The 144,179-nt window shown below is 40.3% G+C and overlaps 1 protein-coding gene across 1 annotated transcript; it reads left to right on the top strand.

Moving 5' to 3' along the window:
* The first annotated feature begins 46,892 nt into the window (after nt 1–46,892).
* Nucleotides 46,893–123,547, top strand: LOC140733534 (tudor domain-containing protein 15-like). The gene is made up of 6 exons (XM_073056982.1): nt 46,893–46,962; nt 61,748–61,901; nt 71,344–75,251; nt 79,706–80,699; nt 115,349–115,623; nt 123,183–123,547. The coding sequence occupies exons 2-6, from the start codon at nt 61,895–61,897 to the stop codon at nt 123,366–123,368; spliced, it is 5,370 nt and encodes a 1,789-aa protein (XP_072913083.1). The 5' UTR covers nt 46,893–46,962; nt 61,748–61,894; the 3' UTR covers nt 123,369–123,547.
* Nucleotides 123,548–144,179: the final 20,632 nt, after the last annotated feature.

The raw sequence follows: 144,179 nt of genomic DNA, 5'->3' as shown, positions 1-144,179 counted from the left end.
CTATCCAAATGTCTGTTACATGCACACAGAGTTTTCTGTCTGCTCCTCTAACTATGGAATCACCTATCACTACTGCTCTTTTCTTCTTCTTCCCTCTTCCCTTCTGAGCCACGGAGCCAGACTCAGTGTCAGAGACTCAGTTGCTGCAGCTCCAAAGTGGTATATTTATTATTGAGGGGAATAGCCACAGAGGTACTCTGGACAAGCTGTCTACTCTCTTTCCTTCTCCTGACAGCTACATAGCTACCTATTTCCTACAATTTAGGGGTGACTACCTCACTGTAGCTCCTATCTATCACTTCCTCATTCGAGCCAAAGGTCAGCAAGCTGCAGTTCCATTTCCTTAACATAGTCTCTATGGTGCTCGATGCACTTTGTGCAGATATACTTTTCAGGGAGACTGGAGGTCTCCCAATGTTCCCACATCTCACACAAATTCTCAACATACTAGTAATGCACTAATAAAAAAAGAAAGAAAACAAAATTTTCTAGAAATTTACTTAGAGACTCTACCTGTTCATGCCAAAACCTCTCACTCTAACCCTGGTGCACTCCAACAATAGCCACTGTCACAGATTTCTCTGTAAGTATAACATTTTATTCAGCATTTTGTTATGATCTTACTTTTTAGTATTTCAAAGAAATATTGCAATAAATTGATCTGTATGAATAGTATGCAAGACAATTTACCAATTTAATTTCCCTGTAAGTTGTTCCAACTACAGGTTGGTAAAACCAAAGCCAACTTTATACAAACTCCATACAAACTTTATTCACAAGTCACCAATAGCATCATTGGAGATTTAACAATCTCACATGTGTTCACATCACATACTGGATTTGGTCCATCATATTTACTGCCTTACCACAGCATGGTTCTGACTTGCTTAACTGTCATTACAAGCTTCAGCAGATGATTTAAGCAACTCAGAACCATGTGTGCCTTCATTATTTCTGGACTTCACTACTCCAACATATGCCCATATTCGAATCTTGACAGAGTTGCTTTGATTTGTAATTCTATTCTCCATGTCTCAACTCTGATTCCTAATTTCTCATTACTCCATTCCTTGGTGCTGTACATTGGTTCTCAGCCAAGCAACATTTTAATTTTTAAATTTTTATCCTTGTTTTAGAAGCTCTTCCATGGATCTTCCAAATTTGGTCATTTATATTTTAATTAATCCACTATTTGCAGCCATGCCAAAGCTCTAATAATCACTCCCTAAACCTCACCTTTTTCTTGCTTCAGATGATCCATTTATGAATAAGTAATAATACTGCTTCTACAAAACATTTCAGTATGTTCTACAGTGCGAAAGCAGTAGCACAAATGCAAATTGCTAGTCAAATAACTAATAAAATATATTTGCTAAATGATTGGGCAAATGTACCTTTTCTACAGGGTGGATTGAGGGTTGGGAGGTATTTTGCCTCTGGTTACTTTGACTAGCATTGTTCAGGCCTCCTCCATTGCCATGGTGAAGTCCAATACAAGTTAGTAGAACAACACTTTATCATTTATATGGGCAATTTTCTGAAATGAACATTTCATTTTCCATATTCAGCTAAACAACTCTTCTATTGATTCTCTTTTTGTAGTCCTCCAATCCTCCCATTGCAACCTGCTAACCCCACCTACATCAATCCAATCATGACCTTTACTACAACTGACACCCTATTCCTCAATTCTCTATGCATTCCCTGACCCCCTTTCATAATAATCCGATTTGCTTTCTGTCCATGCCCGTGATGATGACACCATTGCTCCTTTTAGAAACATAGAAAACATACAGGCCCTTCGGCCCACAAAGCTGTGCCAAACATGTCCCTACCTTAGAACTACCTAGGCTTTACCCATAGCCCTCTATTTTTCTAAGCTCCATGTAGCCATCCAGGAGTCACTTAAAAGACACTATTGTTTCCACCAGCAGCCCATTCTACACACTCACCACTCTTTGCATAGAACACTTACCCCTGACATCTCCTCTGTACCTACTTCCAAGGACCTTAAAACTATGCCCAGTTCAGCCAATTCAGCGAATTAAAACGCTAGCCAATTCAGTCCTGGGGAAAGCCTCTGATGATCCACATGATCAATGCCTCTCATTTTCTTGTACACCTCGATCAAGTCACCTCTCATCCTCTGTTGCTTCAAGGAGAAAAGGCCGAGTTCACTCAACCTATTCTCATAAGGCATGCTCCCCCATCCAGGGAACATCCTTGTAAATCTCCTCTGCACCCTGTCTATGGTTTTCACGTGCCGCCTATAGTGAGGTGACCAAACTGAGCACAGTACTCCAAGTGGGGTCTGACCAGGGTCCTATGTAGCTGCAACATTACCTCTCGTCTCTTAAACTCAATCCCACAATTGATGAAAGCCAATGCACCGTATGCCTTCCTAACCACAGAGTCAACCTGCGTAGCAGCTTTGAGTGTCCTATGGACTCGGATCCCAAGATCCCTCTGATCCTCCACATTGTCAAGAGTCTTACCATTAATACTATATACTGTCATCATACTTGACCTACCAAAATGAACCACCTCACACTTATCTGGATTGAACTCTATTTTCCACTTCTCAGCCCAGTTTTTCATCCTATCAATGTCCCATTGTAACCTCTGACAGCCCTCCACACTATCCACAACCTTTGTGTCATCCGCAGATTTACCAACCCAACTCTCCAATTCCTCATCCAAGTAATTTATAAAAAATCACAAAGAGTAGGAGTCCCAGAACAGATCCCTGAGGCACACCACTGGTCACCAGCCTCCATGCAGAATATGACCCATCTACAACCACTCTTTGCCTTTTGTGGGCAAGCCAGTTCTGGATCCACAAAGCAATGTCCCCTTGGATCCCATGCCTCCTTACTTTTTCAATAAGCCTTGCATGGGGTACCTTATCAAATGCCTTGCTAAAATCCATATACACTACATCTACGGCTCTACCTTCATCAATGTGTTTAGTCACATCCTCAAAAAATTCAGTCAGGCTGGTAAGGCATGACCTGCCTTTGACAAAGCCATACTGACTATTTCTAATCATATTATGTCTCTTCAAATGTTCATAAATCCTGCCTCTCAGGATCTTCTCCATCAACTTGCCAACCACTGAAATTAGACTCACTGGCCTATAATTTCCTGGGATATCTCTACTCCCTTTCTTGAATAAGGGAGCAACATCCACAACCTTCTAATCCTCCAGAATGAGGATTAGCCTGAGGCTCAGCAATCTCTTCCCTAGCTTCCCATAGTAGCCCAGGGTACATCCCGTCCAGTCCCGGTGACTTATCCAACTTGATGCTTTCTAAAAGCTCCAGCATATCCTCTTTCTAATATCTGCATGCTCAAGCTTTTCAATCCACTGTAAGTCATCCCTACAATTGGCAAAATCCTTTTCCGTAGTAAATACTGAAGCAAAGTTCTCATTAAGTACCTCTGCTATTTCCTCTGGTTCCATACACACTTTTCCATTGTCACACTGATTGGTCCTGTTCTCTCATACCTTATCCTCTTCACATACTTGTATAATCCCTTGGGGTTTTCCTTAATCCTTCTGCCAAGGCCTTCTGTCACAATATTGCACAATAAAGTTTTGAATTGGCAGGTCAGCAGATAAAATCATTAATTGGATCACCACTCACTGCACATATGACATGCCCTTCCAGGCAGTAAAGCATTTCTCAACCTTGCTTTCCTTTCCTTATATTGTGGATTTCAAAAAGCCGAGGCATGTGGTTAAGTCTGGAAAATAAGTTTACTTTGAACCATGCAACTTCTGTAATAATTAGATAGACCTCAAGTACTGAGTTAGTTCCTTGCCTCCCAATTCTCCTCCAGTAAAATCAGAAGTTGGCATGTCAAGGTTGAGATTGATATTTTTAAATTTCATATTTCGTTTAATTCTAATGCACTGTTTTTGAGGGTTAAAATTCCTCTCAATGAATCAGGTGATTGCAGTTCTTGGTACTTATCAATGACAAATGACCTTGGACAAAAACAAACAGTCACCCACTGTTTACAAATGCAATGTTTTCCCCTCACAATGTTTAAGTATTTTGAAAGAAAATAGTTAACTGGTTATTTTATTTTTTAAAACATTAAAGGAGTCAACAGAAGTTAATGAACTAAAAGGAACAGCTTTCAAGTAATTGGCATACATTTCCTAGCTTTCAAATAATAATGGGAAGGATTTTTCACTACGTGATAATGTGGGCCAAAGTCAACAGGGTGCACCTGGTATCACAAACAAGAGAAAATCTGCAGATGTGGAAATCCAAGCAACACACATCAAATGCTGGAGGAACTCTGTAAGCCAGGCAGCATCTACAGAAAGGAATATAGTCAACATTTTGGGCTGAGACTCTTCAGCAGGACTGGAGAAAAAAAAAGATGAGGGTTAGGGTTAAAAGGGGAGCTTGGAGGAAGAAACACAAAGGGATAGGTGAAACTGGGAGGGGGAGGGATGAAGTAAAGAGTTGGGAAGTTGATTGGTGAAAGAGATACAGAGTTGGAGAAGGGCGAGTCTGATAGGAGAAGAACAGAAGGCAATGAAAGAAAGAAAAGGGAGGAGGAGCACCAGAGGGAAGCGATGGGCAAGCAAGGAGATAAGGTGAGAGAGAGAAAAGAGGATGGGGAATAGTGAAGCAGAGGGGGAGAAAGAAAGAGGAGAGCCTTTACTGGAAGTCTGAGAAATTTCTTGAACTTCTAGTATTGCCCCTACCTTCACCATTCCCCATCCCCTTTTCCCTTTCTCACTTTATCTCCTGCCTGTCTATCACTTCGCTCTGGTGGTGCTCCTTACATTTTCTTCCATGGACCTGTCCTCTCCTATCAGACTCCCCCCTTCTCCAGCCCCTTTATCTCTTTCACCAATCAACTTCCCAGCTCTTTACCTCACCCCTCCCAACTCCCAGTTTCACCTATCACCTTGTGCTTTTCTCTCCCCTCCCCCCACCTTTTAAATCTACTTGTCTTTCTTTTTCTCCAGTCCTGCCGAAGGGTCTCAGCCTGAAATGTTGACTACTATTTTCCATTGATGCTGTCTGGCCTGCTGAGTTCCTCCGGCATTTTGTGCGTGTTGCACCTGGTATCAGTTCAGAGCTGGTTTCAGAAGTCGTGATTGGTCAATTTGAAAGTGTATCTTACTTACAGGATGTTGGGTGCCCACACTGACTTAATCAGGCTTTCTGGACATTCAAGTACTAGTACTGGTCCAGGTCCCACTCTGCATTAGAAATAAGGGGCTGTTGAAGGAAACTTGTCTGCAAGAGTTAAAGGAAACTTCATCCTTGTAAACGTAAAACTAGTTTTGAAGGAGGATGCATTAAAGGGATGCATTAGATTTTGAAGCAGCAGTGAAATTTCACACAAATTAATTTGACTTCACTTACAGCCTCCTTACAGATGATCAAATACGTAGTACCCAATTTCAAAGGAAGGATAATATGTAATAGTATTCATAACTTTAAGGTTTTTCTTTTAAGGATTGTGTCAATGAACTTACTAGTCTTTGACTTGCAGTGATATTTCATAGATAATTCCAGTGAAAAAGAATGCAGAATCTATGAATAAATTTAACAATTTACCTCACCTTCATTTGTCTCCTATATATGAGTTACTAGATTCTACAATTGACCATGCTAGTTATTAGGAAGTTGTTCAACACAGACTGTGATGAGGAGAGCAAAGAATTATGAAAGTAACAAAATGTTGATGGTTTATGCGACTACACAGCTGCACTAGTACAGACTTTCTGTGAAACTCAAGATTAATTACTATAAGCTTGATGTGCATACTCAAGCATGAGTTTAGCTAGGTTCAAAGCACATTTATTATCAAAGAATATATAAATTTATCTGCTTACAGGTAGCCACAAAGCAAGAAGCCCAAATAACCCAATTGAAAAAAGGACCAAAAAACCACTGCGTAGTGAAAAAGAGAGAAAAAAATGCATACATCATACAAACTATAGAAGTAAACCAACAGCATTCTGAACCAGATTGAGACCCCAGATCTGCTCCTGGAGCAGCCGGAGTAGACCCAAGCCTTGGTCCCAATTCATCACACCAGCGGGGTAAAAACGCGTAGCAGCCAGACTATTTCACCTCAGCGCAGTGGAGAAAGGAATGAACATTCACAGGAGTGAGCAAAATCAGCCCAATCCTCGCCTCCATTCCTGACACTTGGGCTTCCAGTGTATCAGAATCAGGTTTATAATCATCGGCATGTGACATGAAATTCATTAGTTAAGCAGCAACAGTTCAATGCAATACATAATATAGAAGAGTAAAAATAATAATAAATAAAATAATAAATATGTAAATTAATTACAGTATACATATATTGAATAGATTTAAAAAGTGCAAAAAACAGAAATACTGTATATTTTAAAAAGTGAGGGAGTGTCCAAGGGTTCAATGTCCATTTAGGAATCAGATGGCAGAGGGGAATAAGCTGTTCTTGAATCGTTGAGTGTGTGCCTTCAGGCTTCTGTACGTCCTACCTGATGGTAACAGTGAGAAAAAGACATGCCCTGCATGCTGGATGTCTTTAATAATGGACGCTGCCTTTCTGAGACACGGCTCCCTGAAAATGCCCTGGATACTTTTAGGCTAATACCCAAGTTGGAGCTGACTAGATTTACAACCCTCTGCAGCTTCTTTCGGTCCTGTGCAGTAGCCCACCCCCCCATACCAGACAATGATGCAGCCTGTCAGAATGCTCTCCACGGTACAACTATAGAAGTTTTCGAGTGTATTTGTTGACATATAGCCGCTGTCTTGCCTTCTTTTATAACTACATCGATATGTTGTGACCAGGTTAGGTCCACAGAGATCTTGACATCCAGGAACTTGAAGCTGCTCAATCTCTCCACTTCGGATCCCTCTATGAGGATTGCTATGTGTTCCTTCATCTTAAACTTCCTGAAGTCCACAATCAGCTCTTTTGTCTTACTGACGTTGAGTGCCAGGTTGTTGCTGCGGCACCACTCCACTAGTTGGCATATCTCACTCCTGTATGTCCTCACATCACCACCTGAGATTCTACCAACAATGGCTGTATCATCAGAAATTTATAGACAGCATTTGAGCTCTGCCTAGCCACACAGTCATGGGTATAGAAAGAGTAGAGCAGTGGGCTCAGCACACAACTGAGATGTGCCTGAGGAGGATATGTTATCACTAATCTGCACAGACTGTGGTCTTCCAGTTAGGAAGTCGACGATCCAATTGCAGAGGGAGGTACAGAAACCCAGGTTCTGCAACTTGTCCAACATTTAAATTGTCCAAGCACTGGATAGTGCCATGTTCTAGGACCCAGGTTCCAGTACAGCGAAAGGCTTGGGCCATACAGCCTGAAGCCATTCTCAATCTTATCGAATCAGCTTGGTCCTTAGAGCGATCTAATCTCGTGCCTGGTTTAGGGCATCAAAATTCTTCCACATCGACTCCTCTCCAAAATGCTCACTCCAACTCCGGCTGCTACCCCGGCTCGAACACGTTGTGCCTCGCAATGCCACAGCACAGCTCATCCCCCAAACCAGCCTCGCCTCTGCCTATCTCCTCACTGTCTTCAGTGATAGTTCACCATAATTTCCTTCAGAAAAAATGTTGTAAGTAACGTTTTCAGTCAAATCTCTTGCCTTTCGATCTACCAGTAAGCTGTCGCACATCTTCTGTAGTTCCATCCTAAACCAGAAGAGGTAATAAATATAAAATTGTAGTTGAAAATTTCAGCTTAACAATCTTTGAAGTTGTTGAAAATGGCATGCTAGTCAGAGAGTGATTATATCAGAATCGTTAGTGCTTATGGCAAGGCACAAGAATCCTTAAATTGATGGGCACATAAGCTGTTGGGGATGAATAACAATATTGAAATAAAAAAGAGAGCAAAGATGTTCAGAATGAGACCATATATGAATATAGGAAAAATTATCCTGTAAGTAAAATTAGGGCCAGATAGATATACAATGTAGGCAAACAAATTTGTTTCACACAGTGAAACTTATGTCTTACTAAGGAGAAAAAGATAAATTACAAAATCGATACATCCCAGCACCAGGCATTTTAAAAATTTACAAGTTTGGAACCACAACCAAAGGTCAGGAATGACAATTAATGATTAAACAGATAATTCATTGCATTCCAGTTTGGTAGGCTTCTGGATTTCTTATTAAGTGATAAATTTAGGCTAATGGGTGAGCATTTTGAGTTAAGCTACTTCATTCTCAAGATACAACATTTGAATGAACATGCAAAATAGGAAGAGGAAGAAAACTTTCAGGTATTCATGGAAATGTTTAGGAGACTGCATTGTTATAAAGAGTTAAAAATATCAAATTTTCTTTTGACCAAAAGTAACTAATCAGGAGGATAATCAGCAACATTTCTGCCACAATTGTTTTCAACACTAGCACCTTTCAAGGCTGAGTTCGCTAACCCTCCTTGATGCACCATCAATAACTCTTGGAGACGTGAGGCGAGATATAGGCTTTTATTGGCTGGAAGAAAGAACAAGCAGCAATTGACCACCACACTGCATCCTGGAGACTGAGGCCGGGGCGGTGTCTCCAATCGCCTTTATACCGGGGTCCGTAGGAGGAGCCACGGTCAGTGGGAGGAGCCACAGGAGCAGTCAGCGGGGGGGGGGGGGGGGGCGTGTCCAGACAGGTATATGTAGTTCACCACACTCCTCCTCCCACTTGCAGTATGCTCATACTGTGTGGCCAGATTCTGCTCTAACACCATTTACAAGTTTGCAGGTGACACACTGTAGTGGGCTGCATCTCAAAAAAATAATGAGGTGAAGTACAGGAAGGAGGTGTAGTGCTTAGTGGCATGGTGTCAAGAAAATAATCACTCCCACAATGTCAGCAGAATAAAAGAGCTGGTCATTGATTTCAGGAAGCAGGGAATCATACATTCCCCTATCTGTATCAATGGTGCTGAGGTGGAGGTGGTTGAGAATTTCAAGTTCCTAACTGTAAACATACCAACAGCTTGTCCTGTTCAAGCCACATAGATGGTATGGCCAAGAAAGCTGTTTCCTCAGAAGGCTAAGGAAATTCAACATGTCCCTGATGACCCTCACCAATTTTTGAAGATGCACCATAGAAAGCTTTCTATCCAGATGCATCACTGCTTGATATGGCAACTGCTATGCTCAAAACTCAAGAAATTGCAGAGATCTATGAACATAGCCCAGTCTATCATGAAAACATCCTTCCCTCCATTGACTCTGTACGCATTTCCCATTGACTCAGTAAAACAGCCAACATAACCAAAGCTTCCCTCCCAACCCAGTAAGTCTTTCTTCTCCAGCCTAACATCACACAGAAGATAAAAAAAAGCTTAACAACATTCCACAGGGCTCAAGGACATCTTTTATTCCATTGTTATAAGACCCTTGAGGAAACCTCGAATATAATAAACATGAACTCTTGATCTCACAATTTATCTTGTCATTTTATTTTGCAATTTTATTTTGTCAATTTAATTTATCTTGTTTGTCTATCTGCCCTTTCTCTGTAACTGTAACACAACATTTTGCTTCCTGTTTTATTTACCTCAATGAATGTATGGAATGATCTGTCTTGATGCCATGCAAATAGAAGTTTTTCACTTTATCTCAGTACATTTATCAATAGTAAACCAATTATCAATCACTAACTGATCCAAGTTTAAGAGTAAATGCTGAAGAGAACTCTGATGTCATTGGAGACAGAAAACCCAAAAATATCACTGAGCTTTGTCATTTCTAGGAATCATTTAATGCTATGCTAGATTTCTGCCAGACTTTACCATGATATTGTTACCACTTAAGCAGTTTTTATTGCCACAGTGGTAAATATTCGTGATATATATATGATCTGTGTAGGAGAAGGCTTGTCAACAAGTTATGTCCTAAGTTCAAAGTAAAATTTCACACTCATCCACATCTGTTTTAATAAAGTCTGTAACAACCATGGTATAGCTATTCAGGTCCTCAGATGAGTTCTTAAACATGGTCCAGTCCAGTGACTCAAGGCAATCCTGTAACCATTCCTCAGCTTCCCGTGACCACTTCTTGGTGGTCATGATCTATCCTGATGGTTGTCTTTTTTCCCAGGGCTGAAATGGTTGCCACAAGAGGGCACAGGTTTAAGGTGCAAACCCTTCGTCAGGAGGGTCTCGGCCCGAAACCTCAACAGTGCTTCTCCCTATAGATGCTGCCTGGCCTGCTGTGTTCCACCAGCATTTTGTGTGTGTTGCACAAGTTTAAGGTGCTTGGGAGTAGGTACAGAGGAGAGTCAGGGGTAAGTTTTTTACTCAGAGAGTGGTGAGTGCGTGGAATGGGTTTCTGGCAACGGTGGTGGAGGTGGATACGATAGGATCTTTTATGAGACTTTTGGATAGGTACATGGAGCTTAGAAAAATAGAGGGCTATGGGTAACCTTAGTAATTTCTAAAGTAGGGACATGTTCGGGACAATTTTGTGGGCCAAGGGGCCTGTATTATGCTGTAGGTTTTCTATGTTTTTATCTCTGCAGCCTTGATCTTTAGACTCTGTCTGTATGTAGATAATCGGAGTACAGCCAATGATCCAACTTGACAAATGCAGTCTTGGGACGAAATAATAGGCATTCCTTAATAATAGGCCATTTCTCATTTGCAGACAGTATCGTGCAGATTCGTGAGTGTTTGTTTATAATCAAACACTGTTGGTATGTAAACTATGCTCAGGATCACGGATGAAAAATCTGGAGGCATATACATTTAATCATTTAATCATTAGTTGTTCTAAGTCAGGGAGCAAAAAGTTGACATAAACCCAACATCCGTGCACCAATGAGAATTGACTAAAAAGTATACGCCGCCACCTTTTTCCTTGCCAGAATTCAAGGTTCGATCCATTTTGAAAATCGTAAAACCTTCTTGTTGGATAGCAGCATCTATTATGTTCCCTGTTAACCAAGTCTCAATGCAACTAACAACTGAAATCAGCCTCATCTGTAGCCTTGCCCTGAGATCATCAATCTTATTTTCAAGTGACTGTACATTCACTAACAAGATGATAGGCAGAGAAGGCCTCATCCCCCTGCACTTCAGCCTGGTTTGAATGCCATCTATCCTGCTGGATTTTCGGCCTTGGCCTTGGCATTGACACTTAGAGGCACTACACTTAAATACTCAACATTTAACTGTTGGAACATGAGATCTGAAGATTATTTATGTAATTTTATAGTCCATTGTTAAGAAGAAATTTACATGCTGCAAGTTGAAGAAAAAGTAGTTCAAAAGGAGTATATCTAGGAGGAAAACTGGTACAATTTCCTGCAGCCCGCAGAGAATTGCCAAAGTACACTGGCGCCATCTCTACAGTGGTACTGTAGCAATGTGCTACACACAGAGCTAGAAATAATGACACACACTCTGTAAGTTGCACTCCAGACTAGTTTATTCAAACTTCGCAGCACTGGCTTTTACACAGTTCCATTCCCGCCCTCTCTGGGTGGAAATGACATCAGAAGTGCATTACAAAAGTCTCTTCCCGCGCACGGGCTTTCTCCCCTTGCTGGTGAAGAAGAAGGCCCAGCGCCATTTTGGGACTGGACTCTCTGACGACGCAAGTGCCATTTTGGGGCTGGCATCTCTGTCGACGCGCACACCATTTTGTGAGCCGGTTCCCCTACATAGAAAGTGGGTCGCCACAGTACAATAATACCATAAGATCATAAGATATTTGGCCTAATTCTGCTCCTTTGCCCATAGAGTCTGTTCCGCCATTACATCATGGCTGATTTATTACGCTTCTTAAGCCCATTCTCCTGCTTTCTGTACTTTACAATTTTTAATATTAATACACTTTTGTTTGTTATTTATGTGTGATTCATCTTTAGATTTTATTCCTACCTTCTTAAGTTATCACGTTATGTGTAGCACTGTGCTTTACACCCTGGTTTGGAAAATGTTGTCTCGTTTCTATACACATGTCATGGTTATACATATAATAAACATGCATATTATGTAATGACAATAAACTTGACTTGAATTTCTAAGAATAATAGCTATACAGGATGAACTTGTCCATTACAACTGTGTTACCCAGCAAACTAGTCACATCTGCTTTCCTCTGAATCTCTCCTATCCATGTACTTTTCTAGATGGATTTTAAATGTTGCTGAAGTACCTTCCTCAATCACTTGTTTCTGGCTGATCATTCCAAATGTGCACCACCCTTTTCATAAAGAAGCTGCCCTGATGTCTCTTATAAATCTCTCATGTCTGATCTTAAACCTATGGCTTCTTGGTTTTAGCAACCCCTCCTTGGGAAAAAGACTATGTGCTTTCACTTGTCTATGTCTCTCATGATCTTACATATCTCTATCAGGTCACTCCTCAATCAAGGAATAAAGTCCTAAGTAACCTCTCCTTGTAACTCAGGCTTCCACATCCCAGTGAAATCCTGGTAACTTTTTTTGCACTCTTTCTATTTTAATAATTTCTTTCCTATAATACGATGAGAAAAACAGTGCACTGTACTCAATGTACAGTCTCACCAACATCTTATATAACTGCAACATAATTTAATAACTTCTGTACTCAATACCCTAACAGATGAAGGCCAATGTTCCAAATGTCTTCTTCCGCACCTTATCTGTCTGTGACATCACTTTTAGCAAACCATGCACATGCACTCTTAGACTCCTCAGTTCTATAACAGTCACTAAGTTCTTATCATTTGCTGTATAAATCCTACCCTGATTTGATCTCCCAACATTCAATACTGCACATTAATTGACACAGATCTGCCATGAGGGCAGGCTTGATAGGCCCAATGGCCTACTCCTGCTCCTATTTCTTATGTTCTTATGTTATGTAATATGTGAAAATTGTATACAGTATACCACTACAGGATGAACAGGATGCACAACAGAAGAACTAAATTCTGATTTTGCCATATAAAGACTTCCTGAAGGAGTTACATCAGGTAATGTTCAATACTACAAATTGTTTTATGTACAAATCATTCATGTAGAACAATGCAATAATACACTATTTCACTTACCTAGATGGGAAAGGTTAAGTTGCATGGTGAAGCTGACACTGAAGAAACAGTTTACGAAAGAGGTTGACTGAAGTTTATCATGAATATTGATGCAGCATTTTTCTTATGCTATAAGACAACACCATACTCCACAGCAAAATAAATTGCAGCTGAAATGTTATTGAATGTCCTAGTATGGATAGGAAAATGGAGGATCCACAATTAAAATAGAAAATGATTACAACCAAGCCACAAATAAAATAACTTCAACCAGCATGTTGGAGATTGTGCATGGAATCCTCACAGCAGATCAGAGGAGAACATGAAAAATCAGAAAATAGTAAGGAAAGGAATTACCTATAAAACTTAGAGAAAAATTCCCTAAAGTTCATGTTAATCATTCAGTCCTTAATGCAAAGGATACACCAGGAGAATAGCAAAGACAGCAAAGCTCCCTTCAGATGAATCAAATCTGATATTTCTAATGAGAATTAAAGTCAAAGTACATTTTAATTCCAGAGATAGATGCCCCTTAAACAATAGTGGTGAATCTGCAACACCAGCACACCTGTGAAGATCAAAGTGCAGAAACCAATGCCTCAGTTAGATTTATATCATGTTAAACCAATTTATGTTTATTTAAAAATAAAACAAGGGAAATAAAGTGCATGTGCTCAATAAGTTCTTACGCTGTAACAAGATCCATTACAACATATGTCAAAGTATAAGTGTTTATTCAAGAGCTTTTCATAGACTGACTGTGGAACTTTCTACAAAATATTGTTGCCATCCACAGAGCCTTCAGTCACACGATACAGACCGTAAATCGCTGACAGAAAAGAACAATCACAATTCACAATAAGAAATAGATAAATAGATATAATAACTTAGTATTCTTGAACAACATAAAAAGGCAATATAGAATGTTACAGGTATCTAGTATGTCATTGTAATTTATTATACTCCACATCACCCAAAATGAATATCAGAATACAACCAAATGCCTCTACAAAATATAATTGTATTCCTTGACAAATAGATGGGAGTAAATTATACTTCTTAAATGCCTGAAGTATCATACTTTCTTAAAGGTGAATGTTAAGGCAATAATCATGGAATTTAGGATGATTCAGAACTTTATGTTAATTCCATCATTGTTTGTGAAGCTTAGATGTTGCTCAAGGGTGAAAGTTTCTTCATTATACTCTGACTCATTCAGATTTATACTTCATTCTTGCCCAATGAGATTCCCTTGCCTTTTACAATAGATTATAATACTATCACAAAGCTGCACCTGTGCAATAAGACATTGTTGATAAATCCTTCATTTCTCATTTCTCAATATACCAAAACTACTATAATTAACACTATGGCACTAAAATCCTTTTCTCTTATTGCTGAATTTAAATCTACTGGAGTATCTATTGTCAAACCAAAATACTGTTTTTAATTGGCCAGCTGTCTTAAATAAAAGCAGAAAGAATTAATAAAAGCTAGATTAAAATTACTGTTACCAGTAACATAACTAGAAAAATAGGCATTCTAAAGATTTCTACTTATAAATATTACTTCAGAATTCCAGATTTATTTTTGCCAACATTTAAGTGTTTTTATGAGAAATCTTGTAATTTTTTTGATAACCAGTATTACTTTTATGTTTATGTGGCATTCCATGTTCTGAGGTAAACTGTAAATAACTATATATGTAAAAGATTTAAAAAAACATTTTGTTGTGTGCTTTATTCCCCTTTCAGCATTCCATAACTCTGTGGTTCTCAACCTTTTTGTGCCTATGGGCCATTTGTGACTTTCATTTACCCTGTGGCCACCACCCTTCGTAGTCTCTGTTAGTTGCTAAAGTTTTTTTGTTCAACTGTTCTAATTATTCTAATATACAGACAATATTTATGTTTTAACAGGTTATAGATATTATTATGTATTACATATAATGTTACAGGTGTATATGAAAAATAAAACTATTTCAAAGCTCTGACTAAGATACTGTATTTATAATATGTATACTATTCCTCCAATCAGCAATAAAAAAGTGCCATATATTGTTACTTTTATATATTTAGAGAGAACCTTGTGATTGATGCAAACAACACACACAAAATGCTGGAGGAACCCTAATGCTTGGAAAACAAAATCTCATAAACAACAATCAATTAATTTTGGTCAATATTATTCAAGGAAGAAATGTTGCCTACTTGGAAATATTGCCTGTTTTGATCAAATGAGCTGCTGCGTATAAGGCATAAAGTCTCATCCAGGATAGCACCACTTCCATAGTGTTACAGTCTTTAAGCACAGTCCAAGTCTAGATATTATAGTACCGTAAGATATAGAAGCAGAATTAGGCCATCACATTTGCTCCACCATTTCATCATGGCTGATCTAATTTTCCTCTCAGTACCAATCTCTGTATCCCTTCATGTCTTGACCATTCAAGAACCTATAAACCTCTGCCTTAAATATGCTCAAAGACTTGGCCTCCACAGGTGCCAGTGACAAAGATTTATCACTCTCTGGCTAAAGAAATTGCTTCTCTTCTACATTCTAGAAATATGCTCCTCTATTCTCAGACTGTGTCCTCTGGCCTTAGACTCTTCCACCACAGGAGACACCTTCTCCACATTCACTCTATCAAGGCCTTTTACCATTTGATAGATTTCAATTTGGTCATCCCTCATTCTTCTGAATTCTAGTGAGTACAGGCTCAAAGCCATCAAACACTTATCTTTTGACAAATCATTCTAACTTGGAATCATTTTGTGAATGTCTTTTGAACCCTCTCCAGTTTTAGCACATCCTTTCTAAGAGACCGGGCCCAAAACTTCTCACAATACTCCATGTCAAAAAGTCTCAACATTGCATCCTTGCTTTTACTGAATATACTAGTCCTCTTGAAATGAATGCTAACATTGCATCTGCCTTTCTCACCACAGACTCAAATTAACCTTTAGGGAAAAATATACAAGGTCTCTCAAGTCCCTTTGCATCTCAGTTTTTTGTATTTTCTCTCCACTTAGAAAATAATCAACCCCTTTATTTCTTCTATGAAAGTGCATGACCATATACTTCACAACACTGTATTCCATCTGCCATTTCTTTGCCCATTCTCCTAATCTGTCAAAGTTCTTATGTAGCCTCTCTACTTCCTCAAAACTACCTGCCCCTCCACCTATCCTCATATCATCTGCAAACTTTGCAACAAAGCCATGAATTCCATCTTCCAAATCATTGACATATAGCATAAAAAGAATTGGTTCCAACATAGACCCCTGTGGACCACTAGTTACCGGCAGCCAGTCAGAGAAGGCTCGCTTTATTCCTACTCTTGGCCTCATGCCGATCAGTCACTGTTTTACCCATGCCAGGTAGAGAAGATGAGTGAGGGTGGAATTGCAAGAGTGTGGCAGGTGAATTAAAGACAAAGGCAGGCAAACTGAGAGAGAAAAAAAAACAGATGGAGCTAAGTGGGGTGAGGGGAGTGTGAAGACGGGAGATAGTTGATGGAGGAAGATAAGAAGAAACACAAAGCACTACCAGAGCTGAATTCTGATAAAGGAGGTGAAAATGACGATCATTAGAGGAGAAAAGAGTAGTGAATGACAATTAAAACTATATAGGTGTGGTTAGAGGCGATTCCTGTGTGAGAGTGAGTGCACAAAACCAGGAGGGGGTGATGCACCATCAATAACTCACTCTGAGACGTAAAGGCGAGATATCGGCTTTTATTGACTGGAAGAATGCACAAGCAGTGGTTGACCACCATACTACATCCTGGAGACAGAGAGGCTGGGCCCAGGCCTCAATCGCCTTTATACAGGGGTCTGTGGGAGGAGCCACAGGAGCAGTCAGCATGGGGCGTGTTCAGACAGGTATATGTAGTTCACCACAGGGGGAAGGAAACAAAAATGGGTGAGAGGGGCAGGGGGGAGATTGGGAAGGTGGACAAAAGGGAAGACTGGATAATCTGAGGAGGGGGGAGAGGGGAGAGGGTTGCCAAAAATTGGAAGGCTCAATATTTATGCCATTGGGTTGTACACTACCAAATGGAATATAAGGTTTTGCCTCTTCAATCAAGACCACGGATAGACTAGTCAGTGTAGGAATGGGAATGAGAAGTGAAATTGTCTGCAACTGTGGTGTCAGGGTGTCCACTGCAGACTGAGTGTAGTTATTCTGTGACACTGCAATTAGTTCCTGAGTCTAAAACTCTGAGTCACAACTATTAAAAGGAAACAATCTTCTTTACTGTTCTTTTGGCTTGTGTGGCCATTCCAAGACAGCATTAGACTTGGACCTCAAGATTCCTCTGTGATCAATGCTAGTGAAGATCATCTCTGCCTCTATGCACTCTTCTTCAGCAAAGATTCCCCATTCTGCTTTGATGATGCCTTCTCCCACCTCAAGTACTTGTTAGATCCTGATGCTTTTATGATCCAAAGGCTCTACAGAAGAATGTGGCATAAAATTTGCTGCTTATGATCGTTTTATTAAGTGTTACAAGAGCAAAGATAAAGAGGGAAGGAGAAGCATGGTGAGAGACAAATCAAATACAAAAACTAAAAAGTAGTGTATTCTGCTCATACAAGACTACTGACAACAGAAATTCAGTTGACAACAGATAACCAATAGGATTTTCAGATTCAAGTAATGTGACACCTGCCACTGAAATCAACAAGTTTCCAGTAAAGTACAGAAATAATTGCATCCATTGGAAAACTCACTGAAGAATTCCATGTATATACTATAGGTGATGAAAACTCAAACAAGCATAGGGAAGATAAACTACAAGAAAAATAGCAATTCTACACCCCAATCCAACACACTCCTTCTGCTCTTAGACCAAAAGACCATAAGACATGGGAGCAGAATTAGGCCATTCAGCCCATCAAGTCTGCTCCACCTTTCCATCATGGCTAATTTATTATCTCTCTCAAGCCAATTTGCATGCCTTCTCCTTGCAACATTTGACAGCTTGACTGATCGAGAACCTACCAAACTCAGCTTTAAATATACTTAATGACTTGCTCTCCACAGCCACCTATGGCAATGAATTCCACAGATTCACTACCCTCAGGCTAAAGAAATAATTCCTCATCTCTATTGTAAATGGATATCTCTCTATTCTGATGCTGTGTCCTCTGCTCTTAAATTCCCCCACCATAGGAAGCATCCTCTCTAAGACTACTCTACTGAGCCCTTTCAACATCTGACAAGTTTCAAAGAGATTCCTCCCTCATACTTCTGAATTCCAGTGAGTACAGGCCGAACACCGTTAAATGCTCCTCATATGATAAGCGTTTCAATTCCAGAATCATTTTTGTGAACCTCCTTTGAACCCTCTCCAATGTAAGCACATTCTTTCTTAGATGAGGGGCCCAAACCTACTCACAATACTCCAAATGAGTCCTCCTCACTAGTGAAGCCTTAACATTACATCCTTTTATATTCTAATCCTCTCAAAACGAATGCTAATGTTGCATTTGCCTTTGTTACCACTGACTCAACCTGCAAGTTAAACTTTAGGGAATCCTGCACAAGAACACCCAAGTCCCTTTGCACCTCTGATTTTTGATCATTTAGAAAGTCAGTCTATGCTTTTATTTCTTCCAGTAAAGTGCATGAGCATTCATTTCCCTACACTATATTTCAACTGCCACTTCTTTAACTATTCTTGCAATCTGTCTAGGTCCTTCGGAAAATTCCCTGCTTTCTCAACACTACTTCCCCCTCCACCTATCTTCATATCTTCCACAAACCTGACCACAAAGACATCAATTCTGTAATCTGAACTTCAGCCAGAATACGACCCATCCACCGCTACACCACAAACTTCTATGGACAAATGAATTCTGAATTCTCTCCAACACCTCTCCTACCATTGCTGTGAAATTTACCAGCTTAAAATTTCCAGGATTTTCCCAATTTCTCTTCTTGAACATCAGAACAACATTAGCTACTCACCAGATCTCGAAGATCTAGACATGACACAAAAGAATATGGTCAAGGCCACAGCAATCTCATTTTAGAAGTTTGCTTTCTCTTTCTTTTCTCCAAACAAACTATTAAAAAAAAAGAAAAGATAACATTTATAAATGTTGGAGATAAGGATAAAATTAAAAATAGAGATTAACTGATATTCTAGTTAAACAATCCATAATACAATAATAACCCTAATAAATTCAATGAAAGACCACATCAACTGGATGTTCAACCAGTGTGCAAATGTCAACAAACGGTGAAAATACAAAAAGAAAGAAATAATTTATAAATAAATAAACAAACAAACAAACAAACAAACGATAAATTTCAAGAACATGAGAGTGAGTCCATAGATTGTAGGAACATTTCAATGATGGGGCTAATGAAGTTGAGTGAAGTTATCCACTTTGGTTCAAGAGCCTGATGTTTGAGGGGTAATAGCTGTTTCTGAACATGGTGGTGTGAGATCTGAGACTCCTGTACCTTCTTCCTGGTGGTAGCAGTGAGAAGAGAGCATGGACTAGGTGGTGGGGGTCCCTGATGATGGATGCAGTATTCCTGCAACATCGCTCCATGTAGATGCACTCAGTGGTGGGAAGGGCTTTACCCGTGATGGACTGGGTCACATCCAGTACTTTTTGTAGGGTTTTCCATTCAAGAGCAATGGTGTTTCTATACCAGGCTGTGAGACAGCCAGTCAATATACTCCCCACCACACGACTATAGAAGTTTGTCAAAGTTTTAGATGTAATGCCAAATCTTCACAAACTCCTAAAGAAGTAGAGGTGTTGCCATACTTCATTCACAATTGCACTTACGTGCTGGGCCCAGGACCGGTCTTCTGAAATAATAACACCAATGAATTTAGTTACTGATCCTCTCCACCTCTGAAACCCTGATGTAGACTGGCTCATGGACTTCTGGTTTCCTCCTCCTGAAGTCAATAATCAGTTCTTTGGTCTTGATAACATTGAGTGAGAGGTTGTTATTGTGGCACCACTCATCCAGATTTTCAATCTCTCTCATATATGCTGATCCATCACCTCCTTTGAATTGGCTTAATAATGGTGTCATCAGCCAACTTGAAAATGGCATTGAATCTGCAATTAGCTACATAGTCAAAGGCGTAAAGTGACAAGAGCAGGGTTTAAGTACACAGCCTTGGGGTGCATCTATGCTGATGGTCATTGTGGAGGAGATATTGTTGCCAATTGGAAAAACTGGGGTCTGCAAGTGAGGAAATTGATGATCCAATTACACAAGGAGATATTAAGGCCAAGGTCTTGAAGCTTATTGATTTTTTTTAGGCGATTATAGTATTGAATGCTGAGCTGAGTCAATAAAGAGCATCCTGATGTATGCATATTTGCTGTCCAGAAGTTTCAGGGTTGAGTAAAGAGCAAACGAGATAGTATCTGCTGTAGACCTGTTGTGCAAGTAGGCAAATTGGAGTGGATCTAAGTCACTTCTCTGGCAGGAGTTGATATGTTTCATCACCAACCTCTCAAAACATGACATCACTGTCGATGTAAGTGCCACTGGATGATAGTCATTGAGGCAGGTTATCACGTTCTTCTTAGGCACTGGTATAAATGAAGCCTGTTTAAAGCAGGTGGGTACCTCAAACTGCCAAAGCGAGAAGTTAAAGATCTCAGTAACCACTCCAGCCAGTTGACTAGCACAAGTAATTAGTACTTGTTGAGGTACCCCGTCTGGGCTGGATGCTTTTCATGGGTTCACTCTCCTGAAGAGTGCTCGCATGTCAGCCTTAGAGACAGAAATCCCAGGATCATTGTGGTCTGTAGGATGGTCAAAACAAGCATAGAAAGCATTCATCTGGAAACAAAGCCCAGTTGTCCCCTATGTCACTTGATTTTACTTTATAAGAGATTATAGCATTCCACCCCTGCCATGACTGGCGAACATCCTTCGTTGATTCAAGTTTAGTCCAGAATTGTCACTTCTCCCATGAGATGGCTTTCTAGAAATTGTACCTCAACCTCTTACCACTTTCTTGGAAACTTGAATGCTTCTGATCTGGCCCTCAAAAGATTGCATTCTCATTCTCATGGTTCATCCAGGACTTCTGATGGATAAGATTCTAAAAGATTTTGAGGGGAAACACTTATCTAAGTCCAGGACAGCAACGGTGTATCCATAAAGATCCATAAATGAGTCCTTGAACACGGCCCAGTCCACCAACTTGAAGCTATCCTGCAGCCTCTGACTCTTGTGATTAACTCTTTATTGTCCTAATCTCTGGAGCCTTGCTCTTTAGCCTCAGCCTGTATACAGATAGGAAAGGGACAGCCTAGTGATCAGATTTCCCGAAATGTGGTCTGGGCATCAATTAATAGGCATTCCTTATTTTGACCTGGTGTGTTGGACCTCTGGGGCTGCAGGTATATGCTGATGGTAATTGGGCAGGGATTTCTTCAAGCAAGCCCCAACTATATATGATGTTGTAGCTATTAGTGAAACATGGTTGCAGGAAGGGTGTGATTGGCAACTAAATATTCCTGGATTTAGTTGCTTCAGGTGTGATAGAGTAGGAGGGGCCAGAGGAGGAGGTGTTGCATTGCTTGTCCGAGAAAATCTTATGGCGGTGCTTTGGAAGGATAGATTAGAGAGCTCCTCTAGGGAGGCTATTTGGGTGGAAATGAGGAATGGGAAAGGTGTAGTAACACTGATAGGAGTGTATTATAGGCCACCTAATGGGGAGCGTGAGTTGGAAGAGCAAATGTGTAAGGAGATAGCAGATATTTGTAGTAAACACAAGGTGGTGATTGTGGGAGATTTTAATTTTCCACACATAGATTGGGAAGCTCATTCTGTAAAAGGGCTGGATGGTTTAGAGTTTGTGAAATGTGTGCAGGATAGTTTTTTGCAACAATACATAGAAGTACCGACTAGAGATGGGGCAGTGTTGCATCTCCTGTTAGGGAATGCGATAGGTCAGCTGACAGATGTATGTGTTGGGGAGCACTTCGGGTCCAGTGATCACAATAGCATTAGCTTCAATATAATTATGGAGAAGGACAGGACTGGACCTAGAGTTGAGATTTTTGATTGGAGAAAGGCTAACTTTGAGGAGATGCGCAGGGACTTAGAGAGAGTGGATTGGGTCAAGTTGTTTTATGGGAAGGACGTAATAGAGAAATGGAGGTCATTTAAGGGTGAAATTATGAGGGTACAGAATCTTTATGTTCCTGTTCGGTTGAAAGGAAAGGTTAAAGGTTTGAAAGCGCCATGGTTTTCAAGGGATATTAGAAACTTGGTTCGAAAAAAGAGGGATGTCTACAATAGATATAGGCAGCATGGAGTAAAGGAATTGCTCGAGGAATATAAAGAATGTAAAAGGAAACTTAAGAAAGAGATTAGAAAAGCTAAAAGAAGTTACGAGTTTGGTTTGGCAAATAAGGTGGAAGTAAATCCGAAAGGCTTCTACAGTTATATTAAAAGCAAGAGGATAGTGAGGGATAAAATTGGTCCCTTAGAGAATCAGGGTGGTCAGCTATGTGTGGAGCCGAGGGAGATTGGAGAGATTTTGAACGATTTCTTCTCTTCGGTATTCACTAAGGAGAAGGATATTGAATGGTGTAAGGTGTGGGAAACAAGTAAGGAAGTTATGGAACCTATGACAATTAAAGAGGTGGAAGTACTGGCGCTTTTAAGAAATTTAAAAGTGGATAAATCTCCGGGTCCTGACCGGATATTCCCCAGGACCTTGAGGGAAGTTTGTGTAGAGATAGCAGGAGCTCTGACGGAGATCTTTCAGATGTCATTAGAAACGGGGATTGTGCCAGAGGATTGGCGTATTGCTCATGTGGTTCCATTGTTTAAAAAGGGTTCTAGAAGTAAGCCTGGCAATTATAGACCTGTCAGTTTGACATCAGTGGTGGGTAAATGAATGGAAAGTATTCTTAGAGATAGTATTTATAATTATCTGGATAGACAGGATCTGATTAGGAGTAGCCAGCATGGATTTGTGCGTGGAAGGTCATGTTTGACAAACCTTATTGAATTTTTTGAAGTAGTTACGAGGAATGTTGACGAGGGTAAAGCAGTGGATGTAGTCTATATGGATTTCAGCAAGGCCTTTGACAAAGTTCCACATGGAAGGTTAGTTAAGAAGGTTCAGTCGTTAGGTATTAATGCTGGAGTAATAAAATGGATTCAACAGTGGCTAGATGGGAGATGCCAGAGAGTAGTGGTGGATAATTGTTTATCGGGATGGAGGCCGGTGACTAGCGGGGTGCCTCAGGGATCTGTTTTGGGCCCAATGTTGTTTGTAATATACATAAATGATCTGGATGATGGGGTGGTAAATTGGATTAGTAAGTATGCTGATGATACTAAGGTAGGAGGTGTTGTGGATAATGAGGTGGGTTTTCAAAGCTTGCAGGGAGATTTATGCCGGTTAAAAGAATGGGCTGAACGTTGGCAGATGGAGTTTAATGCTGAGAAGTGTGAGGTTCTACATTTTGGCAGGAATAATCCAAATAGAACATACAGGGTAAATGGTAGGGCATTGAGGAATGCAGTGGAACAGAGAGATCTAGGAATAACAGTGCATAGTTCCCTGAAGGTGGAGTCTCATGTAGATAGGGTGGTGAAGAAGGCTTTTGGAATGCTGGCCTTTATAAATCAGAGCATTGAGTACAGAAGTTGGGATGTAATGTTAAAATTGTACAAGGCATTGGTAAGGCCAAATTTGGAATATTGTGTACCGTTCTGGTCACCGAATTATAGGAAAGATATCAATAAATTAGAGAGAGTGCAGAGACGATTTACTAGGATGTTACCTGGGTTTCAGCACTTAAGTTACAGAGAAAGGTTGAACAAGTTAGGTCTCTATTCATTGGAGCGTAGAAGGTTGAGGGGGGATTTGATCGAGGTATTTAAAATGTTGAGAGGGATAGATAGAGTTGACGTGAATAGGCTGTTTCCATTGAGAGTAGGGGAGATTCAAACGAGAGGACATGATTTGAGAGTTAGGGGGCAAAAGTTTAAGGGAAACACGAGGGGGTATTTCTTTACTCAGAGAGTGATAGCTGTGTGGAATGAGCTTCCTGTAGAAGTAGTAGAGGCCAGTTCAGTTGTGTCATTTAAGGTAAAATTGGATAGGTATATGGACAGGAAAGGAGTGGAGGGTTATGGGCTGAGTGCGGGTAGGTGGGACTAGGTGAGATTAAGAGTTCGGCACGGACTAGGAGGGCCGGAATGGCCTGTTTCCATGCTGTGATTGTTATATGGTTATATGGTTATGATTTGAAATTTTTAGTTTCTAGGACTTGTGTTTTTTTATTAGAGTTTAGCAAAATCAGTTATTCTTGTCTATTAGAGATATACAGTCAAAAGATACAGTACATCAGTTCAGCATGTACAAGGTGCAACTCAATTGAAATTAGAAATAATATTTTAAAAACATCAGATTCATATTACTTTATTAACATTTAGTGCTGTTTACTCTATTAACGCTACCACCATCATTTTACTGACTTCTAGATCCCACAAACGAATGGGAATGTTCAGTTTGAAAGACGCAAGCAGTATTTAAAAAAATTTTGGTGCATCAATAATATCAATTTGTCACATCCTCAAAGAACTCCAATAAATTAGACAAATACCGTAGATTCCGGACTACAGAGCGCACCTGATTAAAAGCCGCAGGCTCTAATTTTAGAAAGAAAATCAATTTTGTACTTGTACAAGCCGCACCGGATTTTAAGCTGCAGGTGTCCCACGTTGTAATATGAGATATTTACACAGAAAGATATTACACGTGAGGATTTTTTAACTTTTAATTAAATCCGTATGGTAACATAAACAAATACATATTGCAAGTGCTTTTTTTCGAACCGTGCCTGTAACACGGCTACTTTTAAATATACATACGTATTGGTAACACACAAATTATGTTGCGTATACTTTTTTACTGAACAGTGCACGAACAACATTCCAATATCTCCTAACGACTGGTAAAAAATATATATACTGCAGCCTATCAGGAAAAGTTATTGATCGCCTTTAACTTAAAAGCTGCATCATATGTTTGCAGCAGGTCTAATGCGCTCGCCCCCTCCTTTCCGTTTATCGCAAACCGGTATTTTCCCCAAAAGACGCGGCAAAACTGGATGTGACGTCATAGCATCCCGGGATGTAGTACAGAAAACAAATATACTTAAAACACTTCTAGCTTTAACTAGAAAATACTAACAAATGAATTACTAAGCGAAAATATTATAAACTAAATAACTGCCATAAAGGCAGCACAATGCTTTTCTTCGAGTGTTTTCCATGTTGATGAGGGTGAGTACAAATGACTGATTTACAATAATTTAATTGTGAAAGTGCGCTTGATTTATCGTACAATTTCATTGGACCTCTGTGAACTACTCATCAATTTTATTGGTCTACTGTTACGAGGCAAAATGTTTTTGGCGGCATGAAAAAAAAACATGCATTAGCCGCACCGTAGTAAAGGCCGCAGTGTTCAAAGCTGTTCAAAGCGTGGGAAAAAAGTAGCAGCTTATAATCCAGAATCTACGGTAACTCTTCCCTGTAAACCCACATTAATTCTACTCAATCTGATTATTCTTTTCAAAAGTTTTGTTATCATCAACTTCATTATAGATTCTATTATTTTTGCTATCACTGATGTTAGTCTAACAATGTAACGGTTCCCTATTTTCTTCCTTTCTCACATTTGTTGCCCTCCAATCCATAGGAACAATGTTGGAACCTTGGTGGAAGATAATCTGGTAACTGTACCACCACTTCTTTTAAAACTCTGGGAAGTAGATAATCAGGATCTTGAGATTTATCAGCTTAAAATCGCCAACTTCTCTAGTACTATCCTGTTACCAGTGTAGGCTTGGAACATGGACTGTTCCACATAGCCCACAAAAAAGCCAGAATAACTGGGGCCCATGCGAGTGCCTGTGGCATCTTCCTGATGAAAGGTCTTGGTCTGAAATTCCATCCATAGTTGCTGCCTGACCTGCTGATTTCCTCAGGTATTTTGTGTGTGTTTACCATATATTAGCACATTGTTAAAGGTGTATCCATTCCACTTATTGTGCAGTTCAAGACAGGTCTGCTTCGTCACTTAATATATTCTGGCTAGTTGTGTATTCAGGGAGCCATCCCTCAACACAGTAATAAAAAGGGTATAATAAAGGCTGAAACTAAGCAGTATCTGATATACTATGGGAATTGCGTGACTCAAAGGCTGAAGGTGCTTGGAAACTTGCATGCCAATTCTGCTCTAAACTTACCAAATTGATTCTTGAATCTTAAGCAAAGGAGAGAAAAAAATGCAAGTGCTTCAGGCAGCCTTAAATTCTTCTTCGATGTATCTATTGATGCACCATCAATAACTCAAGGAGACTAGAAGTGAACGATAGGCTTTTATTAACAGCTAAAAGGGAGCACGACATGTCGAAGACTGAGGGAGGAGCAGCGCCCCAATTGCCTTTATACAGGGGTCTGTGGGAGGAGCCACAGGAGCAGTCAGCAGAGGGGCGTGTCCAGACAGGTATACATAGTTTACCACATCTATATTCATGTTTCAAGTCATTGTAGCTTGGCAAAGAATGTGTGGGAAAATAACATGAGGATTTCTAGATGTTTTGAATCTGTATTTGTACATGTTTCAGTTTTTGAGGAGCTGTGAGCAGACAAATGTGTTGGTTGATACTTTACTTTATTGTCACCAAACAATTGATACTAGAGAGTACAATCATCACAGTGATATATGATTCTGCGCTTCGTGCTCCCTGGAGTACAAATCGAAGTAAATATAATAAAAATTTAAATTATAAATCATAATTAGAAAATAGAAAAGGGAAAGTAAGGTAATGCAAGTCAGGTCTGGATATTTGGAAGGTACGGCCCAGATCCGGGTCAGGATCCGTTCAACAGTCTTATCACAGTTGGAAAGAAGCTGTTCCCAAATCTGGCTGTATGAATCTTCAAGCTCCTGAACCTTCTCCCGGAGGGAAGAGGGACAAAAAGTGTGTTGGCTGGGTGGGTCATGTCCTTGATTATCCTGGCAGCACTGCTCCGACAGTGTGCGGTGTAAAGTGAGTCCAAGGATGGAAGATTGGTTAGTGTGATGTGCTGGGCTATATTCACGATCTTCTGCAGCTTATTCCGGTCTTGGACAGGACAACTTCCATACCAGGTTGTGATGCACACTAGAAGAATGCTTTCTACAGTGCATCTATAAAAATTAGTGAGGGTTTTAGGGGACAGGCCAAATTTCTTCAGCTTTTTCAATAAATAAAGGCACTGGTGGGCCTTCTTGGCAGTGGACTCTGCTTGGTTAGACCAAGTCAGGTCATTTGTGATATTCACACCAAGGAACTTAAAGCTTTTGACCTGTTCCACCTGCGCACCACCGATGTAGATGGGGTCGTGCGGTCCGCTACTCCTTCTGAAGTCAACAACCAATTCCTTCGTTTTGCTGACGTTGAGCGATAGATTATTGTCTTCACACCATGCCACCAGGTTCTTAATTTCCTCTTTGTACTCCAACTCATCATTACCCAAGATATGGCCTATAATTGTGGTGTCATCTGCAAACTTATATATTGAGTTCGATGGAAACTTGGCTACACAATCTCGGGTGTACAGTAAGTACAGCAGGGGACTGAGTACACAGCCTTGTGGGGCACCGGTGCTCAGAGTGATTGTAGAGGAGAGCTTGTTCCCTATTTTTACAGCCTGGGTCCTGTCTGTGATGAAGTTGAAGATCCAGCTGCAGATCTGAGTGCTAAGACCCAGGTTCCAGAGCTGAGGAATCAGTTTATTTGGAATGATGGTATTAAAGGCAGAGCTGTAGTCAATGAAAAGGAGCCTTACATATGCATCTTTATTCTCCAGTGTTCTAAGGAGGAACGTAGTGCCAGAGAGATGGCATCTGCTGTTGACCTGTTGCTCCAGTAGACGAATTGCATAACTGTGATTAAAAATCAGATTTCATCTTAAATGCTCTAGTACACTGCTTCCAATATTGTGTGTATGAGTCCATTCCTTATATCTAGACATGCAAAGAGTAAGATTCCTGAAACAGTCTTTAATATTATTCTTGTAGCAAAGTTTTTAGATTTTCAGTGGGTGTGAAGGTTACAATGTTGATTAAGACAATCCTTCTGTTTCTTTTCTAGAGTTCTCTAATTTATCTAAAAACATCAATGGGATTGTAATGCAGCAACACAGAGAATACACAATGTAGCGACCAAACCAAAACAACTGCCGCTACCAGCGAACCTATGGATTTGTTATACTTGCATAATGCGCCCTCACTCGAATAATAATTGCTCCAAAGGTTGAGGATATGCATTCATTTCCTTTATTGACAATTAGCAAACATACAATTTTGAAGTGATGAAACTTAAGCATACCCAAGTATAAACTAAGTGTAACTAAGCGTTATTGAGTGTACAGCAAAAGATATGACATCCACCTGTCTCCAAGCTATAAACTGCCATGAACAAAGCAAAAATACATGACTTATTCCTTCAATTTTACTGCACCCCTACTCGTGACTAATTATCATTAATAACTTTAAAAATACACAACATAAAATACAATGCAGAAAAAGAACAGATGCATGGCTTCCTACATTCTAGCCCCCTTATTATTATACTAGAATAATTACAGCTACATGCTAGCAAGACACAGGAAACATGAAATCTCAACATTTACGCAAATGTCCTCTTTTGGCAAGCAGCCTATCCTGGATTGAGATCTACTGACAAACCAGGTTGTTCCTCTTGACTGTATTCAGGAAATTCTGTCTTGAATTGCTGCTGCCAAAGCTCATTTAAATTCTAAACTGAAGTCACATTAACTGCCAGCTCTGGCTGAGTTTTGTCTCCTCTACCACAGTGGTCACCTTTTAATGGTCCATTAAAAGTCCAACCCAGCATTATCCCAATTGCATTGGGTGCATCATTAAAATCATGAATCACTTGCAGCTGCTCTAGTGCCTTAGGTACATTCACACCTATCAACAGCTCAATTTCAAACTCAATTTCCAGCAAATAAACATGCTTCAAGTGAGACCATTCCTTAAGATCGCTCTGACAAGAAATGTTCCCTTTATAGATGGATATACATTCCCGTGTATACACATTAGACAATTCACAATAAATTTCACTAAGCCAGACTCTTCCAATCCTGAAACGATGTAGCTACTCACAATGTTCTCTTGATCCATGGTGCAGAAGAACATTAGAAAGTTTTTGACAAAAACTGGCCACTCAGCTCTGTAAATTCCTATTTACAGAATGTGTTGAAATAACTATCGAGTTTAGGTTTCAAAGTCTGTAAGGTACTACACTCAACTACTCAACTAAGTAGTTTGTTCCATGCATCTACAATTCGCTTTGTAAAGAAATGTTTCCTGATGTCAGTCTGAAATCTCCCCTTTACCAGTCTCTACCTATGGCCCCATGTCCTTAATGATAAATAAATTTTGAAGTAGCAGTTGGCATCCACTTTACTTATACCCTTAAAGATTTTGAACACTTCTAACATGTCTCCTCTTATTCTACGTCTACTTAGGCTAAAAAGATTTAATTCTTTTAATCTTTCTTCGTAGCTCATACCCTGCAGACTTGGAATGAGTCTAATCCCCCTTCTCTGGACTCTCTCCAGTGTCATCATATCCCTTGCACAAATGGAGACCAAAATTGTAGACAGTATTCAAAGTATGGCCTCACAAGTGCATTATACAGTTTAAGGAAAATGTCTCTTGATTTGAACTCCACTGAGTACATTACATAGCCCAGCATTCTATTAGCTTTCCTAATTGCTTCTGTGCATTGTCTGGAATGTTGATAGTGATGAGTCTAATAGGATATCCAAATCTTTCTCATACAATGCACTTTCTAACTGAAGATTCCCATTGTATATTTATATCTAATATTTCTACTCCCTATACATAATACATTACATTTATTTACAATAAATTTCATCTGCCATTTATCTGCACACATTTGGATTTTGTTTAGATCTAACTGCTGCCTGAATGTTATTACCCCATGCCCCTAACTTTGTGTCATTGGCAAACTTTACTAATTTATTTGTTATAGAATATAGAACATAGAAATCAACAACACATTACAGGCCCTTTGGCCCACAATGTTGTGCTGACCATATGACCTACTGCCTAGAATTTCCCTAGAGCATACCCTCTATTTTTCAAAGTTCCACGTACCTATCTAAAAAGGGTCTCTTAAAAGACGCTATTGTATCCACCTCCACCACCGTCACTGGCAATACATTCCACACACACATCACTCTCTGTGTGAAGAACTTACCCCTGTACCTCTGTACCTACTTCCAAGCACCTTAAAACTATGCCCCTCATGTTAGCTATTTCAGCCCTGGGAAAAGGCCTCTGGCAATCCACATGACCAATGGCTCTCATCAAGTCAAGTCAAGTCACTTTTTATTCTCAATTCGACTATAACTGCTGGTACAGTACACAGTAAAAATGAGACATCGTTTTTCAGGACCATGGTGCTACATGAAACAGTACAAAAACTACACCGAACTATGAAAAAACAACACAGAAAAGAAACTACACTAGACTACAGACCTACCCAGGACTGCATAAAGTGCACAAAACAGTGCAGGCATTACAATAAATAATAAACAAGACAATAGGCATAGTAGAGGGCAGTAAGTTGGTGTCAGTCCAGGCTCTGGGTATTGAGGAGTCTGATGGCTTGGGGGAAGAAACTGTTTCATAGTCTAGTCGTGAGAGCCCAAAATGCTTCTGTGCCTTTTCCCAGACGACAGGAGGGAGAAGAGTTAGTATGAGGGGTGCGTGGGTTCCTTCATAATGCTGTTTGTTTTGCGTATGCAGCATGTAGTGTAAATGTCGGTAATGGCAGGAAGAGAGACCCCAATGATCTTCTCAGCTGACCTCACTATCCGCTGCAGGGTCTTGCGATCCATGATGGTGCAATTTCTGAACCAGGCAGTGATGCAGCTGCTCAGGATGCTCTCAATACAACCTCTGTAGAATGTGATGAGGATGGGAAGGGGGTGGAAGATGGACTTTCCTCAGCCTTCACAGAAAGTAGAGACGCTGCTGGGCTTTCTTTGCTGTGGAGCTGATGCTGAGGGACCAGGTGAGATTCTCCACCAGGTAAACACCAAGAAATTTGGTGCTCTTAACAATCTCTACCGACGAGCCGTCGATGTTCAGCGGAGAGTGGTCACTCCATGCCCTCCTGAAGTCAACAACCATCGCTTTTGTTTTGTTCACATTCAGAGACAGGTTATTGGCTCTGCACCAGTCCGTTAGCTGCTGCACCTCCTCTCTGTATGGTGACTTGTTGTTCTTGCTGATAAGACCCACCACGGTCATGTCATCGGCAAACTTGATGATGTGGTTTGAGCTGTGTGCTGCAGCACAGTCATGGGTCAGCAGAGTGAACAGCAGTGGACTGAGCACACAGCCCTGGGGGTACCCATGCTCAGTGTGATGGTGTTGGAGATGCTGCCTCCGATCTGGACTGACTGAGGTCTCCCAGTCAGGAAGTCTAGTATCTAGTTGCAGAGGGAGGTGTTCAGGCCCAGCAGGCTCAGCTTTCCATTCAGTTTCTGAGCGATCATTGTGTTGAATGCTGAAGTCTATGAACAGCATTTGAATGTATGTGTCTTTTTCATCTAGGTGGGTTAGGGCCAGGTGGAGGGTGATGGCAATGGCGTCGTCTGTTAAACAGTTGGGACAGTACCCGAACTGCAGTGGGTCCAGTGAGGGGGGCAGCAGGGTCTTGATGTGCCTCATGATGAGCTTCTCGAAACACTTCACGATGATGGATGTGAGTGCAACGGGACGGTAATCATTGAGGGATGACACTGAAGACTTCTCTGGCACAGGGATGATGGTGGCGGCCTTGAAGCACATTGGAACGATGGCGCTGCTTACGGAGATGTTGAAGATGTCAGTGAGAACATCTGCTAGCTGGTCTGCACATCCTCTAAGCACTCTACCAGGAATATAGTCTGGTCCAGCAGCTTTCCGTGGGTTGACACTGCACAGCCTTCTTCTCACATTGGTCATGGTGAGACACAGCACCTGGTCATAATCTGAATCATTAATGTAAATTAAAAACAGCAGTGCCCCCAAAACCAATCCCTGCAGAACCCCACTCTTAACATCTTCTAGGTGTGAAAATTTTCCTCTCACTATAACTTGTTGTTTTCTGCTTTTGAAACAATCCTGTATCCATTCATACTCCTTACCCTGAATGCCTACCTCTTGTAATTTGATTATTAATCTCTCGTGGGATACCTTGTCACAAGCCTTCTGAAAATCCAAGTGAGTGATATCAACTGCTCTACTGTTACCATAAATTTTAGTTGTCCCTTCATAGAACTCAAACATAATAGTAAAACATGATTTCCTCTTTCTAAAACCATACTGGCTTTAGAAACACAAAAAACAATACAGGCCCTTCGGCCCACAAAGTTATGCTGAACATGTCCCTACCTTAGAAATTACTAGGCTTACCCATAGCCCTCTATTTTTCTAAGCTCCATATACCTCTCCAAAAGTCTCTTAAAAGACCCTATCGTATCCACCTCCACCACCATTGCCGGCAGCCCATTCCACGCACTCACCACTCTCTGAGCAAAAAACTTACCTCTGACATCTCCTCTGTACTTACTCCCCAGCAGCATAAACCTTTGTCCTCTTATGGCAACCATTTCAGCCCTGGGAAAAAGCCTCTGACTATCCACACGATCAATGCCTCTCATCATCTTATACACCTCTATCAGATCACCTCTCATCCTCCTTCGCTCCAAGGAGAAAAGGTTGAGTTCACTCCACCTATCCTCATTAGACATACTCCCCCATCCAGGCAATATCCTTGTAAATCTCCTCTGCACCCTTTCTACCTTCCACATCCTTCCAGTAGTGAGGTGACCAAAACTAAGCACAGTACTCCAAGTGGGGTCTGACCAGGATCCTATATAGCTGCAACATTACCTCTCGGCTCCTAAATTCAATTTTATGATTGATGAAGGTCAATACACCGTACGCCTTCTTAACCACAGAGTCAACCTGCCGAGCTGCTTTGAGCATCCTATGGACTTGGACCCCAAGATCCTTCTGATTCTCCACACTGCCAAGAGTCTTACCATTAATACTACATTCTTTCTGCTAACATGCCTGTTCTTATCAGCTGCTTTTCCAGCTCATCCTTTACTATTGTTTCCATTATCTTGCCTGTGATACACATTAAGCTTACTGGTCTATAGCTACAGGATCAGTGCAGTCACCCTTCTTATATACTGGGACAACATTAGCCCATTGGCAGTCCATAAGATCATAAGACAAAGGAGCAGAAGTCAGCCATTCAGCCCATCGAGTCTGCTCCACCATTTCATCATGAGCTGATCCAATCTCCCCTTTAGTCCCATTCCCCCGCCTTCTCACCATAACCTTTGATGCCCTGACTACTCAGATACCTATCAATCTCTCCCTTAAATACACCCAATGACCCGATCTCCACTGCTGCCCGTGGCAACAAATTCCACAGATTCACCACCCTCTGGCTAAAAATTTTTTTTGCATCTCTGTTCTGAATGGGCGCCCTGCAATCCTCAAGTCATGTCCTCTCATACTAGACTCCCCCACCTTGGGCAACAACTTTGTCACATCCACTCTGTCCATGCCTTTCAACATTCAAAATGTTTCTATGAGGTCTCCCCTCAATCTTCTAAACTCCAAGAAGTACAGTCCAAGAGTGGTCAAACGCTCCTCATATGTTAACCCTCTCATTCCCGAAATCATTCTAGTGAATCTTCTCTGAACCCTCTCCAATGTCAGCACATCCTTTCTTAAATAAGGAGCCCAAAACTGCACACAGTATTCCAAGTGAGGTCTTACCAGTACCTTATAGAGCCTCAACATCACATCCCTGCTCCTATACTCTATTCCTCTAGAAAGGAATGCCAACATTGCATTTGCCTTCTTCACCACCGACTCAACCTGGAGGTTAACCTTAAGGGCATCCTGCACGAGAACTCCCAAGTCCCGTTGCATCTCAGAACTTTGAATTCTCTCCCCATTTAAATAATAGTCTGCCCGTTTATTTCTTCTGCAAAAGTGCATGACAGTACACTTTCTGACATTGTAATTCATTTGCCACTTCTTTGCCCATTCCCCCAATCTATCCAAGTCTCTCTGCAGAGTCTTTGTTTCCTCAGCACTACTGGCCCCTCCACCTATCTTTGTATCATCAGCAAACTTAGCCACAAATCCATCTATTCCATAATCCAAATCGTTGATATACAACATAAATAGAAGCAGCTCCAACACGGACCACTGCGGAACACCACTGATAACCGGCAGCCAACCAGAATGGGATCCCTTTATTCCCATTCTCAATTTCCTGCCAATCAGCCAATGCTCTATCCATGTATGTAACTTTCCTGTAATTTCATGGGCTCTTATCTTGTTTAGCAGCCTCATGTGTGGCACCTTGTCAAAGGCCTTCTGAAAATCCAAATACACAACATCCACTACATCTCTCTTGTCTAGCCTACTTGTAATTTCCTCAAAAAATTGCACTAGATTTGTCAGGCAGGATTTTTCTTTAAGGAGACCATGCTGAGTTCTGCCTATCTTGTCATATGGCTCCAGGTACTCCGTAACCTCATCCTTGACAATTGACTCCAATAACTTCCCAACCACCGATGTCAAGCTAACAGGTCTATAATTTCCTTTTGCTTCCTTGCCCCCTTCTTAAATAGCGGACTGACATTTGCTATCTTCCAGTCCTCCGGAACCAGGTCAGAATCTATCGACTTTTGAAAGATCATTGCTAATGCCTCCGCTATCTCCACTGCTACTTTCTTCAGAACACGAGGGTGCATTTCATCTGGTCCAGGAGATTTATCTACCCTTAGACTATTCAGCTTCCTGAGTACTTTCTCTATTGTAATTGTGACTGCGCATATTTCTCTTCCCTGACACCCTTGAATGTCCAGTATACTTCTGAAGTCTTCCTCAGTGAAGACTGATGCAAAATACTCGTTCAGTTCCTTCACTATCTCCTTATTTCCCATTACAATTTCTCCAGCATCATTTTCTATCGGTCCTATATCTACTCTCACCTGTCTTTTACTCTTTATATACTTGAAAAAGCTTTTAGCATCCTCTTTGATATTATTTGCTAGCTTCCTTTCATAGTTCATCTTTTCCCTCTTAATGACCTTCTTAGTTTCCTTTTGTAAGCTTTTAAAAACTTCCCAATCCTCTGTCTTCCCACTAAGTTTTGCTTCCATGTATGCCCTCTGCTTTGCTTTTACTTCAGCTTTGACTTCTCTTGTCACCCATGGTTGCATCCTTTTTCCATTCGAAAATTTATTTTTCTTTAGAATATATCTGTCTTGCACCTTCCTCACTTCTCGCATAAACTCCAGCCACTGCTGCGCTGCCGTCCTTCTCGCTAGTGTCCCTTTCCAGTCAACCTTGGCCAGTTCCTCTCTCATGCCACTTTAATTTCCTTTACTCTACTGAAATACTGACACATCGGATTTTGGCTTCCCTTTCTCAAATTTCACAGTGAACTCAATCATGTTGTGATCACTGCCTCCTAAGGGTTCCTTCACTTCCATCTCTCTAATTACCTCTGGTTCATTACACAATACCCAACCCAGTGCAGATGATCCCCTAGTGGGCTCAACAACATGCTGTTCTAAAAAACCATCTCGTAGACATTTTACAAATTCTCTCTCTTGAGATCCAGTGCCGATCTGATTTTCCCAATCCACTCGCATGTTAAAATCCCCTACAATTATCATAACACTGCCCTTCTGGCAAGCCTTTTCTTTTTCCTGTGTAATTTGTAGTCCACATCACTGCAGCTATTTGGAGGCCTGTAGATAACTGCCATCAGGGTCCTTTTACCCCTGCGATTTCTTAGCTCAACCCATAAAGATTCTGTACCTTCCGATCCTATGTCAACTCTTTCTAATGATTTAATATCATTTCTTACCATTAAAGCCACATCACCCCTTCTACCTAACTGCCTATTCTTCTGATAAACCGTGTATCCTTGGACATTCAGCTCCCAGAGACATGCATCCTTTAGCCACATCTCAGTGATGGCCACAATATCATACCTGCCAATCTGTAACTGTATAATAAGATCATTCCTTATGCTGTGTGCTTAGGGATTTCACCAGCCTTCAATGACTTTTGAAAAATACATGTTAGCGGTTTGTATATATAATCACAGACCTCTTTAAGTACTCTTGAATATATGTTGTCAGGCCCTGGAGATTTATTAACTTGCAGCCATTTCAGCTGAAGCAGATGCTCACTTTCTAAGATCTCAAAGTCACTTAAAACAACCTTACTTTTCTCTACACTTAATGGCATATTGCTAACATATTCGCAGGTGAATGCTGCAGCAAAATCTGAGTTAAGAGTATCCACTATATCCTTTGCATAACTTAACACTATTATTCTGAATGCACTTGACTTCCTCCTTAACTTTTCTTCTACTGCTAAAGTATTGAAAAAAATCTCTTAGGGTCAATCTTAGCATTATGAGCAATATCTTTCTCAATCTGCCTTTTGGCAATCAAAATCTCCCTCTTGACTATAGCTCTCATATTTTCATACACCCTACAGTTAACATCATTACTATTTATTCTGTATTCTTTATATAGCTGTCTTTTCTTCAATAATTTTTATGATTATCTTTATTCATCATTGTAGTTGATCTATTGTTTTTATTGCTTCTCCCAACCTTGGGTCTGAACATTTTCTGCACTGTGTGTATTCTTTAAATTGACCCCCATGGTTCATCAACTGACTCAACATCAAGCAGTTCCTTCCACTTTACTTTCTGAAGTCTGTGCTGTACCTGCATAAACTTTGCCTTTCTGAAATTCAATTCAATGGCTTTGGCTTTTATTGATATATTCTCTCAAAAAACTTCGAGACTAACAATGTTATGATCACTTGTTCCTAAAGGTTCAACAATTTTTGTACTCAAAATTCTATTCAAATTGTTACAGAATACCAAATCGAGACAGACCTCTCCTCTTGCTAGTTCACTAATATACTGGGTCAAAAAGCAATCATTCACTAAATCAATGAATTCACTTTCTTGTAATCTATTAGTCTCTAGGTTCTCCTATTCAATATTTTAAAAATTAAAGTTACCCATAACTATAACATTACCCTCAGAACTTGTTTTTTTAATATTCTAATATCATTGTTTATTGAAGTCACTATCAGCATTAGGTAGTCTATAACATACACTCAATGTTCAAACACAAGGAATACATTCAATGTTATTCCTTTTTCTTTATAGCTTTCAATCTCACCCAGATATCTTCACTAAGTCTCAATTCATCTTCTATTATAAGCAGACTCATGTTTAAATTCTCTCTTATATATATGGCTATTTCTCCACCTTTACAATATTGCCTATCTTTCCTAAGTATATCCATTAATATAAAATTCATCACCATCTTTTGAGGTCAGCCAGGTTTCAGTTATTGGTATTATATCATACTTCTACACACTTGCATATGATTCCAGCTCACTTAATACATTTTATTTACATAGGACATCTTTAGTCTACGTATTACTGATGTTATTCATCCTGTTCCGACACACTTTTATATTTTTGAAGCCTATAATCAGTTTATGTCCTAATGTGTTGTTCTCCACTAAGGTGTTTAAATTGATGAGCCTGGCCTGCACCATGGCCCCCACCCCCATTCCCTAGTTTTAAACTGAATGCATGTTCTTTTTCCTGTCAAATTGAGATGTTCATGAAGCTCACTGTGCAGAACACTGTGATCCTTTCTTGATCGAGGAAAGCATAAGTAACCACTGTTTTGTTACCCTTCTTAGACTTCACCTGGACTGGAATTATAGGAAGTTTACAATCATGATCACCAGCCCCCATAAAGCAATTAAATACCAAGGTGGTACTTGCTGAAGTGTGTACTTAATTAACGGGTTGTTTCGAATCTGCATCCTTTTCATTAGAGCACATATGAAGAATGCCGGGATGTTTGCTACCCCACACCTTGCACAAAAGATGCCTCTTGTAATCTTGCTTAGTGTCTTGTATACAAACAACAAAAGCAGATGCCATTTTCTTTTAGAAAGGTAACCTTCTCCTTCTGAACCTTTTATTACCAACTTACACCATGAATCCAAAGCATATTCACCCTGGCAGTACAGGCAAACCTTATCATTAATTCTGGGCTCAGTTTTAGCTTTACTTTTCACAGGAGCCACAGTAGCATAAAAGCTGCTTCCTTTAGCCTGAGACCAATTTTGTGATCTAGTTTTGTTCATACCTTTACTTACTGGCAGCGATGTTGCCTTGTATACTTTCCCAAACACTGGGTGTGTAGCAATCTTTACTTGCCTTTCAATAAAATCAACAATGCCAGTGAAAGTATACTTACGGTTGTGCCTTTCTTGCAGTTTACCAGTCTCCATTTTTCCCAAAGTTTATCGGGCAATTTATTTATGACAATCCTCATATTAGCAGGCATGTCCAACTCACAATTGCCTTGCACGCCTTCCATGGCATTGCAAAGCAGCCTCTAAGAAAAAGACTATAGTCTTGACGAGCTTTCACATCTTCCAATTTAATATGTTGCCAAGAAAGAGCCTTTTCCATGTGGGCTGCAGCAATTTTGTGCTCATCACCACAATATTCCTGGAGTAAAGCTTGGGCCTTTAGATATTATTGTTCTGAGCTGCCCACTGGCAACTTTTCACAAGCTCTCTAGGGTAACCTCCAGCAAACTGTTCGAGAAATAGAGATGGTCACCATAATTATCAGTCTTGTGTTCAATGCTATTCTTGAAAGCCCTCATAAATGAATCATAATGCAATGGACCACGATCGAAGATATGAACCTCTCTTTAGGCAGAGATGCAATGACTTGTTGTTGCATCACTATGCATGTTATTTCCTTTTGTGGCCTTATGGCCTCCAGTGCAGCATTTAGACCTTTAACATCTGAAGCACGAATGTCACCATACTGTAAAGTAATGTTCTCTGAAACACATTGTGCTATTGGATATGGATATTGGTACAGGCTGAGGGTGAGCATCCTGAACTACCTCTTGGGGTTCAAAACTGTGGTTCACATGCATTTGTTCTTCAGATTTATCCATGCAGACATCAGAATATGCAGGATTTTATCTGTTCCATGTCAACTTAGGAACTCGCACCATAGAACTCTCAGCACATTTAGCACTCACAGCACTCAAAGCCCTTAAGCACTTTAACTGTGGCAATCTTGGCTGCAATTTCTTCCTGCAACTTAAGCTGCCCCATCTTTCTCTGAAGTTGATCTTCCTTCTGCTCTTGGTCTCTTCAAAGCTGTTCCATTTGTACTTCCTGTTTTCTTTGAAGCTGTTCCATCTTTTCTTCCAATGCTTATCCCTCAATATTTGTTGTTTTACACAATAACTCAGCTAAATCAGCCTCCATTCTACTGTGTGCTGATGGGGTATCAGATGCAGGGCACCTTGCTAGCAATAGAACATGGTGCATGCACGGTAGATGCGCTGTCTTCATCTTTATACGTAGACACAGCCTGTTCTGTGGCTTTATAAATATTTTCATTTCCTCCAGCATCCTGACCTTCAACCACATGTTTGTTTCAATCATTGTCCAGTCTCTGCTGTAACTCTTTTAATGAGTGTATCAATGCTTACAAAATTTTCAGTCTGCTTATCTTGTTCAGAGATAGGCGTTAAAGACAACAGCAAATTATGTTGCTTAGCAACATTTTCATGAAGAATGTTTAAATCATCCAAATGAGACTGCACTGCTTTTCCTGTTAAAGATTTCTCTCTAATGTCAATAAATCTTTCATCCTCTTAACAATTTTATGATAGTCCTTTTGAAGGTTGTTTTCCAACTGCAACCAGACAAAGCAACAGAAATTCAATTCAACATTTCAACAGAACCAAGGGTTGAACTACTCAGGCAAATACCACTATACAGCTTTCAATCCCTAATTGGACAGGCAGAGCTGACCATTAGAAACTCTATTTCAAACCTAAACACACAGCATGAACCAACAAAAGGTCGTTACTTGCCACAAGCTGCTCCAGGCTACAGTGCTTCTAATTTCAAGAACACATCCAAATGCTGATGTTTGTTTGGTATAACTGTCAAAAACTTTTGCTGACAGAATGTTGTGGCCAAACCAAAGCAACTGCTGTTGCTGCTGACCCTACGGAATTGTTATACTGTACTTGTACAACACCACCTCACTCCATTAAAGACTGCTCCAAAGGTTGAGGATATGCATTCAGATCCTTTATTAGCATTTAGCAAACATACAACTTAGAAGCAATTAAACTTAAGCATACACAAGTGTAAGCTAAGTGTAATTAAGCATTATTGAGTGACCAGCAAAATATATGACATCCGCCATTCCCCAAGCTAAAAACTGCTATGAACAAAGCATGTGACTTATTCCCTTCATTTTTAACATGCCTGACTCATATGACTAGTTACCACTATAAACATAATAAATACGCAACACAGAATACAATGCAGATAGAGAATACGTGCATGACTCCTACACAAGACTGAACATGAAGTGGAAGAAGATGACATCAGCAAACAATATGACCAAGAGCAAAATCCTTCACAAAATTGTTGCAAGTGTGATCTACATTTTGGCCGTGTGTTTTCAAGCTGATTGAGCAATCTGGGACTTTGCTGTCTCCGAGGGTGTTCAGTGAGGTTTCCAGTGAAGCAAGAGGCCTTGAGGCCAAGGAGCCTGAAGACCAGTGCTGTTGGAGAATTGTGTTGGAAGCCTGGGTCTTGGGCAGGGTTTAATCAATGCAGTTTGTGGATTGAATTTTATAGTTCACGTTATGATGTGTTTCTGGTTTCTCCTTTTTCATTACTATTTTGGGCAAATTTGAGCAGGGTAGCAGGTTCCTATGTTCTATAGATTCAGGAACAGTTCCTGCTGACTGGAGGGTGGCTAATGTTGTTCCACTTTTCAAGAAAGGAAGGAGAGAGAAAACAGGGAATTATAGACCAGTTAGCCTGACATCAGTGGTGGGAAAGATGCTGCAGTCAATTATAAAAGATGAAATTACGACACATTTGGATAGCAGCAGAAGAATCAGCCCGAGTCAGCATGGATTTAGGAAGGGAAAATCATGCTTGACTAATCTTCTGGAGTTTTTTGAGGATGTAACTATGAAAATGGACAAGGGAGAGCCAGTGGATGTAGTGTACCTGGACTTCCAGAAAGCTTTTGATAAAGTCCCACTTAGGAGATTAGTGGGCAAAATTAGGGCACATGGTATTGGGGACAGAGTACTGACATGGATTAAAAATTGGCTGGCTGACAGGAAACAAAGAGTAGTGATTAACGGGTCCCTTTCAGAATGGCAGGCTGTGACCGCAAGGTTCGGTGCTGGGACCGCAGCTGTTTACAATATACATTAATGATTTAGATGAAGGGATTAAAAGTAACATTAGCAAATTTGCCGATGACACAAAGCTGGGTGGCAGTGTGAAATGTCAGGAAGATGTTATGAGAATGCAGGGTGACTTGGAAAGGTTGGGTGAGTGGGCAAATGTATGGCAGATGCAGTTTAATGTGGATAATTGTGAGGTTATCCACTTTGGTGGCAAGAACAGGAAGGCAGATTACTATCTAAATGGAGTCAAGTTAGGAAAAGGGGAAGTACAACGAGATCTAGGTGTTCTTGTACATCAGTCAATGAAAGCAAGCATGCAGGTACAGCAGGCAGTGAAGAAAGCTAATGGCATGCTGGCCTTTATAACAAGAGGAATTGAGTATAGGAGTAAAGAGGTCCTTCTGCAGCTGTACAGGGCCCTGTTGAGACCCCACCTGGAGTATTGTGTACAGTTTTGGTCTCCAAATTTGAGGAAGGATATTCTTGCTATTGAGGGAGTGCAGCGTAGGTTCACAAGGTTAATTCCCGGAATGGCTGGACTGTCATATGTTGAAAGATTGGAGCAACTGGTCTTGTATACACTGGAATTTAGAAGGATGAGAGGGGATCTGATTGAGACATATAAGATTATTAAGGGATTGGAGACGCTGGAGGCAGGAAGCATGTTCCCGCTGATGGGTGAGTCCAGAACTAGAGGCCACAGTTTAAGAATAAGGGGTAGGCCATTTAGAACTGAGATGCGGAAAAACTTCTTCACCCAGAGAGTGGTGGATATGTGGAATGCTGTGCCCCAGAAGGCAGTGGAGGCCAAGTCTCTGGATGCATTCAAGAGAGAGTTAGATAGAGCTCTTATAGATAGCGAGGTCAAGGGATATGGGGAGAGGGCAGGAACGGGGTACTGATTGTGTATGATCAGCCATGATCACAGTGAATGGCAGTGCTGGCTAGAAGGGCCGAGTGGCCTACTCCTGCACCTATTGTCTATTGTCTATTGTCTAAGGTTGTCATAGCTGGGGTGGTAATGGGGATAAGCTCCCACTTCTTATAAAGTACTCCAAATGGCATGCGACTCTAACAGCCTCTAACAACCAAGTCCAACTCTTGGCCTTCATGTGTGGTTTAGTTGCTAGGCCCGGCAGAACTGTTTCTACTGACAAGGGCAAAGATACCTCAAAAACATTTGCTTCGGGCAGGAAATCATCAGTCTTGGACGGTAGCCTGCCTAGGAGAAGGAAAACTCCTATTTTTAAACCTCCGCTGCCTTGCAGCCATACCCACCCATGGGAGAAATCCCCGAGGAAGAAATCCGGAGCTGGGGTCCCTAACGCAGTTTAATGTTGCTTACAACTTCACTCTGGACTACATCAGTGATGTGGAGAGGGTGAAACTGCTGCATGGGCAACATCCAGTTCTTCAAATCTTCCTGCGCAGGCTTGCACCCTGGGGAAGACACAGTTCACCAGAGGCGCAAACCCATGATCCCCTGAGATCAATGGCTGGCAGTCCAAGATAATGAACGACACAGCGCTACATTGAACTGAACTGACTTGAAATGAATATACCTGGACTTAATTGAGTTTTTGTTTTATATTTTTTTTTTTGCTTGTTTTTTGCCACATACATGTTTTTTTTGCACACTGGGGGTCAGGGTTTGATGTTTTTCTTGGCTTTCTTTGTTTCATGGCTGTCTGTGAGGAGGACGAATCTCAGGGTTGTATACTTTTATATAAATGTACTTTGAACTCTGAGCAGTTCTCACAACCTTTTCAACTCTATGTGTTTTATGTTATTTGCTACTCTAAAGGCTCTTCTTAAATACACAATATGTTATACTATGAACGAGAATCAACATTAATACGTATATTGGAGATCATTTTCTGAAACAATGTAACAGTCTATATTCTGTTGACTGCATAACTTAAAAGACTCTAAGAAAGTTTTTCTTGATGGTTTATAACCATTTATAAGTTATATATTAAACATATCTTCAATAATTTTCAATAACTGGATCCATATTTTTAAGCAATAGCAAGTAGTTAGAGATTAGTAGATTACATATCAAATACACATTATGCAACAAGTATCAGTTATACTATGTCATTTAGATGTACCCTCAACTAAGTCTGAAAGTTCTAGTTTCAATTCCTGTTTTAGTGACTTGAATATAAAAGTAGTAACTGTGATATAGTGCAGTACTGAGAAGTATAGCATAGTGGTAAATATTATATTTCAGATGAGACAACATTGACTGCTCTTTCAACTAGATGTAAATAGCACTACTGTAATGTGAAGATGAATGTCTGAGTTATCCCTGTAGTTCTGGCTAATACCAATCCTTCAATCAGCGCTTCAACTACTGATCACCTCTTTGTAGGACATCGTTCTGCACAACTGAGTGTTGTATTCTCTTCATTTCAACAGTGAAAGTACTCCATTCACTCTAGGTTGAATATGAAAGATTTCTGCAATGTTTCTCATTTATATCTAGATCCAAACTATTGTACTGCAATCTGTATATTAAATCTATCGGTTTCACCGAACAGAACTCTGACGTCCAATTTGAAGCAAGTAAAAGGGGACAATTTAAAGGGGACATTCATGTAGCTAGGACAGCTGCTGAAAAAACTACTGATGACATGACAGATGGCAGAATGAGGGTGAAAGAAGAGATCCAATCTTCTGATGCAGATCTAGAAGCATTTGTTTGTGATATCTTCCACTTGCAGAAGGCCAAGAGTGAACATAACTGACCAATGTCACTTACGGTCAATTTTTGTTGCTACCCATCTTTTCTGTGCCCTTGTAATACCACCCTTTCCCATTACTGCCCTCAGCTTGTCTGGGACTTGTCAGGCACAGACTGGATTGTTTTCCATGCTGCAGCAAAGCTAAGGCTTCCCCCACACTACCTATACAGTTTGGCTATGATCTGCAGTGGGAGTGAGGTGACATTAAGTGACTGGATAGAACAATTTGTCAATCAAAAATCACCAGCAGTCTTTCCTTTAGGAACACTGAATTTTCCAGTATCCGGTGACCACAATTCCTCCTCTTCCTCTCTGATCCTCCTCCATTCCCCTTATTTGTCCCCTTTCCCATACTCTCCCACCTTCAGCTATTTATTTTCATTTCCACCCCTGTTCCGTGCTATCCACCTACGACCAACACATTTCACTCATCAGCTTTCCCCCATCTGGTCCTGCTTAAACCTGCCTTTTGTCTCTTTCTAATAGTCTCTATTATTTCTTCCCTTACTTATATTTCAGCAATAGTAGCCTCTGTGTTTCTGCTAATTATGCTCCATCCCTGCCTCCTCCCAGCTACACCTCCGTCGATTTTTGTCTGCCACCTAATAGTAGATAATAATCTTACATCTCCATCCCACTGCTCCTCTACCCCTACCTGGCACAATCTGTCATCATATTTCACCCCTCTCCAGTCCACTTATCACCTACTGCCTTTTGTCTCACCCCATCCTCATCTACTCTTAACTATTTTTATTGGTGCGCCACATAGAGCATTCTAACTGGATGTATTATAGTTGGCATGGCAACTGCTCTATGTCAGTGATAGCAAAAAAAAACTGCACAGAGTTGTGGACAAAGCTTAGCATATCATAGAAAACAGCCTCCACTCCATGGACTCTGTCTATACTTCTCGTTTCCTCAGTAAAGCAGCCAGCATAAACAAAGACCCCAGCCACCGCAGACATTCTCTCTTCTCCCCTCTCCCATTGGGCAGAACAGAATCAGAATCAGGTTTATTATCACCGGCATGTGTCATGAAATTTGTTAACCTAGCAGCAGCAGTTCAATGCAATACATAATCTAGTACCCAAGATGGAGCTGACTAGATTTGCAACCTTCTGCAGCTTCTTTTGGTCCTGTGCAGTAGCCCCTCCATACCTGGCAGTGATGCAGCCTGTCAGAATGCTCTCCATGGTACAACTATATATGTTTTTGAGTGTATTTATTGACATACCAAATCTCTTCAAACTCCTAATAAAGTATAGCGGCTGTCTTGCCTTCTTTATAACTATATCGATATGTTAGGACCAGCTTAGACCCTCAGAGATATTGACACCCAGGAACTTGAAGCTGCTCCCTCTCTCCACCACTGATCCCTCTAAGAGGATTGCTATATGTTCCTTCATCTTACACTTACTGAAGTCAACAATCAGCTCTTTTGTCTTACTGATGTTGAGTGCCAGGTTGTTGCTGCGGCACCACTCCACTATTTGGCATATCTCACTCGTGTACGCCCTCTTGTCACCACCTGAGATTCTACCAACAATGGCTGTATCATCAGCAAATTTATAGATGGTATTTGAGCTATGCCTAGCCACACAGTCACGAGTATATAGAGAGTAGAGCAGTGGGCTAAGCACACACCCCTGAGGTGCACCAGTATTGATCATCAGCAAAGAGGAGATATCACCAATCTGCACAGACTGTGGTCTTATGGTTCGGAAGTCGAGGATCCAATTGCAGAGGGTTGTACAGAGGCCCAGGTTCTGCAACTTCTCAATCAGAATTGTGGGAATGATGGTATTAAATGCTTAACTATAGTTGATGAACAGCATCCTTTCATGGGTGTTTGTGTTGTTCAGGTGGTCTAAAGCCGTGTGAAGAGTCATTGAGATTGCGTCTGCCGTTGACCTATTGTGGTGACAGGCAAATTGCAATGAGTCCAGGTCCTTGCTGAGGCAGGAGTTCAGTCTAGTCCTGACCAACCTCTCAAAACATTTCATCACTGTTGATGTGAGTGCTACAGAGCGATAGTCATTAAGACAGCCCATATTATTCTTCTTAGGCACTGGTATAATTGTTGCCTTTTTGAAGCAAGTGGGAACTTCCTCTGGTAGCAGTGAGAGGTTGAAAATGTCTTTGAATACTCCTGCTAGTTGGTTGGCACAGGTTTTCATGCAAAAACATGTACCACCAGGCTCAAGGACAGCATCTATTGAATGATTCCCAAGTACTATAAGATTGAATTTTGATCTCACAAGCTAACTTGTTATGATCTAGCATCTTATTGTCTACTTGCACTGCACTTTCTCTGTAGCTATTATACTTTATTCTGGACTCTGTTACTGTATTATCTTACCTTGTACTGTACTACCTCAGTGCACTCTGTAATGAATTGATCTATACGAACAGTACAGCTTTTCACTGCATCTCGGTATAGGTGACAATTATAACCCTAAACCTATTTATCTCCGGTCGGCGCCCCGTGTCCGGCCGCAGACCCGACACGGATGACGCGCGGTTCCAGCCAGTTGCCCGTTGGCCCTCCGCGTTCAGCCGCTCGCGCCCTCCAACCGGCGGCGCGCGGGGCCCGAGCGGTAACCAACCTGGGGGAAGGGGAGTTTGCGCATGCGCCGGGTGGGAGCCTGATCGCTGAGAGGAATTTGTGTGCGAGAATTGGTGGCAGGAACGTGATGAGAGGAGGAAGGTAAAGAGAGCGGGGGAATACCGAAGTGGGTTATGAATTCCTATTCCCCCTAAAGATATCGAGTGGTGGAGAGGCTTGGCGATGAATAATTTCCCTCCGTTAAATTTTATTATCTTATACCTTCCTGACAACTTATGGTTAGACAAATAGTTATGAATGGCAAAATGGCTGAAGATTGGGTGGTCCTGCTGAAGGGTCTCGGCCCGAAACGTCGACTGTACTTGTTTCCATAGATGTTGCCCGGCTTCTTGAGCGTCTCCAGCATTTTGTGTGCGTTGCTTAGATTTCCAGCATCTGCAGGTTTTCTCTTGTTTGTGAAGATTGGGTGGTTCCACTTTATTGTAAAAATATTATTAACCTACGACAATTTATCCTTGTCGGACACTTTTTGACAATTTAACCGAAGACATTCAAATAAGTAATCCCTACAAGTTTCACGAGTTTGCTTTACCAAAAGAGAGCAGGGCCTTTAAGACTTAAAGATGATAAAATTCTTTGTCGTCTCTTAATTTCAATTACGGCTGTACTATTTTTACATGTGAATCTGGTCCACACATTCTTATTAAATAAAGGCCTTTGTTTAAAATATTAATGCTATTCTCTTTTCAAGTATGTTCCTCACCTGCAAAGTTGCCAATATATGTACTTGTGCAGATTTTTTAAAAACTGCTCGATCTGTTCAGAAGCAACTGATGTTTCTTTAAACGTTATTGCTCGTGAAATTGAATGATTTCAGACTTTGTGCATTTGTCTACAACGAAACATAAATTTACAGTACTAGAGCACAAAGTATCGGCCTGATCTCAAAAATATGCAGGAAAATGAGGGTATGAATGACCTTAATGTATCTGATTTTCTGACCACAAATATGGATGCAACTAAAGATTGCCATAGTTTAAGATCTCGTTTTTTAAATTGCAATTTCAGTAGTGAAATGTAATAATGCATCTGTTACCATGAAAGAATGAGAATATATACAACTGAAGGTACAGTTATTAGTCTGTTTTAATTGGGTGAAAACTTTTGAAGTGGATTTGCGGTACAACTCAAAATTTGCAGTTTTGCAGTACAAGTGCACGGATATACAAGTATTAATAAGTAAGAAATAATTTTTAAAAATACCTCAGACATTCTAATGGGTTGGGTGGGGGGGGGGGGGGTGTCATCACTTCCCCAACTATAGGTTGACTCATATAGAGCCTAAAAATGGCAGCGGGTAAGACTGAACACAAATAGCACTCTTCGGAGCAGCACAGTTGTCTTAGTCTATTACTAAAAGTGCTCCTCTGTTCAGCCAAGGTGGCATGCAGAGGGTGAGAAACATTGTCTAGAATTGCCAGGATTTTCCATAGGGTCCTTTGTTCTACCACAGCCTCCAGTGTGTCCAGCTTGACTCTTATAACAGAGCCAGCCTTTCTAATCAGTTTATTGAGCTGGTTGGCATCACCCATGTTGATGCCATTGCCCCAGCACACCATCGCATAGAAGATTGTACTGGCGATAAAGACTGGTAGAAATGTGAAGGAGAGGCTAGCGTACTTCAAAGGACCTTGGTCTCCTCGGGAAGTAGAGGCGACTGAGGCCCTTCTTGTATACAGCCTCTGTGTTGGTATGTTTGCTCTCCATATCCATGACACCAGGCATTTAATTTTAGAGCTCTTGTCAGTGTTAATTTTATTCGCAATCCATGTTGTGTCCCTTTTTACTTTTCACATTTGAAGCACTTTCTTTACTTTGATTCTTTGATTAATAATTTTATTTTTGGAGATGTGAATGCCTTGGGTAAGACTATTTCTGGTCTGTATTAACCTTGAAAACATAAAGGTGAGCTGCCACCTGAAACTGCTACAGTGCTAGTGATCCCAGTGTTGCTTAGTGAGGAGCTACAGATTAATAATGAAGGATTAAGAATTTATTGCAAAATCAAGATGGTGTGTGACTTGGAAAGGAACCTGATAGTGATTGTGTTTGTATAGAAACATAGAAAACCTACAGCACAATACAGGCCCTTCGGCCCACAAAGTTGTGCCGAACACGTCCCTACTATAGAAATTACTAGGCTTACCTATAGCCATCTATTTTAGTAAGCTCCATGTACCTATCTAAAAGCCTCTTAAAAGACCCTATTGTATCCGCCTCCACCACCATTGCCGGCAGCCCATTCCGCGCACTCACCACTCTCTGAGTAAAAAACTTACCCTTGACATCTCCTCTGTACCTACTCCCCAGCACCTTAAACCTGTGTCCTCTTGTGGCAACCATTTTAGCCCTGGGAAAAAGCCTCTGTCTATCCACACGATCAATGCCTCTCATCATCTTGTATACCTCTATCAGGTTTCCTCTCATCCTCCTTCGCTCCAAGGAGAAAAGGCCGAGTTCACTTAACCTATTCTCATAAGGCATGCTCCCCAATCCAGGCAACATCCTTGTAAATCTCCTCTGCATCCATTCTATGGCTTCCACATCCTTCCTGTAGTGAGGCAACCAGAACTGAGCACAGTATTTCAAGTGGGGTCTGACCAGGGCCCTATATAGCTGCAACATTACCTCTCGGCTCCTAAATTCAATTCCACGATTGATGAAGGCCAATACACCGTACGCCTTCTTAACCACAGAGTCAACCTGCACAGCTGCTTTGAGTGTCCTATGGACTTGGACCCCAAGATTCCTCTGATCCTCCACACTGCCAAGAATCTTACCATTAATACTATATTCTGCCATCATATTTGACCTACCAAAATGAACAACTTCACACTTATCTGGGTTGAACTCCATCTGCTACTTCTCAGCCCAGTTTTGCATCTTGTCAATGTCCCACTGTAACCTCTGACAGCCCTCCACACTATCCACAACACCTCCAACCTTTGTGTCATCAGCAAACTTACTAATCCATCCCTCCACTTCCTCATCCAGGTCACTTATAAAAATCACGAAAAGTAAGGGTCCCAGAACAGATCCCTGAGGCACTCCACTGGTGACCGACCTCCATGCAGAATATGACCTGTCTACAACCACTCTTTGCCTTCTGTGGGCAAGCCGGTTCTGGATCCACAAAGCAATGTCCCCTTGGATCCCATGCCTCTTTACTTTTTCAATATGTTCCTGTTTTTGTTCTTTTTGATGTGTGTTTGGAAGGTCCTGTTGCAGCAATCAAGGCAAATAAGGATACACATTTTGTAGATAGCAAACAGTGTCTGCAGTGTGTTTTGGTGGTGGATGGAGAGATTTATTGAGTGGTACCAATGAGTTGGTTTGCTATTTCCTAGATAGTACTGAGCTTTTTGAATGTTAGCACTGTACTTATCCTGGTAAGTGGAGAGTATTCCATCTTCCTCCTGGCTTGTGCTTTGTTTTCCATGTTATTTGGTGGATGCCAGTGTTTTTGTTGTTTCGGAATAGTTTTGTGAGAGGTTCTGTGCTCAGTTTGAGGTCCTGAGAGACAGGAGGCAGAGCAGCAGTGGGAAGTATTTTTAAAAAAAACACCCTCCTGATTTGCTAATAAACAGAAAGGGTTTGGGCATCAGAATGTGAGTTGTTCACTGTAGCAAACACAAACTCTAACTTGCACTTATGCCACTGTGTGAGGTCCATTTGAAATGCTAGTCAGTAGTGACCCTCGGTGTTGATAGTGAGGGACTCTGTGATAATGCCATTAAATGCTTAAGTTAAGTAGCTGGACTTGCTCTTGTTGGAGATTGCCATGGTGTGTTGATTGAATGTTGTCTGGGTATTTGTGCCAACTTGTGCTGCTTCCTTTTTATGAGGAGTTAGACATAGAATTGGCCATTGTGCAATGGTTTATGGACATCTCTACTTCTAATCTTGTGAATGGAAAGTAATTAAATAGCCAAAGAAAATTTGCCCCAATCTCTTACAATGCCTGATTGAGCTCCAATTGCAAGCAACTTGCTTTGTGTGAAGTACAACAAAACCCTGGGAACACTTTCCTTTTCCATGCCCTTTAGCTTAAGTCTTTCTAGAATTCATTAATGAAAGTCTTTCTCGAGTTCATTTGTGACATATCTGGTCATTAGATGACCTTGTCAATCTTTAGAGCTAGAATAATAATGACTAAAAGTAAATACGGTTCTTGTAAAAACTCAACCAGGTTGGCGAATAGCTTCTGGCGAATGTCACTTGATGGCATTACTATTTACATCATTTGTTATTTTAATGATTGGAGTTTTTTTCTGTATTTGTTTCTTGAGGACAGTGTGTACCTTTGGTAGTTTTCCATGTCATTGAGTGGATGCCAGTGTTTTTGTTGTTTCGGAATAGTTTTGTGAGAGGTTCTGTGCTCAGTTTGAGGTCCCGAGAGACAGGTGGCAGAGCAGCAGTGGGAGTATTTAAAAAAAAACACCCTTCTGAATTGCTAATAAAACTTATAAGAAAAGCACTTCTTATTGGCTAATTGTGAGACTTCAGCGAATACAAAGAAAGCAAGTACTAGCAGAATGGCCATTGTGAGAGTAATGCCCAATGTTTGAGCAGTAATTTAAATAATCTAAGGCTTGCAAGTCAGAGACACATGTCAAGTTCCTTGAATCACCTTGGAGCATTTAGATGGCATTTTGGGCTATAGCATGCTCCTATAGGATTCTCGAGGGGGAAGGTGAACAGCAAGATGTTGTGCATGTTGTCACAAATGATATAGGTAAAGAAGGGAATGGGGTCCTATGGAGTGAATATAAGGAACTAGGGAAAAAAATTAAAAAGCAGAACCTGGAGGTAGTAATCACCAGATTACTTTGCTACATGCTAGTGAGGGTAAGAAGAAGAAGATATGGCAAATGAATATGTGGTTGAAAAATTGTAGGCGATTGAGATTCAGAATTTTGGAACATTGAGATGTTTTCAGGGACAGAATGACCTGAGCAAGAGAGATGTGTTACATTTGAACTGGAGGGGCAATGATATCCTGGCAGGCAGATTGGCTAGTGCAACTGGGATTGATTTAAAACTGGATTGGCAGTGATTGGCATCTCAAGAATCGGGTGGGGTGCGTGAGAGATTAGCAAGTAGTGCAGGAGTCAATGACAGGAAGTTCTATAGTTATTACAGACAGGGCAATGGCCAGTAGGACAGAAAGTCTGTTGGATTAAATTGCATTTATTTCACTGCGAGAGCTCAGTTGGATAGGGCAGATAAATGAGACTTATCTTGCCACGAAGGACTGGAATATTATAGATATTATTGAAGGGATGGTCCTGGCAGCTGAATGCTACAGATACAGGTAATTAGGTTAAGATAGAGGTGGAAGAAAGAGGGAAGTTTCAATTTTGAATAAGGGGAATGTCACAGCAGGAGTCAGATGTGAAATTACTGAGGGATCAAACAGTGGAACTTTATGGGTGGAGTTGAGAAATAAAGTGATGATTACATTGTTGGGATTGTACAATAGGTCTCTAAATTGGACAATGGGAATTAGAAGAACAAATGTGCAGATATTATGCAAAGTTTTAATAATAGTAACGTTATTATAGTTGGGGATTTTACCATTCCTAACATAAACTGGGCTTAGATGGGGTGGAATTTGTTAAATGCATTCAGGAAACCTTCCATGTGCACTACCAAGGGGAGTGCATAGCCTGACTTATTCTGGGATAAGAAGACAGTGATAGTGGGGGAGCATTTTGGGACAAGTAGTCAAAGTAGCTTTAAAATAGTTATGGAAAGGGCAGAACTGAACCACGGTTCTAGATTGGGGCAAAGTGAATTTTGATAGGATGAGAAGTTCTTGGGGTTAGTCTGCATTACAGTAAACAATGTGCTGCATGTCTTAAAAAACAAAGAAGGTAGATGAATCTACTAGATCTGACCAGAGTTATAAAGAAGAACACTGTAGGAGACTATAGAAGAAATTGCAGGAGGTCTGGCAATATTTGCATCATTGTTAGTTTGGTGATGTGCTGATAGAATAGAGATTAGTGAACATTGTGCCTTTATTTTAAAAGGATAGCAAAGAAAAACTTGGAACCTATAGGCCAGTAAGTATAACATCTGTGGTTAAATTATGAAGTGGATTCTGAGGGTTAAGATATTCGTACATCTGCAAGGATGGGTTGATTAAGCATAGTCAGCATGACTATGGCCAATCATATCTTATAAAGTTAATTGAGTTTTTTTTAATATGATCAGCAGTGTTGATGAGGATAGAAGCAGCATTATATGGACTTCAATATGGTTCCACATGGTAGGCCGTTCTGGAAAAGGTTATTTCTTGGACTAAAGGCCTGTGACTAGTGATATGTCGGTGCTGGACCCAGAATTGTTTGTCATCTTTATCAATAATTGGGATAAAAATGTACAAGGTATGGTTAGCGAGTTTGCAGATAACACCTAAAATAGGTGATATAGTGGACAATAATGTAATCTTGAGACTTTATAAAGCACTGTTGAGGCCTCACTTGGAGTATTGTGAGCAGTGAGTATTGTGAAACCCCTATCTTAGAAAGGATGTGAAAGGAGGTTCACGAAAATAATTGCAGATTGGTGGGAGAGTCTAAGACCAGAGGACACTGGCTCAGAATAGAGGGGCATCCTTTTAGAACGGAGATGAGGAATTTCTTCAGTCAGGGAATGGTGAATCTGTGAAATTCTTTGCTAGAGGCAGCTGTGGCGGCCAAATCTTTGTGTACATTTAAGGCAAATATTGATCGATTCTTGATTGGGCAGGGCATGAAGGGATGCAGGGAGAAGGAAAGAGATTGAGGCTGAGAGAAAAATTGGATCAGCCATAATGAAATGGTGGAGCAGACTTGATGGGCCAAATGGCCTAATTCTGCTTCTATATCTTGCAGTCTAATGAAAAAGGTTGTCAAAAATTACAGGGGTATTTTGTTCAGCTGAGTAAATGGGCTGAGGAACAGTCACTTGGAGTATAATTCAGCTAAGTGCGAGCTGTTGCATTTTGGAAAGTCAAATCCAAGTCAAGTCAAGTCAACTTTTATTGTCATTTTGACCATAACTGCTGGTACAGTGCATAGTAAAACTGAGACAATGTTTTTCAGGACCATGGTGTTACATGACACAGTACAAAAAACTAGACTGAACTACATAATAATAAAAAATAACAACACAGAGAAAGCTATACTAGACTACAGACTTACACTGAACTGCATAAAGTGCACAAAAACAGTGCAGGTATTACAATAAATAAGTAGGGCAAGGTGTCAGTCCAGGCTTTGGGTTTTGAGGAGTCTGATAGCTTGCGGAAAGAAACTGTTACATAGTCTGGTCGTGAGAGCCTGAATGCTTCGGAGCCTTTTCCCAGACAGCAGGAGGGAGAAGAGATTGTATTGAGGGGAGCGTGGGGTCCTTCATAATGCTGTTTCCTTTGCGGATGCAGCGTGTTGTGTAAATGTCCGTGATGGCAGGAAGAGAGACCCCCCATGATTTCTCAGCTGACCTCACTATTGGCTGCAGGGTCTTGCGATCCGAGATGGTGCAATTTCCGAACCAGGCAGTGATGCAGCTGCTCAGGATGCTCTCAATACAACCCCTGTAGAATGTGATGAGGATGTGATCCAGGTAAGACTTGAAGAGTAAACTGGCATGTCTCTGGGGAGTGTTGTGGAATAGAGGGACATTGGAGTACATGTGGATAGTTTACTGAAAATGGAGACTTCAGTAGGCAGGGTGGTGAAGAAGGCTTTTGTCACACTGGCCTTCATAAGTCAGGGCGTTGAGTATAAAAGTTGGGAGGTCATGGTGCATTTGTTAAGGATGTTTCAAATATTGTATTCAGTTTTGCTAACTCTTCCATAGGAAAGATGCTAATAAACAGGAAAGAATGGAGAAAAGAGACTGAATTAAAAGGAGAGATAGGATAGGACTTTATTCTATTCATTTGAGTAATGGGGAGTGAGGGGTGATCTTAGAGAGTTGTATAAGATCATGAGGAGCATAGAGTTGCATTGTCTTTTTCTTAGAGCTGTGGAACAAAGTACTTGAAGGCGAAATAGAAATGTGAGGGACAACTTTTCTTACACAAAGAGTGATATCTGTATGGAATCATCTACTAGAATCATTTACTATAACTTTTAAAAGACTGTTGGACAGGTACATGGATGGAAAGATTTAGGTTTTATAGGTTAAATACTAGTAGATAGGACTAGCTTGGATGTAGCATAAACAAGAGAAAATCTGCAGAAGCTGGAAATCCGAGCAACACACACAAAGTGCTGGAGGAACTCAGCAGGCCAGGCAGCATCTATAGGAAAAAAGTACAGTCGATGTTTCACCTGTTTTTTTGCTCTCCCTTCCCCCTCCCCCCAGCTTTGAAATCTACTATTCAGCTTTTCTTCTCCAGTCCTGCCAAAGGGCTTCGGCCAGAAACATCGACTGTACTTTTAAATGCTGTAATTGTCTTCCATTTCCCCCACCCATGTCTACCACTTTCTCCAGCAGTTTGTTACAATACCCACCACCCACTATAGAAAAAAGATACTTCTGATTCATTTTAAATATTTTCTTTACACCTAGGCCCTATAGATTTAGACCCCTACCCCCTTTTTTTAGAGGGATGAAGAGATTGTGACCATTCAGCTTCTTTATGCTCCTCATGATATTTATGTACTCTATAAGGTCACCCTTCAGCCTCCTACACTTCAGGGGGAAAAATTCCCAACCTGTCCAGTCTCTCCTTAGAGCTCAAGCCCTTCTGTCCCAGTAAAATTCTTGTAAAAATCCTTTCTGCACTTTACCCGGTTTAGGGTGACATCCTTCCTATACCAAGGCAACCAGAACTGTACACAGAATTCCAGGTGTGATCTTATGAATGTCTTGTATTAGTGTAACATGGCATCCCAACTCTTGTAGTTGATGCTTTGATTGATAAAGGAAGTATGCCAAATGCTGTCTTCATCACTGTTTTCCTGTGTCTCCACTTTCAGCAAACTATATGCCTATACCTGCAGTACTTTCCAGGGCCTAGACCAAGTCCTGCTCTGTTTCACTTTCCAAAATACAGCACCTTGCACTTGCCTGTGTTAAATTTTATTTATCAGTCTCTGGCCCATTTCCTAAGTTGATCTAGCTTGCTTTGCAAACTTGAATAACCATTGTCACTGACCATTACACCACTAATTTCATTGTTGTTCCCAAACTTACTTTGTTAACAACATTGAAATCTACATTAACACTAACACCAATCAATAGTGGACTCAGCACCAATCCCTGTGGCACACCAGTGGTCACGGGCATCCAGTTTGAAAACCAACCTTCCACCTTGCCTCTTGCCTTCTCCCACCAAGCCAGTTTTTATCCCATTAGCTAGCTCACCTTGGATTCTGTATGATGCAACCTTCCAGACTAGCCTACCATAGCAAGGACCGCAGGGACCTTGTTGAAAAGTCTTGCTAAACTACATTTAGACCATGTGCATTGTCCTCCCCTCTTTAATTCTCTTGGTTATCTCTTAAAAACAAAACTCAGTCAAACCTGTGAAGCATGATTTCTCAAACACAAATCTCTGCTGAACATCCCTGATTAGTCCTTGCCTTTCCAAATACTGGTCAAGCTAGTCCTGCAGAATCCCCTATAGTAACATTCCCACCGAAGATGTTAGGCTCACTGGCCTCTAGTTCCTTGATGTCTTTGCAGTCTTTCTAAACTAAAGGCATTCAGTTAGCTATAATCCAATCTCCTAGTACCTCACTTGTGTCTAAGAAAGATGCAAGAGCCCTGGCAGCAGAGATACTTGTAATTTCATTTTTAGCTTCCTGCAATGCCATTCGATACATTTGGTTAAGCCCTGGGGACCTGCCTACCTTAATATGCTGTAAGATTGCTGGTACTTGCTCTTTCGTAATGTTGTTATTTTCTGAGACCTTACTAATCATAAAGCTTATTCCTTTGGATAACCTTCTCCATAGTAAATAGATATGGTAAATATTAATATCTTGCACATTCCTTGTGGCCTCCTGCAAGGATGACTATATTAATCCTTAAGGAGGACTTCTTAGCACCCTTGTTACCCTTCTTAATATACTGGTAGAATCTTTAAGGATTCTCCTTTTATTTTGTGGCAGTCTGTGGGCAGATGAATCTCAGAGTAATATACTGCATACATACTTTGATAATAAATGTACTTTGAATCTTTAACTTATCTGCCAGAGACAACTTGTGTTGTCTTCTTGTCCACCTGGTCTCTGTCTTGTGAGCTTTTAAATTTCTTGTACAAAGGGGGTTGTTTCATCCAAGTCTTGCTTTCTCTCTAAACGGGAATAAGCTGCACTCTCTGCATCTCACTTTTAAAACCCTCCCATTGCTCTCAGTTGTTCCTTAACTGAGTGGAAAAATAACTTTCTGATGATAGGGATCTTGAAATCTGAGATAGATCATGTGCTTGGTATGTCTGGCAAGACATTGTTGCAAATGTTTATCCTTTAGTACCTGAGTGGTCATCTTTATTTCTAAACACAGTTCTTTGAGCTGCTATAAAGGTTTAAAGTAAGTTTATTGTTAAAGTACATATGCCACCATATACAACCCTGAAATTCATTTTCTTGTGGACATGCTCAATAAATCCATAGTAGTTATTTAAAGTTATTTGTTTTAATATTCTTACTGATGTGGCAGGATTTTAGGGCTTTGACTGTTTGACTGGGCTTGAATATTTCTATAGATGGCCACTACTTTAGTTGTGAGTATAATCGATCCAGCAGGTTGATGGAAAGACACAGCATTTGGATGGTACAGTCAGCTATGTTAAAAATTTGCGTGGGCTGAGAAAAAACAGAAGGATTACGTATCACAAGGAAAACTGCAGATGCTGGAAATTCAAGCAACACACACAAAATGCTGGTGGAACGCAGCAGGCTAGGCAGCATCTATAGGAAGAAGCACTGTGGACGTTTCGGGCTGAGACCCTTCGTCAGGACTAACTGAAAGGAAAGATAGTAAGAGATTTGAAAGGAGGGGGAGGGGGAAATGCAAAATGATAGGAAAAGACCAGAGGGGGTTGGGTGAAGCTAAGAGCCTTCTTACCCCATCTCTGTTATATTTAGTTTTTTACCCCCTCCACTTTTTTTTTCTCTCTGCCCATCATTCTGCCTGCTCTCCATCTCCCTCTGGTGCTCCCTTCCCCCTTTCTTTCTCCCTAGGCCTCCCGTCCCATGATCTTTTCCCTTCTCCAGCTCTGTATCCCTTTTGCCAATCACCTTTCCAGCTCTTAGCTTCACCCTACCCCCTCCGGTCTTCTATCATTTTGCATTTCCCCCTCCCCTTCTTACTGTCAAATCTCTTACTATCTTTCCTTTCAGTTAGTCCTGACGAAGGGTCTCGGCCCAGAACGTCAACAGTGCTTCTTCCTATAAATGCTGCCTGGCCTGCTGCGTTCCATCAGCATTTTATGTGTGAGGATTAAGTTATCTTTGTGATGATCACTTTGAATGGCAATGAACAGTTTCCTGACTGGAAGATAAAACAAATTTTAAGAAAAAGTGGTTATGTGAGAGGCTACGTTTTCGGCTGTGTACAGTTGGCCCCCCTTATCCGTGGGTTCTGCATGCGCAGATTCAACCAATCACGGATTGGGAAAACCTGGAAGTTCTATCTCCAGCACTTGTTGTTTGAGCCTGTACAGACTTTTTGTCATTATTCCCTAAACAATACAGTATAACAACTATTTACATAGCATTTACTTTGCATTGGGTATTATAAGTAAGTCGGAGCAGGTACATCCGGTATTATTTAGCATCAGTTAGTCAAACATTTGTCTTAATATATAGTATATATTTTACCTTTCTATGCATATAAAACACTTAAACGTATGTATTTCAATAATTAAATCACTGCGTTGCTTAGTAATAATTGCAGCTTTCATCGGGGCAGGGCCTTTCACATGCTGCATTATTTTCACTTTATCCTTTAAAATTGTTCTGATTGTTGACTGACTGTAGCCTAACGCTTTTCCAATGACCTATGACGTTACACCTCTTTCTGATCGCTTTATTATTTCTGCTTTATTTTCAATCGTGATCGTTTTCTGTCAACGGAACAGAAACACTGTGGGTGGCGGGTCCCGAGCTCTGCCAGCTCCTAAAGTCCACCACACTGAGACAGGTTAAATAAAGGAATTGAGCATCCACGTTTTTTGGTATCCGTGGGGAGGCCCGGAACCAATCCCCTGCAGATAAGGAGGGCCAACTATAGTTTGTTATATACAGTGGATTCTGGTTAATTGGGACCAGTACATTTTGGCCCAATTAAGTGGCTGTTCCAATTAGCCAAGGTTTCATGGAAATAGTTAAGATACAAAAAAGAGAAGCTACCTTTTAACTGAGTAAAAAATTATGTTTTTGAATGAAATACAGAACAAGTTAGAACCTCACCAAAATCACTGGTAGGTGTCCGTCTTACTCAACGATGACAAAAAACTTGTGTGGGAGAGTTTTTAAAGTGGAAGAGCCACTGCACTGGATAGTTCTGCTTTCTGCCTTGTAAGTCTGGGGCCAGTGGTACAAGTAGTCATCACAGCCAGGGTTTTCCCTGGTTGAGACCGCTATGAGCAAAACAGTTCTGGATTGTCTTGCTGGTTATTTCTCGCAGCATCAGTGACAAATATCACTGCTTTTTGAACACAAACTGATGATTTTTAAAAACTGTTCATTCTAAGCATGGTCTAGTGTCCAACAACCACATAAACACACATGATTAACTCTAGTTAGAAATTGTTTAGCAAGACAATTAGGTGGCATAGTGTCCCAAATGAATGAAGGGAATCTCAGCTGTTATCCTAATTAGTTATTATGCTTCTTAAATTGTTCCATATAAGTGGCTGTCCGATTAACTGGAGTCCATTGTATTACATTTTAATAACTTGGGTAAAAATGAAAGGTGACTGCTTTTCCTGATTAACTATTTTTATTGTAATTTTATTTTACTTAGATGGAGTGTGGAACAGGCCCGTGCACTACCCAGCAACCCACCTATTTAACCCTAGCCCTTATCACTGCACAATTTCTAATTACAAATTAACTTTCTAACCAGTACCTCTTTGGAATGTAGGAGGAAACCGGAGCACCTGGAGGAATCCCACAAGTTCACAAGGAGGGACAAACAAACTCCTGGCAGATGCCATCGGAATTGAACTCCGAATTCTGACGTCCCAAGCTGTAAGAGCATTGCGCTAACCACTGCTACATGGTTCCCATTTACTTTTTGTTCAGGAGTAGGATCCTTTGCTGATCATGGTGAACAAAAAATTGCACTTTCTTCAAGGTGCAGTTTGGGTGACAGCTGTAAATGACATGGAGAAGCCAGAACAACATATTAATTTACTCTTGTCCTTGTAATACTCTTGACAACATTTCAAAGCCCTGAATTTAAATATTTATGTAATTACCTGTCATGAAGTCCTAACGTACTTGAATGCCAATAAAGCCCTCTCCAATCTTTCAAAATTATGACAGGTATAGTTACAGAAAATGCAAGTAGGCTTTTTCCACTGAGGTTGGGTGGGGCTACGATTAGAGTAACCAATTATGGTTTAAGGGTGAATGCTGCCAGGTTTAAGGGGAACATGAGGGGAAACTTCTTCACTCAGAGGGTTGTGAGACTATGGGACAAGCTGCCAGCGCATGTGGTGCAAGTCAGCTCAATTTCAATGTTTAAGAGAAGTTTGGATAGGTATGTGGATGGTAGGGATATGGAGGGCTATGGTCCTGGTGCAGGTCGATGGGAGTAGGCAGTTTAAATGTTTTGGCATGGATTAGATAGGCTGAAGGGCCTGTTTCTGTGCTGTATTTTTCTATGACTCTAATCACAGTTATTGGAAATAAGGGAGCCAATTTGCCCACAACAGGTTTCTATAAATTTATTGTGATAATGATCAGATATGTTGTTTGGTGATGTTGATGGATAACTCAACAGCATTTACAGTCATAGTTACATAGCACAGAAACAGACTATTCAGTCCAGTCAAGTTGGTTATCTCAGGTAGCCAAATTTAACTGGCCCTTATCCCTCAAGCTTTTTTATTCGTGTACCTATCCAAATATGTTTTAATCTATGTAACTACTTCCTTTGGTGGTTTGTTCTATATTTTTTGCCGCCTTCCATGTGAAAATCATTGCCCCTCAGGTCCCTTTTAAATCTTCCTTTTTCACCTTAAACTTATGTCCTCTAGTTGTAGACTCTCCTACCCTGGAAAAGAGATTAACATTATTTACACACACAAAATGCTGATGGAACACAGCAGGCCTGGCAGCATCTATAGGGAGAAGCACTGTCGACGTTTTGGGCTGAGACCCTTCGTCAGGACTAACTGAAAGGAAAGGTAGTAAGAGATTTGAAAGTAGCGGGGGGAGGGGGGAAATGTACTCCTGACGAAGGGTCTCTGCCCGAAACGTCGACAGTGTTTCTCCCTATAGATGCTGCCTGGCCTGCTGTGTTCCACCAGCATTTTGTGTGTGTTGTTTGAATTCCCAGCATCTGCAGATTTCCTCGTGTTAACACTATTTACATTATCTATACCCCCACTCCTCTGTTAGGTCACTATTCAGCCTCTCACGTTTCAAGAAAAAAAATGTCGCAGCCTATCCAGTCTCACCTTGTAACTCGAGCCCTTTAATCTTGATAATATCCTTGTGAACCCTGGTAATAGCTATGGTGTCAGCGTACAATGCTTCCTTGGTCAATGTCTTCCAGATAGCCCATGAAAATGTCTATTTTACTATCTTTAGTTTGGATTTTCATCTTAAGTGTATTTCTGGAATTGTTGGAGCCCACAATTTGCAGTCTGGGGATCATTTGAGTGACCCAGTGCTTCATTGTTTTCAAGAAGGTTCCAGGTATCAAGCGCGTACTCAGACTCAAGGTGAAGAAACTTCGAGATGGCGCGAGCCAATGTTTGACTCCATTTCGCCGATTAAAGTGTCCATTAATCACCGATTAAAGAGTCGAGAAAGATTGAGACAGAGAAGCGAATATGGAAGGTGAGTGAGAGTTTAGCGCCAACTGCCTGCCTTGTGATCGCTGCCAGAGAAGGAAGCTGTGTGTGGTGTATTGCTGTGTGGCTCTCTGGGCAGGCGGGTAGGCCTCTGCGTTTGTGTGGTCTCTCTCTTTAGATGATGAAGGAGGACGTTACCTTGGCTCTGTAATGGATTTGACTTGTGCGTTTATGGACTGTGGGCTTCTTTTCAGACGAGTTTTTAAATTTTTTTTTCCAATTTCTTTCCATTTTGTGTGTGGGAAGGGGGCTGATGTTCTCGTGATTTGTAAGGTTTTTGTGCGGCGGAGGAGGATATGGGGGTCGATGTTCTTCTGTTTTATGTGGTGAGGGCAGTTTGGGTGTTGATGATCAGAATGCTGTTCTTTATTGTGTGGGGGTAGGTTTGATGTTTCTGAACAACTTTCATGTTCCTTTGTTTCATGGCTATTTGGAAAAGATGAATCTGAGTTGTATACGGATACATACTTTGATAATAAATGAACCTTTGTGTCTTTCTTGTATTCTTTCCAATTTAATGGCAATTTTTTTAATATAGCTGGATGGTCAGAACTGCACTCAACACTGCAAGTATGATCTCATTGATGTCTTGTACCTTTGTAATATGATATCCCAACTCTGGTACTCAATGCCTGAATGATGATAAATATGTCAACCACCTTCACCCTGACTGCATGTGGATCTGCTTTCTGTAGAGAAAAGACAAACATTGCAGTGCAGGAACTTGAGGTTAACACAAAGTAATGAAAGAATTTGGGAGAAATCATGACATATAGCTGTGAATGAGAGTGAGTGGGGGGAATGGATGAAAAAAAGTACTATCTTATAATGCCAACTATTTTTACCTGTAAAATACCACAAATTCAAAACTAGAGCCAGCTAGCAAAAATATTTAACCACAAACATTTGGAATGTTGTCTGCCTTTCATAGAGCTATAGAACAATGCTGGCCCTTGGCCCAGTGAGTCCATGCCAAACATACTGCCTATCTAGCTAGTTCCACTTTCCTGTGTTTGGACCATATCCCTCTAAGCCAGGGGTTCTTAGACTTTTGGCTATGGATCTCTTTGGCAGTCTGGTGAAACCTATAGACCCTTTCTCTGAATAATATATTTAAGCATAAAATACATAGGATTATAAAAAGATACCGATTATTCTGAAATTCAGTTATCAAAATATTAAAGCAAATTTGTGATATAGTAATATATGTGCTTCTTTATTAACACATTAAATAACAAGAATATACATTTAAGATATAGGCAAGTTAAAATTAAATTTTATTTTTAAAGATGTCTGTATGAAGGTTGTTGCTTAACTGGAAAAAGTACTTTAAATTGTGGGGTGGTCTTTGACAAAACAACACGCATATCATGTTGGACATCCAATCAATATTGATTTTTTGCTTTAATGGTTACATATTGAAAATCCTGATTCATAAAGATATATTACAAATGGAATTAAAGCTTGCATAGCTCGTTTTTCAAGGCAAGGGTAGGTTTCTCTCAAGGAACACCAGAATTCTCCATTGCTTTTTGTGTTAAACTCCAGTTGTAGTGAGTTTTTGCCCTAGAGTTTTGATCTTTGGCTAGATCAACATCTTCAGTAGAGCTTGCATCAAAAGGAAAAGGGTTGCTAATCCAGAGTTCAACTATAATGCCAACAAAATTGAAAGAGATCTAAGTGCTTCCAGGTGTTTACAGATGTCTCTCTTCAAAGAAATTGACAGAGAATTTTGTATCTCAGTTCCATCTTGGTAAACTCTTGATCCAGCATTTAAAAGTTTGCAAAAATGTCAGTCTCTACTTTATTCTTCCATATCAGCAGCTTAAAGGTTCAAAGGATCATTTATTATCAAAGTATACAACTCTGAAATTCTTCAAAAAAAGCGAAGCAAAACAGATCAGGCACATTGACCTCAAATCACTCTCCCCACACAAAAATAATTGAGAAGATCAGGCGAAAAACACAGAATGTAAAACTGGAAAAAGTCTATTGTCCAAGTCCACATCCAAAAGCAGCAAAGACCTGGTCAGTGCTCTCTGGGGACAGAGGCAGGCTCTTCCCTCTCTGGTACAGAGCAACCAATCAAAAGGCAAGCAGCTGGTACTTACCCTCTGCACTTGCTTTGATGCTTCAATCCCCCTTGCTGCGTTAATCAATGCACAATAGAAGCTATAATCGGCAAAATGGAGTCAAACATCAGCTTGTGCGCCATCCTGCAGCATTCTCGCCACGCAGTTCACTCATGCTATCTCTGCCTCCTGGAATCCTCTTGGAGACTGCAGAGCGCTGAAGTGCCCAAGCAATCTCCAAACAGCAAAAGCCAAGGAAGCTTGTAATTTTTCAGTAACATTCATAATGGTGGCTTCAAGATCTTGAATTAAAGAATTAACTTCATTCATGTGGTTAAAAATATCTGCTGGATAAGCAGATAATGGATACAATCCTTCTTTCCTAACTGTTCCAGGAGTGGGTTTTCTTTTACTTTAGAAAAAGTGAAACTTCTGTCCTTAGTTCAACAAATGTTTCAAGATTTGCCCTCCTGAAAGCCAGCGAACACCTGTGTGGTTGAGAAGCACGTCATTTTCTTCATCCATTTCTTGACAGAAGTTTTTAAAAAATGTAATTTTTCAGAGACTGCCTTTTAATAAAGTGGATAACTTTTATACTATTAACAAAACTTCTTTCAGGTTGTTCGAAGAGTCTTTTTGAAAGTGTATGTCTGCTTTAAAAAAACAGCAATGATTAACACAATGCGAGGAGCTTCCTTTTTATTAAAGTAGTAAAACCAGATGTATTACCAAGCATTGCAAGAGCTCCATCTGTGTAAAGAGTTTTACCAATCAAAGTTCTGCTTGATTTAAAAAAAATCTTTTTACTATTCGCAAAACATCAACAGCCCTTGTAGTTTCTAAAAGTCACTCACATAATAAGAATTTTTCTTTGGTGTGAGCATGCACATAAAAAAAAAAGAGCTGACTGCATTGAGAGATGTCTAGTTTCACCTAGTTATATATTGAATGAGAATTGTGAAGAGACCAACTCCTCGATGACCAGCTTCGAAAGAAATATCTATTATTACCACTTCCAGTTTTTTTTTCCTCTGTTCCAGTTCACAAACCAACTCAGCCATTTCCAATGTACATGGCTTTACTAAAGTTTCTCTAATAGTCTGGGGCTTCTTCTGTTTGGCAATCTGCTAAGCAACTTTATAGGATGCTTCAAAAAGGTTTTTGTGAAAAGGCAAATCCATGTTTTGGAAGTGCCCCAGATTTTTTCAAATTCAGCTTTCTTGGAACAAAACCCCCCGCATCTTTGGATGGATTTTCAGGATGAATGGACATGAGATGTTCTTTCAGTTTTGCTGTCTTCGTACTTCCTCTCAATTTTTTTTTCTGCATGTAAAACACTGGCTTTTGTATCCCATTACATCCATTAATGGAAATGAAACCATATAATTCATTGCTTTCATTATATGTACTTTTGTTCGACTTTCAACTTTTAAAAAAAGTGTTGCATTTTACTTTCCCTGGAACTAGGATTCCCAGTAGAGATCATCAAACCATCATTTCTAGGATTGCCTCTGTTATCACTAGAGATTTTCCCCCCATATTCTTTGGTGTTTTGCTTGTGTAACCCCTACCAATAACTTACAACCTTTGTCCTCTAGTCCCATAGACAATTTCCAGACTGATATAGCGTGCATTGTGTATCAGGCTAATGCTATTATCAAACTACTATCAGCAGCAAGCTGCCCACACTTGATAGTAACTTAAGTCATGCACAAACTGCCCTGTAGTTTTATCTTTTGTGACCTTGTGCTTTCAAGCTGGCCTAATCATTAAGGCATGACCTTTGGAAGGCTGTTACTGGGGTGCAGTGATATAGGGAGAACAAATTGTGCCCAGGAAAAAGCTGGAAAAAGAACTGTTGTCAAAAAATGATATGTTCTTGAATATCTTTAAAAATGGAAGAATATTCAAAGATACTAAAAATTTAATATTAAAAAAAATTAAAATAAATATTTTAAGCAATTAACATTATTAGGCAATTATTCAAGTAGTTACGTTAAAATACTTGTAAGCAATTTAAATTCAATTCAAAAACTCTAAATTGAGGATGTGACTAAGCAGATTGATGAAGGTAGAGCAGTAGATGTAGTGTATATGGATTTCAGCAAGGCATTTGACAAGGTACCCCATGCAAGGCTCATTGAGAAAGTAAGGAGGCATGGGATCCAAGGAGACATTGCTTTGTGGATCCAGAACTGGCTTACCCACAGAACGCAAAGAATGGTTGTAGACAGGTTATATTCTGCATGGAGGTCAGTGACCAGTGGTGTGCCTCAGGGATCTGTTCTGGGACCCCTACTCTTCAAGATTTTTATAAATGACCTGGAAGCGGAAGTGGAGGGATGGGTTAGTAAATTTGTTGATGACAGAAAGGCTGGGGGTGTTGTGGATAGTATAGAGGGCTGTCAGAGGTTACAGTGGGACATTGATCGGATGAAAAAATGGGCTGAGAGGTGGCAGATGGAGTTCAACCCAGATAAGTGTGAGCTGGTTCATTTTGGTACGTCAAATATGATGGCAGAATATAGTATTAATGGTAAGTCTCTTGGCAGCGTGGAAGGTCAGTGGGATCTTGGGGTCTGAGTCTATAGGACACTCAAAGCTGCTGCACAGGTTGATTCTGTGGTTAAGAAAGCATACGGTGCATTGGCCTTCATCAATTGTGGGGTTGAGTTTGGGATTTGAGAGGTAATGTTGCAGCTATATAGGACCCTGGTCAGACCCCACTTGGAGTACTGTGCTCAATTCTGTTCGTCTCACTATAGGAAGGATGTGGAAGGGTGCAGAGGATATTTACAAGGATGTTGCCTGGATTGGGGTGCATGCCTTATGAGAATAGGTTGAATGAACTTGGCTTTTTTTCCTTGGAACAACAGAGGATGAGAGGTGACCTGATAGAGGTGTATAAGATGATGAGAGGCATTGATCATGTGGATAGTCAGAGGCTTTTTCCCAGTGCTGAAATGGCTAGCACAAGAGGGCACAGTTTTAAGGTGTTTAGAAGAAAGTGCAGAGGAGATGTCAGGGGTAAGTTTCTTTATGCAGAGACTTGTGAGTGTGTGGAATGGGCTGCTGGCGACGGTGGTGGAGCGGATTCAATAGGGTCTTTTAAGAGTCTCCTGGATAGGTATATGGAGCTTAGAAAAACAGAGGTCTATGGTAACCCTAGGTAATTTCTAAGGTAAGGACATGTTCGGCACAGCTTTGTGGGCCCTTTGGCCTGTATTGTGCTGTAGGTTTTCTGTGTTTCTGTTAATACAATTTTGAACTAAATGATTTCAGTGTTTCTAAAGTAATATGACTTGTACATCTTTGCAGTAGTGCCTGTCCATTGAAATGAATCGTTTTTTAGTTACTCTGTCTGATCTGTCATAATGTAGATCTAGTGAGCAATTTACGTAAACAGTTTGGAGTAAAATCCAGAAATGACTGGTCAGCAGTTGTGAGTTCAGAATTCATGTGTGTTACATCCTAGCTATATACAGTAATTGTGCCTAAGACTTTTGCACAGTACTGTATATTTTGTAACTCCAGAAACAAATCAAAAGAAAAGCATAGGATCTTTGTCTACGTAGTATTTTTCCCTTTTATAGTGAGGTGCTCATATGTGGAGTGGGTGTGTAATTACATATGTCATTCACATACTACTTGCATATAACCCATAACAAATTATGTAAATAATAAATGCTTAAACAATATATTTGCAATATTGCTCAAATATTACTGAAATATTCATGAGTTGATACTTAATCATGCTGCTTAATTTGTATATACATGGAACTTGTATATGCATCAGCTCTGAGCCCTGGATCATCCTCTTTTATTTTGGTCTGAAGTATTGTGCTACCTTCTTGATCTAAGCAAGTTTTTCAAAGTGAATAATAAATTTTATTTTATAATACAGTATCAATGTATGATAGTTTTATGTTTTATTTGATGTATGTAAATTTTCTATGACTCATCAGTAAGCAACATCAAAAGCCATAATTTGGGTTGTGGGTGCCCAATGGGGCCTTCCAGTATGGATCAAGTGTTTATTTTGTAGAGGCTTTCTTTTTACATATTGCATTAAGTATCTATTTTTAACAAATGTCATATAGGTCCTTGGGAAATACTTCTCCATGTTTCTGCATGTTTAAACATATGTCAACAATGTGCAGTTAATTTACATATTTCTGGTTTTATAAACAATACAGTGTAAATTAATTATCTGTTTACAAGTTAATTTTCCTTATTCTCAAACTTCAATTTTTAGTATGCTCATAGATGGCATCATACTTGCTTTTTGGATTTTTGCTTCAGATTTTATTAAAACTGTTGTAACAAATTACTTTTCAATAGACCCTTTAGAGAACATAAGAAATAGGAGCAGGAGTAGGTCATCCGGCCCATCGAGCCCGCCCCGCCATTCAATAAGATCATGGCTGACCTGTCCGTAAACTCAGATCTATCTATCTGCCTTTTCCCCATAACCCTTAATTCCCTTACTATGTAAAAAACTATCTAACTGTTTCTTAAATACAGTATATTTAGTGAGGAAGCCGAGGAATGACACATCCCAAGATACTTGAAAAAAAATATAAATTGAAATTTGGACAACTGAACAGAAGTTGTTGGGAGAGCTGTCTGATTGCCAGATCAGAGGTAGGTTTTGAGGGGGTTTTTGAAATGTGCAGAAATTTAACAGGTAAACAATGTTTAAAAAGTGAATTCAAGAGAACAGTACATTTCTCCATGAATGCCATGGTATGGAAGTCTACTTAATTTCTGAATGCAGAATTCAGAGAAGGGTCACGTTGAAATTATACAATGCATCCGTAAAGTCTAAGAGTCTGCCAGACTCATGGATATCTACTGTATGTATCTAAAATACTGCAAATGTTAAAGATCCTAACCTTTATTATGCCATGAACAAATATCATTAAGCAAAGGATCCATGTTCCCTGATTGGGACTCCCTGAACTAAAATAAAAACATAAATAAACTCCGAGTCATAGAGTAATGCAGCATTGAAACAGGCCATTCACCTCAACTGATCTATACTGACCACAACATCCTCCCTGCTGGTCCTAATTGTCCACTTTCCAAACCCGTAACCCTCCAAGACCTTCCCCTTCGTGTACATTCCTCTTCTTAAAAAGATACTGCCTAGCCTGCTGAATATTTCCTAAACTAAGAAAATGAGAGGTGAAATCTCAGAAGTTTATAAAATCATGAAAGGTATGGATAAGGTCGTGGTCTTTTCCTAGAGTTGGGGAGTCCAAAACTATAGAACACATGTACTGGAAGGGACAGTTTTACAAGACACCAAAGAGGTAACTTCCTTACACAGAGGGTAGTGAGCACCTAGAATGAGCAGGTAGAGGACTTGGTCAAGGCAGGTACAGTTGCAACATTGGACTGACATCTGTGTGACAGTATGTTCATTTTCAGTTTGATAATTTCAGGTTTAATTTCAGGACTTGAGCACTATTCAGGTTAATACTCCATAGTATTATAATGTAAGTTCAAGATCAAGTTCAAGAGTTCAAATTGTTTAATTTCATTTCCAGTACACATGTATAAGGAGACAAAATAATTGTTTCTCCAGATCCGATGTGATACAATTAAACACCAAGATAAAGAACACAATAATATAAAAATCAATACATATAAATACATAAGGTAGCACATATATAAAGTGACACTAGGCTCAAGAGTGCCTGTATATAAGGTGACTAACAGGAAATGGTAAAGTTGTGGTGGTTAGGGGTGTGAAAGAGCGGGTTAGTGGGTGGAGATGTTGATCAGCTTTGGTGCTTGGTGAAAGTAACTGTTTTTGCGTCTAGTGGTCCTGGATGCTACGTAGCTGCCTCCCTGATGGGAGTGGGACAATTAGTCCATGAGTAAGATGGGTGGGATCCTTCATGATGTTACTGGCATTTTTCGGGCAGCTTTCGTGTATATGTCCTTGAAGGTGGGTAGACTGGTGCCGATGATGCATTGGGCAGTTTTACCTAACCTTTGTAGAGCCTTCCTGTCCACTGCACTGCAGCTTTTGTATCATACAGTGTTTCAGGATAACATGTTAAACCAAATGCTGGCTATATTCTGTGTTCAGAAGACCAGGAGTTCTTTTTTCCCAATCCATCAAGAATTTTTATCTCCAAATTAGAAAGTAAGTGTAAATGTAAAGCAATACTTTCCAGTGTAACATAAATCCAATTAGTAGGGCAGGATGCAGGATGCCCTAGAAATTGCAAGTTGTAATATCAAAAACATTAATTCAAGTTCTTTAATTCATTGTGCAGCAATCTGTTTGCTATATATTATATAACATTTCTGAGAACTAGGTGGACTACTAAAGGGAATTAATAATATATCATACACAGTGGATTCCAATTAATTCGGGCACATTGGGACAAGTATATTTTGGCCCAATTAAGTGACTGGCCCAATTGGTTGAAGTTTCATGAAAATAGTTTAAAAAGATACAAGAAATGCAAACTACTATTTAACTGGATAACAAATTATGTATTTAAATGAAATACAAAATCAATTAGAATACTACCAAAACTACTGCAGCACAATCAAACTGTATTAGTTCTTATAGTTATCAGAGGAATTCATTCAGTGTATGTTGATGTGTTCTTGTGATTGTAAATGAACAAAATCAGTGCATACACCTTGCGGAGGTAGTGGACTGTCTTCAAGCAATGCTTTCGACAATTGCATTCTCCAAGTCTTCATTTTCATCGTAATATTTCAAATGATTTTCGATAGCTTCAAATTTTTTGTACTTTCAAGCTTGTTGGAATATTGAAATTGTTTAATTTTCACTCCCAGACATTTCTGGCATGTCCAAACCTGAATGCTTGAAACTACAGTGCACAAAACAGTTCTAACTGTTTATCACTTCTCAACCATCAGTGACAAAAATCACTGCTTTTTGAATTCAAACATGCAAGTTGCACTATTTAAAAATGATTTGTTCTAGCACATTGTAATCTCTAACAGCTATATGATGTGCATGCAACTGACGTTTGGCACAAGTCTCCTGTGCCAATTAAGCGGAACAGTGTCCCAAATAAACAAAGGCATCCCAGCTATTTTCTGGATTTGTGTTTCTTATAAAGAATTGTCCCAAACAAGTGTCTGTCACCATTAACCGATGGCTCAATTAATCGGAATCCACTGTATACTCTGACATTGAATGGCTTCAATCTATGCATTTAACTGTTAAATTCTGCAATCAAATCCCCAAGTGTGTAAACCTTTTGTATGTAAGACAGGCTGACATCCCTGACGAAGTGTGTGCTGTTACATTATGCTTAGTAAGATTTAATTTTAATTTTTCTTTAAATCTTGTGCTTTTAGGCCTTATGTGGTCAAATTTTACTCCATCTTGTATGGTGCACCTGGATCTGAAATTAACCCGTGTGGAATGTCATCCAGAGAAAATATTGGTATATTTTTGGGGGCAGTACTGCAATGCACATGAATTGGATTATCATATACTACAGGCGGAAATACAGACTGCAGTAAAGACAAAAACAGATGTTGCAGTGGATGAGTTGTGTTTTGTAGAGGACACTTACCGTGGTGAATGGTACCGAGGAAGAGTTGTAAGAAAAAAAGAAGAATCATATGATGTATTTCTCATAGATGTTGGAATGGTCTTGACGGTTGATGCTGGGTATGTTGCTTCTGCCTCTAAAAAATTGTTTCAACTTCCCCCAAAAGTAGTATGTGGCATATTTGCCAATATAATCCCTATAAGAAGAAAATGGTCATCAATGGCTGTCAAATATTTTGCCTCATTGCCATCTACACAAATCAAAGGTTATGTTGAAGATGTTTTAATGAACCAGTTAGTTTTAGAAGTTCCCAGTGTTAACCAAAAGCTTCTTGAGCTTGGCTTGGTAAAAATTCTTGATGGCAGCACTTTCCATTTCCTATTGGAAATGTCTGAAGATTTGCCAAGTTACCTTGGTTGTGAAAACGCTAAAATGAAATCCGTGAATAAACAATGCTGGAGACCTATGCTGGATAAAACTGTTATACGATCACTTAGTTTCAAGCATATTGTGGATGTTTTCAGTCTGAATTTGCAAACTGATGTTATAGAATCAGTCAGAATTACATGTGCATCAGGACTTCATAACTTTTACTGCCAGCTGAAAAAGCTGACTTCAGAGCTCGAAGCAATGAGTAAAGATATGCATGATTACTATGAAAACAAAGAAAAAGAATTAAATGATGAACATATTAATAATTCTGGTGCACTCTGTGCTGCCAAATGTAGAGATGGAAAGTGGTACAGGGCAGTTGTAAAACAGCTGTTAACTTCAGGGCACGTGGAAGTTTGGCTTATGGATTATGGAAGTATAGCAGTTGTATTACCCCATCATATTAAACACTTGATGCCAGATTTTTTTATGATGCCTGTGATGTCATTTCCATGTGCACTAACTGATTTAGCAAAGCAAACAAAACATTGGATAAATTTACAAATTGAAATTTTCAAGCAATCATTGTTTGAGGAAGGATTAAATATTTTCATTGATTCATACTCCTGTATAGAACATCTGTACTATGTTACACTCTGTCATCCCCAAAACATTAACATCCGTCAGTTGCCTGAAACATTGTCAGGAGTGAATCGAAAGATTAAATGTGCCCCTGATGAGAAAGCAAGTAAGGATATAAGCAAGCAATTTGGAAAATCAAGTGGAAAACTGGCCAGTAACTCAGTGCATTATAGTTTAAGATCAGCTGAAATGGAAGTAAATGCTTCCTATGTTGGATTTGTTGAATATGTTATTAACCCATCTGACTTTTGGATTCGTACTTCAGAATACAGTCATGATTTTGAATGTCTAATGAACAGTATTTCAGATCATTACAGCAAAATTGGTGTAAGCGAAGAACTTATTCAGAAACCAGCACCTGGCTTGTTTTGTTGTGCAATATATAGTGGAGACCGGCGATACTACAGAGCAGTTATTACCGATGTATTTGATGGTTACCTAAAAGTTTTCTTTGTTGATTATGGGAATACTGAAATTGTAGACATTACTGCTGTAAAAACACTTCTTCCCCAGTACACTCATTTGCCACTTTTGGCTATGAACTGTTCTATTGCTCGCATTTTTCCTATTGAAGAAGTGTGGACAAAGGATGCTACCAACTTCTTTAAGAAAGCTGTATTTAACAAAGAACTTACAATTGAAGTAGTTTCAAAAGAAGGAAGCAGATATATCATTGATGTTTGTGACAAAGAATACATGGAACAGCCATCTATTAGCACACTAATGCTTAAGTCTGGGTATGCTGATTTTTGGAATGTAAAGACAGATGATAATTTGCCAAAACAAAATTGTAAATTGAAGCATTCAGGAAATAAAGCAACCAGCTTCACAAAAAGTGGCAAAAGAACATACATAGTTAAAAATTCGAAGTTGAAAAATACAGGCATTGTTCCAGATTCACCCAATAAGCTGTCTACTCTGTACTTTCCAACTCTACCTCCTACCATGTCAACACGAACTGAGAAGTCCTTGTTAGTATCACCATTCAGGCAACAAGTGTTTAAGCTTGGATCTGTTTTTGATGTGAGAGTGTCTCATATAAAATCTCCAGCAGAATTTTGGTGCCAACTACAAAGGAAATCTGATGAACTTGAGTTGCTTATGAGAGATATCCAACTTTATTACAGTATTCCAAGGGATGCTTTTCAACCTAAAGATACAGGATGTGTTGCAAAATACTCTAAGGATGGACAGTGGTATAGAGCAACAGTTATTCAAAGAAATATTCCAAAAGAAGTTACTGTATTGTTTGTTGATTATGGCATCCAACAAAGAACTACTCTGAAGAATCTTTGTGCTATTAATCCAAAATTTGTTCAACTGGAAGAGCAAGCTTTTAGTTGCACTATTAACGGCATTATTCAATCTGTGAACCAAGACCCTGCTGTTTGGGATCAAGTTTCCTGCAACATGTTTAAACAGTTCATTGACAAAACATTGACATCAGATTTGAATCTTAAATGCACAATATTCGCAAAGGCTTTGAAAGATGGAAAGGATCTGTGTAATGTGGTAGACCTACACACTCCATATACTAATTTATGCCAGCTATTTTTGAACATGGCATTGGCCACGAATGTTAAATCTCCATTTTCTTTTAGTTCATCAGTTCAGTTATATACATTTTATTATAGTGATCATGACATAAGAATCGGAAGTGAAGAAAAAGTCTATGTAACACATGCTTCTGGTTTGTCAGAATTCTATTGTCAATTTGAAAAAAATACTTCGGTTGTGGATAAACTTATGACTGATATCGCCTGCATTAGTAAACAAGTGCAAGGACAAAAGTTGAACTTTAACAAAACTTGTATGTGCTTAGCAAAATATTTTGAAGATGGTCAGTGGTATCGTGCTCTAGCTTATTCTGCACAATCACCTGCACATTTTAAAGTATTTTTTGTAGACTATGGAAACACAGAAATAGTTGATGAAAATGATGTGATTCCAATTCCTTTGGAGGCAATAGAACTGATTTCTATACCTATGCAAGCAGTAAAGTGTTGTTTGTACCTTCCCCTTCAGAAAGTACCTGATGATTTCACTTTGTTTAAAGAAACTGTGATGGAAAAGCAACTGAAAGCTTTTGTGGTAGCAAAGAAATCTGATGGCCAGTTGGTTCTTCACCTTTATGATGGAAATGTCAAAATTAGTGATGAAATAACACAGCAACTTTATGGAAGTGGAGTGAGATGCCTTGACGACACACAGTGGCAAAGTAGCAATTCTTCCTCCCCAAAAAATATAGTTACTTCTTCAAAACAGATAAGTGAGCACCTTGTAAAAGAAACAAAAGGATCGATCAGTTCTGATTTGAAAGCAGACCTGTGGTATAAAGGAAGACAAAACAAAGACCAGAATGGGTCTTTTAAAAATATAAAAGTACCTTGTAAAAGAGGTGGAAAAAATACAACTTGCTTACAACTAAAGAAATTTGTCCCTGGATATAATTTCCATCAAACAAACTTAGGGAAAGTTTACATCACAAGGAACACAGGCAAAGCAGTCCATCCAGATAAGACTAGATTCTGTGTATGGAAGACCAAGATGATACCTCATACAATTAATTCCAGAGAAATGACAACACCAACTGTACTCAGCTCTCCTGTGCAGAACATTGCGGCAGTACCAAATGCAAAAGACAGTATTGAAATTATTTGTAGAAGTAAGAAGAAAACTGCTAGGTTTCCTCAAGTATGTATCCATTTTATTCAATTTGATCTTGCCACCTAATTAAATGTATTTTGTGTGAATTTTTTTCAGATTTCACACACATGGCATAATGAAAATGGGACCACTGATACCACAAATGAAATAAGTGATTAAGCAATAATTGAAGTGAGCTGAAGGATTAGGACATTTATAAATTGGTTTGTTTATTGTAATGTTTACCACGATGCAGTGAAAAGCTTATCTGCATTGTTGTTCATACAGATAAATACATTGCAGCAGCCTATTGATATAGTACAAGGTAAAGCTGACAGAATACAGAATAAAGTGTTACAGTAACAGAATACAGTTCAGGTAGACAATAAGATGCAGGGTCATAAGGTAGATGAAGGTCAAGCACTCGGTAGTCTTAACAGTGGAATAGAAGATGTCCTTAAGCGTAGTGGTAGGTGCTTTCAGTTGTTAGTATCTTTTGTTCAATGGGACTGGGAAGAAGGGAGAATGACTGGGATAGATAGAATCTTTGATTATGCTAGCTGCTTTACCAAGGCTGCAATGTGATAGTCCATGGAGGGGAGACTGGTTTCACTGATAGGCTGTGCAGTGTCCATAACTAGATCATGAGATCATAATACCAAAGAATAGAGGAAATTAGACCACTTGACCCATTGAGTCTGCTCCACCATTTCATCCTGGCAGATCCATTTCCCTCTCAGCCCCAATCTTCCACCTTTCCCTGTGTCTTTTTGTGCCCTGACTTATCAAGATTCTATCAACCTCTTCCTTATATATATGCAATGACTTGGCCTCCATAGCCACCTGTGTGAATGAATTCCACAGATTCACCACTCTCTGGCTAAAGAAATTCCTCCTTATCTCCGTTCTAATAGGGCATCCCTCTGTTCTGAGGCTGTGTTCTCTAGTCTTAGACTGCCCCATCTTAGGAAACATCTTCTCCAAATCTACTCAGTTGAGGCCTTTCAACATACAACTGTTTTCAATGACAAAACCCCTCTCATTCTTCTGAATTCCAGTGAGTACAGCCCAAAGCAATGAAAATCTCTTAATGTGATAAGCCTTTCAATCCCAGAATCATTATCGTTTACCTAATTTGAACCCACTAATGTAAGTATATCCTTCCTTAGATGAGAGGCCTAAACTACCTCAGAGTACTCCAAATGAGGCCTCAATAGTGCCTTTAATAAGGCCTGAATATTACATCCTTTTATATTCTAATCCTTGCAAAATTAATGCTAACAATGCAGAAAGAGTGCAATGGAGATTCACAAGGATGTTACCTGCATTGGCGGGCATACTTTATGAGAGTAGGTTGAGTGAACTTGGCCTTTTCTTCTGGGAGCAACGGAGGATAAAAGGTAACCTGATAGAGGTGTGTAAGATGATGAGGGGCATTGATAGTGTGGTTAACCAGAGGCTTTTTCCCAGGGCTGAAATTGTTAATACGAGGGGCCATAGTTTTAAGGTGCTTGGAAATTGGTACCAAGGGGATGTCATGGGTAGGTTTTTCACACAGTGTATGGTGGGTGTGTGGAACGCACTGCCGGTGGAAGCGGATACGATAGAGTCTTTTAAGAGTCACTTTGCCCATTCTCCTGATCTAAGTCCTTCTGTTGCATTGTGCTTCCTGAATACTACCTGTCCCTCCATCTATCTTCATATTGTCTGCTTCTTAGCATTAAGCTATCAATTCCATCATCCAAATCATTTACTTATAATGTAAAAAGAAGCGGTTCTAACACAGACCCCTGTAGAACTCCACTAGTCACTGATAGCCAACCAGCAAAGGCTCCCTTTATTCCTCCAGCCAATTTTGTATTCATGCTAGTATCTTTCCTGTAATATCATGGACTCTTGTGAGGCAGCATCATGTGTGGCACCTTATCAAAGGCCTTTTAAAAGTCCAAGTACACAACATCCACCTATTCTTCTTGTTCTTTCTTCAAAATTTTTGATTTTCCCTTAAGGGAACCATGCTGACTTTGGCCTATTTTATCATGTGCCTCCAAGTACACCAAAACCACATAGACTCCCAACTCCTTTACAGCTCCTGAGTTGCAACTCGCTGGCCTGTAATTTCCTTTTTTCTGCCTCTTTCTTCTTGAAGAGTGGAGTAACATTTGCAATTTCCCAGTCCTCTGAAACCATACAAGAATCCATTAATTCTTATAAGATCATTATCTGTGACTCCTCAATCTCTTCAACTATCTCCTTCAGAAAACTGGGGTGTAAACTATCTTGTCCAGGTGACTTATCTACCTTCAGACCTTTTAGTTTCTCATGCACCTTCTCCCTAGTAAAGGCAATTTCACCCAGTTCTGCCCTCTGACACTCTTGAACCACCGGCATACTGCTAGTGTTTTCCACAATAAGGACTTATGTAAAGTACATATTTAGTTTGTCCACCATTTCTATCTCTCCAGAATCATTTTCCAGAGGTCTGATATCTTCTCTCATCTCACCTTACTCTTTGGATATCTGAAGAAACTTTTGGTATCCTCTTTATTATTGGCTAGCTTACCTTTAAATTCCATCTCTTTCACATTTATGACTTTTTTTATTTGCCTTCTGTTTGTTTTTAAAAGCTTCCCAATCCTCTAACATTCCACTAATTTTTGTTTTATTTTATGTCCTGTTTTTGGCTTTCCTGTTGGCTTTGACTTATCTCATTAGCCAAGATTGCAACATCCTGCCTGTTGAATACTTTTTTGGGATGTATCTATCCTGCACCTTAATTATTCTTAGAATATTCTTAGAATCTCCAGCCATTCCTATTCCTCCTTGGGTTCTAGTGTTGTACATGTTGTACCTCCCCCAGAAGAGATCCCAATTATCCCAAAATCTGAAACCTTGCAGCCTGCACCAGTTCCTCAGCAATTCATTCAGAATCAGGTTCAATATCAGCGGTATATATCATGAAATTTGTTAACTTCGTGGTAGCAGTGCAATACAATACAATACATGATAACATAGGGGAAAAAAAGTAAACCAATTACAGTAAATATATATTAGTTAATTAAAAATAGTGCAGTAGGGCTCAGTCCAATTAGGAATCTGATGGCAGAGCGGAAGAAACTGCTCCTGAATAGCTGTGTGTACCTTCAGGCTTTTTTTCCTCCTTCCTGATGGTAACAATGAGAAGAGGGCTTGTCCCAAGTGGTGGAGGTATTTAATGATGGACACCACCTTTCTGAGGCACTGCTCCTTGAAGATGCTTTTATCTGCTAAATCATCCCATTCTGACCCTCTTTCTGCCTAGCTCCCTAAAATCTCTTCAGGACCTTCTCATCTTTCTTACCTATGCAATTGGTGCCAATATGTACCAAGACTTATGGCTGCTTACCCTACCCCTTTAGAATGCCATGGACATGATCCAAGACACCCCTGACCCTGGAAGCTAGAAGGCAACATATCATTCGGGTGACTCTTGTGCTCACAGAATCTCATCTATGTTCCTCTGACTATGGAATCTCCTATCACCACTGCATTCCTCTTCACCTCTCTTCTCTTCTGAGCCGCAGCACCCAACTCGGTGCCAGAGGCCTTGTCACAGCCCCTTCAACAGTATCTGAAGTGGCTTGGCAATCATTGTCTTCCAGTCAGTAATCTTCATTCTCAAGAACTAAAATGAAAATTTATTTAGCAAACACAAGGAAATCTGCAGATGCTGGAAATTCAAGCAACACACACAAAATGCTGCTGGAACACAGCAGGCCAGGTAGCATCTATAGGAAGAAGCACTGTTGACGTTTCGGACCGAGACCTTTCGTCAGGACTAACTGAAAGGAAAGATAGTAAGAGATTTGAAAGTAGTGGGGGGAGGGGGAAATGTGAAATGATAGGAGAAGACTGGAGGGGGTGGGGTGAAGCTAAGAGCTGGAAAGGTGATTGGCAAAAGGGATACAGTGCTGGAGAAGGGAAAGGATCATGGGGTGGGAGGCCTAGGGAGAAAGAAAGGGGGAGGGGAGCACCAGAGGGAGATGGAAAACAGGCAGAGTGATGGGCAGAGAGAGAGAAAAAAAGAGGAGGGGGGAAAAAACTAAATATATCAGGGATGGGGTAAGAAGGGGAGGAGGGTCATTAATGGAAGTTAGCATTACCTTTTCTATCTAACACCTCCCAACTACTTACTTCAGTGTTTGAAGATAATTGCTGTATTGTTAAGGTTATCTTTTTTATAAATGTTTTAAATGTGAGGTACTGTCCTTTAGCTGTTCAGAGAAGAATTTTAACTGAAAAAAGTTAAAGTGAGTATTTTTGGTAAAGTTCAGTCTATGTATTAAGCTGTTAATTGAGAAACTATTGAGAAGATATTATGTATTGATAGGCTTGTAATAGTGATACTATTTTTTAGTCATAAAATGCTGAGATTAAATATTTTAGACATGTTCTGGAATATATTGGAAAAGAAAGACAACTATTGGAAGGATATCTAACATCTTATAATTCTATTTGAACAGGATTTCACCAAATTGTTTGGCATGTTCGATTCTGGCATTTGGAAGATTAATGCTGCTTCTCTTTCTGAAAAACACAAAGTTTTCCACGCAAGTGATGCTGTTACTATATTGAAAGATTTTTTGTTTGATTTGGATGGATGGATGAATAGAGTGGCTTGTGCAGATGTGATAACTGCTTCAGCTAAACATGTATCATTAAAATCTTTGCTTCCTGGTGAGAGTGCCAGGCAATGCTTGTCAGCATTGAATTTAATTGCATGTGGCCCTATCCAGCCAGCTAAAGAATACAGTGGCTTTGCTAGTTCTGTGATTGACCCATCAGAATTCTACATTCAGCTAGATGATACATTTGAAACAATGATAACTCTTAGTTCATTCCTGGCTGAGCTACCAGAGAATCTGCAAACATTATCTCTCGATTCATTGAAAGTTGGGGTAGCTTGTCTAATCAAATGTGCCAGCAGTAATCATTGGTGCAGGATTGAAATTTGTGCAGTGTCACAACAGTTAGTTCTTGCTAGAGCTGTTGATTATGGGCATTATATCTTCATTCAGCCTTCAGATTTTAGCAGAATATGCGCACTTCCTCAAGAGCTTGTTGACTTGCCACGTTTAACTAATCGCTGCATTTTAAATGGAGTTGTGCCTGCAAAAGGAGATTTTTGGACAGATGAAGCTGTTGTTTTTTTTCAAAAGTCTTTGAATAAGCAGAATTTGACTGTCATTTTCAGACAATATTTTGCTCAATTGGTGTGGGAAGTGGATGTTGTCATAAATAACAAGAGTGTGGCAGAAGATTTAGTTGCTGCTGGACATGCTGCATTTCTGAAAAAAATTGTTAACTCCTCCACTGAAGACGCACTCAGTTCTTCAGAAGTCTTTCGGATTCTGGCAGGACCCATCTCAAACCGACATTTAATAAATATGGTGAGCTGCAGTCTATCAAGGAGAAAACCCATCGATGAGCAATTTGAAGCCAGTTACTTAACAAAATGTGAGTTTTCATTTTCCAACATAATTGTTTTGCATTGAATGGCATTTCCTCATGATTTTTGCAACTACACTAGAAATGCGGTAAACACTGAGTTGAATAATTAAAAAAGAAACTGGTATGCAATCACTTCAATTTGATAGTACTTATCATTTGAACAATCTTTTGGCTTTACTTGCCATATAATTTCATCAAAACTGCTATTGTATATCAATTCCCAACTTTTTAGGGAGTTTCTCTTTCTCTTCTGCACTCTTTCCTCTTTCTTTACCTCCTAATATTTTATTGTTGCTTCGTTATTTCACATACTTGCTGGTGCCTACAAGGGCATCATGGAAGTATAAGTGAGCATAACTTGACTTCCTCTCTTTCCTTTTAGGGTTGAATATTTTGATGAAAATGTAGCAACAGTAACAACAATAGCAATTATATGAGTTAAAGGTAAAGCAAACAGGTTAATGTCTTTCAGGAAACACAAATTAGGGTAGACAAATGAAAATTGGATGTTTAGCAAAATAAGAGTCCATGTTATTGCAGGAAAGATACTAGCTTGGATGGAATATTGGCTGATTGGTAGGAGGCAAAGATTGGGAATAAAGGGAGCCTTTTCTGATTGGCTGTTGGTGACAAGTAATGTTCTGCAAGAGTCGGTGTTTGGGCAGCTTTTTACATTGTTATGTCAATGATTTGGGTTATTGAATTGATAGCTTTGTGGCCATGTATGTGGATGATATAAAATTAGGTGGAGAGGCAGTTGGTGTTGAGGAAGCAGGGAGGCTGCAGAGGGACTTGGATAGATTAGGAGAATTGGTAAAGAAGTGGCAGATGGGATAATGTTTTGGGAAGTGTATGGTCATGCACCTTGGTAGAAGGAATAAAAGCGTAGACTATTTTCTAGAAAAATTTTAAAAATCTGAGAAAATTTTAAAATCTGAGGTACAAAGGGATTTGGGAGTCCTCATGCTGGATGCGCTGAAGGTTAATTTACACGTTGAGTCAGTGGTGAGTAAGGCAAATGCAATGTTAGCATACATTTCAAAAAGACTAGAATATAAAAAGGATGTGATGCTGAGGCTGTATAAGGCACTTGTGAGGCCTCACCCTAGAGTATTGCGAGTATTTTTGGGCCCCTTACCAAGAAAATATCTACTGGCATTGGAGAGGGTTCAAAGGAGGTTCACAAAAATGATTCCTGGAACAACCGGCTTATCATATGAAGAGTTTTGATGGCTCTAGACCTATATTCACTGAAATTTAGAAGAATGAGGGGGGATCTCATTGAAACCTATCAAATGTTGTAAGGCCTGATAGAGTGGATGAGGAAAGGATGTTTCATATAGTAGGAAATCTAGGACCGGAGAGCACTATTTAGTGAGTTACATTTAGAACAGACTAGGAGGGATTTCTTTAGCTAGAGTCTGGTGCGTCTGTGGCATTTGTTGTCACAGGCACCTGTGGAGGCCAGGTCATTGGGTATATTTAAGGCGGAAGTTGATAGATTCTTGGTAAGTCACGGCATGAAAGGTTATGGGGCGAAGGCAGAAGAATGAGGTTAAGAGGAAAAATGGATAAGCTAAAATTAAATGGCGGAGTGAACTCAATGGGCCAAATGGCCTTTTTTCTCTTTTTATGCCTTATGGTCTAATAAACAAAGGCCACACTGATTTCTACTATCAATATGTTTCTGTGTATGAAAATATTTTCACAAATTTGTTATTCTTTGATTAAATAAAAATTGCCTAAAACATTAATCATTGCAATATATATGCAGGCAAACACATGTGCTTATATATATATATATATATATTTATATATATATGAGAAGAGATGATGCCCTGGGTGATGGGGTCCTTAATGATGGATACTGCCTTTTTGAAGAATTGTGTTTTGAGAGTGTCCTCAATGTTGGAGACTGGGCCAGTGATGGAGCTGGTTGAGTTTGCAACTTTTTCTGAACTTGTACAATGGCCCCTAAATTTCAGAGAGTGATGCAACCAGTTAGAATGCTCTCCATGGTACAAATGTAGAAATACGTGAGTGACTTGGGTGACACACCAAATCTCCTGAAACTCCTAATTAAATATAGCCACTGTTGTGCCTTGTTTATAATTACATCAATATGTTAGGTCCAGGATAGATCTTCAGAGATGATGACACCCTTTAACTTAAAACTGCTCACTCTTTCCACTGCTAATCACTCAAGGAGGACTGGTGTGTGTTCCCTTGACTTTCCCTTCCTGAAGTCTACAATCTATTTCTTGGGTCTTACTGACATTGACTGCAAAGTTGTTGTTGCAATACCACTCAACTACTTGATCTGTCTTGCTCCAATACACCACCTTGTCACCATTTGAAATTCTGCCAACGATAGTTTTGTCATCCTCAGATGAAATTGGAGCTGTGCCTAGCCTCGCACTCGGGGGTGTAGAGAGAGTAGAGCAGTGGCTAAGAATGCATCCTTGAGGTGCACCAGTGTTGATTGTCATCAAGGAATAGATGTTATTTCTGATCCACCCAGACTAGTCTCTCAATGAGGAAGCCAAGAATCTGGCTACAAAGGGAGGCACAGAGGCCCAGGTTTTGAAGCTTGTTGATTAGAACTGAGGGTGTGATTGTGAAGAGCACTAAGCTGTAATCAATAAACAGTAGTCTGACATAGGTATTAGATGATCCAAGGCTGAGTGGAGAGCCAGTGAGACAACTGCATCTGTTGTAGACCAATTGTGGTGATAGGAAACTTGCAGAGAGTCCAGGTCTTTAGCTAGAAGTTGATTCTGGCCATGATCAACCTCTCAAAGCACGTCATTACAGTAGATGTGAGTGCCACTAGGCAATAGGCAATAGGCACTAGGCAACAGCTTACCCTGCTCTTCTTGGGCACTAATATGATTGTCGCCCCTTTGAAGCAGATGGGAACTTCGGATTAGAACATAGAACATAGAATAGTACAGCACATTACAGGCCCTTCGGCCCACAATGTTGTGCCGACCCTCAAACCCTGCCTTCCATATAACCCCCCACCTTAAATTCCTCCATATACCTGGATTGCAGCAGTGAGAGATTGAAGATGTTCTTGAACATTCCCTCCAGTTGGTTAGCACAGGTTTTAAGAATCTTACCAGGTACACCATCATGTTCTGATGCCTTGTGAGTGTTCACCCTTTTGAAAGATGTTCTGACGTCGGCCTCCGAGAGGAAATGAGTGTGTTACCAGATGCTGCAGGGATCTGCATGGGTGTAGATTTATTCTCCCTATCAAAGCGTGCATCAAAGGCGTTTTGCTCATCTGGGAGTGAAGCATCGTAGCTATTCATGATATGTTTTGCTTTGTAGGAGGTAATGGCCTGCAAACACTGCCAGAGTTGAATTCTGTCTCTCTCCTCAATCAGAATTATTTTTTCACTCTTAAAATAGCCTTTTGTAGGTTGTACCTGAACTACATGTATACTTGTGGATCACTGATCTTGAATGCTACAGATCTAGTCCTCAGCATACTAAAGATCTCCTGTTTCATCCATAGTTTTTGGTTTGGGTACATCCAGTATGTTCACAAAGGCACACACTCATCCACGTGGGACTTGATGAAGTCAGTGACAACTGGCATATTTATCGAGATTGAAAAATGACTCCTGAATGTTGAAAATTTGTATTTCCAAAATTGTATTTCATATCTAAACCATAGATTATCCCATCTATGTATTGTTCTAATCCAGGATCCTTAATTTGTCAAGTTCAGTTTGTACCTATAATATATAGCAAGCATGCACAGTACATTGTCAAACTTGATTCCTGTTTAGTCAAAAAAGTGTAGTTCAAAACTCTGCATTTTGACAAATGCCATTTATGGTAATATTCATCATAATAAGTTATGGAATAATTTTTGAATCAATACTGAGTTCACCCTTAGTTTGGGCCATTACATTTTTCAGTGACATGTTTATTAATTGTTGCTTTTTTTAAGCAAGGATGTGAGACAAAGCATCTGCTTTTCCTTCATTGATTTTATTAAACAGTAACTGGATTTTTCCTGTCTGCTTAGTCTGACAACATTTTAATTTTGAGTTTAAACATGAAATTTTATCAGATATGAAAATGTCAATGTTTGCAAATGCATCAAATGTTTGACTTGGAACAAGATGTATTTCATTTCCCCTTTATACCAACAGGTGACAATGACCTGGTGTGTGCCCTGGCTATCTAACATAAGTTAAACAAAGTTCATTGAGTAAAAGAGCTAAAGGAGATAATTAAATATTATTTTGCCCTGTTATGTACTGGAGACAATTGTATGAAACTTGTTGACTTTTTCCAATTAAGTTCAATTTTTACATTCCAACTTTTGAACTACAATGACAAGCAAAGTAAAAACTATAGGAGATAGGAGTACTAGTTCTAATGTTGCTTGGATAAGGTTTTCAAAATCTAGGGTCATCGTGCATTTTCTCTCCATAGTTTTTTCACAATTCACGTCATCTTTGGTGACTTCTTTTTTGTACTTTATGTAGTTAGGCAAGGTCATTTGAATCAACTGAAACAGAAGAAGGAAAATTGGAAAAATAATCCATACTTTTTTTTTGCTTTAGAGCTTTTTAATTTATTTGTTGTTCATAATTCTGAATACCAGGAAATTAGTTTTGCTGGTCTTGAGATTTTTATTTGGCTGTCTTGTGAGCGTCACATCATCGGATACACCCAAGTAACTGGATTATATCATACCTTTTCCTTTTAGCAAGCTTTTAATTGAGAGCTGCAAAAATCAAGTTTACATTTTGTCTGTAATTCACTATTTAGCATAGGTAGCTCATCGCATTTGTTAATATTCTGGAGCAGAATTTCCCATAACAGTGGTTAGAGTATGGACCTCTCCAACATATTTTGCTTCAACAAGCCATGGTAGTGTTGTGGCTTGCACATTACTATTACAGCTAAGGGGATCAGCAGCATCTGCAAGGAGTTTGTACGTTCCTTTCTGTCATACATGTGGGTTTCTTATGGGTGCTGCCGTTTACTCCCGTGGCCCAAAGGCATACTGGTCAGTATGTTAATTAGCCATTGTAAATTGTTCTGCAATTAAACTGGAGTTAAATAGGTGGATTCCAGGTCGTTGGATTGGAAGGCCTGTTCTGCACTGTATCTGGAGATAGAAATAAAAAAAATAAAAGATTGAGTTAAATAAATACTGAATTGATGGGCTAGATGGTATTTTCTGTTCTAATTTGCTATTATTTCATTAACTTCTGATGACTAACTAGAGGGTCTAATAATAAAGAGGAATGCTAGGCTAGTTGCAGCCAAATTCATAAAAGAGAAAAGTTGCAACAAGTAGCTGAGGTGGGTGCTTGATGTGAGATTAAGATAGTCAGAATCCGTGCAACTCATTCCATGAAGTAGAACCTTCAAGATTCTAAACTTTTTCAAATATGATCAAAGGGTAAAATATTAATTTGCTGTTAGATTTGATGGCTTCTGCTGAAAATTGATATTCCTGTGGGTTTACTGAAAATTTTAACAGACAGTGCCATCTAGAGTATATTTAGAAATAACTATCGTTTCTGTTTGCTGTATTAGATTTAATTTGAAGTAATGTTTATTTTAAAGCAATAAACTGTTGAACTAATATTTTTAGATGGGATCAGTTGAATTTAAAATACATTTGAACTCCCATTGTAAAAGTCTCTGTCTTAGCAAAGTGCTTATCAATTTAGGAGAATGAATTGTTTTCTGCCTTTGCAACTTTAAAAGGTTTGACCCAACATAGATGCGGTATTTACTGTCAATATTTTTCTGGTTTCAGTCTCTGAGTAGATAGTGAGATAAGATAGTGAGCTCTTCAAATCTTACACCAGAAAACTGATTCAATAATAGGTGGAATTTGAGTATTGTATCAGAGGAGTTTTTTGTACTGTCAGGTATGCGTTCGTCAGATGAGGTGTGAAACTGAGGCCCTGTTTTGCTTTTTAAAGTGAGAAGCATTACAGTTTTAGATTCTAAGTTAAAAGTTATCAGTGACCTGCCACTTGGTGCATTATAAACAGTTGCAACATTGCTGTTTATGGAACAGTGTCTTTGGAAAAGTAAGTGACTCATTTCAACATAGGTTGTGATATGCAGTTCATATCTGGTCTTTTTTTTTGGGAAGTAATGTGAATTCTGTTAGGTCAGCTGAGAGAGCAGAAGAAGACTTTCATTTAGACTAAGTCATAAAGTTTCCAAATTGAATTATTGTCAGATCTTAAGAATCATTCTTAACACTCCCGACCCCACAAGACAAAGAAGAAGAAATAGGCTTACTGTTTTCTGATGCTAAACACTGGAAATACTGAGTTAATGATTCTTGGTTCTGTAGGTTTTTTATGTTTCTACTTCACATGCAAACTGCTGGGGTCGTCTGTTGTGTGCAATGCAGTCTCCTCTACATTGGTGACACCTTATGCTATAAATTGGGGGAACTGCTTCACCAAGCACCTCTGCTCCATCCACCACAAGCAGTTCTTCCTGGTGGCCAAACTTTCCAATTCTGATTCCTATTCCAATATGTCAGTCAATGGCTTCTTCTTGTGTCAAGATGTGCCATCAACTTATTTTCCAATTGGATGGCCTCCAACCTGAAGGCATGAATATCGATTTCTTCTTCTGGTAAATAGATTCTTCCTCCCCCACCCCTTCCCCATTCCTCTATTCCCTATTTTGTCCTTTTACCACTTCTCACCTGTTTATTACTTCCCCTTGGGTTCCCTCTTCCTCCTCCTCTTTCTCCTATGGTCAACTCTCCTCTCCCATCAGATCCCTTCTTCTCCAGCCTTTTCCACTCACTTGGCTTCACCTATCACCTCTAGCTAGCCCTCCTTCCCCTCCCCCAACCTTTTTATTCTGGCATCTTCCCCCTTCCTCCTCAGTCCTGAAGAAGAGTCTCAGCTTGAAATGCTGACTGTTGTGCCATTTCTTTGGAATAGTTGACAAGAGGAGTCATAATCAAGAAGTGTAAAATACTAAATGTCACATTATGGGAATTTTGTATTTGAGAGTATTTTAAACATGGCAGAATTTATTTTCCTTCAGCTCATTGGTTTCACCATTACCCATTGTATCATTGCATCAACAGCAGAGGAGTTGTGTTGTCTGTGGGGGGGGGGGGGGTGAAGCTTTCAAATTAAGATTTCTATATGCAATAAACAAAAGGTATGTAGGCAATAATAGTTCAATTACCTTGACATATAATTGATAGTAGCTTCAATCTTGTGAAGATTTATACTTTGCTGACAGCCATTTATGATTGTTTCACCTCCCTCCCCACTACTTACTGTTACGAGAAGCTGGACATGCATCTCTGCCAGACCTCCTTGTGCCTTGATATCAAATTGTTTAATGCTATGGTAGAAAGTAAACTAGTCACTAATTATGGTTCATAAAACTAAATTAAGGATGATTATTTCTTTGTATTCAATCTAGTGCAATGATTGTCTTTTATTTTAATTCTGTTTCAAAATCCTTACAGTGTGCAGTAATTTTATTATATTCAGTGGACTATGGCACTGAATATTGGGTAGATGGAGCTTGTCAGCCAGGGAAGGCAGTCCATCTAAGAGAGAGAAACTGATTTCAAACCTCCACTGCCTTGCGGCCATACCCACTCATAGGAAAGGCTTCGGGAGTAAACCCTGAGGACAAATCCGGAGCTTGAGTCCCTAAGGCAATCCGACGTTGTCTTCAACCTCGTTCTGGCAAGTCCTGTGATGTACAAAAAAGCTGGATGAACTTAGCAGGTCGGGCAGCATCCGTTGAAAAAAGCAGTCAACGTTTCGGGTCGAGACTCTTTGTCAGGACTAAAGAAGGAGGGGGCAGGGGCCCTATAAAGAAGGTGGGAGGAGGGTGGAAAGACACTGGTGCCAAGCTGTTTCGGTCCTTGCCCTTCCCTTGGACAACATCGGTGGTGTAGAGAGGGGAGATTTGCTGCATGGGCAACAGCTGGTCTTCCATACAACCTTGCCCAGGCCTGCACCCTGGAGAAGACTTACCAGGCGCAGATCCATGGTCTTGCGAGACTAATGGATGCCATACATGCATACATGGCAAAAGGAATTGTTTTATTCTGAATTACCCAACAGCAATCTGCATTGTGCACCTTGCTCAAATGAAATTAAATTACTTAGAATACGTACACGACGCTGGAAGAACTCAGCATGTCAGGCAGCATCTGTGAGAAAAGAGTAGCCAACGTTTCGGGCCGAGACCCTTCATCAGGATTACTTGGTGTGTCAGCGTTTGTCTAAAATAATTAGTTGGAAAAGCCAGCTTGTTTTCAGTTGTAGCACAAACATGAGAAATTCTGCAGATGCTGGAAATCCAAGCAATACACACAAAATGTCTGATTGAATTTTTTGAGGATGTGACTGAACACATTGAAGATAGAGCAGTAGATGTAGTGTATATGGATTTCAGCAAGGCATTTGATAAGGTGCCCCATGCAAGGCTTTTTGAGAAAGTAAGGAGGCACAGGATACAAGAGGACCTTGCTTTGAGGATCCAGAATTGGCTTGCTCACAGAAGGCAAAGAGTGGTTGTAGATTGGTCATATTCTGCATGGAGATCGGTGACCAGTGGTGTGCCTCAAGGATCTGTTCTGGGATCCCTTTGTGATTTTTATAAATGATCTGGATGAGGAAGTGGAGGATTGGGTCAGTAAATTTGCTGATGACATGAAGGTTGGGGGTGTTGTGGATAGTGTGGAGGGCTGTTAGAGGTTACAGCAGGACATTGATAGGATGCAAAACTGAGCTGAGAAGTGGCAGATTGAGTTCAACCCAGATAAGTGTGAAGTGGTTCATTTTGGTAGGTCAAATATGATGGCAGAGTATAGTATTAATTGTGAGACTCTTGGCAGTGGTGGATCAGAGGGATCTTGGGATCTGAGTCCAAAGGACACTCCTGCAGGGCACTACTGTGCAGATTGACTTGTGGTTAAGAAGGCATACAGTGTATTGGCCTTCATCAACTGTGGGATTGAATTCAAGAGCTGAGAGGTAATGTTACAGCTATGTAGGACCTTGGTCAGACCCCACTTGGAGTACTGCGCTCAGTTCTGGTCACCTCACTAGAGGAAGGATATGGAAACTATAGAAAGGGTGCAGTGGAGATTTACAAGTATATTGCCTGGATTGTGGGGTGGCATGCCTTATGAGAATTGGTTGAGTGACAGAGGATGAGAGGTGACTTGATAGAGTTGTTTAGGATGATTAGAGACATTGATTGTGTGGATAGTCAGAGGCTTTTTCCCATGGTTGAAATGGCTAACACGAGAGGGCACAGTTTTAAGCTGCTGGGAGTAGGTACAGAGGAGATGTCAAGGGTAAGTTGTTGGTGTTTCTGTAGCATTGGGCTTTTAGAGGATGGAGTTGCCAGCCCCATGTCCAATCCTCCTGCTTTCACAGTCAGACTTGGGGCCGTACATGACAGAGTTTACTATAGGGTTATAAACTTCTTATTTTTACTATGTAATGTACCAGCAATAAAAGTGACTTGACTTGATGTGAGGAAAAGTTTCCAACTAATTAGCATTTTAAAATGTAAGAAGCATGGGCTTTATCTTTCAGGTAAAATAAAATTTAACTTGGATATTGTCATAATCATTTCTACTTGATCACGCTTCTAGTATTTCAAGTTGGAATATTAGCTTTGATTTTAATAATTATTGGGCTACTGATTCAAACTGGGGTATTATTCCAGGTTGTGTTATTGGCTTCCTGCTACAGATGCACTGAAACTCATTTCTGTATGAAATTAGGAACATTTTGGTTCTTATTCAGTGTGGGGTGGAGAGGATGGTTAAAAATTACAAAATAGCACTTTGTTTTTTATGTTGTTTTATTTCCAGTGTCAGCTCCACCAGTTCTTCTGAAGCCCCATCCAAAATTGAAACCTAGTACTTTTCCACCTGAATCTAGTCACCAATGACTTGGGATCTATTTCCAGTCACTTGGATACGTAACTTTTCTTTGATTTGTGGGCCTTAGGATAATCTTCAAAATATTAACATGCTGTGGGGATGTGCGAGAGATTTGTACAAGAAAGGATTTGGAAAAGCGATCTTGAAAGACAGACATAGATAGTATGAGGAAATGTAGGAAGAGTATCAGAATCAGGTTTTTTATCAATTATGTTATGAAATATATTATTTTGCAGCAGCAGTACAGTATCTGACTCATTCCACCAATAATCTTAGATAAGCACATCAATATAAGAAAAATGGAGCTTTGTGGGATGGGTAGGAGAAAAGCGTTAGATTGATCATGAAGATTTATATAGGTTGGCACACCAAGGGCTGAAGGGCCTGTACTGAGCTAAATTGTTCTGTTTTAATCAGTTCTTTAACATTCCAGTAGTATTTTAATTTAATTAAATAGATAACTAATACAACTAGTGCTATAGTTGAACTAAAATGATAGGTGCTAACATTTGAAGTGGAAATATTTTGATTCATATTCACCTTCATTAAATGTTTTTCTTCTTAAACTCGTACATTCTGGTAATTGAACATATAATATACAAAATTGTGTGTGGGCTATTAATGCATGTTTTTCATTTTCTTAGATATAAGCATAACTTAGTAAAGATGACTTCTCCCAACAAAGCAGATTTCCTCGTGAAAGCATTGTCAAGACTGTTTTCCACCAAACAATTTTTCACGGATGTGTGCCACATTGAATCATCATCAGAATTAATCTGAGCTGAGATTTCAGATAAAAATGAAGGAATGTGTCAAATATTATGACAAGAATTTATAGAAAATGTCTTTGAAAAATAGCACAAATTCAAATAGACTTAATCGGGCAGACGATGAATTGAAAATCTAAGTTTAAACAGCCATTACAAGTTAATGAAAGCAAATGATCCGTCACCAAGACTGGAATGTGGAACAAGACTTATTGTTTTTGAAACTGATTTTTCATTGATAAAGTTGTTAAAGTTTGAAATTCAGTTTAATTATGGAGTGAGTTCCATGTTAAATTTTGAACAGACATGTTTAAAATGTGCAATTGCTTTTGAAATATAATTTAAAATGTATTATACCTCCATCTTGTATTATTTGTACATTGTGCACTTTTATTTTCAAACAATCTGAAGTAGATTTTGATTTAGTATGTTGAAATAGAAGTTGTGTTCTGGCCTGGAATAAAGTAACTATGTAATTGTTCCTGTGTTGGAAAATAAGAATAAACCTTAAATTATGGACACAAAACATCCTGAATTAGCCAGAAAATAATAAACCTGTAAGCACAGCCTACGTACTGTTTGTATTGGTATTTTTAATTTTAGGTGCATATAATGTTTAAAAGCCATTTGAAATTGGCAGGAGTTTAATGTAGATAGTAGTCAATTAGACTCCATTGCAAAAGGTTGTTTTGCTCTTAATTTGGAATCTTCAATATTGTGCTTCAAATATATAATAACTAATTTAGGTAACTGTAAGTTCCTACTACTATCAATCAGTATTTTTGGGGAATTTATTCAAAAGTGGTATACAAGTAATGCTTTTCTTTTTAAAGGTTGCATTCCTAGAATAGCGTCTATCACAATTTTCAACAACATAAAACCCTGTTTCCTCATTGAATCTCACGTTATAAGTAGAGATGTATCATAAGGCATGTTTTCCACAGCACAGTTAGGAGACACATTTAAGAGATTTGCTTTGGAAACTGATTAAATAATCTTTTAAGTGGCTCATAGTTTCATTTGAAGACATATCTCCAGATGCTCATCACCTTCCACTCTTCAGTTTGAATACAGTAATTTCAAACATCAATCAGATAAATAAGATAATTTAATGATCTAACTCTTCACTATAACAGTGGTGGTTTAGGTTTACAACTTGCATTTGAACTTGCTGGTTCTTTCATTTATCTTGATTGTAAATAGAAAAACTTCTTGGGGTTAATAAAAATGCTAGACAACAAAATGATCCCACAATGCTTAACAAAAACTACATGTTTAAAAAAATTGAAATTTGTTCCTTTTAGCATTTTAATGTTGATTCCATTATCTGCGGCCCTTTGTTACCTACCTATCACCTTCTCACCTCTCAGTCTCTGCTGCTGTTGCTACTCTTCGTCCATCAACATATCATCCCACCATGTCAAACCACCTGTTATTGTTAGCTCCTGCTGTACCCATTCCCCAACCTCTTTATACCATCTCCCCTGTCTTACAGTCAAGATAAAAAGTCTCAACCCAAATGGTTAACCTATCCATTTCCTTCCAGCGATTTTACCTGATCCACTGAGTTCCTCCAGTAGTTTTTTTTTGGTCCGGATTCTAGCATCTGCAGTCTCCAGTGTTTCCAGAATACAAGGAGATCCAATACTGGGAAAGATCTGAACCAGTCTGAAATAAAAGAACAGGCAAAAAAAAGGTGGAATTAGTGCTAATTGAGATGTTAAAGTGCATGTTTAAAAAATAAGACCAAAAACATATTTTGGGATGGATTCATTTTATTTTTAATTTAGTTATTCACTTTCAGGATCTGCGTATTACTGATAACCTTGCATTTGCTGTTTAATCCTGAATGAAGGGGAACTATAATCCAACCAGTAATCCGTATTTCCTTTTGAATTGAATGGTTTGCTTGAAATGAACTACATTAGTGAGTTTGACATCACACCTAGACCAGCCCAGTTAAGGATGGCAGCCCTCTTCCTCTGAACCAAGTAAGATTTTACCAGTGACTTTGTGATTATCATTACTAATGACAAGTTTCAAGATTCCAAACTGTTAATACTATTCAACTTTCCTAACTTACATGGTACTGTTTGACCTTGGGTCTGTGCAGTGTGAGGCCATATTGTTGGTACCTCTGTTGTGTTTGCTTGCTATATTTACTGATGAGACCTGAAGTCAGGAGAAAGAACAAAGTGGGAACCAGAGTAACCCCCTTATTCAGTAAAACCATGCAACTACAAAAATCTCAAAACTCAACAGTACATCCCAAAGCATGACTATTTAGATGGTTTACCTATGAATAGATAGATAGATAGATACTTTATTCATCCCCATGGGGAAATTCAACTTTTTTCCAATGTCCCATACACTTGTTGTAGCAAAACTAATTACATACAATACTTAACTCAGTAAAAAATATGATATGCATCTAAATCATTATCTCAAAAAGCATTAATAATAGCTTTTAAAAAGTTCTTAAGTCCTGGCGGTAGAATTGTAAAGCCTAATGGCATTGGGGAGTATTGACCTCTTCATCCTGTCGGAGGAGCATTGCATCGACAGTAACCTGTCGCTGAAACTGCTTCTCTGTCTCTGGATGGTGCTATGTAGAGGATGTTCAGAGTTATCCATAATTGACCGTAGCCTACTCAGCGCCCTTCGCTCAGCTACCGATGTTAAGCTCTCCAGTACTTTGCCCACGACAGAGCCCGCCTTCCTTACCAGCTTATTAAGACGTGAGGCGTCCCTCTTCTTAATGCTTCCTCCCCAACACGCCACCACAAAGAAGAGGGCGCTCTCCACAACTGACCTATAGAACATCTTCAGCATCTCACTACAGACATTGAATGACGCCAACCTTCTAAGGAAGTACAGTCGACTCTGTGCCTTCCTGCACAAGGCATCTGTGTTGGCAGTCCAGTCTAGCTTCTCGTCTAACTGTACTCCCAGATACTTGTAGGTCTTAACCTGCTCCACACATTCTCCATTAATGAATTAATAAATTGCTAGGAACAATGACCAATTGGTGCAAGTCAGCCTGGGATTGGTTGTCAGCTGACCAATAGGCATTGGCTGTTTTGGCTCGCCATAACAATTTCTAAGTTAGTTACTGAGCTCTGACTTTAAAAAGGAAAGGAAGAAAATCGTGCAGTCTGATACACATTTTTAAAATGTGTGGTTAAAACATTAATGCTAGAGAACTGGAAAGTTGCAAATGTGGCACTGTTGTATAAAAGGTGAGAAAGGAATATAGGGTGGGGGTAGAATGAGTTAGGTGGATTCAAAATTGCCTTGGAGGTGAGAAGCAGAGAGTGGTTGCTTTCTTGGGATGGAGGCAGGTGATGCACGGTGTGCCACAACAGTTGGTGTTCAGACCCTTTGGATGCAAATACTCAAGGCTTGATTGGTAAGTTTTTGGAGAACATAAAATCAGGAGGTGGTATTGACAATGAAGAGGTTATGTGAGCATCTTCTTTAATTAAGAAAGTGTGCCAGGAATGGCAAATGGATTTCAATGCAGATTGAATTGAATTGACTTTATTTCTTGCATCCTTCACATACATGAGTAAAAATCTTTATGTTATGTCTCTGTCTAAATGTGCAATGTGCAATCATAGTAATTTATAGTAGATAGAACAGTCAGTGTGGCACAGAATACACTCAAATCAGCATGAGTTAATCAGTCTGATGGCCTGGTGGAAGAAGCTGTCCCAGAGCCTGTTGTCCTGGCTTTTATGCTGTGACACTATTTCCTGGATGGTAGCAGCTGGAATAGATTGTGGTTGGGGTGACTCAGGTCCCCAATGTTCCTACAGGCCCTTTTTACACACCTGTCTTTGTAAAAGTCCTGAATCATGGGAAGTTCACAACAACAGATGCACTGGGCTGTCTGCACCAGTCTCTGCAGAGTCCTGCGATTAAGGGAGGTACAGTTCCCATACCAGGCAGTGATGCAGCCAGTCTGGATGCTCTCAATTCTGCCCCTGTAGAAAAGAAAGTTCTTAGGGTTTGGGAGCCCATACCAAATTTCCTCAACTGTCTGAGGTGAAAGAGGCGCTGTTGTGCCTTTTTCACCACACAACTGGTGTGTACAGACCATGTGAGGACCTAGGTGGTGTGGATACTGAGGAACTTAAGCTGTTTACCCTCTCAACCCCAGATCCATTGATGTCAATTTCCATTCCTCCTGTAATGCACAACCAGTTCCTTTTTTTTTGCGACATTGAAGGAGAGGTTGTTTTCTTGACACCACTGTGTCAGAAATGACTTCTTCCCTGTAGGCCACCTCGTTATTGTTGTGTTGTCGGCAAATTTAATTAGCAGATTAGACCAGTGGGTGGTGACGCAATCATGGTCTACACGGAGTAAAGCAGGGCACTTGGTACACAGCTCTGAGGGGCTCCTGTATTGAGAGTCAGAGGGGTGGAGGTGAGGGAGCCCACTCATACCACCTGTTGGCCATCTGACAAGAATTCCAGGATCCAGCTGCACAAGGCAGGGTCAAGGCCAAGGTCTCTGAGCTTCTTACTGACTCTGGATGGAACTAAGGTGTTGAATGCTGAACTGTTTAAAGTAATGCATTTTGGAAAATCCATCTAGCATAGAAGTTGTGCTATAAGTGTTAAGGAACAAGGGAGTGTATTGGAATAGAGGGACTTTGGAGTACATGTGCTTGATATGTTGAAAATGACATCAAATGTAGACAAAGTAGTTAAAAGTGTTTAGCATGCTAGCCTTATCAGTCAAAGCATTGAGTATAGGAGCTGTGACATAATGTTGCAGTTGTGTAAGTTATTGAAGATGCACATGTGTGCATTCCTTAAGTGGGAAAAACTGTGGTAAACACAGACCATCAACCAGTACAGCACCAAACAAGCCCTTTGGCCCACAATATTTTGCTGACCTTTTAACTTTTTAAAATTGAAAGAGTGCAGTGAAAATTTACAAGGATGTTGCCAGGACAAGAAAGGTTGAGTTATAGGGAAAGTTTGGCTTCATTCCTTTGAATATAGGAGAGTAAGGGGTGACCTCATAGATGTGTTTAAAATTATGGGGGGCATAGATAAGATAGATGGTAACAGACTTTTTCATAGGATAGAGGAGTCCAAAACTAGGTGACATAGATTTAGGGTAAGAGGGGAGCATGTAAAAGCAACTTGAGGGGTAATTTTTAACACAGAGGGTAGTGAGTATGTGGAACAAGTTGTCAGTGGAAGTAGTTGAGGCAGATACAATAGTACTGTTTAATGAGGACCTGGATAGGAGGGGAGGAGCTTAGGGAGATGTGGGTGAAATGCAGAAGCTTGGAACTAGCTGGATGGGCACTGTGGTCAACATGGACTGATTGGACTTGAAGGGGTTGTATTTGTGTTGTATTACTCTAGCTTCAAGGGTGTAACTACAGTTCTTTCAATAGGATATCAGTGTTGAACAAATTATTGAGAAAAGATCAGGGCCCAGAATAAATCAAGCCATAAAGTGCACCCAGGTGTACTGTATAGTTTCCCATACTTTTGATGTCTATGATGTTTGGATGAAATGGAGTACAAGCAAAGATGGTGCTGATGTAAAAACATATACCCACAGGGGCCAAATAACCTGTTTCTGTGGTGTAAATTTATATGAAAGTGTGTGGACAATACAAAGATGGGTGGAAGGGCAGGTAGCATTGACAAAGCAGAGGCTGCAGAAGGACTTATTCAGATTAGGAGAGTAGGCAAATAAGTGGTAGATGGAATACAAAGTCAGGAAGTTTATGGTCATGCACTTTGATAGAAGAAATAAATGTATAGATTATCTTCTAAATGGAGAGCAATTTCAGAAGTCTGAGGAGCAAAGGGACGTGGGAATCCTTGTGCAGGATTCCCTAAGTCTACTTTGCAGATTAAAGCTATGATGAGCAAGGCAAATGTAATGTTAGCATTTATTTCAAGAGGACTAGAATATAAAAATGAGGATGTAATGTTGAGGCTTTATAAGGCACTGGTGAGATCTCACTTGGAGTACTTAAGCAGTTTTGGACTCTACATCTAGGAAAGGATGTTCTGATATTGGAGCATGATCAAAGGAAGTTCATGAAAATGATTCCAGGATTGAAAGGCATATCATATGAGGATTGTTTGATGGCTCTGGAGCTGTTGTCACTGGAATCAGAAGAATGAGGGTTAAGCTCTTTGAAACCTATCAAAAATTGAAAGGCCAAGACAGAGTCGATGTGGAGAGGATGTTTCCTATGTTGGGGGAATCTGAAGACTAGAGGACAGTCAATAGAGGGACATCCATTTAGAATGGCAATGAAGAAATTTCCTTAGCCAAAGAGGTGAATCTGTGGAATTTGTTGCCACAGGTGGCTGTGGAGGCCAAGGCCTTAGGTCTATTTATGGTAGAGATTGATAGATTCTTGACTAGTGAGAGCATGAAGAGTTATGGCCAGAAGGTAGGGGACTGGTAAGAAAATGGATCAACCATGATGAAAAGGTGGAGCTGACTCGATGGGCCAAATGGCCTAATTCTGCTCCCATTCTTACGTCCTTATTCAAAACTCAGCAATACCTGCAACTCTTCCTTAGGTTTTAAAGGCTGAGGAAAGTCCATCTCCCACCCCCCATCCTCATCACATTCTACAGGGGTTGTATTGAGAGCATCCTGAGCAGCTGCATCTCTGCCTGGTAAGGAAATTGCACCATCTCGGATTGCAAGACCCTGCAGCGGATAGTGAGGTCAGCTGAGAAGATCATCGGGGTCTCTCTTCCTGCCATTACGGACATCTACACTACATGCTGCATCCGCAAAGCAAACAGCATTATGAAGGACCCCTCGCACCCCTCATACAAACTCTTCTCCCTCCTGTCGTCTGGGAAAAGGCACCGAAGCATTCGGGCTCTCATGACCAGACTATGAAACAGTTTCTTCCCCCAAGCTATCAGACTCCTCAATACCCAGAGCCTGGACTGACACCTTACTGTCCTATTGTCTTGTTTATTATTTATTGTAATGCTTGCACTGTTTTGTGCACTTTGTAGGTCTAGTGTTTTTTTTGGTTTTTTTTACATGGTTCAGTCTAGTTTTTGTACCGTGACATGTAATACCATGGTCCTGAAAAACGTCTCGTTTTTACTATGTAATGTACCAGCAGTTATGGTCGAAATGACAATAAAAAGTGATTACTTCATCGTTCATCAATTAGTGGGATAGAGTAATGGTTGCCATGGTAACGTAGCGGTTAGTGCGTCACTATTACAGCTCGGGATGTCAGAGTTCAGAGTTCAGTTCCAGTGTCATCTGTAAGGAGTCTCTGTCCATCCTCCCCATGGAATGCATGGGTTTTCCCCGGGTTCTCTGGTTTCCTCCCACTGTCCAAAGACATGGTCATTGTAAATTGTCCCATGATGACGATCGGCTTTTTCAGGATTGTCGAGGGTTGCAGAGGCAGTGTGGATCAAAGGATTAGAAGGCCCTACTCCATGTTTTATTGCCAAATAGGTAAATAAAACAGATTTAAACTTTTGTTGAGTGTGGAGAAACAGGAATTATCCTGGAATCTACAGTGTGGAACGAGCTGCCTGAGCAAGTGGTGGATGCCATTTCGATTTCAATGTTTAAGAGAAGTTTGGTTGGTACGGATGGGAGAGATGGACAGCTGTGGTCCGGGTGCAGGTTGATGGGTCAAGCCAGTTTAAGTGGTTCAGCATGGACTGGATGGGCCGAAGGACCTGTTTCTGTGCTGTAGCTTTCTGTGACTCTCTCTGTGGCTTGAAAATTTAAATCCTGTCAACTGTTTTCATCACTGGAGGGTAAGCCACTATAATCCTCAATGTACCGCTTATTTTTTTCCTTTTCCCGGAAACCTGCCATTCGCCTTCCTCCATACAACTCCTGTTACCCAAAATCATGTCCCGGTCCCGCCCTCCTTTTTCGTCACTTCCTGGAGTCGCCACCCCACCCTCCCTTTTCCTGCCAAGCACTCTCAGGCTAGCCGTGGCAGCACTGAAACAGATACATCGTTGAAAATTCAGAGAAAGCTCAAAATCTTTCCACGTCTGAATTCACGTCTTTGGGATAAATCGCAAAGAGAAGTCCGTGTTGCAGTGCATGTGCCTATCCTATTGACTTTGGCGATCTCTTGGTAGTGGAGCTTGCCCTGACGCTGCCTAGCACGCTCCTGTGATTGGTTGTTATACCAAGCCGCTTGACTGTCAATCAACGTTGGAAGTTCGGTCGCTCTGTTCGGTGCCAGCATTTCCTCCTACTTAATTTATCTTCTCCGGTATCTTGCAAGGTAAGCATTTAGTCGTTGCATGATAAAGTTATAATATTGAAATCGAACGCCGATGTTCATTGTTCCCTCTGAAGTTTTAAATCCATGTTATTGGTACCATTTTGAATTCATTTTCCCATCCGCACGCGTCTTTTTGGAGCAGATTGAGGTGTCCGTGCTGCATATTTTTCCTTGCGTCTTTCGTTCTGTTAAATGCTGTTTAGGAAAGGAAATGTTACCATTTTCTTGCGTAATACCTAAATTTAGCATCAAGTTTGCCATCAATGGGAGCAAAAGTTTGTTCCTTTCTGGTCACGTGTTAAGAAATGCATTTGATGTGAGAGGGTTGGCTTTCTCGATACCCTATAAACTTAGTAAAAATGCTATCCTTCGAAAATATTAGGCGCCTTCCGCTAATATTAGACCCAGGAATTTGTCAGATTTGGTCACAGCACCAACGAATCACGACATCTGACTTAACTGCAATTTTGGCCATAAGACATGGGAGCGGACTTGGGTCGTTCGGGCAATCGAATCTGCTCCTCATTCAATCTTGCATGATTTTTTTTGTCTTCTCCCTGTATCCTTTGATGCCCTGAATAATCAAAAACCTATCAAGCTCCGCTTTAAATATACTCTATGATAAATGCGGCTTTCAATTTTTCACAGATTCACCACTTCTGACTAAAAAAAATTCTTCCTCATCTCTGTGCTAAATGGACGTTTCTTTATTCTGACACTGTGCGCTCTGGTTCTAGACTCCCCGCACCACGTCCATTCAATGTAGAATTTCAATGAGATTAGCCTCCCCCCCACCCCCCGAACTCCAGCGAGTACAGACCCAGAGCTATCAAACGCTCCTCATAAATTACTGTGTTCCCTGGATCATTCTGGTAAACTTCTGGGCTCTCTCCAATGCTAACACCTCCTTTCTTAGATATGGGGCCTAAAACTGCTCACTATACTCCAAATGAGGATTCACCCATGCCTTATTAAACCTTAGCATTACAGTATTACTTTTATATTCTAGTCCTCTTGAAATGAATACTAACGTTGCATTGACCTTCATTACTACCACTCAACCTACAAATAGGGATCCCTTCTCATCTCTGATTTCCACATTTTCTCCCCATTTAGAAAATAATCTACAGCTTTATTCCTTCTACTAAAGTAAATGGCCATACACATCCCTGCATTGTAATCCCTCTGCTGCCACTTTGCCCATTCTAATCTGTTCACGTCCTTCTACAGACTCTTTGTTTCCTGAACACTAGCTGCCTCTCCACCTAATTGTTTATCATCTGCAGACTTGGCCAGTATGTCAGTCTTCTTACGATGCTAGTACAGTCGGCTCTCCTTATCCGCGGGGGATTGGTTCCAAGACCCCTCGCAGATACCAAAAAATGCGGATGCTCAAGTCCCTTATTTAACCTGTCTCAGTGCGGTGGATATTAGGACCTGGCAGCGCAGCTCCGAATCCGCAGTGTTTCTGTTCACGAAAATAATCACAATCACGATTGAAAATAAGGTGGAAGTAATAAAACGATCGAAAAGAGGTGAAACGCCATCGGTCATTGGAAAAGCGTTAGGCTATAGTCGGTCAACGATCAGAACAATTTTAATGGATTATGTGAAAGGCCCTGCCCGGATGAATGCTACAATTATTACTAAGCAACGCAGTGGTTTAATTATTATTATTATTTTTTAAACTTTTTTTATTGCGTTTTCAAGTAATTACAGAAATAAAAGTATATGAAAAAAATATATTACCCATCCCCCCTCCCCCCCAACATCCCTATAGAAAAAAAAGAAGAAAGAAAGAGAAAAAAAAGAAAGAGTGCCTGGATATTGGAAGATCCCCACATGCTCCATGGAGTTCGTAATAACTTTAGTATATATATTTATTTATTTCCCCAAATAACCAATTATTTCATCTTCGGAGCACCTATATATTTAATCCTGTCTTTTGTAAATAAGGGTGCCAAATTTTCAAAAATGTTTCATATTTATCTCTTAAATTATAAGTAATTTTTTCAAGTGGAATACAGCCATAAATTTCTTTCTTCCAACGATTATTGAAATACCTATGTTTCTTAAGTGTTTTATATGCATAGAAAGGTAAAATATGTACTATATACTAAGAAAATCATTTGACTAACTGATGCTAAATAATACTGGATGTACCTGTTACGACTTCAAATCCGACTTAAAGACGGACTCAGGAATGGAACTCATTCATAACCCAGGGACTGCCTGTACTTTTAAGTCATTTTTAGATTACTTATAATACCTAATACTATGTAAGTAGTTGTTATACTGTATTGCTTAGGGAATAATGACAAGAAAAAATAGTCTGTACATGTTCAAACAACGAGTGCTGGAGAGAGAACTTCCGGGTTTTCCCGATCCGCGGTTGGTTGAATCCGTGGAAAAGGAGGGCCGACTATCTGTTTTGTAATACCAGGAGCTTTTATCTTATTCAGCAGCCTCATGTGGAAGACACCTGCAGTATTCCAGAAATTCAAGAGTGTTATGGAGCAGAAGTGTAGTACTATATATGGTACTTGGGAAGCTGAAAGATCTGAAGGTAGATAAGTCACTTGGACCATATGGACTACACTTCAGGGTTTTGACAGAGGTAACTGCAGAGATTATGCATGCATTAGTAGTAATCTTTCAAGAATCACTAAATTCTGGAATGGTTCCAGAGAAATGCAAAATTGCAAATGTCACTCCACTCTTGAAGAAAGTGCGGAGGCAGAAGGGAAATTATGGGCAAGTTAACCTAATTTCAGTGGTTGAGAAGATGTTGGAGTTCTTTCATGTTTTCAATCCTCAATTTTATATGATTCTATAATGTCACCCCTCAGTTTCTACCCTACTGGGAAGAAAGGCCCCATTACCTCTATATAACTCAAGCCCAGTATCATCCTTATGAATATATTCTGCACCCTTTTTAGCTTAATAACGTCCTTCTGGGTGACCAGAATCGCACATGAACTCCCAACTGTGGTGTCACTAACATCTTGTACAGTTCTAACATAATCTGTCAGTGCTCTATGCCAAGTGTCAAATGCATTCTTTATCACACTAGCACACACAAAATGCTGGTGGAACACAGTAGGCCAGGCAGCATCTATAAGGAGAAGCACTGTCGACGTTTCGGGCCGAGACCCTTCGTCAGGACTAACTGAAAGGAAAGACAGTAAGAGATTTGAAAGTAGTGGGGGGGGGAGGGGGAAATGCAAAATGATAGGAGAAGACCGGAGGGGGTGGGATGAAGCTAAGAGCCGGAAAGGTGATTGGTGAAAGTGATACCGAGCTGGAGAAGGGAAAGGATCATGGGATGGGAGGCCTCGGGAGAGAGAAGGGGGGGGGGGGGGGAAGCACCAGAGGGAGATGGAGAACAGGCAAACAACTAAATATGTCGGGGATGGGGTAAGAAGGGGAGGAGGGGCATTAACGGAAGTTAGAGAAGTCAATGTTCATGCCATCAGGTTGGAGGCTACCCAGCCGGTATATAAGGTGTTGTTCCTGCAACCTGAGTTTGGATTCATTTTGACAATACAGGAGGCCATGGATAGACATATCAGAATGGGAATGGGATGTGGAATTAAAATGTGTGGCCACTGGGAGATCCTGCTTTCTCTGGCGGACCGAGCACAGGTGTTCTGCGAAACGGTCTCCCAGTCTGCGTCGGGTCTCACCAATATATAAAAGGCCACACCGGGAGCACCGGATGCAGTATACCACACCAGCCGACTCAAAGGTGAAGTGTCGCCTCACCTGGAAGGACTGTCTGGGGCCCTGAATGGTGGTGAGGGAGGAAGTGTAAGGGCAGGTGTAGCACTTGTTCTGTTTACAAGGATAAGTGCCAGGAGGGAGATCGGTGGGAAGGGATGTGGGGGACGAGTGGACAAGGGAGTCACGTAGGGAGCAATCCCTGTGGAAAGCAGAAAGGGGGGGAGGGAAAGATGTGCTTGGTAGTGGGATCCCGTTGGAGGTGGCGGAAGTTACGGAGAATTATACGTTGGACCTGGAGGCTAGTGGGGTGGTAAGTGAGGACAAGGGGAACCCTATCCCGAGTGGGGTGGCGGGTGGGTAGGGTGAGGGCAGATGTGCGGGAAATGCGAGAGATGAGTTTGAGAGCAGAGTTGATGGTGGACGAAGGGAAGCCCCTTTGTTTAAAAAAGGAAGACATCTCCTTCGTCCTGGAATGAAAAGCCTCATCCTGAGAGCAGATACGGAGGAATTGTGAGAAGGGGATAGCATTTTTGCAAGAGACAGGGTGGGAAGAGGAATAGTCCAGGTAGCTGTGAGAGTCTGTAGGCTTAAAGTAGATATCAGTAGATAAGCCATCTCCAGAGATGGAGAGAGAAAGATCAAGAAAGGGGAGGGAGGTGTGGGAAATAGAGCAGGTAAATTTGAGGGCAGGGTGAAAGTTGGAGGCAAAGTTAATGAAGTCAACAAGCTCAGCATGTGTGCAGGAGGCAACACCAATGCAGTCACCAATGTAGCGAAGGAAAAGAGGGGGACGGATACCCGTATAGACTTGGAACATGGACTGTTCCACATAGCCAACAAAAAGGCAGGCATAACTGGGACCCATATGGGTGCCCATGGCTACACCCTTGGTTTGGAGGAAGTGGGAGGAGCCAAAGGAGAAATTATTGAGAGTAAAAACTAATTCCGCTAGACGGAGGAGAGTGGTGGTAGAGGGGAATAGGTTAGGTCTGGAATCCAAAAAGAAGCGAAGAGCTTCGAGACCATCTCGGTGGGGGATGGAAGTATATAGGGACTGGACGTCCATGGTGAAAATAAGACACTTCACCTGTGAGTCGGCTGGTGTGGTATACTGCGTCCGGTGCTCCCGGTGTGGCATTTCTGCATACCTTGACACTGTCTTATCCCCCCCTTGTTCAATCTCTTCCCACCTATGTTCGTGACACTTCTCATGCTTTGAATTTTTTCAATGATTTTAAGTTCCCTGGCCCCCACCGCCTTATTTTCACCATGGACGTCTAGTCCCTATATACTGACATGATGGGTGGGCAATTTGTGAGATGTTTGCTCCCATTCTATAGGCACACAGTTTCCAGTTCCAACCTGAGTGCTCCTCCATTCTGAATGATCACAGCAAGGTACTCACAAGGGTTAGAGAGGATGTTGCACATGTTTCCTTGACTCCTTCCTTTTGTCTGCTGTTTCAGGCATCTGATATTGGGCATGCTTAGTATGCAGCTTACCAAATGGAAGTAATTGTGTGCTACAGAGGCATCATTGTAAGCTGTCATCCCAAAAGAGAATACAGTCGGCCCTCCTTATCCGCGGATTTCGCATGCACGGATTCAACCAACCGCGGATCGGGGAAACCCGGAAGTTCTCTCTCCAGCACTCGTTGTTTGACCACGTACAGTCTATTTTTTCTTGTCATTATTCCCTAAACAATACAGTATAACAACTATTTACATAGCTTTTACATTGTATTAGGTATTATAAGTAATCTAGAAATGATTTTAAAGTACAGGCAGTCCCTGGATTATGAGTGAATTCCATTCCTAAGTCCGCCTTTAAGTCGGATTTGAAGTCGGAACAGGTATATCCGGTATTATTTAGCGTCAGTTAGTCAAACGATTTTCTTAGTATATAGTACATATTTTACCTTCCTATGCATATAAAACACTTAAGAAACATAGGTATTTCAATAATTAAACCGCTGCGTTGCTTAGTAATAATTGTAGCTTTCATCGGGGCAGGGCCTTTCACATGCTCGATTGTTCTGATCGTTGACCGACTGTAGCCTAATGCTTTTCCAATGACCGATGACGTTTCACCTCTTTCCGATTGCTTTATTACTTCCACCTTATTTTCAATCGTGATTGTGATTAATTTTGTGAACAGAAACACTGTGAATTCAGAGCTGCGCCAGATCCTAATGTCCACCGTACTGAGACAGGGACTTGAGCATCCGCATTTTTCGGTATCTGTGGGGGGTCTCAGAACCAATCGCCCATGGATAAGGAGGGCCAACTGTACTGACCATCTTTTGGATAAAAACATGTCCTTGAACTCTAGTCCTTTTACCAACTACCGTAGATACCGGATTATAAGCCGCTACTTTTTTCCCACGCTTTGAACAGCTTTGAACACTGCGGCCTTTACTACGGTGCGGCTAATGCATGGTTTTTTTTCATGCCGCCAAAAACATTTTGCCTCGTAAAAGTAGACCAATAAAATTGATGAGTAGTTCACAGAGGTCCAATGAAATTGTACGATAAATCAAGCGCACTTTCACAATTAAATTATTGTAAATCAGTCATTTGTACTCACCCTCATCAACATGGAAAACACTCGAAGAAAAGCATGGCAGTTATTTAGTTTATAATATTTTCGCTTAGTAATTCATTTGTTAGTATTTTCTAGTTAAAGTTAGAAGTGTTTTAAGTATATTTGTTTTCTGTACTACATCCCGGGATGCTATGACGTCACATCCGGTTTCGCCGCTTCTTGTGGGAAAATACCAGTTTGCGATAAACGGAAAGGTGGGGGCGAGCGCATTAGACCCGCGCGATGATGCAGCTTTTAAGTTAAAGGCGATCAATAACTTTTCCTGGTAGGCTGCAGTATATATTTTTTTACCAGTCCTAAGGAGATATTGGAATGTTGTTCGTGCACTGTTCAGTAAAAAAGTATACGCAACATAATTTGTGTGTTACCGATACGTATGTATATTTAAAAGTAGCCGTGTTACAGGCACGGTTCGAAAAAAAGCATTTGCAATATGTATTTGTTTATGTTACCATACGGATTTAATTAAAAGTTAAAAAATCCTCACGTGTAATATCTTTCTGTGTAAATATCTCATATTACAATGTGGGACACCTGCGGCTTAAAATCCGGTGCGGCTTGTACAAGTACAAAATTGATTTTCTTTCTAAAATTAGAGCCTGCGGCTTTTAATCAGGTGCGCTCTGTAGTACGGAATCTATGGTACTTTCTAGGAAGTGTTCCCTTTAGTTGTTGAACTTTCCCGAAGGATTCCATATTCCTTTTTATTTATTATTTCCAGTTCTCTAATTAACCTCATATTAAGTGTTCTCTTAACCTCCGTCTATACTTGGTTTTTCAATTACAATAAGAAAATTCCAAGACTTAGCAAGTAATGGCATATGAGCAAGTATTTGTCTCTTATTAAAACAGCATGTATTACAGAAATACTTTCAGGATACTCTCACAGCAGTATTCACCCAGGAATGAGATTAAAGGCCAGATAACCTGTTTTAATTGGAAAATGCAGAATTTATGTCTTCAGGTAGTTATGAAATGAATAACTAATTAACCAGATCTGCTGAAGACGGTACAACAGATTTCCAGAGCATTTGCGACCTGAATTTTATGAATGGATGTATTGAATATAGTAATTGGAAAGTGTGCTAAATCTACGAAACTCCGAGCTAGAACATCGTACAAATTCAGGGACCACATATGAAGTCTGAGTTAGTGATGACCGATTACATTTATGTGGATAGACTGGAAAAGCTGGGAATTCCTACTTGGATAAAGAGTGATGTGATGGAGGTGTCTGCAAGTTGGTATGGATTTTGATGGTAGTATTAGATTCTAAGCACAAACCCTGATCTTGGTGCTTGAACTAATAAGCAAGCAAAATGAGTCATTTATTAGCATGTTTTGTACAAGGTTGAAAACAGTACCTTTTGATCTTTAATTTATCTTCTCAGGATTATATATATATATATAGAAACTGGGGAGCAGTTATCTAGGATATAGGATCTATAGGATAACTGCTCCCCAGATGCAAGCTATTGAGTTCCTGTGTTGGGGTGACTTGAGTTATCATGATCCTAACAAATATTTCTCAATGTTGGAAAGTTATTTGTTGTAATCCATGAAGTGTTCCGAATTCTAGAGACAGCCATGAAGGTCCATAGAAATAAGAGTCAGCTTTCGAACGTTAATGTATCAGAGCCAGTACCCGTGCTTGCAAGAGCTAAAAGCTTCCTCTTTAGAAAGCATATCAGCAAAAAGGACACAATGTCTGGGAAAATTCCAAAGTTTTATTTGACCAGTCAGTTGCCTTACTTTTATCACTTCCAGGTAGTTGTGATTGACACTAAGAGGAATAGTCTCCACTTTATTTTCATATAAATAGTCGGCCAGTGCAGTACACTCAGGCCCCGCTTAACTCTGAGAATGCATTCCTCGGAGGTGGAACGCCATGTAAATCAGCACTCTGTGGGGTCATTATAACATTACGGTTAAATGTTCATGTGTAGAATCGGGTAGATGGAGCTCGTCAGCCTGGGAAGGCAGTCCATCTAAGAGAGGGAAAACTCTGATTTCAAACCTCCGCTGCCTTGCGGCCATACCCCCTCATGGGAAAGGCTTCAGGAGTAAACCCTGAGGACAAATCTGGAGCTGGAGTCCCTAAGGCAGTCTGACATTGTCTTCAACCTCGTTCTGGCAACTCCTGCGACGACACTGGTGCCAAGCTGGATCGGCCCTTACCCTTCCCTTGGAGAACATCGGTGCCGTGGAGAGGAGAATCGCTGCATGAGCAACTGGGAGTCTTCCATACAACCTTGCCCAGGCCTGCGCCCTGAACTCCGTTCCAGGCGCAGATCCATGGTCTCGTGAGACTAACAGGTGCCACCGATTTTTAAAAAAATCAAACCAGAGATATATATTTTATGCATACACAGTAATTCTAACTAAACTAAACTAAACTAACGGAGATGGGAGTAGACTCTCACATGGTGGATTGGATAGTGGACTACTTGACAGATAGACCTCAGTATGTGCGGTTGGGAGACTGTAGGTCTGACACAGTGGTCAGCAGCACAGGAGCGCCACAGGGAACCGTACTCTCTCCGGTCCTGTTCACCCTGTACACATCTGACTTCCAATATAACTCGGAGTCCTGCCATGTGCAGAAGTTCGCTGATGACACGGCCATAGTGGGCTGTGTCAGGAATGGACAGGAGGAGGAGTATAGGAAACTGATACAGGACTTTGTGATATGGTGCAACTCAAACTACCTGCGTCTCAATGTCACCAAGACCAAGGAGATGGTGGTGGACTTTAGGAGATCTAGGCCTCATATGGAGCCAGTGATCATTAATGGAGAATGTGTGGAGCAGGTTAAGACCTACAAGTATCTGGGAGTACAGTTGGACGAGAAGCTAGACTGGACTGCCAACACAGATGCCTTGTGCAGGAAGGCACAGAGTCGACTGTACTTCCTTAGAAGGTTGGCGTCATTCAATGTCTGCAGTGAGATGCTGAAGATGTTCTATAGGTCAGTTGTTGAGAGCGCCCTCTTCTTTGTGGTGGCGTGTTGGGGAGGAAGCATTAAGAAGAAGGACGCCTCACGTCTTAATAAGCTGATAAGGAAGGCGGGCTCTGTCGTGGGCAAAGTACTGGAGAGTTTAACATCGGTAGCTGAGCGAAGGGCGCTGAGTAGGCTACGGTCAATTATGGATAACCCTGAACATCCTCTACATAGCACCATCCAGAGACAGAGAAGCAGTTTCAGCGACAGGTTACTGTCGATGCAATGCTCCTCAGACAGGATGAAGAGGTCAATACTCCCCAATGCCATTAGGCTTTACAATTCAACTGCCAGGACTTAAGAACTTTTTTAAAGCTATTATTAATGCTTTTTGAGTTAGTGATTTAGATGCATATCATATTATTACTGAGTTAAGTATTGTATGTAATGAGTTTTTGCTACAACAAGTGTATGGGACATTGGAAAAATGTTGAATTTCCCCATGGGGATGAATAAAGTATCTATCTATCTATCTATCTATCTATCTAATTCATGGAGTAACAAACACACACGTGGGCCTAACCTGTACATCAGTGGAGCAGCAACACATCGCAGTAGTAGCAGAGGGAAGTGGATGCTGGTTGCATCTTTGAGAAGGGACCAAGCTGTGGGTGGTCCTCTAACTTTGGCTTCTTCTTCAAGTAGGCATTGAGATTTGACCGCCTTTTCTTACGTTTCCTCTCATGAAGCAGTTCTCAGTAGCAGGACATCCTCTCTTTGCTTTATTGCTTCGCTCCCAGTCGGGGTCATTATCGATGAACTGGTCCATGATTTATGTGATTGTGGTGATGCTAGTGCTGAGGTTTCTTGCTAGTATTTCCTGGGCTGCCTTGCTGTCTGCATTAGCCACCTCATCAGAGATACGTATGCTATGGAGGTTAGTGCGTTGCTTATATCCATCAAACCAAACTCTGGCTGTGAATATACTGATGTATCATCTTGTTGAATATCACTGAAGGTGCTTCTTGCCTTTTCCATTGGTATCATCTGGCATAGGAGCATGCTTCTGAATGTTTGGTCATTCACTCAAATATTTATTTTATTTTCCATTTTTTCAAGCAAATGGCTCCTTGAATGAGTCACCTTCATTGATGATAACTTTGAGGTCATCGTTGCAGAAGCTTTTATCTTGTCTGCACTTTTTATAATTGCTCTGATTGTCAATGTAGTCAATTTCAAAGTGGCACCAACATCAACCTGACTCTCACCAGCTTCCAAACGCCGTATCACTTGCAGTTTCACATCCATGCTAATGCTTTTCGTAGATATCTTAGATGTACTACTCTCACTGGAAGTTTCAGGCCGTTTTCCAGACATCATGGATAAAACAAAAATAGAATAAATTGGCGAGGGAGCAAGAATATTTACACACGGGGAGGCAGAGGGTGAATTTTTACATGATTGACTGTGAGTGGCTCAGAGCGTATGTAATGCACTCTCATGGGCTGATTGGATGTTTATTGTAATGACAGCTGCTCTCAAAATGTTTTAAGTTGTTTAGAATGATTTGTTGCCATTTTTAAAAAATTTCAATAAAGAATTGAATAACTGTGTTGTAACCAATCAGCGCTTTGCGGTGTCTGAGTGTAATTGGGACTGGATGTCTGTGACTAGTGATGTTCTGCTAGGATTGATGTTGGGACCTACATTGTTTGTAATAAATATAAATAAGTTTGCTAAATATATAGATGGGCTGATTATTAACGCACAAAATTTACTAGCCTTGTGGATAGTGCTGAAGTTTGTCAAAGGATTCTGCAGGATGTAGACAAGTTGCAAATGTGGGCAGAGAAATTGCAAATGGAGTATGATTTGGACAAGTATAAGGTGTTGCATTTTGGGGGGACAAATCAAGAGGAAAGTGTACAATAAAGGCAGGACCTTTTGGAGCTTTGAGCTGAAGTATCCAAGTACAAGAAAGGGATAGTAGGCTTAGTGGCATGTTGGCATGACAAAAATCTATCCTTAAGAGTCAGCAAACGGAAGAGCTAGTCATTTAGGAAGGGTGGGGTGGGGGAGGAAAAAGCCATCACTGGTGTAACCTTGAGAGCTTCGAGTTCCGAGGAGCGGACATCACCACTAACCTGTTCTAGTGCAACCAGTTAGATGCCACCGCCAAGAAAGTGCAGCAGTGCCTATAGTTTTTAAAAGGCTAAAGACATTTAGCATGTCTCCTCTGACCCTCATCAATTTTTGTCGATGCACTATAGAAAGCGTCCTATCCAGATGCATCACAGCTTGAAACGGCAGTGCTTGTCCTGACACCACAGGAAACTGCAGAGAGTTCTGGACACAGCCCAGCACATCATAGAAACTAGCCTCCCCACCCCCATGGACGCTATCTACCCTGCTGGCTGCCTCAGTAAATCAACCCCACCGACCAGAGACATGCTCTGTTCTCTCCTCTGCCATCAGGAAGTTGATAACAAAAGCCTGAAAGCATGAGGACAGTTTTTATCCTGCTGTTATAAAACTACTGAATGATCCTCTAGTGTGATAAGAATCAGATTGATTTATTGATCTTTGAAACATACAGTGATATGTGTTATTTGCATAAACGGCCAACGCAATCAAAGATTGTGCTAGGCAGTCACTACACATTATGTCACCAACTTAGCATATCCGCCATGTCCATAAAATACACAAGCAACAACAGCAGAACAACAAAAACAACAGCGATAAAACAAGAGCAAAACAAGCCCCTTATCTCCCTCCCATATACCTACACACAGAGTCCTCTAACCCCAGGACAGAGAGTCACTGGGCCTTCAGTCCATAGAGGAGCAAACCCAGGCTTCAGTTATTGGGCCTCGATTTCCAAACGTCTAATCGATCTTCAGGCTTTGATCCTTCGTATGCACCCCAAGACTCGTCGATGACGACAGGTGAGGATTGCGAATTCTGGATTTGCAGATGATATGATGCTAAGCACTTAGCTGAGAATCTGGTCTTGCTACTCACATACCTAGGGTGTCATTGGCCCTTGAGCCTCCTGCCAATATTGAACTCCAATCCTGGAACTTGCCGACAACTCACTGACCTGTGCATTCACCAGTCCTTGTCCTCGCTGGTCTGCTGGCCTGACATTTGACTACAGATGTCCTTCCTCACATGTCCACGTCACTAGCCTTTGAACACAGAGAGGAGACCTAGACTCTGGTCTGGCCTGTAATTCCTCCAAGTCCTAGTCCCTAAATCCAAACTTGACCCCTAACTCCCCTTTCTGTCCCAAAACCTAGGCCCCCTAGTTTTGGATTCTATTACCCTTGGGGAGAAAACTCTTAAACCTTCCACCTTATCTATATCCCTCGTAATTTTGCCAATCTCCTGTAGTCCAATGAATGAAGAACAGGTCTGTTCCATGAAGCTCTGGCCATCTCCTGACAACATCCTTGCAAACCTCTACACTTTTTCCAGTTTAAACATGCCTTTTCTATAATAGGGCAACCAAAACTTTATATGGTACTCACCAATGACTTGTACAGCTGCAACATACTGTCCCAGCTCCTATGCTCAATGCACTGACTGATGAGGGGGAATGCTAAATGCTGTTTTTATTAACCTGTCACACTGTTTTCAGTGAGCCAAGCTGTTGTACACCTACAACAGGTCCTTTTGCTCCAGTACACTTTTCAGTACCATTCCATGTACTGTCCATTACAAGTCCTACACTGGTTTGACTTTCCAAAAGACATTAAGTTCACACTTACTGTATTGAAATCCATTTGCCACACTTTGGCCCACTTCCATTACTGTTTAAGATCGCCGTTTCATCTTTATTCTTCACTGTCAGTATTCTTTACTGCACAATCATGCCGATTAAGCTGTGTGCATTTGCGTCTAAATCTTTTGGTGTGTTAACAAAACCACTCAAAAGCTTCTGTAAATGTGCCGTGGAGAGCTCTCTGACAGGCATCATTGTCTGGTGTGGGGGGGGGGGCTACTGCACAGGACCAAAAGAAGCTGCAGAAGGTCGTAAATTTAGTCAGCTCCATCTTGGGTACTAGCCTACAAAGTACCCAGAACATCTTCAAGGACTGACTCAGAAAAGCAGCGTCCATTATTAAGGACCCCCAGCACCCAGGGCGTACCCTTTTCTCACTGTTACCATCAGGTAGGAGATACAGAAGCCTGAAGGCACACACTCAGCAATTCAGGAACAGCTTCTTCCCCTTTGCCATCCAATTCCTAAATGGACACTACCTCACTTTTTTAAAATATATATTATTTTTGTTTTTGCACAATTTTTTATCTATTCAGTATACATATACTGTAATTGATTTATTTATTTTTACTTTTTTTCTATATTGTGTATTGCATTGAACTGCTGCTGCTAAGTTAACAAATTTCATCATATGTGCTGGTGATAATAAACCTGATTCTGATTCTGAAATCATTTATATAAATAAATGAGGATGAGGAAAAGAGATGAGGAAAAACTTCTTCACACAGAGAGTGGTGAATCTGTGGAATTCTCTGCCACAGGAAACAGTTGAGGCCGGTTCATTGGCTATATTTAAGAGGAAGTTAGATATGGCCCTTGTGGCTAAAGGGATCAGGGGGTATGGAGAGAAAGCAGGTACAGGGTTCTGAGTTGGATGATCAGCCATGATCATACTGAATGGCGGTGCAGGCTCGAAGGGCCAAATGGCCTACTCCTGCACCTATTTTCTATGTTTCTATAACGAATAACAAGGGTTTCTATACAAACCCTAGTGGCACTCGATTTGTCATTGGCCTTCAGCCACCATCCTCTGCTTTCTACCTCCGAGCCAGTTTTAGACCCACCTAATTGGCTCTCCCTGGATTCCATAGGACCTAACCTTCAAGACCAACCTACCATGCCAGGACCTAGTCAAGATTGCAATAAAGTGCAAATAGCCAACATCCACTACCTACACCTTGGGTTACCACTTCAAAGACTGAAGATCTGTCAGTGCACATTGCTGAACATTATGGGCACGCTATGTTGGTGAGTGAAAGAAGTATAGGGGGATGTTAAAGGTAGGGGTTTTCCCCCAGAGTGGAACACACTACCAGGGGTGATGGAAGAAGCAGATACATTAGTGACATTTAGATGCTCTTGGATAGGCACATAGATAAAAGGAAAAAAAAAAGGTGGCTAAGTGTTTGAAGGGTTAGATTGATCATGGGGTAGGTTAAAAGGTCAAAAAAAGATGGTGGGCTGAAGTGACTGTACTATGATGGATGCCCTATGTCATATGACTATAATATTCTTATGACTGTGAACAATTTCTCTACATACCCACTAGAATAGCCTACCCGTGTTTCAAATTTTTACCCATATGTCCTCACTGAACAATCACCTAAGCTGTCATCCCTAAGCGCTGCTGTTATGTCCTTCTCCATCAAAAAGGCAACATCCTCTCCTTTATTGATTGATTGAGATAGCACAGAATAGGCCCTTTGAGCCACCCCTGATTTAACCCTGGCCTAATCACTGGACAATTTACAATGACCAATTGGTATGTCTTTGGACTGTGAGAGGAATCTAGAGCACCTGTAGAAAGCCCACACGGTCAAGGGGAGAATGTACAAACTTACCTGTATCTCTGTCATACTTAAAGCACTTGTATCTTGATAGCTGACTAATCAGTCTTGTTTCTGTTTTCTCTATTTTTTAAATAGCAGGAATTAAACTTACCCAAATCTAAAGTGCTTGGATAAATTCATAATTTGTGGAGCTCAGGAAAATGATAGCCAATAGATTCATTATTTCCACAGCGACCTCTTCCATTACTGTGGGGCATAAATTATCAGGCCCTGGAAACTAATTAGTTTTCAATGCCATTAATTTATCCAACTCCATATTCGTACTAATACTAATTTTCTTTGGTTCTTCAACTTAATTAGATTTTCAGATCACTAATGTTTGTGTAAGGTTATTTTTGTTCTCTTCAGTGAATACATAACTAAGTTTTCTCTGTAATTTTCCTGTTTCCATTATGTATTCTTCTTATGACCAATTGATAGTTCTTACAGAAAGTTGACACAGACACAGGGACAAAAATGTTTATAATGATTCAAGCTATCATTTGACAAAGTAAGTTTTTAGATGAACATCTTTATTGTAGAGCATTACTCTATATTGAGATTAAGCAAATAGAGCTATCTGCTGTCATTTGATGACTTGGGCGTCATTGTGCTATTAATTTACTTTTTTCTATTGGTTTCTATGGATGAAATGTTCAACTTTAATGTACCAACTTGTTAAGCCTGGTTGATATATGGAAATGTACATTTAGGAGCTATGTTCTTGATTCCATAACTGCAATTTACTATATTTGATATCCAACATTGTTTATTAAACAGGTGGAAAAATGACATCTGCTCCACACAACTTTTCCTGGATTGAACCAAATAAACTAGCAGGAATGGCCTTGCCACGTTTACCTGCCCATTATCAATATTTGTATGACAATGGCATTCGACATCTAGTTACACTTTGCGAAAGAAAGCCACCATATCATGACACTTTACCAGCAATAAAGATTCATCATATAAGGATCTATGACTTCTGTTCGCCTTCTTTTGAACAAATCAACAAATTTCTTTCAATTGTTGAAGAAGCCAATGCAAAGGGTGAAGTAAGTATTAATTGACTTTCTATATTAAATAGTTGGATAATCTACTTTATCTAAGATTACTTGCTCACATGATAACCTTAATGGAACAAATATAATTAAATCATCATTTATTAAAGAGTGTGAATTTATCTTGCAAGACACATAGCATCCCTGGAAAGAGAAACAGAATTAATGTTTCATCAAAGAGCCTTCTTCCTGATGAAAAGACATCAGCAAGAACATTAAATTTTTTTCTCTCCACAGACGCCACCTCACTTGTTGGAAAATTACTGGCACTTTTTGTTCACAGCATCTGCAGTGTTTTCTTAAATAATATTTATGATTATTTTTAAGCTTCTTTATAGTAATATATCAAAATTAAAACTTGTAAATATAGATTTGTGAAATCTTACTAAATATAACAATTTGTTGTTTGAGTAGGTGCCTTTTGTACCGCATTACTCTGACAATCTGGTTATAAGGTACAGTGCTACTACAGTGGGCTGTACACAGTTCATATTACTAGACAGCAAACTTTGTGAAGTGAATGTTGTGAGAAGATGGTGCAATGCATAGGGTTAAAAAGACATCCTTTTGTCATTCTGGAGTTTTGGTGGGGTGGGGGCTCCCCCACTAAGAAATAAATAATGAATTTATTCCCCCAAGTTCAAGTGATTAAGGTATTAAGAATGGTGGCAAGCAAGGAAAGTTTTTAAAAAATATATACACGAGATTTTGCAGACAGTGTAAATCCAGAGTAACAGACAGAAAAATTGCTGGAGGAACTCAGCAGGTCAGGGAGTGTCAATGGAGAGGAATAAAGAGCTGATATTTTGGACAAGACCTTTCATCCTTTGAAAATTAGGCTCTTTATTCCTCTCTATCGATGCTGTCTGACCTGCCAAGCTTTCCGTTATAGATTTATGAGACTAAAGAATACACTTAAGGATTGAAATATAGTTCAGTAATAGCTTAGAAATCGATTATGTAAATAACATAGAAATTTGGGCATCATGCTGTGTGGGATCAAAACGTTCTCATTTTTTTAATATACTGTATTTCTGTTTTTACATGATTTTTAATATATTCAATATATGTATAGTGTAATAGATTTATTTATTATTATTTTAATTTTTTTGTTCTATATTACATATCGCATTGAACTGCTGCTGCTAAGGTAACAAATTTCACGTCAGATGCCGGTGATAATAAACCTGATTCTGATTCTGATCTTATAGAGGATAACAGCCCAACACTAGTTGGGAGAAATAGTCATTTCTTATATAGAAATTCCATATTATTTTTGTGTATTGTCTTAATATAAATTTAGTCTTGGTAATAGTGTTATTCATCTCCTTTACATTTCATATTCATATTTAGTACTTCATATTCCCATAACTTCATACATAATTTTGTAACTTATATTCTACACATCACAAGTCTATTAATGATAATTGCCAAAAATGTGAAAATAAATTCTCTGAAATGGAGCAATTTTTCAGACCTCAGACCTCAGGTTCTCTATAGTACAATGAAAGCTTCTAGATTGTAAAGGGAGAAGTGTGTCTTGGACCCTCAGCTGCTGTGAATAGATGTAAAACGGCTAAGAATAGTCCAGTTGATAAACAATTAATCAAGATACTTTGTCTTTGCATTTGAAGTTAAATGAGGCACTGTGGTTTCTGGAGTAGATTTTGCTTTTGCTGTTGTAAAGCTGTTTGTAAGGCCAGTGATGTTGTGGGGGTGGAACTGGACTCTGACAGTGGTGTCTGAAAAGAGGATGCTGTCCAAGTTGCAAGCCATCTTGGACAATGACTCCCATCCACTCCATAATGTACTGGTTAGGCACAGGAGTACATTCAGCCAGAGACTCATTCCACTGAGATGTAACACTGAGCGTCATAGGAAGTCATTCCTGCCTGTGGCCATCAAACTTTACAACTCTTCCCTCGGAGTGTCAGACACCCTGAGCCAATAGGCTGGTCCTGGACTTATTTCCACGGCATGATTAACTTATTATTATTTAATTATTTATGGTTTTATATTGCTATATTTCTTCACTATTCTTGGTTGGTGCGGATGTAACGAAACCCAGTTTCCCTCGGGATCAATAAAGTATGTCTGTCTATCTGATATGCTGTGTACTGAATTTGCAGTAACTTGCAGATTAAAAATGTTACTCCTGATGAGCAATAATAATGACCCTAAAGAGCATACTCTTAATTTAAGATGATGGAATGTAGTAACAAATGCAGGTCCCACCCAGATGACTATATAACAGCACCATATGTCACTCATCCTTTTTGCATTCTGTTGAAATACAGACACATTGAAATTCACTGTTTACTTCTTGTGGACGAATACATGGTCATAGAGACACAGAAATTGGCCATTTGGCCTCTTTAGTCCATGCTGAATTGTTATGCTGCCTCATTTCATTGACATTGCTCTGGGCCGTAATCCTCCATAACTTCCCATCTATGTACTTCTCCAGAGTTCTCTTAAATGTTGCAGTCAAACTTTACGTGCACCACTTCCGCGGGCAGCTCGTTCCACACTTGCATCACAGTCTCAGTAAAGAACCTTCCCCTCACTTTCCCTTTAGATATTTTACCTTTCACTCTTAACCAATGACCTCTAGTTCTAGTCTCCCCAACCTCAGTGGAAAAAGCCTGCTTTGCTTTTATCCAGTCATTACACCTTATCAAATCTCCCTCGATCTCCGTTGCTCCACGGAATAAAGTCCTAATCTATTCTTTCTGTATAGTTCAGGTCCTCAAATCCCAGCAACATCCTTGTAAATGTTCTCTGTACTCTTTCAATCTTACTGATATCCATCCTTTAGGTAGGTGAACAAAAAATGCACACAATACTCCAAATGTGGCATCACCAACACTTCTGATTTATGAGGGGCAATGTGCCAGAAAATTTTTTTTTATAACCCTAATCTCTTGTGATGCCACTTTAAAGGAATTATGAATCTTTATTCACAGATTTTTGTTCTACTGTGTTCCGCATTACCCTACTGTTCACTGTGTAGGTTCTACCTTGCTTTGTCATCCCAAAGTGCAATACCTCATTATTATCAATATTAAATTCTATTTGCCATTTTTCAGCCCAATTTTCTAGCTGGTCCAGATCCCTCTGCAGGTTTTCATAGCCTTCCTCACTGCTCAGTACAACTTCGATCTTGTGTTGTCCACAAATTTTCTGATCCAGTTTACCACATTATCATCAGTCTTCACTCTGGAAGACACTAGCAGTGTGGTGTAAGTGCCAGGTGTCAGGGGGTATGAAGTGTGTGAAATTACCATAACTAGACAGAAGGTGCTTGGGAAACTGAAATGTCTGAAGGTAGATAAGTCACCTGGACCAGATGGTGTACACCCCAGAGTTCTGAAAGAGGTGGCTGAAGAGATCATGGAGGCATTAGTAATGATCTTTCAGAATCACTAGATTCTGGAATACTGGAAAATTGCAAATGTCACTCCACTCTTCAAGAAGGGAGAGAGGAAGAAAGGAAGGAAACCATAAGCAATTAGTTTGATCTCAGTGGTTGGGAAGATGTTGGAGTCAATTATTAAGGATAAGGTCTCAGGGTACTTGGAGGCACATGATAAAGAGCACTGTTGACCTCAACCCACTCAACAGAATTGTCAGAATAAGTAGTAAAATAATTGGCCAGGAACAAGTATCACTCAGCAGCATTCATAAGAGATGGACAATAAAGGAGGCTCAGCAAATAGTACAGGACATTACACATACACTTCACACATACTGCACCCTCATGCCATCTGGACGCTGCTGTTAGTTTCTGCCCATCTGCATCAGAAGAGCCTTATCCAGTTTTGTGGCTTCCTCCATTTGCCTCCTCAACACCCAGTTTTGAATATATAGTATGCCAGCACTTTTGACAGTAAAAACAATCAGTTTTGTCATGGGTATTTGTATTTTAAACCACATGCATTAATTCTTAGTGTTTATTATCTGCTGCTGGTTTTTTATATTACTGTATATGTACTGTGGTGTTCTGTATCTAAATTTCTGTGATGTTATTCTTTCCATTGCATAAACGATGTTCCTCACGGGAAATAAAGTGAATTGAAGAAAGAGGATAAAATAGATCATAGTCAGCATGGATTCCTCAAGGGAAAATCTCACCTGACAGATCTGTCAGAAGAATCTGAAGAAGTAACAAGTAGGATAGACAAAGGAGAATCAGTAGATGTTGTGTACTTGGATTTTCAGAAGGTCTTTGACAAGGTGCTGCACATGAGGCTGCTAAACAAGTTGAGTAGCCAGGGTATTACAGGATAGATACTAGCATGGATAGAGCACTGGCTGATTGGCAAAAGACAAAGAGTGGGAATAAAGGATTCCTTTTCCAGATTGGCTGGTATTCCACAGAGGTCTGTGTTGGGACCAATTATTTTTACATTATATGTCAATGATTTGGATGATGGAATTGATGGCTTTGTTGCAAAGTTTGCAGATGATATGAAGATAGCTGGAGGGGCAGGTAGTTTTGAGGAAGTAGGCTAGAGGGACTTTGACAGATTAGGAGAATGGGCAAAGAGATGGCAGATAGAATATAGTGTCAGGAGGTGTATTGTCATGACTAATTTCTAAATGAAGAGAAAATACAAAACACTGAGGCAGAGAGGGTCATGGGAGTCCTTGTGCAGGATCCCCTAGAGGTTAATTTGCAGGTTGAGTCTATGGTAAAGAAAGCAAATGCAATGTTAGCATTCATTTCAAGAGGACTGGAATTTTAAAGCAAAGATTTAATGTTGAAACTTTATAAAGCACTGATGAGGCCTCACTTGGAGTATTTTGAGCAGTTTTAGGCCCCTTATCTTAGAAAGGATGTGCTAATACTGGAGAAGTTTCAAATGAGGTTCACAAAGTGATTCCAGGATTGAATGTCTTGTTACAGGAAGAGTGATGGCTCTGGTCCTGGATTCACTAAAGTTCAGCAGAATGAGAGGTGACCTCATTGAAACTTAGCAAATGGAGAAAGGCCTTGATAGGTGGAAGTGGAAAGGATGTTTCTTACAGAACATAGAATAGTACAGCACAGTACAGTACAGGCCCTTTGGCCCACAATGTTGTGCTGACCCTTAAACCCTGCCTCCCATGTAAATCTCCCACCTTAAATATAGAACATAGAAAATAGTACGTATGAAGGGAGAGTGTAAGACCAGAGGACACAGCCTCAGAGTAGAGGTGCGTCCTTTTAAAGTGGACGGTTTTGCCAGAGAATGGTGAATCTGTGGAATTCTTTGCCACAGGCAGCTGTGGGGGCCAAGTCTTTATGTATATTTAAGACAGAGGTTGATAGATTCTCGATTGGTCAGGGCATGAAGGGATATGGGGAGAAGGCAGGAGATTGGGGCTGGAAGGAAAACTGGATCGGCCATGATGAAATGGTGGGGCAGATTCTTTGGGCCAAGTGGCCCAATACTGCTTCTATACCTAATGGGCTTATTATGAATATTTCAAGACAAACAACAGGGGTCCAGCCCTGATCCTTTGGCACACTACGATTTATAGGCCTCACGTCAGAGAGATAACCATCGCTCTCTGGCTTTTCTTGCTAAACCGACGTTGAAACCAATTTGCTACTTCATCCTGATTGCCAAGCGACTGAACCTTCATGACTAGCCTGTTTCTGGAAGACCTTTCTAAAGTCCACGTAGTGATGTTCATCACTTTTTCTGGTAACCTCCTCAGCAAAACTCTGGCCGCTCACATTCTCCCTTAAGAAAGCTATGGACTTGATCCAAGATGTCCCTGACCCTGGCAGATAAGAGGTAACATACTGTCTGAGAATGGCATTGTTGTCCACAGAACCTCCTGTCTGTTCCCCTAACTAATGAATCTCAATCTATAAATTTGTTAACGATACAGCCATTTTTGGTAGAAGCCCAGGTGGTGACAAGATACAGGAATGAGATATACAAACTAATGGAATGATGCCACAGCAACAACCTGGCACTCAACATCAGTAAGACGAAAGAGCTGATTGCGGAAGGGTAAGATGAAGGAACACATACCAATCCTCATAGAGGGATCAGAAATGGAGAGAGCAGTTTCAAGTTCCTGGGGCTCAAGATCTCTGAGTATCTAACCTGGTCCCAACATATCAATTCAGTCGTAAAGAAGGCAAGACAGTGGCTATACTTCATTAGGAGTTTGAAGAGATTTGGTATGTCAACAAATACACTCAAAAACCTCTATAGATGTACCGTGGAGAGCATTCCGACAGGCTGCAACACAGTCTGGTATGTGGGGGCTACTGCACAGAACCGAAAGAAGCTGCAGAGGTTTGTAAATTTAGTCGGCTCCATCTTGAGCAATAGCTTGCAAAGTACCCAGGACTTCTTTAGGAAGCGGTGTCTCAGAAAGGCAGCGTCCATTATTAAAGACCTCCAGCACCCAGGACATGCCCTTTTCTCACTGTTACCATTAGGTAGGAGGTACAGAAGCCTGAAGGCACACACTCAGCGATTCAGGAACAGCTTCTTACCCTCTGCCATCTGACTCCTGAATGGACATTGAACCCTTGGACAGTACCTCACTTTTTTTAATATACAGTATTTCTGTTTTTTGCACTATTTTTAATCTATTCAATATATGTATAAAGTATACTGAATAAGATTTACTTATCTATTATTTTATTTCATTTTTCTTCTATCTTATGTATTGTATTGAACTGCTGCTGCTAAGTTAACAAATTTCACGTCACATGCCAGTGATAATAAACCTGATTCTGATATCACTACTGTTTGCCCCTTCTTCCCTTCCCTTCCTTTTTGAATCACAAAACCAGACAGTTAACTGCTGTGATTTTCCTCTGCTAGGTGCTCCCCCCCGCACACACATAGTATTTAGAACAATATACTTGTTATTGCGGGGAATGGCCACAATAGAACCCTGCACTGGTTATCTATCCCCTTTCCCTCTCCTGACAGTCACCCAAGTACGTGTGTCTTGTTCCTTGAGTGTAACTACCTCTCTATAGTTCCTGCTAGTCTTACCCTTCTATCTCCTGAATGAGCTGAAGCTGATCTCTAACGTGGTCTATACAAAGCTGCAGCTGGTTCACTTCTTGCAGGTGTGACTGTTAAATATATTGGAGCTCTCCCTGTCTGTCCACATCCCACAAAAGGAGCACCCCACTGTCCGTACTGATAGTCTCTCTACTCTCTCTGCAAAAAGAATGAAAGACAGATACTTACGTCTACCTCTTGTCGAAGTCTCTTAAGTCAAAGCTTCACCTCCCCACTCTAACCTCATCCCACTCCAACAATGGTTGCTCTGCTTAAACAGTTGTTCACTGACTTACTGCACTTATTTTATGTCGATTTGAAGAGTTCATATGCATCTACTGGAATTTTTGTATTACTTGACATTTGATCTTTCTAAGATATTTCTTGGAATGTTGAGAATAGGGTAACAATACAAACATTAATAAAACTTGTAATTTCTTCATGAATGATTTTGAAGTATCTTGTTCATCATATTGTGTTAACTGGTAAAGAGTGCAGAGCTAACTGAGTCATTTCATCTGTTTCTAGGGAGTTGGAGTCCATTGCCTTCATGGTTTTGGGAGAACTGGAACAATGCTTGCCTGTTATCTTGTAAAAAGTAGGAAAATAACAGGCGTTGATGCAATTGAAGAAATACGAAGAATTCGCCATGGTTCAATAGAAACTAGTGAACAAGAGAAAACGGTTATACAGTTTCATCACCATATAAAATAAGAATTTCTCATTGCCAGCTAAAGATTTTTATCTCTTACAAACTCATTATTTTACAATATGGAAACCTTCAGCCTCAGAAACTGGTCTAGCACTTTTTAAGATTGGACATTTCTAATGCACTTATATAAATCAAGTGACAAGTTTTGTTTTAATAAACTTCCTGTGAACTTCTCTGTAAATGTTACTTATTTTTGTGCTACAGTAGATGCTTTGACTAGTTGCATCAGAACAAAGCTCACTGCTGAAATGTGTCCTGACCGATAATGTTATTTGTTGTCTCCTTGCACTTGACGACATAGAAGCTAAGATTTGTTGCAAAATATGTAAATTAAATCACTGTAAATGCTTTAATACATAATTATAGCCCAGAAAAAAATGATTAAACGTGCCAAGATAGTTTGCTTCCAAAGAGGCAGTAAAATATACGTACTTTGCTGAAATCTGACCATTTTAAATAAATGTTTTTTTTCTCTGCTGAAGAACTATAAGACAAATTAGAAGAATAAAATAATTGCCACTGTTGCCATTATCACTTCATGCAATCAACCAGTGCTGAATTAAAGCTCTTTGTGTTAGTACTACCCTGATAGTATGGTGCTTTGCAATATATACAGTGCGTATAAAAAGTACCCCCCCCCCCAGAAGTTTTCATGATTTATTGTTTTACAACATTGAATCACAGTGGATTTAATTTGGCTTTTTTGATACTGATCAACAGAAAAGGATTATTTTGTGTCAATGTGAAAACAAATTTCTACAAAGTGATCCACATTAATTACAAATAGAAAACACAAAATAATTGATTGCATAAGTATTCACCCACTTCAATATGACACATCAAATCATAACTCAAGCAGCCAATTGGTTTTAAGAGTCATATAATTAGTTAAATGGAGATCACCTGTGTGCAGTTAGGGTGTTTCAATTGATTGTAGTGAAAATACACCTGTGTCTGGCAGTTCCAACTGCTTGTGAGTCAGTATCCTGGCAAAAACTACATCATGAAGACAACAGAACACTCCAAGCAACTCTGCAGAAATGTTATTGAAAAGCACAAATCAGGAGATAAATATGAGAAAATTTCCAAGTCATTGAATATCCCTTGGAATAAATCAATCATCAAGGAATGAAAATAATATGGCACAGCTGTAAATCTACTTGGAGCAGGCCATTCACAAACACTGATGGACCGTGCAAGACGGAGACTAGTGAGGGAGGCCACCAAGTGACATATAATGACTGGAGGAGTTACAAACTTCAGTGGCTGAGATGGGAGAGACTGCACATACAACAATTGTTGCTCAATTGCTTCACCAGTTGCAGCTTTATGGGAGAGTGGCAAAGAGTTTTAAAAAAAACCATGAAATCACAGTTAAAGTTTGCTAGAAAGCCTACAGAAGACTGAAGTCAGCAGGAAGAAGGTTCTATGGTCTGATGAAACCAAAATAGAGCTTTTTGACCATTAGACTACATCATGAAAACTACACCATGCCTACTGTGAAGCATGGTGGTAACTGCATCATGCTGTGAGGGTGCTTCTGTACAGCATTCCCTGGAAGGCTTGTGAAGGTAGAGGGTAAAATGATTGCAGCAAAATACAGGGAAAACCTGAGGTAGTCTGCAAGGGAACTGCAATTTGGGAGAAAATTTGTGTTCCAGCAAGACAATGACCCCAAGCATAAAGACAAAGCTACCCAGGAATGGTTTAAAAGCAACAAAATTAATGTCCTGGGTTGGGCATGTCAGAGTCCAGACCTCAATCCAATTGAGAATTTGTGGCTGGACTTGAAAAGGGCTCTTTACTCAATGGACCCATGCAATCTGACAGACCTCAAGCCATTTTTTAAAGAAGAATGGGGAAATATTGCAGTATCCAGATGTGCAAAGCTGATAGAGACCTATCCACAAATACTCAAGGCTGTGATTGCTGCCAAAGGTGCATCTCCTAAATACTGACTTGAAGGGGGTGAGTAATTATGTAATTATTTTGTGTTTAATAATTGTACTAAATTGAGACCAATTTGTAGAAATTCGTTTTCACTTTGACACAAGGGTATTTTTCTGTTGATCAGTGTTGAAAAAAGCCCAATTAAATCTACTGTGACTCAATGTTTCTAAACAATAACATGAAAACTTCTTTGGGGGGGGTAAATACTTTTCATAGGTACTGTATTTTAAAGCGGTGTATTCAGTGCAAGCTCACTTGGATTTTATTAACTAATAATTGCCTCTAAAAATATAACATTGATGGAATATCATCTACATGAAATATTAGCTGTGATTATGTCTTCATAGCTATTTGTTACAACATGGTTACAGGTATATTATTCCTTTGGAGCCTGTCTCCCACCACACTGAATAAAGGGGGTGTCTTCATGCAAAGTCTATTGCATTCATAAAACATTTGATTGCTAGTGAGGCCCTGCTCTTAGGCAGGCCCGCCATCTGTTAATTTTTTAAAAAATGTCCACAGTCAGTAATTATATCTCATGCAACTTAAGCCCAGTATCGTTGGTGGCTAAATGTGGAACACAGTACAACACAGGAACAGACCCCTTTGGCTTATGATGCTTGTATTGAATTCACTGCCGAATTAAACTAAATCTCTTTTGTCTGTACGTAATATATATTCCATCATTCCTTGCATATTCACATGTCTGTCCAACAGCCTCTTTAGCAACTACAATCGTATCTGCTTCCACCACTCACCTGGTAGCCTGCTCTAGTAAAATGTCAATTAAAATTAAACGTAAGATTCTGGTTGGAAAATTCTTAATCATCAGCTGCTTACACATTTTGATGATATGCCAAAGAATAGGAGAAGTTCTCAGCACAGAGATCATGAAATCTTTGTGGGGAATTATGTTTCCCCCTGGTTACTATGAATTACGGTTGCCATCACCAGTGCTCGGTTATTAGTGCTCTTCAGAATGGTTCTCGTGGTTCTGTCAGGTTTGAATTGATATGTTGGACTCTTATTTGTATGAAGATTAAATTGAGAGGTTGCTCTTGCAGCATTTTTCCATTTTTATTTATATAGTTGCAGTTTATCTCACCTAACTCATCCACTTTTCTCAAGTTCAGGTCAATTTATTACCAATGTATGTGTATGCAATCAAAATCTACATTCAGGTTCATCTTCTTGCAGGCAAAGCAATACGAAAAACTACATACAAGCAAAACTGACAACTGATGTGTAAAAGAAGACAAACTGCAAATAAAATTTAAAAATAATAATAAATAAGTACTGCAAACATGAGTTGTAGAGTCCTTGAAAGTGAGTTCATAGATTACTCTGGTGCTTAAAATTCCATTGCAGTTTTTCACTTAGCCATATTTTAGTTCTAAATTATTGATCTTTTGATATGTAGTTTGAGAATTGAATAGAATTCATTCAGGCAATTTTTTCTTTGTTGTAGTAATTAATATTAAATGTTACTACTACCACATAGTTTTTATGCTGAATATATATATTTAATTTAATTGTGATGTGACGATGGAACTTAGGTTCTGTTAAATCTATAGAGAAAAGAAGAAAATGATGGAGTCATACAGTCCAAAAATTAGGCCACAACTGTTTTTGGATTTCCATTCTAGAAAGAGCAGTATAATTATTGTAAAAAAAAATCTATTTTCATGGTTGAAAGCCTTCTAAAGTTGTGGAACCCCAGCTCTATTCATATTGGAGTACAAAGTTTGTTATGAGACAATGTGCTTTTAAGGAAGGAAGAAGAGTCTTGTTTATATGTCATGCCTTGTATGATTGCCACCCCAAAGCACTGCACAACAAATAAAGTGTAATCCATGTAATAATTGTTTAAAACAACACCCAGTTCTCATTGTTGCCATCAAAGAAGAGATACAGGACCCTAAAGACTCTCATTCAAAATTTCAGGAGCTGCTTCTTCCCCCTGGCCATCAGATTTCTGAATGGACAATAAATCCATGAGCTCAACCTCAATATCTTTCCTCTCTTTTTGCTTCTCTTAATTTCTTTTTTTTATACTTACTGTAATTTATGGTTTTTATTATTATGTATTGTTGCTACAGAACAAATTTCACGACATATGCTAGTGTAATATTAAATCTGATTCTGATTCTAACCAAGTTTACATTTAGTGAACTTCCGCAGACAAGGTAGTAATGTCTAGATGTGAGTAATTGGGTACAAATAGAAATGAGTCCATTTGACTGTTTACTTGGCACAAAGAACAATAAAGCCTTGTAATAGGAACAAAAATAAGTTGCAAGCTGGAAAAATGATATAACTATTTAAAAAGATGGTCACAAAGTATAGTGAATACATTGATCAGCATACAGGAAGGATGATTGTGGTCAGTTGATGGATTTAAAACAGAATTGATGTTGTGACATTTGTCACATTAAGGTGTGGCTGCAGTACTGAATAACTGCAACCACACCTCCCTCATGGGCAAGGGTCAAGTGTGTAGGGTTTATGTTAACCTGATAAACAGAAGGCTAACTCAGCAGAGGAGCTCTATGAGAGAGCGGCGCCAAAGAAGAAACTGTTTGGGCTCTGCTCTTCAGATTCAACAGAACCCCAAGTACCATTATTACATCACAATCAAATTCAATATATATTCAACATTAAAAAAAGTGTAACAATGTGTAATATTTGCAATGATGTAGTAAAGGCAGGTTTTGTCTTGCTTTTTACAGAAGTTTAGAAGTGATGCATTGGCTGGACTTGGTGACAGAGCCAACACTCATTCCACATCTGTAGGGTACTCATTTGCTGCCTGATGCTGAAATACCGTCTTTGGAATTTTGGCAGGTGATAAGTTAAAAAATAATAAGTATTCTGTTAATCCCATATGCCAAAGGTAATTGCAGGCTTCCACTGGTGAGGTTGTAGCAAACAAAAATAATGTCAGGCTCAACATGCCATGCAAGCAAGTCCTAAGAGCAAGCTTCTATTTCTGTTGGCTGTAGTATGTTGGTCTAGGGGGCATAATAAATATAATCGAAGCTACGCTATTCAGAAGTGAATTAGGGCAATACCAATACTTTGCTCTACATGTGGAAGATCTATAGATTGTTTCATCTAAACTGGACACTAACTCAATCAATGATGGATTTTTGTTAATCAAAGGCTTTAGTGGATATGAAAGTAATCTGGTTTAATGAAATTAGGATTATTTTCTCTTTTCCTATGATATGATCCCCATGATCTAATCGAAGAGATGAACAGGTTTAAGAATTTGAATGGACTCCTTGTATTTCTGTTTATCTCATTTTGCAAGTGGTGAATGCTGTTCATTTTTGCTGCTTTCTTAAACATATGGTAGGCTTTTTTTTCTCTTCACTAGTGACAAGGCTAATATTTCCTCAGGAGAACCCTTTATTTGAAGAAATAACAAATGCGATCCCACCAGAGTAGTAGAAATTTTGTAAAACTGGCAGAAAAAAAAGATCTTGCCAGAAGCATGAAACAGAATAATTTTGAGTTTGTTTGCCAAACCTCTCATTTACATCAAATATATTTTTTAAATTAATTATCTTGCTCTAGTGTAGGTGGTTTTGTGAGTTGCTGCAGACATTTACAGTTGGTAGATGGTGTACTCTGAGAGTTACACCCTATGATACAGAAAGAAAAGAAATCTTTTTCCAGGACAAACTAATGTGTGACATTGAGAGTAACCTAAAGATGGCTGTATTCCAATGTGGCCACTGCCCTTGTCCACTTGGATGGCAGAAATTGTTGGTTTGGAAGAAGCCTCGCTATTCAGCTGAATCTATTTTGTAAATAGTTATGACAGCAGCCACTGGAGTTATTTAGAAAACCTACAGCACAATACAGGCCCTTCGGCCCACAAAGTTGTGCCGAAAATGTCCTTACCTGAAAAATTACATAGGGTTAACCCTTAGCCCTCTATTTTTCTGAGCTCCATGTACCTGTCCAGGAGTCTCTTTAAAACCCTATCGTATCTGCCTCCACCCCTGTCGCCAGCAGCCTATTCCACACACTCACCACTTTCTGCGTCTAAAAAAAACTTACCCCTGATATTTCCTCTGTACCTGCTTCCAAGCACCTTAAAACTACCCTCATGCTAGCCATTTCTGCCCTGGGAAAAAGCCTTTGACTATCCATGTGATCAATGCCTCTCATCATCTTATACACCTCTATCAGGTCACCTCTTGTCCTCCGTCGCTCCAAGGAGAAAAGGTCGAGTTCACTCAACCTGTTTTCATAAGCCATGCTCCCCAATCCAGGCAACATCCTTGTAAATCTCCTCTGCACCCTTTCTGTGGTTTCCACATCCATTACTTGTTCTTATTCTGGGCATGTGATTATTCTTTGTACCTCCGTATGTCATGTGGAATCAGAAGGTGATTTACCACTGGAAATACAACCTCTTGACTTGCTCTAGGTGTCCCGTTATTTATATAGCTGGATGTGTGGACTTCCTGTTCACTGGGTACACTGCCATGTCAATGATATTGAGGACCTGAAATGACGTTAAAAGGGGAAGCCACTGGAATTGGCTGGAGAAGTTCGTCAGGTAGACATTGTTGGACCAGGCCTAGCCATTGTAAGAGGGTCATTATCAGCACTTTATTTTGTGTATGTAAATTAGTACAACTATATGAACTTTGAACCTTCAGGGCAATAAAATAGTGCTTAGTCAACCTCAACAGCCTGTTACAATTAATACTCATTTTGGGCATATTAGTTTCATGTAGTACAGAAGCAGGACCTTTGTCCTGCCATATCTGTGCTAGCTGTTTAATATCTATACTAGTCCCATTAATCAGCACTTGGCCTATACTATATCTTACTACGCCTTAGTGATTCAAGTGCTTACCCACATGATTGAATATTGGATCTGCTTCCGTCACTCCCTCTTCAGTGGCCTGTTCAGTGCAATCAGATCCTCCTTGTGACCAGAAATGCATGTAATGTTACAGGTGTGGCCAAGCCAATGTTTTATAACATTGCATTGAGACCTCCCTGCTCTTACGTTCTATACACTGGCTTACATTCTATTCCATGCTCTGCCTTCACCACATTACCTGTGCAGCCAGCTTCAGTGACCTCTGCACTTGTGTGCACAAATTCTACCATTCTTAGTATATGTCCTACCCTTACTAGACAGCCCCTCCAAAAAAAACAACAGCTCACTACTTTTTTCTCTTTCATTACCATATGTTTGACCTATGATATCTCTAATGCTAGATTTCTACCTGTATTCAGTCTTCGCTATAATTACAGTTTATTGGGCAAAACTCTGGAGAATTCTACTCAGTCGTGCAGAATTAAATAGCTTCAAGTTATGGTTTTCCACGACATGGTGGTTATGTAAAACTACTTAAATACTAAGAGAGTTTTTACACAATTGGATAACTGTTTAGACAGCATCAAGATTTGAGATTTTTAAGGATAGGGAGGGATATAAATATTCAAATGGCTTGTACAATGTAATGGTTGATGAACTGTAGGGTGATTAAAATATTCCTTTCAAGGAGGACAAATGTTTTAATGAAGCATATAATAGAGGATATAAACTGTATTGAGTTGACTTCACTAGCGGGTGGGTGGGAATTATTTGACACAATCTAGCCTTTGGTGACTGAATAAGAAAGCATAAATACCTTAACAAAACAGAATGTTGAAAACCCAGTGTTTGGTTAATGGCCTTGTTCTGTGCTTTCTGTTTCAGGATAATTATGTTCTGAAAATAGAGTTCTTCAAATGAAGTAGTGATTTCTTGTGCACCATTTATTTGTCACTAGCTTTTTGCATTTTTTCATCTCTGTGATTTACTGTCTTAAGAAATTTCAGTTGTAAAATAGTAATTGGGTTTGAGGTGATTAATGTCAAAAACCATCCCCATGAAAGATGCTCAAGGAATTCTTAGCATTTTATTCAGTGGTGCCCTCGCTATGAACTGTCACTTCATTCAAGTTACAATGGAATGGCTACTCAGCTGCCATTATCACAAAGAATTTTATTCTGAAGGTTATAACAGATTAGGAGTGAATTATAATTTTTATTTTCATGAATATTTGTGGTCTATTAAGTTGGAAATATTAGCTCCAATTTCTTGTTTAGTTTCAGAGTTGAATATTTGATGTTATTATGAAGATAAACACTGAAAAGAGATTTTACCTCAATGCCTATTTATAGGACATGAATTTGAAAAGTACATACTCAACACTTGTTACTGGTGTTTCAATGTTTTTATTAGAGGGATTGATAACTTTGTTTAGGCAATTTGCTAGGGCAGAGTGGACTGAGCTATGGTTACAGTGAATTACATACAAGCCTGTTCAGAATCCAAATGGATTCCCATGTACTTTGGTTCCCAGGTGCCTTCATCTTCTGGATGAGGGGCCTTGTCAAACACCTTACTAAAATCCATGTGGACAATATCCACAGCTCTCTCTATGCAACTTGTACACCACTATCAAGACACCTCTCACCATCCTTACTGCAAAGAGAAACACTCTATTTTGCTCAACCTTACTGCTTAACACATGTTCTCTAATTCAGGCAGCACCTTGATAAATCTCAAACAAGAAAAAATTGACTGTACTTTGTTCCATAGATGCTGCCTGGCTTGCTGAGTTCCTCCAACATTTTCTGTGTGTTCCTTGGTAAATCTCCTCGGCACCCTCTCTAAAGCTTCCACTTCCTTCCTATAATGAAGTGACCAAAACTGAACATGATAAATGTGGTCTAACCAGAGTTTTATTGAGGCCCTCCATTGCTTGGGGTTGACCATGATTGTGTATTCCAGCTGTCTATGTGATAGGCAAGCTAGTACACAGACAAGGCAGTATGACATGGAGAGCAAACTTGACCCGAGTTTTATAGAGCTGCAACACTACCTCATGGTTCTTGAACTCAATGCACTGAATACTGAAGGCGAACACTATATGTTGCACTATCTATGCTATAAACTATCAACTTGCACAGCAACTTCAAGGGATCTATGGACAAGAACCCCAAGATCCCTCCGTTCCTGCACACAGCTAAGAATCCTGCCATTACTTTTGTACTCTGCCTTAAAGATCAACTTTCCAAACTGTATCACTTCACACTTTTCCGGTCTGAACTCCATTTGCCGCTTCTCAGCCTGGCTTTGCATCCTATCACTTACCTTCCACACTATCCACAACACCAGCACCTTTCTCGTCATTTGTAAGCGTACTAACCCATCCTTCCACTTCATCTAAGCCATCTATAAAAAACACAAGAAAGGGGGACTCCAATCAGATATCTGAGGAACCCTACTAGTCAGGGGTCTCCAGACAGAATACATTCCATTTACTACCATCCTCTGCCTTCTGTGGGCAAGCCAATTTCAAATCCATTTGTCAAGTTTCTCTGGATCCCATGCCTCTTAACTTTCTGAATGAACTTACCATGAGGAACCTTGTTGAATGCCTTACTAAATCCATATATGCCACATCCGCTGCTCTATTATCATATATGTGCTTTGTCACATTGTCAAAGAATTCATTCAGTTTGTGAGGCATGGCCTGCCCCTCACAAAGCAATGCTAACTATCCCCAATCAACTATACCTTCCCAAACACGAGGAAATCTGCAGATGCTGGAAATTCAAGCAACACACACAAAATGCTGGTGGAACGCAGCAGGCCAGGCAGCATCTACAGGGAGCAGCACTGTCGACATTTCAGGCCAAGACCTGACGAAGGGTCTCGGCCCAAAACGTCGACATTGCTTCTCCCTATAGATGCTGCCTGGCCTCCTGCGTTCCACCAGCATTTTGTGTGTGATGCTTTCCCAAATGCTTGTAAATTCTGTCTCTAAGAACGTTCTGCAATAATTTACCCACCAATTGAAGAGGCAAGAGATCTGGAATGAAAGGGGAACATAAGTGAACAAGGTTTGCTGTTCATAATAAAACAAGTTGTTACGAAGTTTCAGTAGGACTGAAACCTGCTAAAATCCATGGACCACAGGTCTTGCATACTCGTATTTGAAGTAGGAGGCTGCTTTCAAACAATCATAATTTTTCCAGAATTCCGTAGAATCGAGGGCAGTTCCTAGAGATTGTAAGGTATCAAGTGCAACTCCTCTGTTAAGAAGAGAGAAAATGAACTTCATGCCAGTTGGCATGACATCAATAGTAGGAAAGAAACTAAAATCTGTTATTAAGGAAGTGGGAGCAACGTATTGAGAAAATGAGATGAGGTTGAGTCGGATTGAATTTATGAAAGGATTTGTTGGGAGTTTTTGAGATAAATTGGCAGAATGGATGAGGGCAGCCCTTGTGTATTGGGGCTATCAAACGAGCTTTAATAAGGTGTTAGACAGTAATGAATTGGGAGAAATATAGTGGCATGGATGAAGGATTGTTTGATGGACAGCAAACAGAAGAAATAAATGGGTAATCTCCAGGTTGAAAGACTGCGGCTACTAGGGTGCTACAAAAGTGCCACAGTTCAGATTAGTGATGTGGATGAGAGGATGAAATGTTATATATCCAAGTTTTTTGAGGATGTAAAGTTGGTTGGCATCATGGGTTGCAAGGTGGATGCAGAGTTTCGTGTGTACAGTGTAAGGGAACAGGTGAGGAGGCAGCAGGTGGATATAATGTGGGGGGAAATGTGAGGTCATCCACTGTGGAAAGATAATATAGAAGTGTAGTGTTTGTATTAAATGATGAAATTGGGAGACATTAGCATTCTCAGGGATATGGGCGTCCTGCAGAAGTTCAAAGTACATTTATTATTAAAGTATGTATGTATAGCACAACCTTGGGATGTGTCTCCCTACAGTCAGCCACAAAATAAGAAACCCATATGAACCCATCATGAAAAGAAGACTGACAAACACCAGGGGGAGAGGGAAAATGGAGAATAAATCCTGCTAACAATAAAAGTAAGCAAACAGCAGAGTGAGTCCTTGGATACGAAGCCTGGAGCAGGCCCACCGCCTCAGCCTCAGTGCAATGCAGAACAGATTAAAAATTGTGGAGCAACAAACAAAGCTGGCCTGAAGCTCACTTCTGGTCCTGAAACTCTGCCTTTTCGATCCATCTGGCCAAACGTGGGGTCGTACCTTGCTCTATGACCTGGGCTCTGTCATATCAACACACTCTGTGAGTGGACCCTGCCACCACATTTCAACCCCGTATTTGACCTTCCCATATCAGCCAGGCCCTTAGGTCAACCAAATCTCGCTCTCAGTTTGGTTGGACGGGCCCCGAATCTGAGTCTCCTCCGCTCCACTCACCCCGAGTTTGTTTCGAATATGCCTCAACCTCACCCTGGCTTTGCCTTGAAGACGTCTCGACCTCACCCCAACTTCACCTCACACCTGCGTGCTTCGACCCTTGACTCAGCCTCACCTTCGCTCACCTTTTCATTGTTATTATGTTCGTTTTTTAACAGAAGTCAAGTCACTTTTTATTTTCATTTCGACCATAACTGCTGGTACAGTACACAGTAAAAACGAGACAATGTTTCTCAGGACCATGGTGCTACATGAAACAGTACAAAAACTACACTAAACTACGTGAAAACAACACAGAAAAAAAAAACTACACTAGACTACAGACCTACCCAGGACTGCAAAAAGTGCACAAAACAGTGCAGGCATTACAATAAATAATAATCAGGACAATAGAGAGCAGTAAGTTGGTGTCAGTCCAGGCTCTGGGTATTGAGGCATCTGATAGCTTGGGGGAAGAAATTGTTAACATAGTCTGGTTGTGAGAGTTATTAATAAAGCATTTAGTTGTATTTCTTGTTCTGTTATCACCTAGTAAGTTGTCGCTCTCCTTCAGCAGCGCCATCTTAAACTGGAAGTACATATGTTGGCCTTTAGTAAAAGAGAATTTAGGCTTAATAAAGCTGAAACGCTTTAATTAACATGTGATGGTCAGCAACAGAGAGTTTTGGTTAATAAATCTAAGGTGATATAACATTTAGGAATGCTTTCTGATTCTGCCAGCTCCACAGGATTTATTTTGCAGATGGATTGAATTCACTTCATTTATATTTACCCGTTTTGCTCCTATATAGAATCTTAACAATATTTGGATTGTCCTATTTATGTTCTCTGTAATTAACATTAATGTCTTGAATAATAGCCACAATTGTCCTCCTGATTCTTGTTGTCAAACATAGAGCAAACCATGCAAAAATGTAATATTTAACATCCATGAGTTTCAGCGATGTTTATTCCAGAACCGCTGCTCTCTTTTTGTTTACTTTTGGAGTTCTGTTAATGTTTGCTTTTTGTTGCATTACATTTAGTGGTGGCAACTTGTAATATGGAATAGATTATCACTCAGCTATCATAACAAAATAACATTGGCCTTTATGTGACATAGTAGATAACCTCAGCAATTTGTTCTTGGACCATCCATCTGCCTGGAATATCAAACTGGGCAAAATGGGCTTACCGGTGGCAGTAAAGATGAATGTAGTGTTACGAATGTGCCACAACTCTGAGGGGCCGAAGGGTACAAAGTAGCCCCCTCCTTTTTGAGAATCGCAAGATCGCTATTAATTCGGGTCTGGGACCCAAGAAATGGGAGAGAGACGTCTAGAATACACAGGGTTTGGAATGTGTCCTGGCCTCAGCAAGGCGGAACCATTGATAATGGCTATTGTCTCTTGGAGACGGAATTGTGTATTGAGTACTGTACTATTCATTGAAGCCCCTCAGGGAATGACCAGAGTGGGCTGGTTGAGGGATTGCATCATCCCAACCTGATTGACATCTAAGACCCCGTGAGTAAGGATAAAAGAGGGTCTGGGGAACAACCCCTTTAGACGCACCAGGAGAAATGCTAGAAATCCCATGACAGCGTTTAATAGCGACCGCCAGTGGGGCTCGCGTGCATCCTTTTCCCTTGCCTGGGAATTGGCGGGCTCGCCACGGAAGAACAGCTTTGGTTAAAGAAGAGGCCACACCAACGGAACTCTCGAAGGTTCGAAATCATTAAAAGGAAAAGCTGGCAAGTTTCTTAAAATCTCTCTCTTGACTCCAACCAAAGGCTGCAGCCTGAATGAACTGAGTGACTTTTATATTTCCATCGGACAATACATTATCCCCTAGACAACGATAGAGCTATTTCTTATTGATTATTATTATACCCGCACTTTTAGATTTAGTATTGACGACGTATAGTATCTGTATGTTTGCATTGATATTATTTTTGTGTATTTTTACCCATAAATACTGTTAAAAATAGTACCATCAGACTTCAACGGACCTCTCTATCTTTGCTGGTAAGTGACCCAGTTACAGGGTTCGTAACAACTTGGGGATCTCGTCTCGAGATTTGATACCAAATTGGAGGGCCAGTGAATCGGGCTTGTAAGTCCAAACTTGGATTTGGTTGCGCGGGTAGCCAGACGGGAAACCAGCAAAGATGGACGTGGATGAATTTAGAGAAAACCTGACTCTGGAGGCGCTAGAGGCGGCTACAAAGTCGGAATTGATAAATATTGCGAAAGGACTGAACCTCACAGAGGTGAGGTTGTCAATGAAAAAGCGGGAGGTGCGGAGGGCCATAACTCAGTATTATATTGTGAAGAATGTGTTTTCGGCTGAGGTATTGGAAAATATCCCTGAAAAGGTACCAGCTAGTGGGACAGCTCAGTTAGAGTTGGAGAAATTAAGGTTGGAACATGAAATTAAATTAAAGCAGCTGGAAGCAGCTGAGAAAGAAAAAGACAGGGCCGAAAAGGAAAAAGAGCAGGAAAGAGCCGAGAAACAAAGGGAGCATGAAATTCAGTTAAAACAGCTGGAAGCAGCTGAGAAAGAGAAGGAGAGGGAAAGAACTGAGAACCAAAGGGAGGTGGAGAAACAGAGGCAACATGACTTGGATATGGAGAAGTTAAGGCAAGAACGAAGAGTCAGACCGAGCGGAGCGGTTTAATGTTAGTCGGGAGTTGAGGTTAGTACCTCCGTTCGAGGAGACGGATGTTGATAGTTATTTCTTGCATTTTGAAAAGGTGGCAGTGAATCAGAAGTGGCCCAAAGAGCAGTGGGTGGCGTTGTTACAAAGTGTGTTAAAAGGGAAGGCACAATGGGCATATACGGCGTTGTCCATGGAGGGGGAAGAGTCGGAGAATTATGAGAAAGTAAAGGAGGCCATTCTTCGGACCTATGAATTGGTACCTGAAGCCTATAGACAAAAGTTCAGAAATTTAAAGAAAGGGTGCAATCAGACGTATACCGAGTTTGCCTATGAGAAGGATGTGCTCTTGGATCGTTGGTGTGCAGCAGAAATAGTGGAAGAGGATTTTTTGGCGTTTCAGGGAGTTAATTCTGATTGAGGAATTTAAAGGTTGTGTTTCGGATGATATCCGGATGTATTTGAATGAGAAGCCGAATAAGTCCATCTCCGAATTTGCTAGGTTCGCAGATGAATATGCCCTAACCCACAAGACAAAGTTTTCCTTGAATAAAAGTTACCAGAGAGACCGTGGGAACGGTAGAGAAAGCCCGCCGGCTGAGGCAGAGGTCCCGCCGGGAGCTAGTGGTAAGATTGAGGAGGAGAGGCACGACAGCAGGAGAGGTCCTGGCTTGACCTGTTTTAATTGTGGAAAGGGGGGACATATTGCATCTAGGTGCCTTGCTCCGAGGAAGGAGACAGGAAAATTGAAAGCAGCAGTCCCTATAGGATGTGCTGTGGTAATCAGTAAATTGACGAGAGAGCCCCAGGTAGACAGAGTACGAGAAGGGTCTAAGAAATGTATTTCAAAAGGAACCGCGTCTGTGAGAGAGGGAGACACACCAGTTCCAGTGCGGGTCTGGAGAGACACGGGGCTGAACTGTCATTGATTAGCAGTAAGGTACTGGATTTTGGGCGCAAGATGGGAATGGTAGCTTTGAGAGGAATAGGAAAAGGGACAGAAGCGGTGCCCTTGCATAGGATCATTATAAATTGTGATCTGGTATCTGGACCAGTTGAAATAGGGGTGCAATCAGAATTCCCGAGAACTGACGTGGACGTCCTTCTGGGTAATGATTTAGCCGGTGGTAAGGTTTGGTCAGCAATGAAGCCGACGAGCCAGCCTGTGAGTGTTGAGGTCCCGCCCCTAGATTCCAAGATCTATCCCACATGCACGATCACTCGCAGCATGTCGAGAAAGGCAGCTGAGAACGAGACCAGTTTAAATCAGGCCAGTATTGATTTGGCCGAGACGTTTTTACCGACCCTGTACCACGAGAGTTTAGAGGGTGGAAAAACGGAGAATAGGAAAGTGAAAGAGAGTAAGGGAGAGGAGGTAGTCCTGCCCTTAGCCAGGAGGAAATTTATAGAGGCATGAAGTAAAGATGAGAAACAGATAAGGCTGTTAAAAGGTCCAGGGTTGGACATGGATGATCTGTCTGGTTTGGCAGAACTGTTTGAAGAAGTTGAAAATTCTAAAGATGTTCCCGATAATGAAATGAGGGCAGTCCTAGATGAAAAGGATGCCATTACCTTGAAGAAGTCTGCTGGGTTGGCAGATGAGGTTGTTTCAGCCCGTAGGGTTGAGTTTACTCCGGAAGGGAATTGCCCAGAGAGTAGCTGGGAGGATCAGGGGAATTTAGAATTTGAAAAGGGTACGGGTATTGAAAGCCTGGAAGAGGCAGATGTCCCATTTGGGTGTGTCCAAGATGTGGATGCACGTGGTACTGAACCTAGTAATGGAGCTCAGAACAAGTCTGAGGTATTTGATTCAGTTGAAAAGGAATGCAGTCCCTGTGGGTCAGATGGACTTGGTTCAGTGAAGGAAGGGTTAACCTTGGTAATAGAGGGAAGTGAGAATTCCCAGTTGTTGGTGTTCGAAGGTGTGTTAAAAGTTAGTGAGGAGATAAAAGGTGGTGAGGTAAATATTATTATTGAAGGAAAAGGGAAAAGTGTAGTTCCTAAATTGAATGGCGAAAATTTAAAGTCTGGGTTGATGTCAGAAGCAGCAACCAGGCTACAGAGACAATGGCTTAGTAACACGTTGCCTGCGAATCAATTACAGGTTGAGTTGGAATGTAAAGGTGCCCCACAGTCTATTGTTATTCAAGAGTGTGGTGTGAAAAGCAGAATTCGGAATGCTGTTTGAACAAAGAGGGATCGCTTGCAGATCTTAAATTGAGAACTAATAGCATGAAGGGTCCTGAAGAGAAAACTAGCAACTTGCTTAAACTTAAAGAATTGTGTGGAAATTTGGAAAATGGTCTAAGTTTGGAACACATTGTTGATAAAATAACTTCTATGAAAGGAGCGGGCGAAAGCCTATTTCACCATGGTGCACAAGCTCACCACGTGGGAGTTAACTGGAAACGGGGCGAGGGTTGATGGGATGCCATTTTAACTAACAGGATCCGGTTTAAGGGATTTCGACAAAGCATGTGAATAATAAAGACAACCCCCATGAAGTTTGACTGTTCAGTTTGAGAGTAACATAAAGATTAGTATTTGCATGAACTTTTGTAGTATACATGTAAGCTAAGATCACAACTCTTTAGTTTTTGTTTGCTGAAGGAAAGAAATAAAAAAAAAAGGTGGTTATTAAATTGAAGTCTGATGCTACAAGACTTTAGTAAGGTACAAGATGTTAAGATATTAAAGGAAGTGACAATGTAATCGTTAACTGTTTAGATGCTGAATTGAATGTATAACTGTATTACTCTGTAGTGAAAAAAAACTCTTTTGTATTGTGTTAGATTCTAAAATCCTGTAAGACTCTGTATTACTTCATTTTTACCGATGGTAAAAAGGCTTTGAAGGAAGGGGGTGTTACGAATGTGCCACAACTCTGAGGGGCCGAAGAGTACAAAGTAGCCCCCTCCCTTTTGAGAATCGCAAGATCGCTATTAATTCGGGTCTGAGACCCAGGAAATGGGAGAGAGACGTTCAGAATACACAGGGTTTGGAATGTGTCCTGGCCTCAGCAAGGCGGAACCATTGATAACGGCTATTGTCTCTTGGAGACGGAATTGTGTATTGAGTACTGTACTATTCATTGAAGCCCCTCAGGGAATGACCAGAGTGGGCTGGTTGAGGGATTGCATCATCCCAACCTGTTGACATCTGAGACCCCGTGAGTAAGGATAAAAGAGGGTCTGGGGAACAACCCCTTTAGACACACCAGGAGAAATGCTAGAAATCCCGTGACAGCATTTAATAGCGACAGCCAGTGGGGCTCACGTGCGTCCTTTTCCCTTGCCTGGGAATTGGCGGGCTCGCCACGGAAGAACAGCTTTGGCTAAAGAAGAGGCCACACCAATGGAACTCTCGAAGGTTCAAAATCATTAAAAGGAAAAGCTGGCAAGTTTCTAAAAATCTCTCTCTTGACTCCAACCAAAGGCTGCAGCCTGAATGAACTGAGTGACTTTTAGATAGATAGATAGATAGATACTTTATTCATCCCCATGGGGAAATTCAACTTTTTTCCAATGTCCCATACACTTGCTGTAGCAAAACTAATTACATACAATACTTAACTCAGTAAAAAAAATATGATATGCATCTAAATCACCGTCTCAAAAAGCATTAATAGCTTTTAAAAAAGTTCTTAAGTCCTGGAGGTAGAATTGTAAAGCCTAATGGCATTGGGGAGTATTGACCTCTTCATCCTGTCTGAGGAGCATTGCATCGATAGTAACCTGTCACTGAAACTGCTTCTCTGTCTCTGGATGGTGCTATGTAGAGGATGTTCAGAGTTATCCATAATTGACCGTAGCCTACTCAGCGCCCTTCGCTCAGCTACCGATGTTAAACTCTCCAGTACTTTGCCCACGACAGAGCCCGCCTTCCTTACCAGCTTATTAAGACGTGAGGCGTCCCTCTTCTTAATGCTTCCTCCCCAACACGCCACCACAAAGAAGAGGGCGCTCTCCACAACTGACCTATAGAACATCTTCAGCATCTCACTGCAGACATTGAATGATGCCAACCTTCTTAGGAAGTACATTCGACTCTGTGCCTTCCTGCACAAGGCATCTGTGTTGGCAGTCCAGTCAAGCTTCTCGTCTAACTGTACTCCCAGATACTTGTAGGTCTTAACCTGCTCCACACGTTCTCCATTAATGATCACTGGCTCCATATGGGGCCTAGATCTCCTAAAGTCCACCACCATCTCCTTGGTCTTGGTGATATTGAGACGCAGGTAGTTTGAGTTGCACCATATCACAAAGTCCTGTATCAGTTTCCTATACTCCTCCTCCTGTCCATTCCTGACACACCCCACTATGGCCGTGTCATCAGCGAACTTCTGCACATGGCAGGACTCTGAGTTATATTGGAAGTCTGATGTGTACAGGGTGAACAGGACCGGAGAGAGTACGGTTCCCTGCGGCGCCCCTGTGCTGCTGACCACCGTGTCAGACCTACAGTCTCCCAACCGCACATACTGAGGTCTATCTGTCAAGTAGTCCACTATCCAATCCACCATGTGAGAGTCTACTCCCATCTCCGTTAGTTTGTGCCTTAAGATCTTGGGCTGGATGGTGTTAAAGGCACTAGAGAAGTCAAGGAATGTAATCCTCACAGCACAACTGACCCCCTTTATATTTCCATCGGACAATACATTATCCCCTAGACAACGATAGAGCTATTTCTTATTGATTATTATTATACCCGCACTTTTAGATTTAGTATTGACGACGTATAGTATCTGTATGTTTGCATTGATATTATTTTTGTGTATTTTTACCCATAAATACTGTTAAAAATAGTACCATCAGACTTCAACGGACCTCTCTATCTTTGCTGGTAAGTGACTCAGTTACGGGGTTCGTAACAGTAGATACTTATATTCCATGAAATGCTTAGCTAAATGCGAGAAAGAAAGGACTAAAATAATATGCCGATAATGTTGGAGGAAAAGGGATAAAAGGATTCTTGGATGTACCATAAACATCAGTTTAACTTGTGACTCAAACAAAGCCCCAGGCTATCAGAAGTGGTCAAGCACACAAATGATCTTTTTTTAATAATTTCTTGCTGTAGAAAGCATTGATTTAGTAAACTGCAATATGCCCTAATTGGATCTTTCTTTGATCAGAGACCTTGCACTATTCAGTCATTTACTGCTGACATTTATATTACTTATTGAAGGACTTCTATTACTGTCTCTCACTCGTAGGAGGGGAATAATTTTCATATTTATTAATGTTGGCTGGTAATTGGTGAAAAAGTGCTTTGAAAGATGGAATTGTCTGAAACAGCTGTTGATGTGTCAAGGTGCATTAATTGCATCAGCTGGAAATACAACACAAGAGCAGAGAAAGAAGGAAGCACTTAGCAGATCAAACAGCATTGTGTGGAAAGCAACAAGAATTGACATTTTGGGCCAAGAAGCCTTCATCAGAGCAAATGCGATTTATGCTGCAGGAAGTAAGATTTACTGTAAGTGAATGGAAGGTGCAGACCAAATTTGCCAAGGTAATAATTGCCCAATAGCAGTATTGAGAAGAGCGCGTGGCCCGGGTGATGAGGGTCTTAATGATGGATGCTGCTTTCTTGTGGCAGCACTGTACTCTGCCATGATGGACTAGGCTGTAACCACCACTTTTTGTCGACTTTTTCTATTATCGCTATCGGGGCTTCCATACCAGGCTGTGATGTAACCAGTACATACAATCTATCACTGTACATCCATAGAAGACTGACAAAGTTTTAGATGTCATGCTAAATCTACACAAACTTCTAAGGAAGTGGAGGCGCGCTCATGCATTCTTCATGCTGGTCCCAGAACAGATTCTCTGATATGATAACAACAAGGATTTTAAAGTTACTAACACTTCATCCTGATGAAGGATCACAAGCTGGGATATCAACTGTTTATTCCTCTCCATAAATGCTGCCTAACCTGCTGAATTTTTCCATTATCTTGTGTGTTTTGCACTGGATTTCCAGCATCTGCAGAATCTCTTTCGAGTATCATCCCTTTTCATGCTCCTCGTGTTCGCATCAGATCTCCTCAGATTCTGTGGCTCACCTACTCCTGAATAGTCACCTAAAAGTAAACAATCTACTGTAGGAACTCAGTGGGTCAACCAGCATCTCAGTGTGTGTGTTGAGGGAGGAGGGGGGGATTGGTGGAGAAATTACACAGGTTTTGGGTCAAAACCCACAGTGGCCAACTAGTCTGTTGGGATGTGGGTAGTCACAGGGGAACAGGAAAACTCCACAGGGCCTCCATTCAGGGCCTCAACAGTCCTTCAAGGTGAGGTAACACTTCACCTGTGTATCTGCTGGGGTTATTTCTTGTGTTCAGCGGCCTCCTCTACATTGGTGAGACCCTTTGCAAATTGAGGAACTGCTTTGTTGAGATCTTTTGCTCCATCCATCAAAGGTGGAACTTCCTGGTAGCCAAACATTTTAATTCAGAATCCCATTCCCATTCTGATATGTCGATCCACGTCCTCCACTTGTGCCATAATAAGGCCACCCTCAAGTTGGAGGAGCAACACCTTGTATCTCTCTTGGTAGCTTCCAACCTGATGGCATGAATATTGATTTCTCCCTCCAATAAAAGATCTCTGCCCCTCCCCTTTTCAGGTATTCCCCTCTTATCTCTTTTCACCTGCTAATCATCTCCCCCCTGCGTCCCCTCTTCTTTCTCTTTCTCCTATGGTCTCCCTACCTCCCCTATCAGATTCCTTCCTCTCCTGCCCTTTACCTTTCCTATCCACCCAGCTTTAAAGCTCAAAGTTCAAACTACAGTTTGTATGTATACAATATACAACAGATCAATACGTAGAGCTAAGGGGAGTGAGCATTATTGCCCTAAAAGAAATAGATCCATACATTACACTTCCTTCCCCTTTAGATTAATGCAACATAAAATTGTATATGTACAAAACATTCAA

This window comes from Hemitrygon akajei, chromosome 9, assembly GCF_048418815.1.
Source record: "Hemitrygon akajei chromosome 9, sHemAka1.3, whole genome shotgun sequence".
Taxonomy (NCBI): Eukaryota; Metazoa; Chordata; class Chondrichthyes; order Myliobatiformes; family Dasyatidae; genus Hemitrygon; species Hemitrygon akajei.
The sequence above is the reverse complement of the archived record's forward strand: the minus strand, read 5'-3'. Positions and strand labels throughout refer to the sequence as shown.

Excerpts from the sequence above, each read along its gene's own strand:
- LOC140733534 (XM_073056982.1), top strand. Across the intron at positions 80,700-115,348 it reads AGCCAGTTACTTAACAAAAT|GTGGAAAAATGACATCTGCT; the intron begins GTGAGTTTTCAT and ends TTTATTAAACAG. Across the intron at positions 115,624-123,182 it reads AAGCCAATGCAAAGGGTGAA|GGAGTTGGAGTCCATTGCCT; the intron begins GTAAGTATTAAT and ends ATCTGTTTCTAG.